Source organism: Copadichromis virginalis, linkage group LG12 (genome assembly GCF_057382275.1).
Source record: "Copadichromis virginalis isolate Kocher_CV1m ecotype Utaka linkage group LG12, C_Virginalis_male_GT1.1, whole genome shotgun sequence".
Taxonomy (NCBI): domain Eukaryota; kingdom Metazoa; phylum Chordata; class Actinopteri; order Cichliformes; family Cichlidae; genus Copadichromis; species Copadichromis virginalis.
This window is the reverse complement of record NC_140629.1, coordinates 8,102,656-8,246,834: the sequence shown is the minus strand read 5'-3', so window position 1 is coordinate 8,246,834 and position 144,179 is coordinate 8,102,656. Positions and strand designations below refer to the sequence as shown.

General features: G+C 39.8%; 3 protein-coding genes, 1 long non-coding RNA gene and 1 pseudogene across 4 annotated transcripts; 2 read left to right on the top strand and 3 right to left on the bottom strand.

The window, feature by feature from the left end:
• Positions 1-26,478: 26,478 nt before the first annotated feature.
• On the top strand, positions 26,479-30,007 carry LOC146696477 (uncharacterized). Its single transcript, XR_014923250.1, has 2 exons — positions 26,479-29,175; positions 29,339-30,007. It is a non-coding gene; the product is annotated as an uncharacterized LOC146696477 (long non-coding RNA).
• Positions 30,008-35,627: 5,620 nt separating this feature from the next.
• Positions 35,628-47,269, bottom strand: LOC146696476 (uncharacterized). Its single transcript, XM_085474067.1, has 3 exons — positions 45,939-47,269; positions 43,887-44,104; positions 35,628-38,482 (listed from the first exon to the last, which is right to left on the bottom strand). The coding sequence occupies exons 1-3, from the start codon at positions 47,248-47,250 to the stop codon at positions 36,104-36,106; spliced, it is 3,909 nt and encodes a 1,302-aa protein (XP_085330193.1). The 5' UTR covers positions 47,251-47,269; the 3' UTR covers positions 35,628-36,103.
• A 108-nt stretch (positions 47,270-47,377) lies between these two features.
• LOC146696475 (homeodomain-interacting protein kinase 1-like) lies at positions 47,378-48,219 on the bottom strand. Its single transcript, XM_085474065.1, has 2 exons — positions 47,493-48,219; positions 47,378-47,382 (listed from the first exon to the last, which is right to left on the bottom strand). Exons 1-2 carry the CDS (start codon positions 48,217-48,219, stop codon positions 47,378-47,380), a joined length of 732 nt encoding a protein of 243 aa, XP_085330191.1.
• A 7,025-nt stretch (positions 48,220-55,244) lies between these two features.
• On the bottom strand, positions 55,245-67,885 carry LOC146696474 (uncharacterized). The gene is made up of 3 exons (XM_085474064.1): positions 65,519-67,885; positions 63,503-63,728; positions 55,245-58,100 (listed from the first exon to the last, which is right to left on the bottom strand). Exons 1-3 carry the CDS (start codon positions 67,789-67,791, stop codon positions 55,722-55,724), a joined length of 4,878 nt encoding a protein of 1,625 aa, XP_085330190.1. The 5' UTR covers positions 67,792-67,885; the 3' UTR covers positions 55,245-55,721.
• Positions 67,886-75,898: 8,013 nt separating this feature from the next.
• Positions 75,899-137,034, top strand: LOC146696473 (dynein axonemal heavy chain 5-like; annotated as a pseudogene).
• The last annotated feature ends 7,145 nt before the right edge of the window (positions 137,035-144,179 follow it).

The window sequence follows — 144,179 nt, the reverse complement described above, 5'->3', positions numbered from 1 at the left end:
TCTTCCCGCAGTAAATATAAACAACGATAGTATTCAGGAAGAAAACCTGCATATATTATACTGAACATAAAGTTGTTTGCAAAACTTGTGCATAATTTTTACAAATGTACAACTTCTATTCGCATTTCAAGTTATGAAAACAATTCCTTAAACATGTTTGTGGCTTTTACAGTAAAAATGACAAGTATTTTCTACTCGGATTTTGAATTTTTTTTGTCTGAATTTAGATCTATTGTGCAAATATAGTATAAATGAAAAATTAACTCAAATTTCAGATATTTGAGGTTGTGCCAAAAAAAAAAAGAAGAAGATTTTTTTAAAGGTGAAATATAGAGGTAAAATCTAAAGTAGTCAAAAACGGCCAATTATACTCTGGACCCCAGAGGGTTACTAAATACATTTACATGTCTTGGTGACTGCAGCTGGAACCTTGGCAAAAAGTGTATGTGTGTGTGTGGAATGCTAGCTACCAGCATTCATAATATAATAGTTACAATAGCAACAGTAACCAGGGGGGTGGGGCTTAAATGACAGAACAAAGACAGGCTACCATGATGTCACATGCCAGGCCACCATGATGTCACAAGCCAGGCCACCATGATGTCACATGCCAGGCCATAAAAATCTATAAATAGGGGTGCCTCGACACACAGTTGTAGAATTCCCTTGCAGGTGAATTTAAGCTAGCGATTGAATTGTGTTTTCAGATGAAAGCGCTTATAACCTTCTCCCAAAGTAGAGTACTCTTCCTCCACCCAAACCTAAAATGTATATTTCTAAATACAGGGAAGCAATTGTATTAGAAAATAAATATAAAAATGAACACAGGACCATGGTGCCAAGAACAGTTAAGGCCCCATCTCATCGCGAAATGTGCCCACAGAGGCCAGAAGGCGAAAAACCTGAACACACATTCAGGAAAAAACCAGAACACACAGGCATGAAGAAAGTCATGGCTCAACCTGCTTGTGTGGATACACGCAAAGGGGACAAGCAGCTCCTTGAGAAATCTGGACTTGTCCCCTTTTATTTACAGAAAAACGATTACAGAATCGTTCCAGGCTACCTGCGTAGAAGAAAGGCAGAGAAAGAAAAGGCTAAGCAGGACAATGATGCCTGGTTAACAAAACAACAGGAAACAGTTAAACCACTGGCCGAACAGGAGAAACAAAACATTCTCCAGGGCCTAAAGAGGAGGTTTAATGAGCTAAACTTTGAATATCAATCCCTCCCTTTTACTATCTCCCCTTCACAGCACAAAAAATACAATTACAAAATGTTTCTCGAAGAGGCAATGAGTCAAGTTGAAAAAGACATTGCCCTTTTTGAGGAACATAAATACATTTACGTAGGCAGGGAAGATGCATCTGACGAACAACAGTTACAGCGGACTCCACTGCCACCCATTAGACCGAAAAAGACAAAGTTGACACCCGCTCCTCAAGTCACACAACCAACGAAAAAGGAAACTTTCTCGACCGACAACCTACCACCTTTTCGTAGGATGTGTGTTCCACCTATATCCAGAAGTGGAAAGCAACCTATTCCCATGACTGAGAACCTTCACAGACAACCTATTCCCACCCAACTAGTTATAATTCCACGACCTAGTCCTGTCCCTCTGCCACCTATTTGTAAAAAAGCTGAATCTACACCCCGACCACCTGTAAGACCTCCAATGAAACGAGGTGTAACACCCATCCTTCCACCCATTTCCACCAAAAAGCTGTAGTGCTGTACCGTTAGAGTAGTTTTTTAACTACCTAACCCCCAACCGGTCTTGACAGAAGCCGCACCATCTGAGCCTGGTTCTGTCGAAGGTTTCTTCTTTTTAAGACAAAGGAGTTTTTCCTTCCCACCGTCGCCCAGTGCTTGCTCAGATGAGATCATTTGATTGTTGGGGTTTTCTTAAACATAAATTGGCCTATTGAAAAAATGTAGTGGTTCTTACTACATTTTATTTTCAATAGACCAATTTATGTTCAAAAAAAAAAAATTACAGCAGAAAAGAAAGCATGGGAGACATCTGATGCATTTCATTGCTTTTTAAAAAATAATTTATAATTTATCTGGAACAAATAAAAGAAAGTAAAAATAATCTTTTGTGGATTCTTTTTCTTCAATAAGTAGTAGAATAGGCAGTTCTTTATACATAAAGCGTAGTGTTTTGTTAAAAAATAAAGTGGCACAGCGGCACTGTGTTAAAGGCCTGTGTTTTTACCATCAGCGTGACAGCACCGTGCCGCCTTTGCAGTTTTAAGGCCCAGGGAAACAAGCCTGCCAGCGCTCTGTAGCGGCTGTGACCGCTGCCGATAAGGAAAGGCTGCTCTTCATAGAGGACTCAAGCTCGGGGAAACGTTTTCTGGTCGACTCTGGCTCCCAGAAGAGCCTCTGGAACTCTTGTGTCGTCTTTACAATGGTATATTATTTAATCTCAAAAAAAACAAAATAAAAAAAAATTGGAGATTTCCCGTATCACATAACATGTGCAGGTACACTGGTACAGCACATGTGAGCGAAATTCTTATGTGTGTGCAACAGAGGTGTGCAAAATACAATAACATAAGAACAAGCAAAATATACGAATGGGTAAATCTGAGAATTATAAGAATAAATATATGTACAAATATAAGAGTGTATGTTAGGGCTGTTCGATATAACGATATATATCAAATGACAATATAAAAATGTCTATCGTTTCCTATTACGCTATCGTTTGTTTCGTGATGTCGTAAAATAAACTGTTTACAGCAGTATTTTTCATCGTTTTGACGGTCACCTTAGTGGCTATATTAATTTCTTAAAGTTCTCTCTTTCTCTTATATTTAATATAACCACACTATGGGCGGGCAAGTGCCTGTTTTTACGTGTTTTCGTTAGCAACAATGACGGTAAAACCATCGCGTGGTTCCGCTGTACGCTTGTTTGTTTTCCACGTAAACCTTTCACAATAAAGCTCAAGATCCTGTTGAGACTTTTCAAAACAAACTGAATCACATGAGAGAGTATGCAGAGTTTACAGATGAGAAGCAAACAAAGAGCCGTCAGACTCAAACTATATGTATACACCTGCCCGCCTTCGTAAACAACTAAATGCTATGTTGCCCTATCATTTTTTGATTGGTCCACATGGTATATTTTTTCACCAATAGGAAAGGCTGGGGGAGTTGGGAGGGGGACTGAGTGCTTTCTAGTGTTTTTCCTTATAAAAACCGTTTCTTCCCGCAGTAAATATAAACAACGATAGTATTCAGGAAGAAAACCTGCATATATTATACTGAACATAAAGTTGTTTGCAAAACTTGTGCATAATTTTTACAAATGTACAACTTCTATTCGCATTTCAAGTTATGAAAACAATTCCTTAAACATGTTTGTGGCTTTTACAGTAAAAATGACAAGTATTTTCTACTCGGATTTTGAATTTTTTTTGTCTGAATTTAGATCTATTGTGCAAATATAGTATAAATGAAAAATTAACTCAAATTTCAGATATTTGAGGTTGTGCCAAAAAAAAAAAGAAGAAGATTTTTTTAAAGGTGAAATATAGAGGTAAAATCTAAAGTAGTCAAAAACGGCCAATTATACTCTGGACCCCAGAGGGTTACTAAATACATTTACATGTCTTGGTGACTGCAGCTGGAACCTTGGCAAAAAGTGTATGTGTGTGTGTGGAATGCTAGCTACCAGCATTCATAATATAATAGTTACAATAGCAACAGTAACCAGGGGGGTGGGGCTTAAATGACAGAACAAAGACAGGCTACCATGATGTCACATGCCAGGCCACCATGATGTCACAAGCCAGGCCACCATGATGTCACATGCCAGGCCATAAAAATCTATAAATAGGGGTGCCTCGACACACAGTTGTAGAATTCCCTTGCAGGTGAATTTAAGCTAGCGATTGAATTGTGTTTTCAGATGAAAGCGCTTATAACCTTCTCCCAAAGTAGAGTACTCTTCCTCCACCCAAACCTAAAATGTATATTTCTAAATACAGGGAAGCAATTGTATTAGAAAATAAATATAAAAATGAACACAGGACCATGGTGCCAAGAACAGTTAAGGCCCCATCTCATCGCGAAATGTGCCCACAGAGGCCAGAAGGCGAAAAACCTGAACACACATTCAGGAAAAAACCAGAACACACAGGCATGAAGAAAGTCATGGCTCAACCTGCTTGTGTGGATACACGCAAAGGGGACAAGCAGCTCCTTGAGAAATCTGGACTTGTCCCCTTTTATTTACAGAAAAACGATTACAGAATCGTTCCAGGCTACCTGCGTAGAAGAAAGGCAGAGAAAGAAAAGGCTAAGCAGGACAATGATGCCTGGTTAACAAAACAACAGGAAACAGTTAAACCACTGGCCGAACAGGAGAAACAAAACATTCTCCAGGGCCTAAAGAGGAGGTTTAATGAGCTAAACTTTGAATATCAATCCCTCCCTTTTACTATCTCCCCTTCACAGCACAAAAAATACAATTACAAAATGTTTCTCGAAGAGGCAATGAGTCAAGTTGAAAAAGACATTGCCCTTTTTGAGGAACATAAATACATTTACGTAGGCAGGGAAGATGCATCTGACGAACAACAGTTACAGCGGACTCCACTGCCACCCATTAGACCGAAAAAGACAAAGTTGACACCCGCTCCTCAAGTCACACAACCAACGAAAAAGGAAACTTTCTCGACCGACAACCTACCACCTTTTCGTAGGATGTGTGTTCCACCTATATCCAGAAGTGGAAAGCAACCTATTCCCATGACTGAGAACCTTCACAGACAACCTATTCCCACCCAACTAGTTATAATTCCACGACCTAGTCCTGTCCCTCTGCCACCTATTTGTAAAAAAGCTGAATCTACACCCCGACCACCTGTAAGACCTCCAATGAAACGAGGTGTAACACCCATCCTTCCACCCATTTCCACCAAAAAGCTGTAGTGCTGTACCGTTAGAGTAGTTTTTTAACTACCTAACCCCCAACCGGTCTTGACAGAAGCCGCACCATCTGAGCCTGGTTCTGTCGAAGGTTTCTTCTTTTTAAGACAAAGGAGTTTTTCCTTCCCACCGTCGCCCAGTGCTTGCTCAGATGAGATCATTTGATTGTTGGGGTTTTCTTAAACATAAATTGGCCTATTGAAAAAATGTAGTGGTTCTTACTACATTTTATTTTCAATAGACCAATTTATGTTCAAAAAAAAAAAATTACAGCAGAAAAGAAAGCATGGGAGACATCTGATGCATTTCATTGCTTTTTAAAAAATAATTTATAATTTATCTGGAACAAATAAAAGAAAGTAAAAATAATCTTTTGTGGATTCTTTTTCTTCAATAAGTAGTAGAATAGGCAGTTCTTTATACATAAAGCGTAGTGTTTTGTTAAAAAATAAAGTGGCACAGCGGCACTGTGTTAAAGGCCTGTGTTTTTACCATCAGCGTGACAGCACCGTGCCGCCTTTGCAGTTTTAAGGCCCAGGGAAACAAGCCTGCCAGCGCTCTGTAGCGGCTGTGACCGCTGCCGATAAGGAAAGGCTGCTCTTCATAGAGGACTCAAGCTCGGGGAAACGTTTTCTGGTCGACTCTGGCTCCCAGAAGAGCCTCTGGAACTCTTGTGTCGTCTTTACAATGGTATATTATTTAATCTCAAAAAAAACAAAATAAAAAAAAATTGGAGATTTCCCGTATCACATAACATGTGCAGGTACACTGGTACAGCACATGTGAGCGAAATTCTTATGTGTGTGCAACAGAGGTGTGCAAAATACAATAACATAAGAACAAGCAAAATATACGAATGGGTAAATCTGAGAATTATAAGAATAAATATATGTACAAATATAAGAGTGTATGTTAGGGCTGTTCGATATAACGATATATATCAAATGACAATATAAAAATGTCTATCGTTTCCTATTACGCTATCGTTTGTTTCGTGATGTCGTAAAATAAACTGTTTACAGCAGTATTTTTCATCGTTTTGACGGTCACCTTAGTGGCTATATTAATTTCTTAAAGTTCTCTCTTTCTCTTATATTTAATATAACCACACTATGGGCGGGCAAGTGCCTGTTTTTACGTGTTTTCGTTAGCAACAATGACGGTAAAACCATCGCGTGGTTCCGCTGTACGCTTGTTTGTTTTCCACGTAAACCTTTCACAATAAAGCTCAAGATCCTGTTGAGACTTTTCAAAACAAACTGAATCACATGAGAGAGTATGCAGAGTTTACAGATGAGAAGCAAACAAAGAGCCGTCAGACTCAAACTATATGTATACACCTGCCCGCCTTCGTAAACAACTAAATGCTATGTTGCCCTATCATTTTTTGATTGGTCCACATGGTATATTTTTTCACCAATAGGAAAGGCTGGGGGAGTTGGGAGGGGGACTGAGTGCTTTCTAGTGTTTTTCCTTATAAAAACCGTTTCTTCCCGCAGTAAATATAAACAACGATAGTATTCAGGAAGAAAACCTGCATATATTATACTGAACATAAAGTTGTTTGCAAAACTTGTGCATAATTTTTACAAATGTACAACTTCTATTCGCATTTCAAGTTATGAAAACAATTCCTTAAACATGTTTGTGGCTTTTACAGTAAAAATGACAAGTATTTTCTACTCGGATTTTGAATTTTTTTTGTCTGAATTTAGATCTATTGTGCAAATATAGTATAAATGAAAAATTAACTCAAATTTCAGATATTTGAGGTTGTGCCAAAAAAAAAAAAGAAGAAGATTTTTTTAAAGGTGAAATATAGAGGTAAAATCTAAAGTAGTCAAAAACGGCCAATTATACTCTGGACCCCAGAGGGTTACTAAATACATTTACATGTCTTGGTGACTGCAGCTGGAACCTTGGCAAAAAGTGTATGTGTGTGTGTGGAATGCTAGCTACCAGCATTCATAATATAATAGTTACAATAGCAACAGTAACCAGGGGGGTGGGGCTTAAATGACAGAACAAAGACAGGCTACCATGATGTCACATGCCAGGCCACCATGATGTCACAAGCCAGGCCACCATGATGTCACATGCCAGGCCATAAAAATCTATAAATAGGGGTGCCTCGACACACAGTTGTAGAATTCCCTTGCAGGTGAATTTAAGCTAGCGATTGAATTGTGTTTTCAGATGAAAGCGCTTATAACCTTCTCCCAAAGTAGAGTACTCTTCCTCCACCCAAACCTAAAATGTATATTTCTAAATACAGGGAAGCAATTGTATTAGAAAATAAATATAAAAATGAACACAGGACCATGGTGCCAAGAACAGTTAAGGCCCCATCTCATCGCGAAATGTGCCCACAGAGGCCAGAAGGCGAAAAACCTGAACACACATTCAGGAAAAAACCAGAACACACAGGCATGAAGAAAGTCATGGCTCAACCTGCTTGTGTGGATACACGCAAAGGGGACAAGCAGCTCCTTGAGAAATCTGGACTTGTCCCCTTTTATTTACAGAAAAACGATTACAGAATCGTTCCAGGCTACCTGCGTAGAAGAAAGGCAGAGAAAGAAAAGGCTAAGCAGGACAATGATGCCTGGTTAACAAAACAACAGGAAACAGTTAAACCACTGGCCGAACAGGAGAAACAAAACATTCTCCAGGGCCTAAAGAGGAGGTTTAATGAGCTAAACTTTGAATATCAATCCCTCCCTTTTACTATCTCCCCTTCACAGCACAAAAAATACAATTACAAAATGTTTCTCGAAGAGGCAATGAGTCAAGTTGAAAAAGACATTGCCCTTTTTGAGGAACATAAATACATTTACGTAGGCAGGGAAGATGCATCTGACGAACAACAGTTACAGCGGACTCCACTGCCACCCATTAGACCGAAAAAGACAAAGTTGACACCCGCTCCTCAAGTCACACAACCAACGAAAAAGGAAACTTTCTCGACCGACAACCTACCACCTTTTCGTAGGATGTGTGTTCCACCTATATCCAGAAGTGGAAAGCAACCTATTCCCATGACTGAGAACCTTCACAGACAACCTATTCCCACCCAACTAGTTATAATTCCACGACCTAGTCCTGTCCCTCTGCCACCTATTTGTAAAAAAGCTGAATCTACACCCCGACCACCTGTAAGACCTCCAATGAAACGAGGTGTAACACCCATCCTTCCACCCATTTCCACCAAAAAGCTGTAGTGCTGTACCGTTAGAGTAGTTTTTTAACTACCTAACCCCCAACCGGTCTTGACAGAAGCCGCACCATCTGAGCCTGGTTCTGTCGAAGGTTTCTTCTTTTTAAGACAAAGGAGTTTTTCCTTCCCACCGTCGCCCAGTGCTTGCTCAGATGAGATCATTTGATTGTTGGGGTTTTCTTAAACATAAATTGGCCTATTGAAAAAATGTAGTGGTTCTTACTACATTTTATTTTCAATAGACCAATTTATGTTCAAAAAAAAAAAATTACAGCAGAAAAGAAAGCATGGGAGACATCTGATGCATTTCATTGCTTTTTAAAAAATAATTTATAATTTATCTGGAACAAATAAAAGAAAGTAAAAATAATCTTTTGTGGATTCTTTTTCTTCAATAAGTAGTAGAATAGGCAGTTCTTTATACATAAAGCGTAGTGTTTTGTTAAAAAATAAAGTGGCACAGCGGCACTGTGTTAAAGGCCTGTGTTTTTACCATCAGCGTGACAGCACCGTGCCGCCTTTGCAGTTTTAAGGCCCAGGGAAACAAGCCTGCCAGCGCTCTGTAGCGGCTGTGACCGCTGCCGATAAGGAAAGGCTGCTCTTCATAGAGGACTCAAGCTCGGGGAAACGTTTTCTGGTCGACTCTGGCTCCCAGAAGAGCCTCTGGAACTCTTGTGTCGTCTTTACAATGGTATATTATTTAATCTCAAAAAAAACAAAATAAAAAAAAATTGGAGATTTCCCGTATCACATAACATGTGCAGGTACACTGGTACAGCACATGTGAGCGAAATTCTTATGTGTGTGCAACAGAGGTGTGCAAAATACAATAACATAAGAACAAGCAAAATATACGAATGGGTAAATCTGAGAATTATAAGAATAAATATATGTACAAATATAAGAGTGTATGTTAGGGCTGTTCGATATAACGATATATATCAAATGACAATATAAAAATGTCTATCGTTTCCTATTACGCTATCGTTTGTTTCGTGATGTCGTAAAATAAACTGTTTACAGCAGTATTTTTCATCGTTTTGACGGTCACCTTAGTGGCTATATTAATTTCTTAAAGTTCTCTCTTTCTCTTATATTTAATATAACCACACTATGGGCGGGCAAGTGCCTGTTTTTACGTGTTTTCGTTAGCAACAATGACGGTAAAACCATCGCGTGGTTCCGCTGTACGCTTGTTTGTTTTCCACGTAAACCTTTCACAATAAAGCTCAAGATCCTGTTGAGACTTTTCAAAACAAACTGAATCACATGAGAGAGTATGCAGAGTTTACAGATGAGAAGCAAACAAAGAGCCGTCAGACTCAAACTATATGTATACACCTGCCCGCCTTCGTAAACAACTAAATGCTATGTTGCCCTATCATTTTTTGATTGGTCCACATGGTATATTTTTTCACCAATAGGAAAGGCTGGGGGAGTTGGGAGGGGGACTGAGTGCTTTCTAGTGTTTTTCCTTATAAAAACCGTTTCTTCCCGCAGTAAATATAAACAACGATAGTATTCAGGAAGAAAACCTGCATATATTATACTGAACATAAAGTTGTTTGCAAAACTTGTGCATAATTTTTACAAATGTACAACTTCTATTCGCATTTCAAGTTATGAAAACAATTCCTTAAACATGTTTGTGGCTTTTACAGTAAAAATGACAAGTATTTTCTACTCGGATTTTGAATTTTTTTTGTCTGAATTTAGATCTATTGTGCAAATATAGTATAAATGAAAAATTAACTCAAATTTCAGATATTTGAGGTTGTGCCAAAAAAAAAAAGAAGAAGATTTTTTTAAAGGTGAAATATAGAGGTAAAATCTAAAGTAGTCAAAAACGGCCAATTATACTCTGGACCCCAGAGGGTTACTAAATACATTTACATGTCTTGGTGACTGCAGCTGGAACCTTGGCAAAAAGTGTATGTGTGTGTGTGGAATGCTAGCTACCAGCATTCATAATATAATAGTTACAATAGCAACAGTAACCAGGGGGGTGGGGCTTAAATGACAGAACAAAGACAGGCTACCATGATGTCACATGCCAGGCCACCATGATGTCACAAGCCAGGCCACCATGATGTCACATGCCAGGCCATAAAAATCTATAAATAGGGGTGCCTCGACACACAGTTGTAGAATTCCCTTGCAGGTGAATTTAAGCTAGCGATTGAATTGTGTTTTCAGATGAAAGCGCTTATAACCTTCTCCCAAAGTAGAGTACTCTTCCTCCACCCAAACCTAAAATGTATATTTCTAAATACAGGGAAGCAATTGTATTAGAAAATAAATATAAAAATGAACACAGGACCATGGTGCCAAGAACAGTTAAGGCCCCATCTCATCGCGAAATGTGCCCACAGAGGCCAGAAGGCGAAAAACCTGAACACACATTCAGGAAAAAACCAGAACACACAGGCATGAAGAAAGTCATGGCTCAACCTGCTTGTGTGGATACACGCAAAGGGGACAAGCAGCTCCTTGAGAAATCTGGACTTGTCCCCTTTTATTTACAGAAAAACGATTACAGAATCGTTCCAGGCTACCTGCGTAGAAGAAAGGCAGAGAAAGAAAAGGCTAAGCAGGACAATGATGCCTGGTTAACAAAACAACAGGAAACAGTTAAACCACTGGCCGAACAGGAGAAACAAAACATTCTCCAGGGCCTAAAGAGGAGGTTTAATGAGCTAAACTTTGAATATCAATCCCTCCCTTTTACTATCTCCCCTTCACAGCACAAAAAATACAATTACAAAATGTTTCTCGAAGAGGCAATGAGTCAAGTTGAAAAAGACATTGCCCTTTTTGAGGAACATAAATACATTTACGTAGGCAGGGAAGATGCATCTGACGAACAACAGTTACAGCGGACTCCACTGCCACCCATTAGACCGAAAAAGACAAAGTTGACACCCGCTCCTCAAGTCACACAACCAACGAAAAAGGAAACTTTCTCGACCGACAACCTACCACCTTTTCGTAGGATGTGTGTTCCACCTATATCCAGAAGTGGAAAGCAACCTATTCCCATGACTGAGAACCTTCACAGACAACCTATTCCCACCCAACTAGTTATAATTCCACGACCTAGTCCTGTCCCTCTGCCACCTATTTGTAAAAAAGCTGAATCTACACCCCGACCACCTGTAAGACCTCCAATGAAACGAGGTGTAACACCCATCCTTCCACCCATTTCCACCAAAAAGCTGTAGTGCTGTACCGTTAGAGTAGTTTTTTAACTACCTAACCCCCAACCGGTCTTGACAGAAGCCGCACCATCTGAGCCTGGTTCTGTCGAAGGTTTCTTCTTTTTAAGACAAAGGAGTTTTTCTTTCCCACCGTCGCCCAGTGCTTGCTCAGATGAGATCATTTGATTGTTGGGGTTTTCTTAAACATAAATTGGCCTATTGAAAAAATGTAGTGGTTCTTACTACATTTTATTTTCAATAGACCAATTTATGTTAAAAAAAAAAAAAAATTACAGCAGAAAAGAAAGCATGGGAGACATCTGATGCATTTCATTGCTTTTTAAAAAATAATTTATAATTTATCTGGAACAAATAAAAGAAAGTAAAAATAATCTTTTGTGGATTCTTTTTCTTCAATAAGTAGTAGAATAGGCAGTTCTTTATACATAAAGCGTAGTGTTTTGTTAAAAAATAAAGTGGCACAGCGGCACTGTGTTAAAGGCCTGTGTTTTTACCATCAGCGTGACAGCACCGTGCCGCCTTTGCAGTTTTAAGGCCCAGGGAAACAAGCCTGCCAGCGCTCTGTAGCGGCTGTGACCGCTGCCGATAAGGAAAGGCTGCTCTTCATAGAGGACTCAAGCTCGGGGAAACGTTTTCTGGTCGACTCTGGCTCCCAGAAGAGCCTCTGGAACTCTTGTGTCGTCTTTACAATGGTATATTATTTAATCTCAAAAAAAACAAAATAAAAAAAAATTGGAGATTTCCCGTATCACATAACATGTGCAGGTACACTGGTACAGCACATGTGAGCGAAATTCTTATGTGTGTGCAACAGAGGTGTGCAAAATACAATAACATAAGAACAAGCAAAATATACGAATGGGTAAATCTGAGAATTATAAGAATAAATATATGTACAAATATAAGAGTGTATGTTAGGGCTGTTCGATATAACGATATATATCAAATGACAATATAAAAATGTCTATCGTTTCCTATTACGCTATCGTTTGTTTCGTGATGTCATAAAATAAACTGTTTACAGCAGTATTTTTCATCGTTTTGACGGTCACCTTAGTGGCTATATTAATTTCTTAAAGTTCTCTCTTTCTCTTATATTTAATATAACCACACTATGGGCGGGCAAGTGCCTGTTTTTACGTGTTTTCGTTAGCAACAATGACGGTAAAACCATCGCGTGGTTCCGCTGTACGCTTGTTTGTTTTCCACGTAAACCTTTCACAATAAAGCTCAAGATCCTGTTGAGACTTTTCAAAACAAACTGAATCACATGAGAGAGTATGCAGAGTTTACAGATGAGAAGCAAACAAAGAGCCGTCAGACTCAAACTATATGTATACACCTGCCCGCCTTCGTAAACAACTAAATGCTATGTTGCCCTATCATTTTTTGATTGGTCCACATGGTATATTTTTTCACCAATAGGAAAGGCTGGGGGAGTTGGGAGGGGGACTGAGTGCTTTCTAGTGTTTTTCCTTATAAAAACCGTTTCTTCCCGCAGTAAATATAAACAACGATAGTATTCAGGAAGAAAACCTGCATATATTATACTGAACATAAAGTTGTTTGCAAAACTTGTGCATAATTTTTACAAATGTACAACTTCTATTCGCATTTCAAGTTATGAAAACAATTCCTTAAACATGTTTGTGGCTTTTACAGTAAAAATGACAAGTATTTTCTACTCGGATTTTGAATTTTTTTTGTCTGAATTTAGATCTATTGTGCAAATATAGTATAAATGAAAAATTAACTCAAATTTCAGATATTTGAGGTTGTGCCAAAAAAAAAAAGAAGAAGATTTTTTTAAAGGTGAAATATAGAGGTAAAATCTAAAGTAGTCAAAAACGGCCAATTATACTCTGGACCCCAGAGGGTTACTAAATACATTTACATGTCTTGGTGACTGCAGCTGGAACCTTGGCAAAAAGTGTATGTGTGTGTGTGGAATGCTAGCTACCAGCATTCATAATATAATAGTTACAATAGCAACAGTAACCAGGGGGGTGGGGCTTAAATGACAGAACAAAGACAGGCTACCATGATGTCACATGCCAGGCCACCATGATGTCACAAGCCAGGCCACCATGATGTCACATGCCAGGCCATAAAAATCTATAAATAGGGGTGCCTCGACACACAGTTGTAGAATTCCCTTGCAGGTGAATTTAAGCTAGCGATTGAATTGTGTTTTCAGATGAAAGCGCTTATAACCTTCTCCCAAAGTAGAGTACTCTTCCTCCACCCAAACCTAAAATGTATATTTCTAAATACAGGGAAGCAATTGTATTAGAAAATAAATATAAAAATGAACACAGGACCATGGTGCCAAGAACAGTTAAGGCCCCATCTCATCGCGAAATGTGCCCACAGAGGCCAGAAGGCGAAAAACCTGAACACACATTCAGGAAAAAACCAGAACACACAGGCATGAAGAAAGTCATGGCTCAACCTGCTTGTGTGGATACACGCAAAGGGGACAAGCAGCTCCTTGAGAAATCTGGACTTGTCCCCTTTTATTTACAGAAAAACGATTACAGAATCGTTCCAGGCTACCTGCGTAGAAGAAAGGCAGAGAAAGAAAAGGCTAAGCAGGACAATGATGCCTGGTTAACAAAACAACAGGAAACAGTTAAACCACTGGCCGAACAGGAGAAACAAAACATTCTCCAGGGCCTAAAGAGGAGGTTTAATGAGCTAAACTTTGAATATCAATCCCTCCCTTTTACTATCTCCCCTTCACAGCACAAAAAATACAATTACAAAATGTTTCTCGAAGAGGCAATGAGTCAAGTTGAAAAAGACATTGCCCTTTTTGAGGAACATAAATACATTTACGTAGGCAGGGAAGATGCATCTGACGAACAACAGTTACAGCGGACTCCACTGCCACCCATTAGACCGAAAAAGACAAAGTTGACACCCGCTCCTCAAGTCACACAACCAACGAAAAAGGAAACTTTCTCGACCGACAACCTACCACCTTTTCGTAGGATGTGTGTTCCACCTATATCCAGAAGTGGAAAGCAACCTATTCCCATGACTGAGAACCTTCACAGACAACCTATTCCCACCCAACTAGTTATAATTCCACGACCTAGTCCTGTCCCTCTGCCACCTATTTGTAAAAAAGCTGAATCTACACCCCGACCACCTGTAAGACCTCCAATGAAACGAGGTGTAACACCCATCCTTCCACCCATTTCCACCAAAAAGCTGTAGTGCTGTACCGTTAGAGTAGTTTTTTAACTACCTAACCCCCAACCGGTCTTGACAGAAGCCGCACCATCTGAGCCTGGTTCTGTCGAAGGTTTCTTCTTTTTAAGACAAAGGAGTTTTTCCTTCCCACCGTCGCCCAGTGCTTGCTCAGATGAGATCATTTGATTGTTGGGGTTTTCTTAAACATAAATTGGCCTATTGAAAAAATGTAGTGGTTCTTACTACATTTTATTTTCAATAGACCAATTTATGTTCAAAAAAAAAAAATTACAGCAGAAAAGAAAGCATGGGAGACATCTGATGCATTTCATTGCTTTTTAAAAAATAATTTATAATTTATCTGGAACAAATAAAAGAAAGTAAAAATAATCTTTTGTGGATTCTTTTTCTTCAATAAGTAGTAGAATAGGCAGTTCTTTATACATAAAGCGTAGTGTTTTGTTAAAAAATAAAGTGGCACAGCGGCACTGTGTTAAAGGCCTGTGTTTTTACCATCAGCGTGACAGCACCGTGCCGCCTTTGCAGTTTTAAGGCCCAGGGAAACAAGCCTGCCAGCGCTCTGTAGCGGCTGTGACCGCTGCCGATAAGGAAAGGCTGCTCTTCATAGAGGACTCAAGCTCGGGGAAACGTTTTCTGGTCGACTCTGGCTCCCAGAAGAGCCTCTGGAACTCTTGTGTCGTCTTTACAATGGTATATTATTTAATCTCAAAAAAAACAAAATAAAAAAAAATTGGAGATTTCCCGTATCACATAACATGTGCAGGTACACTGGTACAGCACATGTGAGCGAAATTCTTATGTGTGTGCAACAGAGGTGTGCAAAATACAATAACATAAGAACAAGCAAAATATACGAATGGGTAAATCTGAGAATTATAAGAATAAATATATGTACAAATATAAGAGTGTATGTTAGGGCTGTTCGATATAACGATATATATCAAATGACAATATAAAAATGTCTATCGTTTCCTATTACGCTATCGTTTGTTTCGTGATGTCGTAAAATAAACTGTTTACAGCAGTATTTTTCATCGTTTTGACGGTCACCTTAGTGGCTATATTAATTTCTTAAAGTTCTCTCTTTCTCTTATATTTAATATAACCACACTATGGGCGGGCAAGTGCCTGTTTTTACGTGTTTTCGTTAGCAACAATGACGGTAAAACCATCGCGTGGTTCCGCTGTACGCTTGTTTGTTTTCCACGTAAACCTTTCACAATAAAGCTCAAGATCCTGTTGAGACTTTTCAAAACAAACTGAATCACATGAGAGAGTATGCAGAGTTTACAGATGAGAAGCAAACAAAGAGCCGTCAGACTCAAACTATATGTATACACCTGCCCGCCTTCGTAAACAACTAAATGCTATGTTGCCCTATCATTTTTTGATTGGTCCACATGGTATATTTTTTCACCAATAGGAAAGGCTGGGGGAGTTGGGAGGGGGACTGAGTGCTTTCTAGTGTTTTTCCTTATAAAAACCGTTTCTTCCCGCAGTAAATATAAACAACGATAGTATTCAGGAAGAAAACCTGCATATATTATACTGAACATAAAGTTGTTTGCAAAACTTGTGCATAATTTTTACAAATGTACAACTTCTATTCGCATTTCAAGTTATGAAAACAATTCCTTAAACATGTTTGTGGCTTTTACAGTAAAAATGACAAGTATTTTCTACTCGGATTTTGAATTTTTTTTGTCTGAATTTAGATCTATTGTGCAAATATAGTATAAATGAAAAATTAACTCAAATTTCAGATATTTGAGGTTGTGCCAAAAAAAAAAAAGAAGAAGATTTTTTTAAAGGTGAAATATAGAGGTAAAATCTAAAGTAGTCAAAAACGGCCAATTATACTCTGGACCCCAGAGGGTTACTAAATACATTTACATGTCTTGGTGACTGCAGCTGGAACCTTGGCAAAAAGTGTATGTGTGTGTGTGGAATGCTAGCTACCAGCATTCATAATATAATAGTTACAATAGCAACAGTAACCAGGGGGGTGGGGCTTAAATGACAGAACAAAGACAGGCTACCATGATGTCACATGCCAGGCCACCATGATGTCACAAGCCAGGCCACCATGATGTCACATGCCAGGCCATAAAAATCTATAAATAGGGGTGCCTCGACACACAGTTGTAGAATTCCCTTGCAGGTGAATTTAAGCTAGCGATTGAATTGTGTTTTCAGATGAAAGCGCTTATAACCTTCTCCCAAAGTAGAGTACTCTTCCTCCACCCAAACCTAAAATGTATATTTCTAAATACAGGGAAGCAATTGTATTAGAAAATAAATATAAAAATGAACACAGGACCATGGTGCCAAGAACAGTTAAGGCCCCATCTCATCGCGAAATGTGCCCACAGAGGCCAGAAGGCGAAAAACCTGAACACACATTCAGGAAAAAACCAGAACACACAGGCATGAAGAAAGTCATGGCTCAACCTGCTTGTGTGGATACACGCAAAGGGGACAAGCAGCTCCTTGAGAAATCTGGACTTGTCCCCTTTTATTTACAGAAAAACGATTACAGAATCGTTCCAGGCTACCTGCGTAGAAGAAAGGCAGAGAAAGAAAAGGCTAAGCAGGACAATGATGCCTGGTTAACAAAACAACAGGAAACAGTTAAACCACTGGCCGAACAGGAGAAACAAAACATTCTCCAGGGCCTAAAGAGGAGGTTTAATGAGCTAAACTTTGAATATCAATCCCTCCCTTTTACTATCTCCCCTTCACAGCACAAAAAATACAATTACAAAATGTTTCTCGAAGAGGCAATGAGTCAAGTTGAAAAAGACATTGCCCTTTTTGAGGAACATAAATACATTTACGTAGGCAGGGAAGATGCATCTGACGAACAACAGTTACAGCGGACTCCACTGCCACCCATTAGACCGAAAAAGACAAAGTTGACACCCGCTCCTCAAGTCACACAACCAACGAAAAAGGAAACTTTCTCGACCGACAACCTACCACCTTTTCGTAGGATGTGTGTTCCACCTATATCCAGAAGTGGAAAGCAACCTATTCCCATGACTGAGAACCTTCACAGACAACCTATTCCCACCCAACTAGTTATAATTCCACGACCTAGTCCTGTCCCTCTGCCACCTATTTGTAAAAAAGCTGAATCTACACCCCGACCACCTGTAAGACCTCCAATGAAACGAGGTGTAACACCCATCCTTCCACCCATTTCCACCAAAAAGCTGTAGTGCTGTACCGTTAGAGTAGTTTTTTAACTACCTAACCCCCAACCGGTCTTGACAGAAGCCGCACCATCTGAGCCTGGTTCTGTCGAAGGTTTCTTCTTTTTAAGACAAAGGAGTTTTTCCTTCCCACCGTCGCCCAGTGCTTGCTCAGATGAGATCATTTGATTGTTGGGGTTTTCTTAAACATAAATTGGCCTATTGAAAAAATGTAGTGGTTCTTACTACATTTTATTTTCAATAGACCAATTTATGTTCAAAAAAAAAAAATTACAGCAGAAAAGAAAGCATGGGAGACATCTGATGCATTTCATTGCTTTTTAAAAAATAATTTATAATTTATCTGGAACAAATAAAAGAAAGTAAAAATAATCTTTTGTGGATTCTTTTTCTTCAATAAGTAGTAGAATAGGCAGTTCTTTATACATAAAGCGTAGTGTTTTGTTAAAAAATAAAGTGGCACAGCGGCACTGTGTTAAAGGCCTGTGTTTTTACCATCAGCGTGACAGCACCGTGCCGCCTTTGCAGTTTTAAGGCCCAGGGAAACAAGCCTGCCAGCGCTCTGTAGCGGCTGTGACCGCTGCCGATAAGGAAAGGCTGCTCTTCATAGAGGACTCAAGCTCGGGGAAACGTTTTCTGGTCGACTCTGGCTCCCAGAAGAGCCTCTGGAACTCTTGTGTCGTCTTTACAATGGTATATTATTTAATCTCAAAAAAAACAAAATAAAAAAAAATTGGAGATTTCCCGTATCACATAACATGTGCAGGTACACTGGTACAGCACATGTGAGCGAAATTCTTATGTGTGTGCAACAGAGGTGTGCAAAATACAATAACATAAGAACAAGCAAAATATACGAATGGGTAAATCTGAGAATTATAAGAATAAATATATGTACAAATATAAGAGTGTATGTTAGGGCTGTTCGATATAACGATATATATCAAATGACAATATAAAAATGTCTATCGTTTCCTATTACGCTATCGTTTGTTTCGTGATGTCGTAAAATAAACTGTTTACAGCAGTATTTTTCATCGTTTTGACGGTCACCTTAGTGGCTATATTAATTTCTTAAAGTTCTCTCTTTCTCTTATATTTAATATAACCACACTATGGGCGGGCAAGTGCCTGTTTTTACGTGTTTTCGTTAGCAACAATGACGGTAAAACCATCGCGTGGTTCCGCTGTACGCTTGTTTGTTTTCCACGTAAACCTTTCACAATAAAGCTCAAGATCCTGTTGAGACTTTTCAAAACAAACTGAATCACATGAGAGAGTATGCAGAGTTTACAGATGAGAAGCAAACAAAGAGCCGTCAGACTCAAACTATATGTATACACCTGCCCGCCTTCGTAAACAACTAAATGCTATGTTGCCCTATCATTTTTTGATTGGTCCACATGGTATATTTTTTCACCAATAGGAAAGGCTGGGGGAGTTGGGAGGGGGACTGAGTGCTTTCTAGTGTTTTTCCTTATAAAAACCGTTTCTTCCCGCAGTAAATATAAACAACGATAGTATTCAGGAAGAAAACCTGCATATATTATACTGAACATAAAGTTGTTTGCAAAACTTGTGCATAATTTTTACAAATGTACAACTTCTATTCGCATTTCAAGTTATGAAAACAATTCCTTAAACATGTTTGTGGCTTTTACAGTAAAAATGACAAGTATTTTCTACTCGGATTTTGAATTTTTTTTGTCTGAATTTAGATCTATTGTGCAAATATAGTATAAATGAAAAATTAACTCAAATTTCAGATATTTGAGGTTGTGCCAAAAAAAAAAAGAAGAAGATTTTTTTAAAGGTGAAATATAGAGGTAAAATCTAAAGTAGTCAAAAACGGCCAATTATACTCTGGACCCCAGAGGGTTACTAAATACATTTACATGTCTTGGTGACTGCAGCTGGAACCTTGGCAAAAAGTGTATGTGTGTGTGTGGAATGCTAGCTACCAGCATTCATAATATAATAGTTACAATAGCAACAGTAACCAGGGGGGTGGGGCTTAAATGACAGAACAAAGACAGGCTACCATGATGTCACATGCCAGGCCACCATGATGTCACAAGCCAGGCCACCATGATGTCACATGCCAGGCCATAAAAATCTATAAATAGGGGTGCCTCGACACACAGTTGTAGAATTCCCTTGCAGGTGAATTTAAGCTAGCGATTGAATTGTGTTTTCAGATGAAAGCGCTTATAACCTTCTCCCAAAGTAGAGTACTCTTCCTCCACCCAAACCTAAAATGTATATTTCTAAATACAGGGAAGCAATTGTATTAGAAAATAAATATAAAAATGAACACAGGACCATGGTGCCAAGAACAGTTAAGGCCCCATCTCATCGCGAAATGTGCCCACAGAGGCCAGAAGGCGAAAAACCTGAACACACATTCAGGAAAAAACCAGAACACACAGGCATGAAGAAAGTCATGGCTCAACCTGCTTGTGTGGATACACGCAAAGGGGACAAGCAGCTCCTTGAGAAATCTGGACTTGTCCCCTTTTATTTACAGAAAAACGATTACAGAATCGTTCCAGGCTACCTGCGTAGAAGAAAGGCAGAGAAAGAAAAGGCTAAGCAGGACAATGATGCCTGGTTAACAAAACAACAGGAAACAGTTAAACCACTGGCCGAACAGGAGAAACAAAACATTCTCCAGGGCCTAAAGAGGAGGTTTAATGAGCTAAACTTTGAATATCAATCCCTCCCTTTTACTATCTCCCCTTCACAGCACAAAAAATACAATTACAAAATGTTTCTCGAAGAGGCAATGAGTCAAGTTGAAAAAGACATTGCCCTTTTTGAGGAACATAAATACATTTACGTAGGCAGGGAAGATGCATCTGACGAACAACAGTTACAGCGGACTCCACTGCCACCCATTAGACCGAAAAAGACAAAGTTGACACCCGCTCCTCAAGTCACACAACCAACGAAAAAGGAAACTTTCTCGACCGACAACCTACCACCTTTTCGTAGGATGTGTGTTCCACCTATATCCAGAAGTGGAAAGCAACCTATTCCCATGACTGAGAACCTTCACAGACAACCTATTCCCACCCAACTAGTTATAATTCCACGACCTAGTCCTGTCCCTCTGCCACCTATTTGTAAAAAAGCTGAATCTACACCCCGACCACCTGTAAGACCTCCAATGAAACGAGGTGTAACACCCATCCTTCCACCCATTTCCACCAAAAAGCTGTAGTGCTGTACCGTTAGAGTAGTTTTTTAACTACCTAACCCCCAACCGGTCTTGACAGAAGCCGCACCATCTGAGCCTGGTTCTGTCGAAGGTTTCTTCTTTTTAAGACAAAGGAGTTTTTCCTTCCCACCGTCGCCCAGTGCTTGCTCAGATGAGATCATTTGATTGTTGGGGTTTTCTTAAACATAAATTGGCCTATTGAAAAAATGTAGTGGTTCTTACTACATTTTATTTTCAATAGACCAATTTATGTTCAAAAAAAAAAAATTACAGCAGAAAAGAAAGCATGGGAGACATCTGATGCATTTCATTGCTTTTTAAAAAATAATTTATAATTTATCTGGAACAAATAAAAGAAAGTAAAAATAATCTTTTGTGGATTCTTTTTCTTCAATAAGTAGTAGAATAGGCAGTTCTTTATACATAAAGCGTAGTGTTTTGTTAAAAAATAAAGTGGCACAGCGGCACTGTGTTAAAGGCCTGTGTTTTTACCATCAGCGTGACAGCACCGTGCCGCCTTTGCAGTTTTAAGGCCCAGGGAAACAAGCCTGCCAGCGCTCTGTAGCGGCTGTGACCGCTGCCGATAAGGAAAGGCTGCTCTTCATAGAGGACTCAAGCTCGGGGAAACGTTTTCTGGTCGACTCTGGCTCCCAGAAGAGCCTCTGGAACTCTTGTGTCGTCTTTACAATGGTATATTATTTAATCTCAAAAAAAACAAAATAAAAAAAAATTGGAGATTTCCCGTATCACATAACATGTGCAGGTACACTGGTACAGCACATGTGAGCGAAATTCTTATGTGTGTGCAACAGAGGTGTGCAAAATACAATAACATAAGAACAAGCAAAATATACGAATGGGTAAATCTGAGAATTATAAGAATAAATATATGTACAAATATAAGAGTGTATGTTAGGGCTGTTCGATATAACGATATATATCAAATGACAATATAAAAATGTCTATCGTTTCCTATTACGCTATCGTTTGTTTCGTGATGTCGTAAAATAAACTGTTTACAGCAGTATTTTTCATCGTTTTGACGGTCACCTTAGTGGCTATATTAATTTCTTAAAGTTCTCTCTTTCTCTTATATTTAATATAACCACACTATGGGCGGGCAAGTGCCTGTTTTTACGTGTTTTCGTTAGCAACAATGACGGTAAAACCATCGCGTGGTTCCGCTGTACGCTTGTTTGTTTTCCACGTAAACCTTTCACAATAAAGCTCAAGATCCTGTTGAGACTTTTCAAAACAAACTGAATCACATGAGAGAGTATGCAGAGTTTACAGATGAGAAGCAAACAAAGAGCCGTCAGACTCAAACTATATGTATACACCTGCCCGCCTTCGTAAACAACTAAATGCTATGTTGCCCTATCATTTTTTGATTGGTCCACATGGTATATTTTTTCACCAATAGGAAAGGCTGGGGGAGTTGGGAGGGGGACTGAGTGCTTTCTAGTGTTTTTCCTTATAAAAACCGTTTCTTCCCGCAGTAAATATAAACAACGATAGTATTCAGGAAGAAAACCTGCATATATTATACTGAACATAAAGTTGTTTGCAAAACTTGTGCATAATTTTTACAAATGTACAACTTCTATTCGCATTTCAAGTTATGAAAACAATTCCTTAAACATGTTTGTGGCTTTTACAGTAAAAATGACAAGTATTTTCTACTCGGATTTTGAATTTTTTTTGTCTGAATTTAGATCTATTGTGCAAATATAGTATAAATGAAAAATTAACTCAAATTTCAGATATTTGAGGTTGTGCCAAAAAAAAAAAAGAAGAAGATTTTTTTAAAGGTGAAATATAGAGGTAAAATCTAAAGTAGTCAAAAACGGCCAATTATACTCTGGACCCCAGAGGGTTACTAAATACATTTACATGTCTTGGTGACTGCAGCTGGAACCTTGGCAAAAAGTGTATGTGTGTGTGTGGAATGCTAGCTACCAGCATTCATAATATAATAGTTACAATAGCAACAGTAACCAGGGGGGTGGGGCTTAAATGACAGAACAAAGACAGGCTACCATGATGTCACATGCCAGGCCACCATGATGTCACATGCCAGGCCATAAAAATCTATAAATAGGGGTGCCTCGACACACAGTTGTAGAATTCCCTTGCAGGTGAATTTAAGCTAGCGATTGAATTGTGTTTTCAGATGAAAGCGCTTATAACCTTCTCCCAAAGTAGAGTACTCTTCCTCCACCCAAACCTAAAATGTATATTTCTAAATACAGGGAAGCAATTGTATTAGAAAATAAATATAAAAATGAACACAGGACCATGGTGCCAAGAACAGTTAAGGCCCCATCTCATCGCGAAATGTGCCCACAGAGGCCAGAAGGCGAAAAACCTGAACACACATTCAGGAAAAAACCAGAACACACAGGCATGAAGAAAGTCATGGCTCAACCTGCTTGTGTGGATACACGCAAAGGGGACAAGCAGCTCCTTGAGAAATCTGGACTTGTCCCCTTTTATTTACAGAAAAACGATTACAGAATCGTTCCAGGCTACCTGCGTAGAAGAAAGGCAGAGAAAGAAAAGGCTAAGCAGGACAATGATGCCTGGTTAACAAAACAACAGGAAACAGTTAAACCACTGGCCGAACAGGAGAAACAAAACATTCTCCAGGGCCTAAAGAGGAGGTTTAATGAGCTAAACTTTGAATATCAATCCCTCCCTTTTACTATCTCCCCTTCACAGCACAAAAAATACAATTACAAAATGTTTCTCGAAGAGGCAATGAGTCAAGTTGAAAAAGACATTGCCCTTTTTGAGGAACATAAATACATTTACGTAGGCAGGGAAGATGCATCTGACGAACAACAGTTACAGCGGACTCCACTGCCACCCATTAGACCGAAAAAGACAAAGTTGACACCCGCTCCTCAAGTCACACAACCAACGAAAAAGGAAACTTTCTCGACCGACAACCTACCACCTTTTCGTAGGATGTGTGTTCCACCTATATCCAGAAGTGGAAAGCAACCTATTCCCATGACTGAGAACCTTCACAGACAACCTATTCCCACCCAACTAGTTATAATTCCACGACCTAGTCCTGTCCCTCTGCCACCTATTTGTAAAAAAGCTGAATCTACACCCCGACCACCTGTAAGACCTCCAATGAAACGAGGTGTAACACCCATCCTTCCACCCATTTCCACCAAAAAGCTGTAGTGCTGTACCGTTAGAGTAGTTTTTTAACTACCTAACCCCCAACCGGTCTTGACAGAAGCCGCACCATCTGAGCCTGGTTCTGTCGAAGGTTTCTTCTTTTTAAGACAAAGGAGTTTTTCCTTCCCACCGTCGCCCAGTGCTTGCTCAGATGAGATCATTTGATTGTTGGGGTTTTCTTAAACATAAATTGGCCTATTGAAAAAATGTAGTGGTTCTTACTACATTTTATTTTCAATAGACCAATTTATGTTCAAAAAAAAAAAAATTACAGCAGAAAAGAAAGCATGGGAGACATCTGATGCATTTCATTGCTTTTAAAAAAATAATTTATAATTTATCTGGAACAAATAAAAGAAAGTAAAAATAATCTTTTGTGGATTCTTTTTCTTCAATAAGTAGTAGAATAGGCAGTTCTTTATACATAAAGCGTAGTGTTTTGTTAAAAAATAAAGTGGCACAGCGGCACTGTGTTAAAGGCCTGTGTTTTTACCATCAGCGTGACAGCACCGTGCCGCCTTTGCAGTTTTAAGGCCCAGGGAAACAAGCCTGCCAGCGCTCTGTAGCGGCTGTGACCGCTGCCGATAAGGAAAGGCTGCTCTTCATAGAGGACTCAAGCTCGGGGAAACGTTTTCTGGTCGACTCTGGCTCCCAGAAGAGCCTCTGGAACTCTTGTGTCGTCTTTACAATGGTATATTATTTAATCTCAAAAAAAACAAAATAAAAAAAAATTGGAGATTTCCCGTATCACATAACATGTGCAGGTACACTGGTACAGCACATGTGAGCGAAATTCTTATGTGTGTGCAACAGAGGTGTGCAAAATACAATAACATAAGAACAAGCAAAATATACGAATGGGTAAATCTGAGAATTATAAGAATAAATATATGTACAAATATAAGAGTGTATGTTAGGGCTGTTCGATATAACGATATATATCAAATGACAATATAAAAATGTCTATCGTTTCCTATTACGCTATCGTTTGTTTCGTGATGTCGTAAAATAAACTGTTTACAGCAGTATTTTTCATCGTTTTGACGGTCACCTTAGTGGCTATATTAATTTCTTAAAGTTCTCTCTTTCTCTTATATTTAATATAACCACACTATGGGCGGGCAAGTGCCTGTTTTTACGTGTTTTCGTTAGCAACAATGACGGTAAAACCATCGCGTGGTTCCGCTGTACGCTTGTTTGTTTTCCACGTAAACCTTTCACAATAAAGCTCAAGATCCTGTTGAGACTTTTCAAAACAAACTGAATCACATGAGAGAGTATGCAGAGTTTACAGATGAGAAGCAAACAAAGAGCCGTCAGACTCAAACTATATGTATACACCTGCCCGCCTTCGTAAACAACTAAATGCTATGTTGCCCTATCATTTTTTGATTGGTCCACATGGTATATTTTTTCACCAATAGGAAAGGCTGGGGGAGTTGGGAGGGGGACTGAGTGCTTTCTAGTGTTTTTCCTTATAAAAACCGTTTCTTCCCGCAGTAAATATAAACAACGATAGTGTTAATTCAAAAGACACGACGTTGTACTCTCATTCACAGCGCTTTTATTCCTTCCGCCATTTTACATACGGACCACAACAACAACACTTCGCGGGCAACCGTACTCTCGCGATAAAACAGAAAATAACAAGTTAACAATCTCCCTCTTTCTTAAAAAAAATAAAATAAGAGTATAAACACACCCCAGTAAACATTTGTATACACACCCCTGTAAACATTTGTATACATATATGTATATATTTATATAAACAAAAAAAACATTTCAAAAGTGCTTTGCTTTACTTAAAGCATACTATCATTGCACACAATAAACAATGGTACATTTGAATGCAAAGACAACTTTGTAGACAAAGGATTACAGTATCCAGAGTCCTTCATCTAGCGCCTTTAGAAGGGTTAAAGGTGAAACTCCCTTTTTCGTCAGACAATCAGCAAATTGAGATTTTGAATCTGACCAACAAACCTGTCTGATTTTCTTGGCTTGTATGAGCTCTTTAATGCTGCTCATTTCTAGCCTCAGTCTCTTCTCTGTAACCTGCTTAGTAGACTTGAGTGCATCAAACAAGGAATGATTATCAATTACACAGATCAAAGGAAGAGCGTTTAGACCAGTGTTACCAGTTGTAAGCTCAGAAAAAAGTGTTGCCAGGAAGACAGCACTGTCTATTCCATCTGACATGGCAAGAGTTTCTCCTGCCAGTGTACTTCTGACCACGTGCCTGATTTTTTTAGACTGCCAGAAGAGAGGACAAAACTTTCCTCCTTTACCCATAAGGACGATTAATGCCCCTCCTTGAGTACCGCCATCAGGAAGGTTGCCAAATGAAGCATCACTGAAAACAACCAATGCCAGATCCTCACTGTTACCCAAGTGCTGAAACTTAAGAGTCACTTTCTCTGCCTTAAGTTTACGGATAACTTTGTTCACTTCATGAATAGACTGTACAGTTGCATCTTTGATATTAGATCCAAGGCTACATGTGTCAAACATAACATCAGGCCTTGTTTGTTTGGCAACCCACAAAATCTGTCCTATTTTTGACCTGAGTTGCTCACGTTCTGTTTCACTTAAGGGAGCCTCCCTCTGTACAGCCCGTGCTGCTTGTAGCTGAACCGGTTGTAGGTTGTCAATGTAAAGTTGTTGATGCACCTCTATTACATCATTAACTGTACAAATGTCCATACCAACATAAGAAAAGCTGTCATGTTCTTCACGGCCCACAAGGAAGGTAGATTTCAGTACAGGAATGATATGAGTTGCAAAGTGACTTGAACCAGCCCAAAGGAAATCATCAACGTGACATGCAAGCACTCCTGTAACCTCAGATTGTTCATTCTGCCAATAGAACACTGCAGGATCAACCTGTGATATTTTACCACCAGTTTTGAGCATAATGTCTTTGACCTTATTGTACCAATAAAGTGAAGCATCTGCAAGTCCATAAACACACTTTTTCAGTTTCCATAGAACATTGTCCTTGCCAGCTTCAGGTGGGGGACGAAGATAGATGTCTCTTGACAGTTGCATTCCCTGCAAGAAGGCAGATTTAATGTCCATTGAATTTACTCTCCACTTGTTTTGACATATCACAGCTAGCACCAGTCTGAGGGACTCAGACGCACATGTTGGAGAGTCTTTCTGTAGTTCTTTAGTATTTACCTCTTCAAACCCCCGTGCCACAAGTCGAGCCTTTGGGACAACACCATTAGTAGTTTCTTTGAGTGTACAGACCCATCTAGTAGACACACATTTTTGACCCAGGTCTTTCACTTCATCAAACACACCATTACTTTGCCAGCTCTCAATCTCCTGCTGCTTAGCAGAATCAAAGGTAATATCTCTTGTTATGAGTACATCTGCATCTCTGTTTTCAGCTTCAGTGCAAAGACCATCAACAAGTGACATGTCTACAGCTTTCTTTTCACCTTCACTACCATCATGCTCAAGATATTGCACATTGTACCAGTTTTTGTATTGCCCTTTTGCTTTTCCCGCTCTGCCTAGCACTCTGGCTGTGTGTTGAACACCGTTGTCTCTGTTGGTAAAAGCAATCAGCTGTCCTGATCTTAACTTTACATTTGCAGAGACATGATCAGTGGGTGTAGAGGGCTCATTTGCAGTTTGTGTGACAGACATGTTTTCTGTAGTGTGTGTGACAGACATGTTTTCTGTAGTGTTAGTTTCTCTGTCAATAGTGATGTCTTCTTCCTCACTAATACTCTGTTCCCCATCGGGTGTGTCAGTGTCATCATTTTCAACTGCGTCTTTGTTGTCATCATCAGTAGTACTGTGTGATATTTGTTTATCTCCAGTCCGTGAATCCACTTTAGTCAATCTTGACTGGTGTACTCTTACAAGAGTCCCCCCATGTCTTACAAATACAACAGTTCCATCCTGCCCAATAACTACACCTGGACCCTTCCACTCTGTACAGTCGACTCGTTTGTAGTATACTTTATCTCCTGCCTCATATTTGTCATCTGTAGGCCTAAGTTGTTTGCGTAGTGCTCTCCTGATCCTTTCTGAACACTCTGCCTCAGTAAATGCTTTTCTAGAAGCATGTAATGCTGAGATATGTTCAGCTACTCTTGCACTTACAGTTGTGCCCTCTAAGGCAGGTGGCTTATCCATCAACACAGAAGGAAGGTTGGGGTTTTGGCCAAACACAAGTTGATGTGGACTATAACCATGTACATTAAGCATACTGTTTTTGGCCATAAGGGCCCAGTCTAGCGCAGTGTGCCAGTCACATCCTCGTTCCTTTTTTACCTTCAGGAGGATTTCTGTAAGTGTCATGTTATGTCTCTCCAGTAGTCCGTTGCTCCAGGGACTATACCCCGCCGTTGTTTTTACCTCAATGTTGAAGTTTTCAGCCATGTCCCGAATGTCCAACCCGTTCTCACTCCCAAAGCGTAACATTTTACGCTAGGTGACAAATCGTCACCATATTACGTTTTCGGCTACCCACCACGTTCCTAAATGACGACCTCGGAAAAAAGAGGAAATATGAGAACCGTCTGGACTGAATCTACACATGTTCGCTCTTTTTATTCAAATCGCTTAGAAACACACTATTTAACTTCATTAAAGTCCTAGATAAGGTCAGGAATAAGGTTATGGTCAGGGCTAGGGATAAGGTTAGGTTTAGGGCTGGAATACAGGGCTGGAACATCTATTACCGCGGAAGCGTCATTGCACTGGATCCCAGCCATAACCCGCCGCGTACCATAAGAACGCCGAAGGTCTCCTTTCGCGTTCCTCAGGAACGCCGCGGGACGTGACAAAACGTCGACATGTTACGCCTCGGGAGTGAGAACGCTCTGACATGTCAGTTATGAGGAGTGAAGGAAAAAATACAAGATTGATGATACAGGATCTGGATCAGATGGAGAAACAGGCGGAGGAGGCAGGAAGCCAGCAAGAGGTAGGAAGGCATCAAAATGAATAGCACAAACATGTCTGCCTGTTAAATATAGAACATCAGCCACCATGTTTTAACTCAACTCTAAAGGTAAATACTTCAAGTCCCTCTTCCAGCCTTGCGAGCTATAACCTCCAACCTCTTTGTTGTGTCATGCCTCTCCCAGGTCGTGGCCGTGGCCGACGAGGTCCAAACGTACAGAGCTCCGGTGACCACAAAGCACGCTCGGAGCTGAAAACAAAGGATCAGATCATGAAGCAGCGCAAGAAAAAGCAGAAGCACCAGTTCCTGCAGGGCGGGGGGATGAGGAAGCTCCGCTCCAAGAACAAAAAGTGGCTCGGATAAGTTAAAAAGTCAGGTTTTGGAAGGGGTGGCCATAAGAAAGGCAAGCTGAGGAAGAAACTGGGAGGAGGACAGAGGGTTGATGGTGTGGAGGACATCACGAGGAACTGGGTGATAAGCGTCAGAATCATCTGAGAACATCACCAAAGATTTTCCTGGCGCTTTGTGTGACTGTAGATTAAGGAGAAAATCATTTGTGAATCTTTACACTGCAGAAATGCACGTCACTTCTTCCTTGATGGCCTGCTGAACTCTGCGTTTGCCACAGAGTTATGTTTAATTATGATCCACTAACCTGGATTTACTACTTGTAAGCATGTTGGCAGTATAATAAAAGTGTTTTGGAGTACTGAAATATGTCTTATCAAAATGGTAAAATACAGATATTAAATATTGTGTGCTTAATTTGCAGTTAGTTTCAAAAATCGTCTCGCCCATCTTTTCTTAAAATAAGAGGTGCTCTATAAAAATGACATTAAATTCTGTAAACGTGCTCTATTTGCAATTATTTATCATTACTGTTGTCCAAGTGGTCTCATTTCAAAGTTGAAAGCGAGCATCGGAACGGGCAAGAAAGGCGACTTTTAATTGACTTTGAATGTGTTGTGGTTACTGATATCAGATGGGCTGGGTTGAGAAACTGGCTTAGAATTCCTCTTGCCTTCAGCATGGCCACGCCCCTCTGACTTCTGCAATCAACAAGGAATTTTTACCCAGGGAAATGTTTATTTCGCTTTTCAGTTTGGACTGTTCTCTGTAAATTCCTGAGAAAATTTGAGAAGATCAGGAGTGTCTGAAAAACGTAAAACAGCCCATCTGTCACCAACAGCAATGCTGCCTTCAAAGTCACTTAAATCACCCTTTTTTTTTTCTGGCATGTGATTGGCTGATTAGATATTTGCATTCACAAGCAGCTGAATAGGTTAGTGCAGGGGTCAGCAACCTGCGGCTCTTTAGTCCTTTTAGTGCGGCTCTGCGTGGTTTGGGAAAATAAATTATTTTTTTAAGTAATTAGCTGAAGTGTATTTTATTTATGTTAGTTCTTTTTTAACTTGTAGTTCTAAATTGGAAGATTACTGTGATATTGAAATATAAATATAAAATTATATTCTATTACAGTTTTTTCTGAATGCCTAAGCACATTTTTTGTAACTATTGGCTAATTTTGCAAAACTCTTCACACAAATAAGAAAACCTGTCACCCAATAATCAAAACATTGTAGTTCTCTTGCAAAAGCAAACACAGCTAGATTAACTCTTCACACCTTCGTAAAAATGGTGTTTCCGTATCAAACAGTACACACAAGCCATCATCTACTAAGCACACAATGCGCCAACTGCACACTGATGGTATGAATACAAAACACATCTGGCTTTTGCTTTCTCTGTGCACAAGGTAGGCTATGTCAGTTTGAGCTCATACTTCTGTCATAGATCCATAAGCATAGAGGGATCCAAACTTCAAGTACTGGTGTACTTGAAACACATCAAAACAAACACAAGTGTTCATTTCCAAGTATAGGATTATTTGCAATCGCCATAATGACTATATGGGTTACTTGGTCTGCAGTGAACATGCTTCCTCTGCCCCCAGCATCTGGTCATCTAGCAATTCTGTAAAGTAACAATTTCAGTATTTTTACATCAATGGTATTGGTGTGTTTCTCATTGGCATATGGCAGTGCTACAAATCTTTGTGCGAAGTGACTGTACTAACCGATTCTCATTTCAAGATGTCCTTATGGTACTTGCTACAGTGTAGCGGCTCGAGTTAGGCTGGACCCGTTGGCCAGCTACCCTCAGGGTCATTCCACGGTTGATTACATGGTTGATTACATGGTCCACTATTGTCATCAGCAATTCTATTTCTTACTCTTCCTACCCTTCCTCTCCCCCCTCCTCATCTTCCTCTCCCCCCTCCTCGTCTTCCTCTTGCTCCTCCTTGTCCTTGTCATCCTCTTCATCCTACTTCTTCACCTCCACGTCCTCTTCCTCGGCCTCCTCTACTTCTCACTCTTTCTGCTCCCTCCATTGTACTCCGCACACACAGCTTACCTGTATTATAGTGCTTAGGCTGATTGCAAAGTGAACTAATTATCTAAAAAAGTTTTCACATGTGAAAGTGTGCCAGACAGTTGGCAAATTAGTGTTAATGATAGCCATACATGTGTATACTTTTGCTAGGAGTGTGTTGGAAATTTGGTAATTGAGTGTTGTGCAGTGAATTGTGCCTACCGTTTTGCAAAGTGTGTGTTACAAAATTGCAAACTGAGTGCAAAGCAGTTTATGTGCTTTTAGTTTTGCAAACTCAGTGAGTGGTTTTGCTATAAGTCTGAATAGTTTTAGAGATTGTGCTACAGGAATCACAGTTAGGGTTTAAGCATTCAGAAAAAACTGTAAGTTTAGAGGTTTACACATCACATCATTATAATCATTGAGCCTGTCTGACTTTAATCGTCCACTTGATGGCGCAGTAGAGCCAATGAATCGTCACAATGCTTCGAACCATGAGTCGACCAGTTGGATGGAAAGCTTCAGTTCATCACAAGGCTTCATCTCACCATCACTAATGAAAGCTCTTATAATTTGGCTGCTATTAGAGACCATTGATTTAGTCTCTCTTTGGTTACTACGTGGATCTTTTTTCAGACAAATTAATGAAAAAAAATATAATAAATGGAAAAACAGAGTACAAATGTGGACAGTTAACTGGATATTACAGCGCGATTTCAGTGCATAAATACATAAATACAGGTCTGAGACGTAAGTGGTGCAATATTGATAGAGCTCACATGACTCCGTCCTGTTCGTATCCCAGAAATCCACCAGGATTTTAGTGCCTCATATACTGCACAGGTCATTGGCACACCTGAGATTCAGGACGACATGCTAAGCAGTGCTGTGTCACCATCAATAATACACCATATTAATGCAAGGTACAATTACAGCTGGGCTCCGCCACATTTTATTTTAACAGAGGAAATAAAATATGCAGAGCTAGCTGAGTTGGTTGAAATTCAGTTGCTACTTTAAGAGAATTTCATACAAGAATAATTGAAGATAAAATAGGTTATTAAAGCTGTCATCATTGCTTCAGTGCCATATTCTCTCTGCTGTAACTCCGATTTGAAGAGGGCTTGTTTAGGCAACAACTCAGAGCACTATACGATCACTGCCGGTCACTTAGGTGATTTGTTATAAATGTGAAAACAGCTATGCAGGTTTAATGCAAGGAAGTCTTTACTCAGTGTTTGGCATGGGTCCTAAATGAAGGAGGGGTAGTCTGTCAGTCACTGCATTCCTCACCTGCATGGGAAACTTCCCAAACTGGAAGTTATCAGAAACATTGGAGACAATACTGAATCCACCAGAGACAGCTGGGACAGGTCCTAGTCATTACCATACAGAAAAGAACGGATTTATTTCAGTTCAGTTCAAATTAATAAGGTGAAGAAAAAACAGAGACTGCATCTTATGTGTTTTCGATTCTATTCTAGTAGTTTTAGAATCCAATAACTACACAAACAATCATGGCAGTGAGGTGTGGAGGGCCAGGAGTGACAAAATGAATGAATTAAATATGCCATTAATTATTGAATTAAATGTTTCATTATTTAATTAAATGCCCATTCACTTCACTAGTGTTTGTAGTTGTTGTTGAGAAATGCCCACTGAAAGAATGGCCACCAGGGCAAGTGCCTGTAATCGGATTACAGTAACACGTTACTTGTAACGCATTACTGCCCATCTCTGTTGAGAACAAATAATGTAAATGAATAATAGTGTTCAAATTGTTCGTTAAAACTCTGCATATCTCAGAAAAACTAAAAAAAAATCAGCTTTCTTCACTCACTTCTTTACAATGCAGCCATTACAGTCTTCTTTGATTGGTCGCTGCAGGATTGCCATTCTTCTCATGTTTAGTTTTTTTTCCTATCAGTGCTTTAATTCTATGAAATAAATTTTTCAAAGTCACTTTTTGCTTTCACTAGCTTGTTTTTAGTGTCCCACTTTTGGATCTTCTGAACTCACTCTGATTAAAGTTGTCATTGTACTAATGTTATTCATGTGCAGCTGACTTCACAGCTGTGTGTGGGGTTTTTTTTTTGCTTTTTTGCAACTTTTTGTGATATCTAAATGTTTAACCTGTTCAATAACATTATTACTATTCAGTGATTATTATATATGATTATCACTTGGCTACGTGAACATACATAAATCTGTTCAATCTCAGCGACACAAGCATGTCTTCATGCGCACACACAGTTTCTACTCCCATTCATTCAGGTTTATATTTACAACTTTTACAGGACGAATGGACAGCCATCACTTTAAGGAAAAACAAAGAGAGAGAGAGAGAGAGAGATTATAAGTTCAGGGCAGGTCAGTTTTTATAGAAATGCATAGATGTGTGTTGTACTTCCATCTGGCTTATTACTTTCTAATGCAGGGGAAAGACATTGGCAAAGAAACACCTACTACATAAATAGTTTGATTTGAAGTTGCTCTTTTGAGTCCTCTCTATTGACTCTGACATCCTGCTGTTAACAGTTTCATGGTATTGCTTTGTTTGCTTTAAACAAACCTCACAGGGTGGTAGAATATGTCTGCGGTGCAGAGGTCCTTGGATCGCCTCTCTGTTGTCTTTGTTGACAGCAATGAAGGTGGTGAAAGAACTGCTCACTCCTGATTGGACACTGAGCTGCATCACCTTCTCCTTCACTCCTCCATCTTGCTGTCCTCTGAGCTCTCTCTCCTTCATCTCCAGGGAACGAATCAGAGTGCAAGCACCCAACCTGTGGACTGTTAATCTGCAGACAAGGAAGAAAACATTTACAGTTCTAATGTTTCCTATTTTTGCTACATTTGTACATCACTGACTTTTCTGTTTTTCTGTACTGAGGGTGCATTCTTTTTATATTAGAATTAGTAGAGTTACAGAGGGTATATAGAGTGTGAACATAAAATAAGAGCTTGATTAGGCTGTAGAAACGGATGAAAATCCAGTAAAGTGAAGAGTGTGTGTGTGTGTGTGTGTGTGTGTGTCTGGCAGGAAGTGAAGCAGGAAGTCTGAATATAGCTTGTGAGCTTGTGAGAGACGTTTCAAAAGGAAAACAGAGGAATTAGAGAGTGAAAGTGCTAAGAAATAGTAATGAAAATGATATTAAATAAATGTCTTAGTGTGTTAATACAGGTGCCCATGGACTTGGCTCAACCTCAGATGAGTACAGCGGCAAAATGATAGATTAACATAATTGGAACGACAAACAGGCCAGGCTTTGGCTGAAATTTTACAGCTTCACCTCTCATCCTGCCCTTATCCTGAGAAGAAGCTTAAAGGACAGTCAATCTCCTGATGAAGACAGAAAACAGACAGAACAACACCGTAGATTTGAAGAATTAACAGCAGGCAGAAGACAGTACAACTGACCTAAAACACTGAAGGGTCCAGCAGCATGTATGTTAATGGAACATGTGCTCTGAATTACAAGCTGGAAAGAGTACCAGTGACATGACTGTGTGAAAGCACTGCATTGGACTGTCTGAGTTCATATTTGCCATGCTGGGAGTTAACCGCCAAGAAAAGACTGAAAAGATGAAGAGAGAATGAACAGAGAAGAAGAAACGGCTGATTTGGGCCTGTGTTTGATTTGGGAGGCCACACAGGAAGCTGTGAGAAGAGGGGACGAGGACCGGTGAGAGGTGAAGGCTGGACGTGTTCAAGTGAAAGTATAGGAAAATTGGGTTGAAAATTGAGGCTGAACTTGTGGGGTTTAGAAATGTCCAGAGCATCGCAACAGAAAGGTGAATTAAAAAAAAGAGAGAGAGCGGGATGAAGAAATAAATAAACTAATAATACATAAATGAATAGAAAAATCTTTTGTATATGGCGCGGTGCTGTGGGCACCTAAGTCTTTGATAGTGTAGAATTTTCAAGTCAATACCATGGTTGCATCTACTGAAAATCTCTGTGAAGCTTAAATCTCAATGACCTTGACTTCAAGGTCAGAGGTCAACTTTTCTGAAAATCAGAGGAGTTTCACATTCATAACACAGGTATGTCTACTAGGAGGCTGAAGGGTAGCTCTATATATTTATAAACAATCAAAAACAACAATTATTACGCAATTTATTTCCAATTTGTATGGAATTTATTTCTGTAAAGGTGGTGTTTTAGGTCTGATTGAAGGACTGATGTGATGGTAAGGTGTCCACTGCTGCGCTTTGAAGATTGGTAGGCTTTTTTTTTTAAATTTTCACAAGAATTGCTACTTCCCCTAGAGTTTTGGCCACTCCAACAATCAGAAGATTTCCCTATGAGCAAGCATTTAGCGACAGTGGGAAGGAAAAACTCCCTTTAAAAAGGAAGAAACCTTCAACAGAGCCAGGCTCAGGAAGGGACAGCCCTCTGCCACGACTGGTTGGGGTGGGGGGAGTGAAAATTTAAAAAAAAGAAGCCAAAGTGATCATTTTTGGAGCAGCTTAATTAATTTTTGCATTGTAATTTGCTGTTAATGTCATTTTCCAACCCCAGTTTGTATTTTTATCACTTTTGTCCAGGGTGGAAGATGCCATGCTGGAGACTGATTCAGTATGGTCTTTCAATGTTGATACATGGGAACCTTTTAGAGAGGCCAGGGCTGAAAAAGGGATGCCGGAGAACCTGAGAGGGTGTTATCCGCTGGTGTGCATCCAAGGCCAACATCTGTTTAATTAGGCTGACAAATAAGCGTTGGCCCGCTTCTGGTCCTCGTCTAAACATCATTAGCTGTTCAAGGTCATCCAGACGTGTAAGTATTATGTATCTTGTCTCCAGGGATTCATGTCCTGTCCCTGGAACAGAGCCTTTATATTGTTCTTCCGTCTTAAATGTCCAGCGCTGTTGCTTGTATTTGTCTCCAATGAAATAGTTTTCAGTGTACACGCCAGAGTCTAGCACATGATCTGGTGGCTGACCCTGAGTCTCTATGATGAATTTCAGATAATCATAGTCATTCTCCGAAGGGTAGAGTGGCAGCCCTGTAGCAAGCTCCACAGCCACCAGCCCCAGAGACCACATGTCACTTGCTTCATTGTAAGGAAGGCCAAGCATAACCTCAGGTGCACAGTAACCAACCGTCCCCACAAAGTCACCAGGTATCACTGCAGACGCAGGACATGCGAGGCCAAAGTCTATAAGTTTGACTTTGATGGGAGACTCATGGCGGTTTACAACCATGATGTTTCCAGGTTTGAGGTCAGCGTGCACTATTCCCACAGAACTCAGGTGGGACAGAGCATTTGTGATTTGACCTAAAATTGGCCTGACTTCGCTTATGGGGAGACCCTGTTTATTCCGGTCCCCTATGTAGTCCCACAGGCATTGATCAAGGAGTTCAAATTTCAGGCAAACCCGCTGTCCGTCGTGGAAAAAGCCGTTCCATTGAACAATGTTGGCGGCATCTGGATCCAACCTTCGCAGCTGCTCCAAGATGAAAATTTCCACATGTGCCTGTTGCAGAATATCAGGGTCGCTCTTGTTGACTTTAATGGCAACAGCTTGGTTGGTTGTTGTGTCGCGACATTTGGCTACAATACCAAAGCCCCCTTCTCCGAGGAAAGCCTCTACCTTGTAGTGCTTTCCCAAAATGCTCCCTTTAACTAATTCAAGCTCATCTGAGCTGAATGATGGACTGGCTGATGTGTGGACGAATACTTGCTGAGAAAATTCAACCGAGTTTTGAAAACTGCAGTTGATTTTCTGTGATCTCTTGCTTTCCAAGTTTGAAGGGTGCTGAAAGACCACAGGGTTTTGTGATATTTCAGCACTCATGTCAATGCACAGGGAACTCTTAGGGCTGAAAAAGGGATGCCGGAGAACCTCCGAGGGTGTTATCCGCTGGTGTGCATCCAAGGCCAACATCTGTTTAATTAAGCTGACAAATAAGCGTTGGCCAGCTTCTGGTCCTCGTCTAAACATTATTATTTGTTCAAGGTCATCCAGACGCGTCAGTTTTATGCATCTTGTCTCCAGGGACTCATATCCTGTCTCATACTGAAATTGTTGGTCAGTCTTAAATGTCCAGCGCTGTTGCTTGTCTTTGTCTTCAATGAAATAGTCTTCAGTGTAGACGCCAGAGTCTAGAACATGATCTGGTGGCTGACCCTGAGTCTCTATGATGAATTTCAAAACATCATAGTCTTCATTTCCAGGGTAGAGTGGCAGCCCTGTAGCAAGCTCCACAGCTACCAGCCCCAGAGACCACATGTCAATTGCTTCATTGTAAGGAAGGCCAAGCATAACCTCAGGTGCACAATAACCAACCGTCCCCACACGGTCACCAGGCATCACTGCAGACGCAGGACATGCGAGGCCAAAGTCTATAAGTTTGACTTTGATGGGAGACTCATGGCGGTTTACAACCATGATGTTTCCAGGTTTGAGGTCAGCGTGCACCATTCCCACAGAACCCAGGTGGGACAGAGCATTTGTCAGTTGACCTAAAATTGGCCTGACTTCGCTTATGGGGAGACAGTGGTTTTTCCGGTCCCATATGTAGTCCCTCAGGCATTGATCAAGGAGTTCAAATTTCAGGCAAACCCGCTCTCCGTCGTGAAAAAAGCCGTCCCATTGAACAATGTTGGCGGCATCTGAATCCAACCTTCGCAGCTGCTCCAGGATGAAAATTTCCAATTTCGCCTGTTGCAGAATATCAGGGCGGCTCTTGTTCACTTTAATAGCCACAGCTCGGTTAGTCATGGTATCACGACATTTGGCTACAATACCAAAGCCCCCTTCTCCGAGGAAAGCCTCTACCTTGTAGTGCTTTCCCAAAATGCTCCCTTTAACTAATCCAAGCTCATTTGAGCTGAAGGATGGGTGAGCTGACATGGTGAAATGTGTCGGCTTGGTCGGTGAATTGCTAAGTAAAATTCTCTCAAAACTCTCCAAAAAGGGTTTGCTTGCTGTCAGGTCAAGGTCCGTTGAGCATTAAAGTTTAACAGAGCAAAGCTCCTACTTAAGGGTTTTTTCTCTCAGCAAGATGATGACATAACAAAGGATCTATGTCATCATCTTGTGATGTCACAAGATGTCACCTTTTTTCACAAGATGCATTCCATTTGGATCAAAGGCATTCTATTTTTTCAGTTGAAACACTAAAAAAAAACAATGTTTCAACAGGCCAGGCTGCATTTTCTGCTGCGACATCTCAACAGGAGATAATAAGATAAAGACAAGGAAGACTGGTGATCTATCCATATCAGCAACATCGGCAGCTTTCTAGTGCAGGAAGTAATAAATTCAGCCCTCGTGTTTGCACTACAGGTTGCTTTCATGAGTATTTCTGTTTTTGTGGTGGGGGAATTTTTCCTCGTTCCAACGATGTAAACAAAAACATTAATTGTGCTTTCCGCAATGACTAGTAATCATTTTGTCCTACTGTTCATTTACAGAACAGGAAAGGTTTTGTTTGGTTATGATTGTTTTGCAAGAAATGCTTCAATCACAGTGGGGTAGTCTTGATTAAAATGTTATATGAGAACTGTGGCACCATGTGTGACCAGATATTGGCATGTAGTCGTCGCCAGACTGTCATCAAAAGTGTGAAGTTTGGGACAGACTGGACAAAATACATTTTTAGAGATGAAAATCTTATGTCCAGTGATAAATGATCAAAATTCCACCACAAACATGGCTTTGACGAAGATGTCCCTTTCTGAAGTAACCCCAAAAAGTTCCTGAAGTAACCAAATGGAATTTAACCAGTGACCTCTCACTTTGCAGGCGAATGTGTAAACCAGCGATGCCTGGAAAACACTAAAACTGTGCCAAAATGTCATTTTACATTCAAAATGGCGGACTTCCAGACTTCCTCTTTGGATTGGGTTCACTGAATCTGTGTGTAATAAATGTCATACACGTATTTCAAGCTGTAAATAAGTTGTTAGAAGTTCTTTAAAATTTCTTAAGTGGTGCTGTAGATCCATTTCCGCAGTGCCAGTCACTTTTTAAAAAAAAGTACATTTTGACCTGATGTGAAGAATGCAAAAAAATGTCATTAGTTTGGAAGCATGTTTGGTATATGATATACTTGCCTGACTAATAATAATTTATTATTACTATTACTACTGTTGTTGTTGTTGTACAATGGAGCCTTTCCCCTGTGAATGACCAGCTCCCAGCTAAAATGTGTATTTTGTGCCATTTATAAGGTCAGTGCTTTATCATACCTTAAACTGTGCAGGGTAAAAGCCTCAGTTGCTGGGAAAAGCACAGGTGTATTAGAGTTTTTCTGAATTGCTAAAACACTAAACCCCATTGTAAAAACTAAACTGTCAACTATGAAAACTCTTTCATCAAATCAGTCCCACTGTTGCCAAAATCTTAAACACTATTCAAAGCTCAGTCTCCCATTTAGCAAAACTCTAAACACAAAACACACTTAGCAGTGTGGTGCACCTGTTGTCGTGTGAAGGCTGTGTGCAGTAGTGATGTCTCCTGTGTGTCGAAGCTTTGAAGCGTGTGTCGGGTAATCTCGTGGTAGTTTTGTAAAGCGCGTATCGAGGCTTGCTTTGATTACATATGCAGTGATGTTCGAGGCCTCGCGGGCAGTCCGTACCACGTGACTGATTCAGGAACTGGCTCGCCGGTTTGCACCAGATTCTAAATAAATTGGGCAGCAAAACACAGCTGATTCCCCGTCACATTGTGTTGTGGAATTGGATTACGTCCCAGTTACATACTTACTTGAACATTTCTCCTTCGATGGAACCAGCAAGGAAGAGAATATTTGTCTGACAACATTTAATCTCATCTCTCCTAATAAAGTATGCACACAGTAATAAATATCACAAATGATAAGTACCATAATATAAATCAACAACACCACAGATCTTATAATCTGATTTCTGTCTTTTAGTTTATTACAGTTTTTTCTGAATGCCTAAGCACATTTTTTGTAACTATTGGCTAATTTTGCAAAACTCTTCACACAAATAAGAAAACCTGTCACCCAATAATCAAAACATTGTAGTTCTCTTGCAAAAGCAAACACAGCTAGATTAACTCTTCACACCTTCGTAAAAATGGTGTTTCCGTATCAAACAGTACACACAAGCCATCATCTACTAAGCACACAATGCGCCAACTGCACACTGATGGTATGAATACAAAACACATCTGGCTTTTGCTTTCTCTGTGCACAAGGTAGGCTATGTCAGTTTGAGCTCATACTTCTGTCATAGATCCATAAGCATAGAGGGATCCAAACTTCAAGTACTGGTGTACTTGAAACACATCAAAACAAACACAAGTGTTCATTTCCAAGTATAGGATTATTTGCAATCGCCATAATGACTATATGGGTTACTTGGTCTGCAGTGAACATGCTTCCTCTGCCCCCAGCATCTGGTCATCTAGCAATTCTGTAAAGTAACAATTTCAGTATTTTTACATCAATGGTATTGGTGTGTTTCTCATTGGCATATGGCAGTGCTACAAATCTTTGTGCGAAGTGACTGTACTAACCGATTCTCATTTCAAGATGTCCTTATGGTACTTGCTACAGTGTAGCGGCTCGAGTTAGGCTGGACCCGTTGGCCAGCTACCCTCAGGGTCATTCCACGGTTGATTACATGGTTGATTACATGGTCCACTATTGTCATCAGCAATTCTATTTCTTACTCTTCCTACCCTTCCTCTCCCCCCTCCTCATCTTCCTCTCCCCCCTCCTCGTCTTCCTCTTGCTCCTCCTTGTCCTTGTCATCCTCTTCATCCTACTTCTTCACCTCCACGTCCTCTTCCTCGGCCTCCTCTACTTCTCACTCTTTCTGCTCCCTCCATTGTACTCCGCACACACAGCTTACCTGTATTATAGTGCTTAGGCTGATTGCAAAGTGAACTAATTATCTAAGAAAGTTTTGACATGTGAAAGTGTGCCAGACAGTTGGCAAATTAGTGTTAATGATAGCCATACATGTGTATACTTTTGCTAGGAGTGTGTTGGAAATTTGGTAATTGAGTGTTGTGCAGTGAATTGTGCCTACCGTTTTGCAAAGTGTGTGTTACAAAATTGCAAACTGAGTGCAAAGCAGTTTATGTGCTTTTAGTTTTGCAAACTCAGTGAGTGGTTTTGCTATAAGTCTGAATAGTTTTAGAGATTGTGCTACAGGAATCACAGTTAGGGTTTAAGCATTCAGAAAAAACTGTAAGTTTAGAGGTTTACACATCACATCATTATAATCATTGAGCCTGTCTGACTTTAATCGTCCACTTGATGGCGCAGTAGAGCCAATGAATCGTCACAATGCTTCGAACCATGAGTCGACCAGTTGGATGGAAAGCTTCAGTTCATCACAAGGCTTCATCTCACCATCACTAATGAAAGCTCTTATAATTTGGCTGCTATTAGAGACCATTGATTTAGTCTCTCTTTGGTTACTACGTGGATCTTTTTTCAGACAAATTAATGAAAAAAAATATAATAAATGGAAAAACAGAGTACAAATGTGGACAGTTAACTGGATATTACAGCGCGATTTCAGTGCATAAATACATAAATACAGGTCTGAGACGTAAGTGGTGCAATATTGATAGAGCTCACATGACTCCATCCTGTTCGTATCCCAGAAATCCACCAGGATTTTAGTGCCTCATATACTGCACAGGTCATTGGCACACCTGAGATTCAGGACGACATGCTAAGCAGTGCTGTGTCACCATCAATAATACACCATATTAATGCAAGGTACAATTACAGCTGGGCTCCGCCACATTTTATTTTAACAGAGGAAATAAAATATGCAGCGCTAGCTGAGTTGGTTGAAATTCAGTTGCTACTTTAAGAGAATTTCATACAAGAATAATTGAAGATAAAATAGGTTATTAAAGCTGTCATCATTGCTTCAGTGCCATATTCTCTCTGCTGTAACTCCGATTTGAAGAGGGCTTGTTTAGGCAACAACTCAGAGCACTATACGATCACTGCCGGTCACTTAGGTGATTTGTTATAAATGTGAAAACAGCTATGCAGGTTTAATGCAAGGAAGTCTTTACTCAGTGTTTGGCATGGGTCCTAAATGAAGGAGGGGTAGTCTGTCAGTCACTGCATTCCTCACCTGCATGGGAAACTTCCCAAACTGGAAGTTATCAGAAACATTGGAGACAATACTGACTCCACCAGAGACAGCTGGGACAGGTCCTAGTCATTACCATACAGAAAAGAACGGATTTATTTCAGTTCAGTTCAAATTAATAAGGTGAAGAAAAAACAGAGACTGCATCTTATGTGTTTTCTATTCTATTCTAGTAGTTTTAGAATCCAATAACTACACAAACAATCATGGCAGTGAGGTGTGGAGGGCCAGGAGTGACAAAATGAATGAATTAAATATGCCATTAATTATTGAATTAAATGTTTCATTATTTAATTAAATGCCCATTCACTTCACTAGTGTTTGTAGTTGTTGTTGAGAAATGCCCACTGAAAGAATGGCCACCAGGGCAAGTGCCTGTAATCGGATTACAGTAACTCGTTACTTGTAACGCATTACTGCCCATCTCTGTTGAGAACAAATAATGTAAATGAATAATAGTGTTCAAATTGTTCGTTAAAACTCTGCATATCTCAGAAAAACTAAAAAAAAATCAGCTTTCTTCACTCACTTCTTTACAATGCAGCCATTACAGTCTTCTTTGATTGGTCGCTGCAGGATTGCCATTCTTCTCATGTTTAGTTTTTTTTCCTATCAGTGCTTTAATTCTATGAAATAAATTTTTCAAAGTCACTTTTTGCTTTCACTAGCTTGTTTTTAGTGTCCCACTTTTGGATCTTCTGAACTCACTCTGATTAAAGTTGTCATTGTACTAATGTTATTCATGTGCAGCTGACTTCACAGCTGTGTGTGGGTTTTTTTTTTGCTTTTTTGCAACTTTTTGTGATATCTAAATGTTTAACCTGTTCAATAACATTATTACTATTCAGTGATTATTATATATGATTATCACTTGGCTACGTGAACATACATAAATCTGTTCAATCTCAGCGACACAAGCATGTCTTCATGCGCACACACAGTTTCTACTCCCATTCATTCAGGTTTATATTTACAACTTTTACAGGACGAATGGACAGCCATCACTTTAAGGAAAAACAAAGAGAGAGAGAGAGAGATTATAAGTTCAGGGCAGGTCAGTTTTTATAGAAATGCATAGATGTGTGTTGTACTTCCATCTGGCTTATTACTTTCTAATGCAGGGGAAAGACATTGGCAAAGAAACACCTACTACATAAATAGTTTGATTTGAAGTTGCTCTTTTGAGTCCTCTCTATTGACTCTGACATCCTGCTGTTAACAGTTTCATGGTATTGCTTTGTTTGCTTTAAACAAACCTCACAGGGTGGTAGAATATGTCTGCGGTGCAGAGGTCCTTGGATCGCCTCTCTGTTGTCTTTGTTGACAGCAATGAAGGTGGTGAAAGAACTGCTCACTCCTGATTGGACACTGAGCTGCACCACCTTCTCCTTCACTCCTCCATCTTGCTGTCCTCTGAGCTCTCTCTCCTTCATCTCCAGGGAACGAATCAGAGTGCAAGCACCCAACCTGTGGACTGTTAATCTGCAGACAAGGAAGAAAACATTTACACTTCTAATGTTTCCTATTTTTGCTACATTTGTGCATCACTGACTTTTCTGTTTTTCTGTACTGAGGGTGCATTCTTTTTATATTAGAATTAGTAGAGTTACAGAGGGTATATAGAGTGTGAACATAAAATAAGAGCTTGATTAGGCTGTAGAAACGGATGAAAATCCAGTAAAGTGAAGAGTGTGTGTGTGTGTGTGTGTGTGTGTGTGTGTGTGTGTGTGTGTGTGTGTGTGTGTGTGTGTGTGTGTGTGTGTCTGGCAGGAAGTGAAGCAGGAAGTCTGAATATAGCTTGTGAGCTTGTGAGAGACGTTTCAAAAGGAAAACAGAGGAATTAGAGAGTGAAAGTGCTAAGAAATAGTAATGAAAATGATATTAAATAAATGTCTTAGTGTGTTAATACAGGTGCCCATGGACTTGGCTCAACCTCAGATGAGTACAGCGGCAAAATGATAGATTAACATAATTGGAACGACAAACAGGCCAGGCTTTGGCTGAAATTTTACAGCTTCACCTCTCATCCTGCCCTTATCCTGAGAAGAAGCTTAAAGGACAGTCAATCTCCTGATGAAGACAGAAAACAGACAGAACAACACCGTAGATTTGAAGAATTAACAGCAGGCAGAAGACAGTACAACTGACCTAAAACACTGAAGGGTCCAGCAGCATGTATGTTAATGGAACATGTGCTCTGAATTACAAGCTGGAAAGAGTACCAGTGACATGACTGTGTGAAAGCACTGCATTGGACTGTCTGAGTTCATATTTGCCATGCTGGGAGTTAACCGCCAAGAAAAGACTGAAAAGATGAAGAGAGAATGAACAGAGAAGAAGAAACGGCTGATTTGGGCCTGTGTTTGATTTGGGAGGCCACACAGGAAGCTGTGAGAAGAGGGGACGAGGACCGGTGAGAGGTGAAGGCTGGACGTGTTCAAGTGAAAGTATAGGAAAATTGGGTTGAAAATTGAGGCTGAACTTGTGGGGTTTAGAAATGTCCAGAGCATCGCAACAGAAAGGTGAATTAAAAAAAAGAGAGAGAGCGGGATGAAGAAATAAATAAACTAATAATACATAAATGAATAGAAAAATCTTTTGTATATGGCGCGGTGCTGTGGGCACCTAAGTCTTTGATAGTGTAGAATTTTCAAGTCAATACCATGGTTGCATCTACTGAAAATCTCTGTGAAGCTTAAATCTCAATGACCTTGACTTCAAGGTCAGAGGTCAACTTTTCTGAAAATCAGAGGAGTTTCACATTCATAACACAGGTATGTCTACTAGGAGGCTGAAGGGTAGCTCTATATATTTATAAACAATCAAAAACAACAATTATTACGCAATTTATTTCCAATTTGTATGGAATTTATTTCTGTAAAGGTGGTGTTTTAGGTCTGATTGAAGGACTGATGTGATGGTAAGGTGTCCACTGCTGCGCTTTGAAGATTGGTAGGCTTTTTTTTTTAAATTTTCACAAGAATTGCTACTTCCCCTAGAGTTTTGGCCACTCCAACAATCAGAAGATTTCCCTATGAGCAAGCATTTAGCGACAGTGGGAAGGAAAAACTCCCTTTAAAAAGGAAGAAACCTTCAACAGAGCCAGGCTCAGGAAGGGACAGCCCTCTGCCACGACTGGTTGGGGTGGGGGGAGTGAAAATTTAAAAAAAAGAAGCCAAAGTGATCATTTTTGGAGCAGCTTAATTAATTTTTGCATTGTAATTTGCTGTTAATGTCATTTTCCAACCCCAGTTTGTATTTTTATCACTTTTGTCCAGGGTGGAAGATGCCATGCTGGAGACTGATTCAGTATGGTCTTTCAATGTTGATACATGGGAACCTTTTAGAGAGGCCAGGGCTGAAAAAGGGATGCCGGAGAACCTGAGAGGGTGTTATCCGCTGGTGTGCATCCAAGGCCAACATCTGTTTAATTAGGCTGACAAATAAGCGTTGGCCAGCTTCTGGTCCTCGTCTAAACATCATTAGCTGTTCAAGGTCATCCAGACGTGTAAGTATTATGTATCTTGTCTCCAGGGATTCATGTCCTGTCCCTGGAACAGAGCCTTTATATTGTTCTTCCGTCTTAAATGTCCAGCGCTGTTGCTTGTATTTGTCTCCAATGAAATAGTTTTCAGTGTACACGCCAGAGTCTAGCACATGATCTGGTGGCTGACCCTGAGTCTCTATGATGAATTTCAGATAATCATAGTCATTCTCCGAAGGGTAGAGTGGCAGCCCTGTAGCAAGCTCCACAGCCACCAGCCCCAGAGACCACATGTCACTTGCTTCATTGTAAGGAAGGCCAAGCATAACCTCAGGTGCACAGTAACCAACCGTCCCCACAAAGTCACCAGGTATCACTGCAGACGCAGGACATGCGAGGCCAAAGTCTATAAGTTTGACTTTGATGGGAGACTCATGGCGGTTTACAACCATGATGTTTCCAGGTTTGAGGTCAGCGTGCACTATTCCCACAGAACTCAGGTGGGACAGAGCATTTGTGATTTGACCTAAAATTGGCCTGACTTCGCTTATGGGGAGACCCTGTTTATTCCGGTCCCCTATGTAGTCCCACAGGCATTGATCAAGGAGTTCAAATTTCAGGCAAACCCGCTGTCCGTCGTGGAAAAAGCCGTTCCATTGAACAATGTTGGCGGCATCTGGATCCAACCTTCGCAGCTGCTCCAAGATGAAAATTTCCACATGTGCCTGTTGCAGAATATCAGGGTCGCTCTTGTTGACTTTAATGGCAACAGCTTGGTTGGTTGTTGTGTCGCGACATTTGGCTACAATACCAAAGCCCCCTTCTCCGAGGAAAGCCTCTACCTTGTAGTGCTTTCCCAAAATGCTCCCTTTAACTAATTCAAGCTCATCTGAGCTGAATGATGGACTGGCTGATGTGTGGACGAATACTTGCTGAGAAAATTCAACCGAGTTTTGAAAACTGCAGTTGATTTTCTGTGATCTCTTGCTTTCCAAGTTTGAAGGGTGCTGAAAGACCACAGGGTTTTGTGATATTTCAGCACTCATGTCAATGCACAGGGAACTCTTAGGGCTGAAAAAGGGATGCCGGAGAACCTCCGAGGGTGTTATCCGCTGGTGTGCATCCAAGGCCAACATCTGTTTAATTAAGCTGACAAATAAGTGTTGGCCAGCTTCTGGTCCTCGTCTAAACATTATTATTTGTTCAAGGTCATCCAGACGCTTCAGTTTTATGCATCTTGTCTCCAGGGACTCATATCCTGTCTCATACTGAAATTGTTGGTCAGTCTTAAATGTCCAGCGCTGTTGCTTGTCTTTGTCTTCAATGAAATAGTCTTCAGTGTAGACGCCAGAGTCTAGAACATGATCTGGTGGCTGACCCTGAGTCTCTATGATGAATTTCAAAACATCATAGTCTTCATTTCCAGGGTAGAGTGGCAGCCCTGTAGCAAGCTCCACAGCTACCAGCCCCAGAGACCACATGTCAATTGCTTCATTGTAAGGAAGGCCAAGCATAACCTCAGGTGCACAATAACCAACCGTCCCCACACGGTCACCAGGCATCACTGCAGACGCAGGACATGCGAGGCCAAAGTCTATAAGTTTGACTTTGATGGGAGACTCATGGCGGTTTACAACCATGATGTTTCCAGGTTTGAGGTCAGCGTGCACCATTCCCACAGAACCCAGGTGGGACAGAGCATTTGTCAGTTGACCTAAAATTGGCCTGACTTCGCTTATGGGGAGACAGTGGTTTTTCCGGTCCCATATGTAGTCCCTCAGGCATTGATCAAGGAGTTCAAATTTCAGGCAAACCCGCTCTCCGTCGTGAAAAAAGCCGTCCCATTGAACAATGTTGGCGGCATCTGAATCCAACCTTCGCAGCTGCTCCAGGATGAAAATTTCCAATTTCGCCTGTTGCAGAATATCAGGGCGGCTCTTGTTCACTTTAATAGCCACAGCTCGGTTAGTCATGGTATCACGACATTTGGCTACAATACCAAAGCCCCCTTCTCCAAGGAAAGCCTCTACCTTGTAGTGCTTTCCCAAAATGCTCCCTTTAACTAATCCAAGCTCATTTGAGCTGAAGGATGGGTGAGCTGACATGGTGAAATGTGTCGGCTTGGTCGGTGAATTGCTAAGTAAAATTCTCTCAAAACTCTCCAAAAAGGGTTTGCTTGCTGTCAGGTCAAGGTCCGTTGAGCATTAAAGTTTAACAGAGCAAAGCTCCTACTTAAGGGTTTTTTCTCTCAGCAAGATGATGACATAACAAAGGATCTATGTCATCATCTTGTGATGTCACAAGATGTCACCTTTTTTCACAAGATGCATTCCATTTGGATCAAAGGCATTCTATTTTTTCAGTTGAAACACTAAAAAAAAACAATGTTTCAACAGGCCAGGCTGCATTTTCTGCTGCGACATCTCAACAGGAGATAATAAGATAAAGACAAGGAAGACTGGTGATCTATCCATATCAGCAACATCGGCAGCTTTCTAGTGCAGGAAGTAATAAATTCAGCCCTCGTGTTTGCACTACAGGTTGCTTTCATGAGTATTTCTGTTTTTGTGGTGGGGGAATTTTTCCTCGTTCCAACGATGTAAACAAAAACATTAATTGTGCTTTCCGCAATGACTAGTAATCATTTTGTCCTACTGTTCATTTACAGAACAGGAAAGGTTTTGTTTGGTTATGATTGTTTTGCAAGAAATGCTTCAATCACAGTGGGGTAGTCTTGATTAAAATGTTATATGAGAACTGTGGCACCATGTGTGACCAGATATTGGCATGTAGTCGTCGCCAGACTGTCATCAAAAGTGTGAAGTTTGGGACAGACTGGACAAAATACATTTTTAGAGATGAAAATCTTATGTCCAGTGATAAATGATCAAAATTCCACCACAAACATGGCTTTGACGAAGATGTCCCTTTCTGAAGTAACCCCAAAAAGTTCCTGAAGTAACCAAATGGAATTTAACCAGTGACCTCTCACTTTGCAGGCGAATGTGTAAACCAGCGATGCCTGGAAAACACTAAAACTGTGCCAAAATGTCATTTTACATTCAAAATGGCGGACTTCCAGACTTCCTCTTTGGATTGGGTTCACTGAATCTGTGTGTAATAAATGTCATACACGTATTTCAAGCTGTAAATAAGTTGTTAGAAGTTCTTTAAAATTTCTTAAGTGGTGCTGTAGATCCATTTCCGCAGTGCCAGTCACTTTTTAAAAAAAAGTACATTTTGACCTGATGTGAAGAATGCAAAAAAATGTCATTAGTTTGGAAGCATGTTTGGTATATGATATACTTGCCTGACTAACAATAATTTATTATTACTATTACTACTGTTGTTGTTGTTGTACAATGGAGCCTTTCCCCTGTGAATGACCAGCTCCCAGCTAAAATGTGTATTTTGTGCCATTTATAAGGTCAGTGCTTTATCATACCTTAAACTGTGCAGGGTAAAAGCCTCAGTTGCTGGGAAAAGCACAGGTGTATTAGAGTTTTTCTGAATTGCTAAAACACTAAACCCCATTGTAAAAACTAAACTGTCAACTATGAAAACTCTTTCATCAAATCAGTCCCACTGTTGCCAAAATCTTAAACACTATTCAAAGCTCAGTCTCCCATTTAGCAAAACTCTAAACACAAAACACACTTAGCAGTGTGGTGCACCTGTTGTCGTGTGAAGGCTGTGTGCAGTAGTGATGTCTCCTGTGTGTCGAAGCTTTGAAGCGTGTGTCGGGTAATCTCGTGGTAGTTTTGTAAAGCGCGTATCGAGGCTTGCTTTGATTACGTATGCAGTGATGTTCGAGGCCTCGCGGGCAGTCCGTACCACGTGACTGATTCAGGAACTGGCTCGCCGGTTTGCACCAGATTCTAAATAAATTGGGCAGCAAAACACAGCTGATTCCCCGTCACATTGTGTTGTGGAATTGGATTACGTCCCAGTTACATACTTACTTGAACATTTCTCCTTCGATGGAACCAGCAAGGAAGAGAATATTTGTCTGACAACATTTAATCTCATCTCTCCTAATAAAGTATGCACACAGTAATAAATATCACAAATGATAAGTACCATAATATAAATCAACAACACCACAGATCTTATAATCTGATTTCTGTCTTTTAGTTTATTACAGTTTTTTCTGAATGCCTAAGCACATTTTTTGTAACTATTGGCTAATTTTGCAAAACTCTTCACACAAATAAGAAAACCTGTCACCCAATAATCAAAACATTGTAGTTCTCTTGCAAAAGCAAACACAGCTAGATTAACTCTTCACACCTTCGTAAAAATGGTGTTTCCGTATCAAACAGTACACACAAGCCATCATCTACTAAGCACACAATGCGCCAACTGCACACTGATGGTATGAATACAAAACACATCTGGCTTTTGCTTTCTCTGTGCACAAGGTAGGCTATGTCAGTTTGAGCTCATACTTCTGTCATAGATCCATAAGCATAGAGGGATCCAAACTTCAAGTACTGGTGTACTTGAAACACATCAAAACAAACACAAGTGTTCATTTCCAAGTATAGGATTATTTGCAATCGCCATAATGACTATATGGGTTACTTGGTCTGCAGTGAACATGCTTCCTCTGCCCCCAGCATCTGGTCATCTAGCAATTCTGTAAAGTAACAATTTCAGTATTTTTACATCAATGGTATTGGTGTGTTTCTCATTGGCATATGGCAGTGCTACAAATCTTTGTGCGAAGTGACTGTACTAACCGATTCTCATTTCAAGATGTCCTTATGGTACTTGCTACAGTGTAGCGGCTCGAGTTAGGCTGGACCCGTTGGCCAGCTACCCTCAGGGTCATTCCACGGTTGATTACATGGTTGATTACATGGTCCACTATTGTCATCAGCAATTCTATTTCTTACTCTTCCTACCCTTCCTCTCCCCCCTCCTCATCTTCCTCTCCCCCCTCCTCGTCTTCCTCTTGCTCCTCCTTGTCCTTGTCATCCTCTTCATCCTACTTCTTCACCTCCACGTCCTCTTCCTCGGCCTCCTCTACTTCTCACTCTTTCTGCTCCCTCCATTGTACTCCGCACACACAGCTTACCTGTATTATAGTGCTTAGGCTGATTGCAAAGTGAACTAATTATCTAAAAAAGTTTTCACATGTGAAAGTGTGCCAGACAGTTGGCAAATTAGTGTTAATGATAGCCATACATGTGTATACTTTTGCTAGGAGTGTGTTGGAAATTTGGTAATTGAGTGTTGTGCAGTGAATTGTGCCTACCGTTTTGCAAAGTGTGTGTTACAAAATTGCAAACTGAGTGCAAAGCAGTTTATGTGCTTTTAGTTTTGCAAACTCAGTGAGTGGTTTTGCTATAAGTCTGAATAGTTTTAGAGATTGTGCTACAGGAATCACAGTTAGGGTTTAAGCATTCAGAAAAAACTGTAAGTTTAGAGGTTTACACATCACATCATTATAATCATTGAGCCTGTCTGACTTTAATCGTCCACTTGATGGCGCAGTAGAGCCAATGAATCGTCACAATGCTTCGAACCATGAGTCGACCAGTTGGATGGAAAGCTTCAGTTCATCACAAGGCTTCATCTCACCATCACTAATGAAAGCTCTTATAATTTGGCTGCTATTAGAGACCATTGATTTAGTCTCTCTTTGGTTACTACGTGGATCTTTTTTCAGACAAATTAATGAAAAAAAATATAATAAATGGAAAAACAGAGTACAAATGTGGACAGTTAACTGGATATTACAGCGCGATTTCAGTGCATAAATACATAAATACAGGTCTGAGACGTAAGTGGTGCAATATTGATAGAGCTCACATGACTCCGTCCTGTTCGTATCCCAGAAATCCACCAGGATTTTAGTGCCTCATATACTGCACAGGTCATTGGCACACCTGAGATTCAGGACGACATGCTAAGCAGTGCTGTGTCACCATCAATAATACACCATATTAATGCAAGGTACAATTACAGCTGGGCTCCGCCACATTTTATTTTAACAGAGGAAATAAAATATGCAGCGCTAGCTGAGTTGGTTGAAATTCAGTTGCTACTTTAAGAGAATTTCATACAAGAATAATTGAAGATAAAATAGGTTATTAAAGCTGTCATCATTGCTTCAGTGCCATATTCTCTCTGCTGTAACTCCGATTTGAAGAGGGCTTGTTTAGGCAACAACTCAGAGCACTATACGATCACTGCCGGTCACTTAGGTGATTTGTTATAAATGTGAAAACAGCTATGCAGGTTTAATGCAAGGAAGTCTTTACTCAGTGTTTGGCATGGGTCCTAAATGAAGGAGGGGTAGTCTGTCAGTCACTGCATTCCTCACCTGCATGGGAAACTTCCCAAACTGGAAGTTATCAGAAACATTGGAGACAATACTGAATCCACCAGAGACAGCTGGGACAGGTCCTAGTCATTACCATACAGAAAAGAACGGATTTATTTCAGTTCAGTTCAAATTAATAAGGTGAAGAAAAAACAGAGACTGCATCTTATGTGTTTTCTATTCTATTCTAGTAGTTTTAGAATCCAATAACTACACAAACAATCATGGCAGTGAGGTGTGGAGGGCCAGGAGTGACAAAATGAATGAATTAAATATGCCATTAATTATTGAATTAAATGTTTCATTATTTAATTAAATGCCCATTCACTTCACTAGTGTTTGTAGTTGTTGTTGAGAAATGCCCACTGAAAGAATGGCCACCAGGGCAAGTGCCTGTAATCGGATTACAGTAACTCGTTACTTGTAACGCATTACTGCCCATCTCTGTTGAGAACAAATAATGTAAATGAATAATAGTGTTCAAATTGTTCGTTAAAACTCTGCATATCTCAGAAAAACTAAAAAAAAATCAGCTTTCTTCACTCACTTCTTTACAATGCAGCCATTACAGTCTTCTTTGATTGGTCGCTGCAGGATTGCCATTCTTCTCATGTTTAGTTTTTTTTCCTATCAGTGCTTTAATTCTATGAAATAAATTTTTCAAAGTCACTTTTTGCTTTCACTAGCTTGTTTTTAGTGTCCCACTTTTGGATCTTCTGAACTCACTCTGATTAAAGTTGTCATTGTACTAATGTTATTCATGTGCAGCTGACTTCACAGCTGTGTGTGGGTTTTTTTTTTGCTTTTTTGCAACTTTTTGTGATATCTAAATGTTTAACCTGTTCAATAACATTATTACTATTCAGTGATTATTATATATGATTATCACTTGGCTACGTGAACATACATAAATCTGTTCAATCTCAGCGACACAAGCATGTCTTCATGCGCACACACAGTTTCTACTCCCATTCATTCAGGTTTATATTTACAACTTTTACAGGACGAATGGACAGCCATCACTTTAAGGAAAAACAAAGAGAGAGAGAGAGAGATTATAAGTTCAGGGCAGGTCAGTTTTTATAGAAATGCATAGATGTGTGTTGTACTTCCATCTGGCTTATTACTTTCTAATGCAGGGGAAAGACATTGGCAAAGAAACACCTACTACATAAATAGTTTGATTTGAAGTTGCTCTTTTGAGTCCTCTCTATTGACTCTGACATCCTGCTGTTAACAGTTTCATGGTATTGCTTTGTTTGCTTTAAACAAACCTCACAGGGTGGTAGAATATGTCTGCGGTGCAGAGGTCCTTGGATCGCCTCTCTGTTGTCTTTGTTGACAGCAATGAAGGTGGTGAAAGAACTGCTCACTCCTGATTGGACACTGAGCTGCACCACCTTCTCCTTCACTCCTCCATCTTGCTGTCCTCTGAGCTCTCTCTCCTTCATCTCCAGGGAATGAATCAGAGTGCGAGCACCCAACCTGTGGACTGTTAATCTGCAGACAAGGAAGAAAACATTTACAGTTCTAATGTTTCCTATTTTTGCTACATTTGTACATCACTGACTTTTCTGTTTTTCTGTACTGAGGGTGCATTCTTTTTATATTAGAATTAGTAGAGTTACAGAGGGTATATAGAGTGTGAACATAAAATAAGAGCTTGATTAGGCTGTAGAAACGGATGAAAATCCAGTAAAGTGAAGAGTGTGTGTGTGTGTGTGTGTGTGTGCCTGGCAGGAAGTGAAGCAGGAAGTCTGAATATAGCTTGTGAGCTTGTGAGAGACGTTTCAAAAGGAAAACAGAGGAATTAGAGAGTGAAAGTGCTAAGAAATAGTAATGAAAATGATATTAAATAAATGTCTTAGTGTGTTAATACAGGTGCCCATGGACTTGGCTCAACCTCAGATTAGTACAGTGGCAAAATGATAGATTAACATAATTGGAACGACAAACAGGCCAGGCTTTGGCTGAAATTTTACAGCTTCACCTCTCATCCTGCCCTTATCCTGAGAAGAAGCTTAAAGGACAGTCAATCTCCTGATGAAGACAGAAAACAGACAGAACAACACCGTAGATTTGAAGAATTAACAGCAGGCAGAAGACAGTACAACTGACCTAAAACACTGAAGGGTCCAGCAGCATGTATGTTAATGGAACATGTGCTCTGAATTACAAGCTGGAAAGAGTACCAGTGACATGACTGTGTGAAAGCACTGCATTGGACTGTCTGAGTTCATATTTGCCATGCTGGGAGTTAACCGCCAAGAAAAGACTGAAAAGATGAAGAGAGAATGAACAGAGAAGAAGAAACGGCTGATTTGGGCCTGTGTTTGATTTGGGAGGCCACACAGGAAGCTGTGAGAAGAGGGGACGAGGACCGGTGAGAGGTGAAGGCTGGACGTGTTCAAGTGAAAGTATAGGAAAATTGGGTTGAAAATTGAGGCTGAACTTGTGGGGTTTAGAAATGTCCAGAGCATCGCAACAGAAAGGTGAATTAAAAAAAAGAGAGAGAGCGGGATGAAGAAATAAATAAACTAATAATACATAAATGAATAGAAAAATCTTTTGTATATGGCGCGGTGCTGTGGGCACCTAAGTCTTTGATAGTGTAGAATTTTCAAGTCAATACCATGGTTGCATCTACTGAAAATCTCTGTGAAGCTTAAATCTCAATGACCTTGACTTCAAGGTCAGAGGTCAACTTTTCTGAAAATCAGAGGAGTTTCACATTCATAACACAGGTATGTCTACTAGGAGGCTGAAGGGTAGCTCTATATATTTATAAACAATCAAAAACAACAATTATTACGCAATTTATTTCCAATTTGTATGGAATTTATTTCTGTAAAGGTGGTGTTTTAGGTCTGATTGAAGGACTGATGTGATGGTAAGGTGTCCACTGCTGCGCTTTGAAGATTGGTAGGCTTTTTTTTTTAAATTTTCACAAGAATTGCTACTTCCCCTAGAGTTTTGGCCACTCCAACAATCAGAAGATTTCCCTATGAGCAAGCATTTAGCGACAGTGGGAAGGAAAAACTCCCTTTAAAAAGGAAGAAACCTTCAACAGAGCCAGGCTCAGGAAGGGACAGCCCTCTGCCACGACTGGTTGGGGTGGGGGGAGTGAAAATTTAAAAAAAAGAAGCCAAAGTGATCATTTTTGGAGCAGCTTAATTAATTTTTGCATTGTAATTTGCTGTTAATGTCATTTTCCAACCCCAGTTTGTATTTTTATCACTTTTGTCCAGGGTGGAAGATGCCATGCTGGAGACTGATTCAGTATGGTCTTTCAATGTTGATACATGGGAACCTTTTAGAGAGGCCAGGGCTGAAAAAGGGATGCCGGAGAACCTGAGAGGGTGTTATCCGCTGGTGTGCATCCAAGGCCAACATCTGTTTAATTAGGCTGACAAATAAGCGTTGGCCAACTTCTGGTCCTCGTCTAAACATCATTAGCTGTTCAAGGTCATCCAGACGTGTAAGTATTATGTATCTTGTCTCCAGGGATTCATGTCCTGTCCCTGGAACAGAGCCTTTATATTGTTCTTCCGTCTTAAATGTCCAGCGCTGTTGCTTGTATTTGTCTCCAATGAAATAGTTTTCAGTGTACACGCCAGAGTCTAGCACATGATCTGGTGGCTGACCCTGAGTCTCTATGATGAATTTCAGATAATCATAGTCATTCTCCGAAGGGTAGAGTGGCAGCCCTGTAGCAAGCTCCACAGCCACCAGCCCCAGAGACCACATGTCACTTGCTTCATTGTAAGGAAGGCCAAGCATAACCTCAGGTGCACAGTAACCAACCGTCCCCACAAAGTCACCAGGTATCACTGCAGACGCAGGACATGCGAGGCCAAAGTCTATAAGTTTGACTTTGATGGGAGACTCATGGCGGTTTACAACCATGATGTTTCCAGGTTTGAGGTCAGCGTGCACTATTCCCACAGAACCCAGGTGGGACAGAGCATTTGTGATTTGACCTAAAATTGGCCTGACTTCGCTTATGGGGAGACCCTGTTTATTCCGGTCCCCTATGTAGTCCCACAGGCATTGATCAAGGAGTTCAAATTTCAGGCAAACCCGCTGTCCGTCGTGGAAAAAGCCGTTCCATTGAACAATGTTGGCGGCATCTGGATCCAACCTTCGCAGCTGCTCCAAGATGAAAATTTCCACATGTGCCTGTTGCAGAATATCAGGGTCGCTCTTGTTGACTTTAATGGCAACAGCTTGGTTGGTTGTTGTGTCGCGACATTTGGCTACAATACCAAAGCCCCCTTCTCCGAGGAAAGCCTCTACCTTGTAGTGCTTTCCCAAAATGCTCCCTTTAACTAATTCAAGCTCATCTGAGCTGAATGATGGACTGGCTGATGTGTGGACGAATACTTGCTGAGAAAATTCAACCGAGTTTTGAAAACTGCAGTTGATTTTCTGTGATCTCTTGCTTTCCAAGTTTGAAGGGTGCTGAAAGACCACAGGGTTTTGTGATATTTCAGCACTCATGTCAATGCACAGGGAACTCTTAGGGCTGAAAAAGGGATGCCGGAGAACCTCCGAGGGTGTTATCCGCTGGTGTGCATCCAAGGCCAACATCTGTTTAATTAAGCTGACAAATAAGCGTTGGCCAGCTTCTGGTCCTCGTCTAAACATTATTATTTGTTCAAGGTCATCCAGACGCGTCAGTTTTATGCATCTTGTCTCCAGGGACTCATATCCTGTCTCATACTGAAATTGTTGGTCAGTCTTAAATGTCCAGCGCTGTTGCTTGTCTTTGTCTTCAATGAAATAGTCTTCAGTGTAGACGCCAGAGTCTAGAACATGATCTGGTGGCTGACCCTGAGTCTCTATGATGAATTTCAAAACATCATAGTCTTCATTTCCAGGGTAGAGTGGCAGCCCTGTAGCAAGCTCCACAGCTACCAGCCCCAGAGACCACATGTCAATTGCTTCATTGTAAGGAAGGCCAAGCATAACCTCAGGTGCACAATAACCAACCGTCCCCACACGGTCACCAGGCATCACTGCAGACGCAGGACATGCGAGGCCAAAGTCTATAAGTTTGACTTTGATGGGAGACTCATGGCGGTTTACAACCATGATGTTTCCAGGTTTGAGGTCAGCGTGCACCATTCCCACAGAACCCAGGTGGGACAGAGCATTTGTCAGTTGACCTAAAATTGGCCTGACTTCGCTTATGGGGAGACAGTGGTTTTTCCGGTCCCATATGTAGTCCCTCAGGCATTGATCAAGGAGTTCAAATTTCAGGCAAACCCGCTCTCCGTCGTGAAAAAAGCCGTTCCATTGAACAATGTTGGCGGCATCTGAATCCAACCTTCGCAGCTGCTCCAGGATGAAAATTTCCAATTTCGCCTGTTGCAGAATATCAGGGCGGCTCTTGTTCACTTTAATAGCCACAGCTCGGTTAGTCATGGTATCACGACATTTGGCTACAATACCAAAGCCCCCTTCTCCGAGGAAAGCCTCTACCTTGTAGTGCTTTCCCAAAATGCTCCCTTTAACTAATCCAAGCTCATTTGAGCTGAAGGATGGGTGAGCTGACATGGTGAAATGTGTCGGCTTGGTCGGTGAATTGCTAAGTAAAATTCTCTCAAAACTCTCCAAAAAGGGTTTGCTTGCTGTCAGGTCAAGGTCCGTTGAGCATTAAAGTTTAACAGAGCAAAGCTCCTACTTAAGGGTTTTTTCTCTCAGCAAGATGATGACATAACAAAGGATCTATGTCATCATCTTGTGATGTCACAAGATGTCACCTTTTTTCACAAGATGCATTCCATTTGGATCAAAGGCATTCTATTTTTTCAGTTGAAACACTAAAAAAAAACAATGTTTCAACAGGCCAGGCTGCATTTTCTGCTGCAACATCTCAACAGGAGATAATAAGATAAAGACAAGGAAGACTGGTGATCTATCCATATCAGCAACATCGGCAGGTTTCTAGTGCAGGAAGTAATAAATTCAGCCCTCGTGTTTGCACTACAGGTTGCTTTCATGAGTATTTCTGTTTTTGTGGTGGGGGAATTTTTCCTCGTTCCAACGATGTAAACAAAAACATTAATTGTGCTTTCCGCAATGACTAGTAATCATTTTGTCCTACTGTTCATTTACAGAACAGGAAAGGTTTTGTTTGGTTATGATTGTTTTGCAAGAAATGCTTCAATCACAGTGGGGTAGTCTTGATTAAAATGTTATATGAGAACTGTGGCACCATGTGTGACCAGATATTGGCATGTAGTCGTCGCCAGACTGTCATCAAAAGTGTGAAGTTTGGGACAGACTGGACAAAATACATTTTTAGAGATGAAAATCTTATGTCCAGTGATAAATGATCAAAATTCCACCACAAACATGGCTTTGACGAAGATGTCCCTTTCTGAAGTAACCCCAAAAAGTTCCTGAAGTAACCAAATGGAATTTAACCAGTGACCTCTCACTTTGCAGGCGAATGTGTAAACCAGCGATGCCTGGAAAACACTAAAACTGTGCCAAAATGTCATTTTACATTCAAAATGGCGGACTTCCAGACTTCCTCTTTGGATTGGGTTCACTGAATCTGTGTGTAATAAATGTCATACACGTATTTCAAGCTGTAAATAAGTTGTTAGAAGTTCTTTAAAATTTCTTAAGTGGTGCTGTAGATCCATTTCCGCAGTGCCAGTCACTTTTTTAAAAAAAGTACATTTTGACCTGATGTGAAGAATGCAAAAAATGTCATTAGTTTGGAAGCATGTTTGGTATATGATATACTTGCCTGACTAATAATAATTTATTATTACTATTACTACTGTTGTTGTTGTTGTACAATGGAGCCTTTCCCCTGTGAATGACCAGCTCCCAGCTAAAATGTGTATTTTGTGCCATTTATAAGGTCAGTGCTTTATCATACCTTAAACTGTGCAGGGTAAAAGCCTCAGTTGCTGGGAAAAGCACAGGTGTATTAGAGTTTTTCTGAATTGCTAAAACACTAAACCCCATTGTAAAAACTAAACTGTCAACTATGAAAACTCTTTCATCAAATCAGTCCCACTGTTGCCAAAATCTTAAACACTATTCAAAGCTCAGTCTCCCATTTAGCAAAACTCTAAACACAAAACACACTTAGCAGTGTGGTGCACCTGTTGTCGTGTGAAGGCTGTGTGCAGTAGTGATGTCTCCTGTGTGTCGAAGCTTTGAAGCGTGTGTCGGGTAATCTCGTGGTAGTTTTGTAAAGCGCGTATCGAGGCTTGCTTTGATTACGTATGCAGTGATGTTCGAGGCCTCGCGGGCAGTCCGTACCACGTGACTGATTCAGGAACTGGCTCGCCGGTTTGCACCAGATTCTAAATAAATTGGGCAGCAAAACACAGCTGATTCCCCGTCACATTGTGTTGTGGAATTGGATTACGTCCCAGTTACATACTTACTTGAACATTTCTCCTTCGATGGAACCAGCAAGGAAGAGAATATTTGTCTGACAACATTTAATCTCATCTCTCCTAATAAAGTATGCACACAGTAATAAATATCACAAATGATAAGTACCATAATATAAATCAACAACACCACAGATCTTATAATCTGATTTCTGTCTTTTAGTTTATTACAGTTTTTTCTGAATGCCTAAGCACATTTTTTGTAACTATTGGCTAATTTTGCAAAACTCTTCACACAAATAAGAAAACCTGTCACCCAATAATCAAAACATTGTAGTTCTCTTGCAAAAGCAAACACAGCTAGATTAACTCTTCACACCTTCGTAAAAATGGTGTTTCCGTATCAAACAGTACACACAAGCCATCATCTACTAAGCACACAATGCGCCAACTGCACACTGATGGTATGAATACAAAACACATCTGGCTTTTGCTTTCTCTGTGCACAAGGTAGGCTATGTCAGTTTGAGCTCATACTTCTGTCATAGATCCATAAGCATAGAGGGATCCAAACTTCAAGTACTGGTGTACTTGAAACACATCAAAACAAACACAAGTGTTCATTTCCAAGTATAGGATTATTTGCAATCGCCATAATGACTATATGGGTTACTTGGTCTGCAGTGAACATGCTTCCTCTGCCCCCAGCATCTGGTCATCTAGCAATTCTGTAAAGTAACAATTTCAGTATTTTTACATCAATGGTATTGGTGTGTTTCTCATTGGCATATGGCAGTGCTACAAATCTTTGTGCGAAGTGACTGTACTAACCGATTCTCATTTCAAGATGTCCTTATGGTACTTGCTACAGTGTAGCGGCTCGAGTTAGGCTGGACCCGTTGGCCAGCTACCCTCAGGGTCATTCCACGGTTGATTACATGGTTGATTACATGGTCCACTATTGTCATCAGCAATTCTATTTCTTACTCTTCCTACCCTTCCTCTCCCCCCTCCTCATCTTCCTCTCCCCCCTCCTCGTCTTCCTCTTGCTCCTCCTTGTCCTTGTCGTCCTCTTCATCCTACTTCTTCACCTCCACGTCCTCTTCCTCGGCCTCCTCTACTTCTCACTCTTTCTGCTCCCTCCATTGTACTCCGCACACACAGCTTACCTGTATTATAGTGCTTAGGCTGATTGCAAAGTGAACTAATTATCTAAAAAAGTTTTCACATGTGAAAGTGTGCCAGACAGTTGGCAAATTAGTGTTAATGATAGCCATACATGTGTATACTTTTGCTAGGAGTGTGTTGGAAATTTGGTAATTGAGTGTTGTGCAGTGAATTGTGCCTACCGTTTTGCAAAGTGTGTGTTACAAAATTGCAAACTGAGTGCAAAGCAGTTTATGTGCTTTTAGTTTTGCAAACTCAGTGAGTGGTTTTGCTATAAGTCTGAATAGTTTTAGAGATTGTGCTACAGGAATCACAGTTAGGGTTTAAGCATTCAGAAAAAACTGTAAGTTTAGAGGTTTACACATCACATCATTATAATCATTGAGCCTGTCTGACTTTAATCGTCCACTTGATGGCGCAGTAGAGCCAATGAATCGTCACAATGCTTCGAACCATGAGTCGACCAGTTGGATGGAAAGCTTCAGTTCATCACAAGGCTTCATCTCACCATCACTAATGAAAGCTCTTATAATTTGGCTGCTATTAGAGACCATTGATTTAGGCTCTCTTTGGTTACTACGTGGATCTTTTTTCAGACAAATTAATGAAAAAAATATAATAAATGGAAAAACAGAGTACAAATGTGGACAGTTAACTGGATATTACAGCGCGATTTCAGTGCATAAATACATAAATACAGGTCTGAGACGTAAGTGGTGCAATATTGATAGAGCTCACATGACTCCGTCCTGTTCGTATCCCAGAAATCCACCAGGATTTTAGTGCCTCATATACTGCACAGGTCATTGGCACACCTGAGATTCAGGACGACATGCTAAGCAGTGCTGTGTCACCATCAATAATACACCATATTAATGCAAGGTACAATTACAGCTGGGCTCCGCCACATTTTATTTTAACAGAGGAAATAAAATATGCAGAGCTAGCTGAGTTGGTTGAAATTCAGTTGCTACTTTAAGAGAATTTCATACAAGAATAATTGAAGATAAAATAGGTTATTAAAGCTGTCATCATTGCTTCAGTGCCATATTCTCTCTGCTGTAACTCCGATTTGAAGAGGGCTTGTTTAGGCAACAACTCAGAGCACTATACGATCACTGCCGGTCACTTAGGTGATTTGTTATAAATGTGAAAACAGCTATGCAGGTTTAATGCAAGGAAGTCTTTACTCAGTGTTTGGCATGGGTCCTAAATGAAGGAGGGGTAGTCTGTCAGTCACTGCATTCCTCACCTGCATGGGAAACTTCCCAAACTGGAAGTTATCAGAAACATTGGAGACAATACTGAATCCACCAGAGACAGCTGGGACAGGTCCTAGTCATTACCATACAGAAAAGAACGGATTTATTTCAGTTCAGTTCAAATTAATAAGGTGAAGAAAAAACAGAGACTGCATCTTATGTGTTTTCTATTCTATTCTAGTAGTTTTAGAATCCAATAACTACACAAACAATCATGGCAGTGAGGTGTGGAGGGCCAGGAGTGACAAAATGAATGAATTAAATATGCCATTAATTATTGAATTAAATGTTTCATTATTTAATTAAATGCCCATTCACTTCACTAGTGTTTGTAGTTGTTGTTGAGAAATGCCCACTGAAAGAATGGCCACCAGGGCAAGTGCCTGTAATCGGATTACAGTAACTCGTTACTTGTAACGCATTACTGCCCATCTCTGTTGAGAACAAATAATGTAAATGAATAATAGTGTTCAAATTGTTCGTTAAAACTCTGCATATCTCAGAAAAACTAAAAAAAAATCAGCTTTCTTCACTCACTTCTTTACAATGCAGCCATTACAGTCTTCTTTGATTGGTCGCTGCAGGATTGCCATTCTTCTCATGTTTAGTTTTTTTTCCTATCAGTGCTTTAATTCTATGAAATAAATTTTTCAAAGTCACTTTTTGCTTTCACTAGCTTGTTTTTAGTGTCCCACTTTTGGATCTTCTGAACTCACTCTGATTAAAGTTGTCATTGTACTAATGTTATTCATGTGCAGCTGACTTCACAGCTGTGTGTGGGGTTTTTTTTTGCTTTTTTGCAACTTTTTGTGATATCTAAATGTTTAACCTGTTCAATAACATTATTACTATTCAGTGATTATTATATATGATTATCACTTGGCTACGTGAACATACATAAATCTGTTCAATCTCAGCGACACAAGCATGTCTTCATGCGCACACACAGTTTCTACTCCCATTCATTCAGGTTTATATTTACAACTTTTACAGGACGAATGGACAGCCATCACTTTAAGGAAAAACAAAGAGAGAGAGAGAGAGATTATAAGTTCAGGGCAGGTCAGTTTTTATAGAAATGCATAGATGTGTGTTGTACTTCCATCTGGCTTATTACTTTCTAATGCAGGGGAAAGACATTGGCAAAGAAACACCTACTACATAAATAGTTTGATTTGAAGTTGCTCTTTTGAGTCCTCTCTATTGACTCTGACATCCTGCTGTTAACAGTTTCATGGTATTGCTTTGTTTGCTTTAAACAAACCTCACAGGGTGGTAGAATATGTCTGCGGTGCAGAGGTCCTTGGATCGCCTCTCTGTTGTCTTTGTTGACAGCAATGAAGGTGGTGAAAGAACTGCTCACTCCTGATTGGACACTGAGCTGCACCACCTTCTCCTTCACTCCTCCATCTTGCTGTCCTCTGAGCTCTCTCTCCTTTATCTCCAGGGAACGAATCAGAGTGCAAGCACCCAACCTGTGGACTGTTAATCTGCAGACAAGGAAGAAAACATTTACAGTTCTAATGTTTCCTATTTTTGCTACATTTGTGCATCACTGACTTTTCTGTTTTTCTGTACTGAGGGTGCATTCTTTTTATATTAGAATTAGTAGAGTTACAGAGGGTATATAGAGTGTGAACATAAAATAAGAGCTTGATTAGGCTGTAGAAACGGATGAAAATCCAGTAAAGTGAAGAGTGTGTGTGTGTGTGTGTGTGTGTGTGTGTCTGGCAGGAAGTGAAGCAGGAAGTCTGAATATAGCTTGTGAGCTTGTGAGAGACGTTTCAAAAGGAAAACAGAGGAATTAGAGAGTGAAAGTGCTAAGAAATAGTAATGAAAATGATATTAAATAAATGTCTTAGTGTGTTAATACAGGTGCCCATGGACTTGGCTCAACCTCAGATGAGTACAGCGGCAAAATGATAGATTAACATAATTGGAACGACAAACAGGCCAGGCTTTGGCTGAAATTTTACAGCTTCACCTCTCATCCTGCCCTTATCCTGAGAAGAAGCTTAAAGGACAGTCAATCTCCTGATGAAGACAGAAAACAGACAGAACAACACCGTAGATTTGAAGAATTAACAGCAGGCAGAAGACAGTACAACTGACCTAAAACACTGAAGGGTCCAGCAGCATGTATGTTAATGGAACATGTGCTCTGAATTACAAGCTGGAAAGAGTACCAGTGACATGACTGTGTGAAAGCACTGCATTGGACTGTCTGAGTTCATATTTGCCATGCTGGGAGTTAACCGCCAAGAAAAGACTGAAAAGATGAAGAGAGAATGAACAGAGAAGAAGAAACGGCTGATTTGGGCCTGTGTTTGATTTGGGAGGCCACACAGGAAGCTGTGAGAAGAGGGGACGAGGACCGGTGAGAGGTGAAGGCTGGACGTGTTCAAGTGAAAGTATAGGAAAATTGGGTTGAAAATTGAGGCTGAACTTGTGGGGTTTAGAAATGTCCAGAGCATCGCAACAGAAAGGTGAATTAAAAAAAAGAGAGAGAGCGGGATGAAGAAATAAATAAACTAATAATACATAAATGAATAGAAAAATCTTTTGTATATGGCGAGGTGCTGTGGGCACCTAAGTCTTTGATAGTGTAGAATTTTCAAGTCAATACCATGGTTGCATCTACTGAAAATCTCTGTGAAGCTTAAATCTCAATGACCTTGACTTCAAGGTCAGAGGTCAACTTTTCTGAAAATCAGAGGAGTTTCACATTCATAACACAGGTATGTCTACTAGGAGGCTGAAGGGTAGCTCTATATATTTATAAACAATCAAAAACAACAATTATTACGCAATTTATTTCCAATTTGTATGGAATTTATTTCTGTAAAGGTGGTGTTTTAGGTCTGATTGAAGGACTGATGTGATGGTAAGGTGTCCACTGCTGCGCTTTGAAGATTGGTAGGCTTTTTTTTTTTAATTTTCACAAGAATTGCTACTTCCCCTAGAGTTTTGGCCACTCCAACAATCAGAAGATTTCCCTATGAGCAAGCATTTAGCGACAGTGGGAAGGAAAAACTCCCTTTAAAAAGGAAGAAACCTTCAACAGAGCCAGGCTCAGGAAGGGACAGCCCTCTGCCACGACTGGTTGGGGTGGGGGGAGTGAAAATTTTAAAAAAAGAAGCCAAAGTGATCATTTTTGGAGCAGCTTAATTAATTTTTGCATTGTAATTTGCTGTTAATGTCATTTTCCAACCCCAGTTTGTATTTTTATCACTTTTGTCCAGGGTGGAAGATGCCATGCTGGAGACTGATTCAGTATGGTCTTTCAATGTTGATACATGGGAACCTTTTAGAGAGGCCAGGGCTGAAAAAGGGATGCCGGAGAACCTGAGAGGGTGTTATCCGCTGGTGTGCATCCAAGGCCAACATCTGTTTAATTAGGCTGACAAATAAGCGTTGGCCCGCTTCTGGTCCTCGTCTAAACATCATTAGCTGTTCAAGGTCATCCAGACGTGTAAGTATTATGTATCTTGTCTCCAGGGATTCATGTCCTGTCCCTGGAACAGAGCCTTTATATTGTTCTTCCGTCTTAAATGTCCAGCGCTGTTGCTTGTATTTGTCTCCAATGAAATAGTTTTCAGTGTACACGCCAGAGTCTAGCACATGATCTGGTGGCTGACCCTGAGTCTCTATGATGAATTTCAGATAATCATAGTCATTCTCCGAAGGGTAGAGTGGCAGCCCTGTAGCAAGCTCCACAGCCACCAGCCCCAGAGACCACATGTCACTTGCTTCATTGTAAGGAAGGCCAAGCATAACCTCAGGTGCACAGTAACCAACCGTCCCCACAAAGTCACCAGGTATCACTGCAGACGCAGGACATGCGAGGCCAAAGTCTATAAGTTTGACTTTGATGGGAGACTCATGGCGGTTTACAACCATGATGTTTCCAGGTTTGAGGTCAGCGTGCACTATTCCCACAGAACTCAGGTGGGACAGAGCATTTGTGATTTGACCTAAAATTGGCCTGACTTCGCTTATGGGGAGACCCTGTTTATTCCGGTCCCCTATGTAGTCCCACAGGCATTGATCAAGGAGTTCAAATTTCAGGCAAACCCGCTGTCCGTCGTGGAAAAAGCCGTTCCATTGAACAATGTTGGCGGCATCTGAATCCAACCTTCGCAGCTGCTCCAAGATGAAAATTTCCACATGTGCCTGTTGCAGAATATCAGGGTCGCTCTTGTTGACTTTAATGGCAACAGCTTGGTTGGTTGTTGTGTCGCGACATTTGGCTACAATACCAAAGCCCCCTTCTCCGAGGAAAGCCTCTACCTTGTAGTGCTTTCCCAAAATGCTCCCTTTAACTAATTCAAGCTCATCTGAGCTGAATGATGGACTGGCTGATGTGTGGACGAATACTTGCTGAGAAAATTCAACCGAGTTTTGAAAACTGCAGTTGATTTTCTGTGATCTCTTGCTTTCCAAGTTTGAAGGGTGCTGAAAGACCACAGGGTTTTGTGATATTTCAGCACTCATGTCAATGCACAGGGAACTCTTAGGGCTGAAAAAGGGATGCCGGAGAACCTCCGAGGGTGTTATCCGCTGGTGTGCATCCAAGGCCAACATCTGTTTAATTAAGCTGACAAATAAGCGTTGGCCAGCTTCTGGTCCTCGTCTAAACATTATTATTTGTTCAAGGTCATCCAGACGCGTCAGTTTTATGCATCTTGTCTCCAGGGACTCATATCCTGTCTCATACTGAAATTGTTGGTCAGTCTTAAATGTCCAGCGCTGTTGCTTGTCTTTGTCTTCAATGAAATAGTCTTCAGTGTAGACGCCAGAGTCTAGAACATGATCTGGTGGCTGACCCTGAGTCTCTATGATGAATTTCAAAACATCATAGTCTTCATTTCCAGGGTAGAGTGGCAGCCCTGTAGCAAGCTCCACAGCTACCAGCCCCAGAGACCACATGTCAATTGCTTCATTGTAAGGAAGGCCAAGCATAACCTCAGGTGCACAATAACCAACCGTCCCCACACGGTCACCAGGCATCACTGCAGACGCAGGACATGCGAGGCCAAAGTCTATAAGTTTGACTTTGATGGGAGACTCATGGCGGTTTACAACCATGATGTTTCCAGGTTTGAGGTCAGCGTGCACCATTCCCACAGAACCCAGGTGGGACAGAGCATTTGTCAGTTGACCTAAAATTGGCCTGACTTCGCTTATGGGGAGACAGTGGTTTTTCCGGTCCCATATGTAGTCCCTCAGGCATTGATCAAGGAGTTCAAATTTCAGGCAAACCCGCTCTCCGTCGTGAAAAAAGCCGTTCCATTGAACAATGTTGGCGGCATCTGAATCCAACCTTCGCAGCTGCTCCAGGATGAAAATTTCCAATTTCGCCTGTTGCAGAATATCAGGGCGGCTCTTGTTCACTTTAATAGCCACAGCTCGGTTAGTCATGGTATCACGACATTTGGCTACAATACCAAAGCCCCCTTCTCCGAGGAAAGCCTCTACCTTGTAGTGCTTTCCCAAAATGCTCCCTTTAACTAATCCAAGCTCATTTGAGCTGAAGGATGGGTGAGCTGACATGGTGAAATGTGTCGGCTTGGTCGGTGAATTGCTAAGTAAAATTCTCTCAAAACTCTCCAAAAAGGGTTTGCTTACTGTCAGGTCAAGGTCCGTTCAGCATTAAAGTTTAACAGAGCAAAGCTCCTACTTAAGGGTTTTTTCTCTCAGCAAGATGATGACATAACAAAGGATCTATGTCATCATCTTGTGATGTCACAAGATGTCACCTTTTTTCACAAGATGCATTCCATTTGGATCAAAGGCATTCTATTTTTTCAGTTGAAACACTAAAAAAAAACAATGTTTCAACAGGCCAGGCTGCATTTTCTGCTGCAACATCTCAACAGGAGATAATAAGATAAAGACAAGGAAGACTGGTGATCTATCCATATCAGCAACATCGGCAGGTTTCTAGTGCAGGAAGTAATAAATTCAGCCCTCGTGTTTGCACTACAGGTTGCTTTCATGAGTATTTCTGTTTTTGTGGTGGGGGAATTTTTCCTCGTTCCAACGATGTAAACAAAAACATTAATTGTGCTTTCCGCAATGACTAGTAATCATTTTGTCCTACTGTTCATTTACAGAACAGGAAAGGTTTTGTTTGGTTATGATTGTTTTGCAAGAAATGCTTCAATCACAGTGAGGTAGTCTTGATTAAAATGTTATATGAGAACTGTGGCACCATGTGTGACCAGATATTGGCATGTAGTCGTTGCCAGACTGTCATCAAAAGTGTGAAGTTTGGGACAGACTGGACAAAATACATTTTTAGAGATGAAAATCTTATGTCCAGTGATAAATGATCAAAATTCCACCACAAACATGGCTTTGACGAAGATGTCCCTTTCTGAAGTAACCCCAAAAAGTTCCTGAAGTAACCAAATGGAATTTAACCAGTGACCTCTCACTTTGCAGGCGAATGTGTAAACCAGCGATGCCTGGAAAACACTAAAACTGTGCCAAAATGTCATTTTACATTCAAAATGGCGGACTTCCAGACTTCCTCTTTGGATTGGGTTCACTGAATCTGTGTGTAATAAATGTCATACACGTATTTCAAGCTGTAAATAAGTTGTTAGAAGTTCATTAAAATTTCTTAAGTGGTGCTGTAGATCCATTTCCGCAGTGCCAGTCACTTTTTAAAAAAAAGTACATTTTGACCTGATGTGAAGAATGCAAAAAATGTCATTAGTTTGGAAGCATGTTTGGTATATGATATACTTGCCTGACTAACAATAATTTATTATTACTATTACTACTGTTGTTGTTGTTGTACAATGGAGCCTTTCCCCTGTGAATGACCAGCTCCCAGCTAAAATGTGTATTTTGTGCCATTTATAAGGTCAGTGCTTTATCATACCTTAAACTGTGCAGGGTAAAAGCCTCAGTTGCTGGGAAAAGCACAGGTGTATTAGAGTTTTTCTGAATTGCTAAAACACTAAACCCCATTGTAAAAACTAAACTGTCAACTATGAAAACTCTTTCATCAAATCAGTCCCACTGTTGCCAAACTCAGATCTGCCAAAAAACATCTTAATGCTCCCCGATATATTTTGTGGACTGATGAGAGTGACATCCAGCACAAAACTAATGCAGCATTTCATAAAAGCAATATCACACCAGCTCCTGAAGGACAATGTCTGGCCATCAGTTTGTGCCTTGAAGTGGCACAAACTGAAGTGTAATTGGGTTATGTAGCAGGACAACAGATGTGAAAAACACCAGGAAGTCCACCTATGAATGTCTCAACGTCTCAGGAGCTGCAGATGAAAACAAGCTAGCAGCTAAATCTGGTACAATGCATCCTTTCTCTACAGAGGTTCTGTTTTTGCTTGGTCACTGACAAATAAAGTGGAAATGACAAATAAATAAATAAACAAAATGAAGGGTTTGGAGTGGCCCGGTCAAAGTCTGGAGTTAAATCAGATTGAGGTGTTTTGCCATGACTTGTCCTTGAAAACCTTCTAGTGTGGCTGAATTAAAACAATTCTGTAAACAAGAAAGAGGCAAAGTTCTTCTACAGCGAGATAAAAGAATCATTGCAGTTCTTGCTGGAAAAAACTACATTTTGTCCATACTTGGGTTATCTTTGTCTAATATTAAAATTAGTTTGAGGATCTGAAACACAAACTGAATGAACATCTTTTCTCCCCTCTTATTCACACATTTTCCCTGCATCTCTTCACATAAACCTCACTAAACACCTCAACGCAGATGGAGGATGCCAAAGTTGGCCTGCAAGCCTCTCTTCTGGTCAGATCTCCAGAAACTGGCGAGTTATTTGTGAACTTTGACCCAGAGATTCTGACGCAGATCAGAGAGGTGAACTGCATGACAAAGATGAATTTGGCAATCCCTCCCTTTGCTCTTCTACTGCTGCAAAAACAGGACGTCTTTAAGAAACACTACAATAGAATACAGGTGAGCATAGCACACAGTTGTAGCTAAAATTTCAAAAATGCATACAGTGAACAACCAAATGATCAAAGCTGCATGTAACTACAGGGAGTGCAGAATTATTAGGCAAATGAGTATTTTGTCCACATCATCCTCTTCATGCATGTTGTCTTACTCCAAGCTGTATAGGCTCGAAAGCCTACTACCAATTAAGCATATTAGGTGATGTGCATCCCTGTAATGAGAAGGGGTGTGGTCTAATGACATCAACACCCTATATCAGGTGTGCATAATTATTAGGCAACGTCCTTTCCTTTGGCAAAATGGGTCAAAAGAAGGACTTGACAGGCACAGAAAAGTCAAAAATAGTGAGATATCTTGCAGAGGGATGCAGCAGTCTCAAAATTGCAAAGCTTCTGAAGCGTGATCATCGAACAATCGAGCGTTTCATTCAAAATAGTCAACAGGGTCGCAAGAAGCGTGTGGAAAAACCAAGGCGCAAAATAACTGCCCATGAACTGAGAAAAGTCAAGCGTGCAGCTGCCAAGATGCCACTTGCCACCAGTTTGGCCATATTTCAGAGCTGCAACATCACTGGAGTGCCCAAAAGCACAAGGTGTGCAATACTCAGAGACATGGCCAAGGTAAGAAAGGCTGAAAGACGACCACCACTGAACAAGACACACAAGCTGAAACGTCAAGACTGGGCCAAGAAATATCTCAAGACTGATTTTTCTAAGGTTTTATGGACTGACGAAATGAGAGTGAGTCTTGATGGGCCAGATGGATGGGCCCGTGGCTGGATTGGTAAAGGGCAGAGAGCTCCAGTCCGACTCAGATGCCAGCAAGGTGGAGGTGGAGTACTGGTTTGGGCTGGTATCATCAAAGATGAGCTTGTGGGGCCTTTTCGGGTTGAGGATGGAGTCAAGCTCAACTCCCAGTCCTACTGCCAGTTTCTGGAAGACACCTTCTTCAAGCAGTGGTACAGGAAGAAGTCTGCATCCTTCAAGAAAAACATGATTTTCATGCAGGACAATGCTCCATCACACGCGTCCAAGTACTCCACAGCGTGGCTGCAAGAAAGGGTATAAAAGAAGAAAAACTAATGACATGGCCTCCTTGTTCACCTGATCTGAACCCCATTGAGAATCTGTGGTCCATCATCAAATGTGAGATTTACAAGGAGGGAAAACAGTACACCTCTCTGAACAGTGTCTGGGAGGCTGTGGTTGCTGCTGCACACAATGTTGATGGTGAACAGATCAAAACACTGACAGAATCCATGGATGGCAGGCTTTTGAGTGTCCTTGCAAAGAAAGGTGGCTATATTGGTCACTGATTTGTTTTTGTTTTGTTTTTGAATGTCAGAAATGTATATTTGTGAATGTGGAGATGTTATATTGGTTTCACTGGTAAAAATAAATAATTGAAATGGGTATATATTTGTTTTTTGTTAAGTTGCCTAATAATTATGCACAGTAATAGTCACCTGCACACACAGATATCCCCCTAAAATAGCTAAAACTAAAAACAAACTAAAAACTACTTCCAAAAACATTCAGCTTTGATATTAATGAGTTTTTTGGGTTCATTGAGAACATGGTTGTTGTTCAATAATAAAATTATTCCTCAAAAATACAACTTGCCTAATAATTCTGCACTCCCTGTAGGAGTATAAAACATCCTGGAATTGTGTTTAAATTCCACACAGATTTTTAAAAATGACTAAAATCGACAAAAACCCATTTTATTGTCAACTGAAAAATTCAGTTCATCCCTTTTGTGTGATTGCAAAAATGCTCCAACATGCATCTATCTCATTTCAGCTGATGTTGAGCGAGAACACTAGAGTGCGTGCCAAGATTCAGAGTGTCTTTGAACAGCTGGCCATGCCACATGTAGCTAAGGTAAGTGGACCGACCCTCGGCTACCAAAACTAGCAATTGGGACATGGAATGTCACCTCTCTCATGGAGAAGGAGCCTGAGTTAGTGTGTGAGTGTTGAGAGGTAGCGGCTAGATATGGTGGATGTGAATGGCTTGGGCTCTGGAACTAGTCTCCTGGAGACACGCCCTTGGTGCGAGGTGGCCGGCTGGGATTGGGAATCCTAGCAACCCGTTCTCACTCCCAAAGCGTAACATTTTACGCTAGGTGACAAATCGTCACCATATTACGTTTCCGGCTACCCACCACGTTCCTAAATGACGACCTCGGAAAAAGAGGAAATATGAGAACCGTCTGGACTGAACCTACACATGTTCGCTCTTTTTCTTCAAATCGCTTAGAAACACGCTATTTAACATCATTAAAGTCCTGGTTACGGTCTGGAATAAGGTTATGGTTAGGGCTAGGGATAAGGTTAGGTTTAGGGCTGGAATACAGGGCAGGAACGTCTATTACCGCGGGAGCGTCATTGCACTGGATTCCAGCCATAACCCACCGCGTACCATAAGAACGCTGAAGGTCTCCTTTCGCGTTCCTCAGGAACGCCGCGGGACGTGACAAAACGTCGACATGTTACGCCTCGGGAGTGAGAACGCTCTGATCCTAGAGTGATTGACCGAACAGTAAAGGACAGTCAGGCACAGGTTAAAGTCCAAAAAAGTGTTTTTTATTTAACCCAAAAAATGAACTTTGGTAAAAATAAAAAAAATCAACATCTTGGGCAAGAGATCAAAGCAACTGAGCTTGACTCAAAGTTAGTTTTTGTCCCTACCCTCACCTGTGGTCATGAGCTTTGGGTAGTGGAGGAGGTGACTGGGGAGAGGGAGGTCTCAGCTTCTCTACTTAGGCTGCTGCCCCAAGACCCAGCCCCGGATAAGGGTAAGAAAATGGATGGATGGATGTGTCTGTGAAGGTTCTCAGTCATCGTAGTCTAAGGATGGATGGTTTCCCTCTGTTCTTTATCATGTTGATGTCAAATCCTTCATGTTGTGCGCGCTCCAGTTAGCTAAATTATGTTTGCCAGTGCTAGCTAATAAAGCTTTGTTTTGATTTTATATTTCTCTGCAAAGTCCTGCATTTCAGTCCAACCCAGCATCCCATGATCGAGCGTCATGTGATTACATAAAAGTTCAAAATAGGACTCATTTTATTTGATTTCATTTGATTTTATGTTTTTATTTTCAGTTGTCTCTAGTAAGTCAGAAGAACACACAAAAAAATGTTAGATCCTTTTTTATTGTTGCTTGGTTTCGTCATGAATCTTTTCTAAGCATTAAACTGGTGACAGGTATGAGACTGACTGTCACAGCAGGTTGCTTACAAAGTGCATCACCATCATCATACCATACATGACTTACTTGACAGGTGGATGAGGCTATACAACCGGGTTTGACCTCCCTCAACTGGACATCTCTGAATATTGACAAGTATCTCAACCGCATCGACAAAGTGTTGGGTAAGCAAAAAATGTAACGAGATCGATCCTGTACACGCTGACACGAGACATTCCTGCAACTCAGCACTGGCTGCGTGTGATTAATGGATTTATTGCATAGGTGGCTTTCTCACAAGTAACACTCATATATTCAATAGATTCTTTCTCTCTCTACAAATTGTCTTTTTTTATACTGAATTGTCTGTTTATCACTGTTCTCTCCTTTGTTCAAACGCATAACAAGTTCCCCTTGATTTTTCCCTCTTTCCCTTATTTTTGGTGGGTTTGTGTCCCTCCCTTTCTCTTTTGTGTGGTTTTTTTTGTCTGTTTAGCTGATCTTGAGTTGCTGATGGACAGAGTGAATGACCTGGTGGAGTTTAGAATAGAAGCAGTACTGCAGGAGATGAGCATATCCAACCTGTGTGTCCTGCCAGAGGATGAGCCTGTGACCTGTGAGGAGTTTGTTCAAACCACCAGGGTAAACGAAGACAAATAAAATAAAAGTATCCGCTGGGTTATTGTTGCTCTACTAAGTCTGTGTAACTATGCAGACATCTGAAAGATGCTATCAATATTTATTAAGTGGTTTTGGTAATTCTCACACATTTAAAATACTTTTTTCTGTATTTAAACATTATTTCTTATTCTAAAGATTAATTACATTGAACTGAACTGTATATCTGCATGTGTCTAGGACCTTTGCATAAGACAAGCCCAGAAAGTGAACATGAAGAGCTCACTGGTGGAGGAGGCAGCTAATGAACTGATCAACATGCTGCTAGAGTTTGACCACAATCAGAGAGAGGAGGTGGAGAAGTTTGAGGAAGAAAGCTGCACAGAGAGCAAGACCATAGACCACAATGACAGTGAAGGTATGCTGACAGTTTCCTTTCACGATCAAACACAATACAGTGTGATAATTATGATTCAATGCTGTAAGAGACAAGTTAAAAAAGGCAGTTCAAAGGTTTTTAAAGGAAAGGGGATTACCTTTTTTAGGACCTTGTTGTTTTTACTTTTATTATAATGCTGATTTATTCAAGGTGAAGTGTTGCTGAAGGTGTTCGTATTGACTGTAAACGTGTCACCTTCTTAGGTGATGACGAGCGTCTCTTCTCCAGAAACACGCTGCTACGTTCTGCTAGTGTTGGTCCTTCTTCTCCGTTGGTGAGGAGGAAGAAGAAGAGGGACTTGATGGAAGTGATGGAGCAGGAAGCCCAGGAGCTGCTGTCCTACTTCAACCACCGTAATGTGGATGCCTTGCTCAAAGTGACACGCAACACCCTTGAGATGTTGCGCAAGCGCATACATACGTCCTCGCTCATACACTTCTCTGGTGCGTCTTGTTTAATTGTTTGCTATATTTCTGTAAAGGCCTAAAATATTTAAAATAAGCTCATAAAATGTCTATTCCAATACTTTATGTGTGTTACCCTTCTCTCCCTCTGAAGCTGCAAGTGACCCAACCAGCCATGGCAAAAGCAGCGATCACCATGCAATCTTCAGAGTAAACATGACCCTTTCCATCCCTAACATTGTCATGGTTCCAGCTTTGGAGGAGGTTCAACAGGCTCTAAACCGCGCTGTAGAGTGTGTAGTCAGTGTCAGCAAAGGAGTCAGCCAGTGGAGCAAAGAAAGGATATCTAAGGTGAATAAAGGAAAAATCAATTTGTGACATTTAGCTTGATAACTGTAATAAACTGTTAGAACTGCTCTTTTTAAACTAATATTGTCGTGGTCCAGCAGTGTACTAAATAAACCCGGAGGTTTTACATTCCCCTTTCCAGAGACAAATGAATGAAAGGCGAATGGCAGCACTGAAACAAGACAGCTCTGAGAGCGAAACAGAGGACGGAGCAACAACATACAGAAGCTTGGCTGGTAATAGAGAACATTATCACTTTCATAGCTTAACCTCAGACCTTCAACAGCTCCCAACTGTGTCAGCTCACTCATTTTTAAAATTTTAAGATTTGCTGTTTTCAGCATACAATTACAACTCGATTTTACAGCTCAGCAGAGCAAGCAAATATCTGACCAGGGGCAGAAACACATAATATTGCTTGGGGAGGAAAATATTCAAGAATTTCATATTTAATGCAAATTAAATACATATTTAATTAGAAAGCGGCAGGGATAATCAATTTCCACTATGAAAAGCACATTTTACTTTTAGAAATTATATATACAGAGAGAGAAAAACTAAATGGAAGTAATTCCATTATTAACATGTTCTCTTGTAAAAAGACCTGTAACATATAATTATTTTAAAAGCCCAGAAGTTAATATTTGGAAGAATAATGTCCATCATTTCTGCTCAATGTGTTTTCTGTGAAATTCTGTCATTTTCAGATGGCAGTACCTCAGACATGTCAGCTTCTGTGATCCAGGCCATCCCGTTCCAAGCCAGAAATTACTACAAGAGTGTGTCTGAGAACAAGGAAATAGCCAAGCTAATCTCTGTACTTAGCACCTCTATCACCTCCAGTAAAAAGGTACATGGCACTTAATTAAGCTATTTTTTATATGAAACTAATCCAAACTTAGCTGTCTTTTATTAAATCATGCCATACACTTTTTATATTTCTTTATCCCACATTTACAACAGATATTTTCATCTATATTTCTGTATATTTAATGAATATAAATGTCTTTTATTTTTCTATAAGTGCACTTCATTTCATATTCTCCTGTTGATATTAATGTGCAGGAAGTGGTGACCGCTCTACATCACTTTAGCCGTTACCATCACATCTGGAGGAAAGACCGTGAAGAGACCATGAGGAAGTACGTTGAAATGTATGGTTTCTATATAAATCTGCTTATCTGACATCGCACTAGTGCTATTTTTGTTTGTGTTTTGAACAGATTTATCGAGGGGAGTCCCTTGTTATCGGAGTTTGAGAGCCAGATTCTTTTCTATCGAGATCTAGAGCTGGAAGTAAACTCTGAACCAGAGTATATTGCTGTAGGAGCCTTGGCGCTATTCACAGGTCTTATTAAGTTACAAATTTAAAACCGGCATGAATGAGATTTTTGAGATTTTCAGCAAGTTAAATGATGCTCTCTGCATGCTCATATTACTTCCTGCCAGCACCCTTAAAGATGTCCCTCTCTGCTGAAATCAAGAATTGGATGGTGGACTACGGACTTTACTGTAACAGGAAATGTCGCTCAGAGATGGAGCACATTTTTGCTTTTGTAGATGAAGCAGGAAAGAAACTGAATCGACAGATCAAAGACCTGGATGATATTCGTATTGCCATGGCCGCACTGAAGGAGATCAGAGAGCACCAGATATCTATTGATTTTCAAGTTGGGCCCATAGAGGTAAACCACAGCATCACATATTTATCGAAGCTCTTTTTATACACACAAATACACACAGTGGGAAAGAGAGATTTTTAGCTGTTTGACTTTATGAGTCTGTACAAGAAGCTCAGAAAGAAATAATTACACATTTGCACATTCTAGTTTTTGTCAGGTGGAAGACTTAGTATCTTATTTTTCCTCACAGGAGTCCTATGCCATGCTCCATAAGTATGAACTGTCAGTGGCTAAAGAGGAGGCTGAAAAAGTGGATACTCTGCGCTACACTTGGGAAAAGCTCTTGTCCCGGAGCACAGAGGTGCAGAACGAGCTGGTCGCCTTGCAGCCAAACTTCAGAGAAGAACTGGTCAGCAATGTGGAGACCTTTCTGGAAGACTGCCAACACTTTTATCAAGATTATGAAAAGGTAAAGTATCTATGGCTGTTTGCTCTGTTTCAATTAAACTTTTTATTTTAATTCAACAAATAAATGCTCAGTTAATTACAGTTAAGGTTAGTTTTAATAATAGCTACTAAAATGACACTTTTCCCTCTCTGTTTAAGGATGGTCCCATGGTTGTGGGACTTGCACCCCAAGATGCCAGTGACCGGCTGATCATGTTCCAGGTTGGTTAGTGATTAATTATTTTGTCTCTCTGTCAGTTAGTAAATATTTAGATCCTGCATTGACCTGATGCCTCAGAAAAGTAGTTACTTGAAACTGATGTTAAAAGAGCTATTATATTTTTATTATTATTATTACTATTATTATACTGTTACAGTTTCTATTTCATGGTTAGCAAAAGACAGATTTTTTATTCTGTATAAATTATACTCAGATAATTGCAAATGTTTTACCTCAAATGTGTAATGTTTTAAAGTCCATCAGAGCGTAAGCTGTACCTAATCGTAGCTCTTCTCCTCTTCAGAATCGATTTGACAACCTGTTCAGGAAGTACATCACTTACACGGGAGGCGAAGAGCTCTTTGGACTTCCTGTTACCCAGCATCCTCAGCTATTGGAGATTAGGAAGCAACTGGCTCTGCTGCAGAAGTTGTACGGCCTTTACAACAATGTCATCGATACAGTTAATGGCTACTATGATATCCTCTGGGCTGACATCTGCATCGAGAAGATTAATAATGAGCTGCTCGACTTTCAGACGAGGTTTGGCAATTTATTTGTTTGTTTTTTATTCAAGCAACTGTTGAACTCTTTTAACTGTAGATGTAGTAACATGAGCTTAAAATATGTTAATGAAGAAGGAGACGTTTTCAGGAAAGAAGCTGAACTGGAAACAAACAAAACTGACTATGTGAGAAAATAACCTTCTCATACTGTGTAATCAAGCCCTCTCATTACTGCAGGAATTGGTGACATCACAAAGAGAAAAAAAAAAAAGCAGAATTAAATTAAATGATTTTCATTAGTCCATCCATAAACATCACTCTTATTTTCAGGCATTAAAGAAACTGCTTCCTCTCACTTGCTACAATATGGAAACTTGTTTCGAGATGTTATAATTTCGAAATACTAACCCAAAAGTTTTACATAACAACAAAAAAAGTTGTTTTTTTTTCCAGTGGCAGAAACAAAGCTTCCTGTTCTTCATCAACACTGCATTAATATTTCAGTCTCACAATGCAAAGCTAATCTTTGCCCTTTATGTGGTCACATTTGTCCAGCATGTGTCAAATAGACACTGAAGGGGAAAGAGGCTAATAGGCTACAGGCTAGTTTATTTTACCTAAAGAAATTAAGAACAAGTTTTAATATAGCTGGAAGGGATTACTTGACAATGAAAATCTAGATAAACATTAGAAGCAGTCAGAAGGAAAATATAGAGCTATAGTCAGAGCTGAAGAAGAGAGGATATTTGTTTCCTCTGGCAGAAATGTCAGCTATCTGTTGTGGAGGTGTTGATTTGGTTGAGTGAAGCTATGAACAGACACTGATGCATGAACTTTTGCTCTGTGCTAGTAAGGAAGGATACTCAACAAGTTGTCCAATCCAATGACTCTTGTAGCGTTAATACCAAACTTGAAGTGTGTTGTAATACTTTTCCTTTAACAAACAAAATGTCAACTATACATCTAATCTAGTTCATGTCAACTTTACTTGACTTCAGCAAAGCTAAAGTGTAGTTTAGAAAGAAGACAATAAATATGAGTTTGACTGTCACGTCCTGTGAACTACCAGGTGTCGAAAACTGCCTCGTGCTCTGAAAGAGTGGCAGGCCTTTCAGGATCTGAAGAAAACGATTGATGAATTCAGTGAGTGCTGCCCCCTGCTGGAACTCATGACTAACAAAGCAATGATGGCCCGGCACTGGAAGAGGATAACGGAGGTTAGTGAAACATGGCCACTGGTGTAGCACTGCAACTGAATGTTATTGACTGAAATCAAGTCATCACCAGAACCTAATGATAATGATAATAGCTGTAATTTGTCCTGTTTTGTATCCAGGTGACTGGCCATACCTTTGAGGTGGAAACTGATACATTCAAGCTGCGTAACATAATGGAGGCTCCTCTACTCAAGTATAAAGAAGAGATTGAGGTACAAACGAATCATTAGCTGCTAATTCAATGTGTTTTCTTTTTTATTTGATATAATAAATTCCAAATAAAATACAAGTTTGGAAAATTGTTTGGAGGAAATGAAAACATTTAAAAAGTTTAAAGAGTAATATATTGAATTAACTGATAGGTGGTCCTGTTCAGTGCAAACACCAATCCTGTTTTTTCAGTGCATATGCATCTGTTTGCCATCAGCATTTTTATTGCTAACATTTAAAAACATTTGGGGGGCGGGATTCTTGTGCAGGATATCTGCATCAGTGCTGTGAAAGAGCGTGATATTGAACAAAAGCTGAAGCAAGTGATCGCTGAGTGGGACAACAAGACTTTTACATTTGCCAGTTTTAAGACCCGTGGGGAGTTGCTGCTGAGAGGAGACAGCACATCAGAGATCATTGCCAGCATGGAGGATAGCCTAATGATCTTGGGATCCCTTATGAGCAACCGGTACGGCAGTGTTGAGTGTCATTATCATTAGTGTCGGTAGTGATGATCTTCTTCCACAGCTGTGGGAAATCTAGACATTAGACGAGCCACAAACAGGTGTGCGTCCCTAAGTAAGGCGAACGTGAAGATTTACCTTCTTTTTCAGGTACAACACCCCATTTAAAGCCCAGATTCAGAAGTGGGTTCAGAATCTCTCCAACACCACTGATATTATCGAGCACTGGATGACTGTCCAGAACCTGTGGATCTATCTGGAGGCTGTGTTTGTGGGTGGAGATATCGCCAAACAGTTGCCTAAGGTGAACAACATTTCAGGATGTGATTCATATTGGTTATCAGGCTTAAACATGGACTCCAAATGCAGTTTAAAAGGCAATTTCAGTTTAAAAGGCAAACAAGTGAACTGAACTGAAATTACTCATTTGCAGTTACACAATTTACATAAAAAAATTCTATCTTTACATCATTATCAGATTTCTGGACAATATTCTGGGTGTTTAGGTGCAGTAGTGCATTAATGTGCCAGGCGTTGAGTTTCTTTTATTTTCATTTTCAAAAATTATATTTCAGTCTCTTGAGCAAAATAAATCACTGGTCCAGGCAATGTTTTCAGGCCACAGTGTTTTGACATTTAAAAGAAGAAGAAATAATAGTGAAATGTTGCCTTTGTAAGATTGTTTTACGAGCTTAATTCTAAAATCAGCGCCAAACAGCGTCCAAGCATTTAAAAGAAATAACCAAATACAAAATAAAATAATAAAACAGTCAAACAGTGATCATGAGATAATTGACTAACTCAATCTTTTTAGGAAGCAAAGCGTTTCTCTAACATTGATAAGTCATGGGTGAAGATCATGATGCGAGCCCATGAAATGCCCAATGTGGTACAGTCATGCGTGGGGGATGAGACCATGGGACAGCTGCTTCCACATCTCCTCGAACAGCTGGAGATCTGTCAGAAGTCTCTAACAGGGTGAGTAGAAAAAACTTAAAACACCACCATGGCCCTTATTTTTAGGTTCTAATGAACTTAACCACCAAAAGAAAGGTAGAAGATTTTAAACGATAATCAGTAGTGAGGGTAAGTGAAGTGACTGATTTCCTTTTTTATGCTGTACAGTTAACTATCTGGTTTATTGTATTGTCTGTCAGATGATACTTTGTATTGATTTTTTTAAAATTATGTGGTCAAACAGTTATCTGGAGAAGAAGCGTCTGCTGTTTCCTCGTTTCTTCTTTGTCTCTGATCCTGCCCTGCTGGAGATCCTGGGCCAGGCCTCTGACTCCCACACCATCCAGGCCCACCTTCTCAATGTCTTTGACAATATCAAGTGTGTCCAGTTTCATGAAAAGGTGGATTATGTTCTTTTTTTGTTGTTTATCTTAAACACTTAACCTTCTGAAAAATATGTGATTGTAACATGAAAGTAATAAAATATAATAGCTGCTTTAATGTCAAATTGAATGAACTAATCAGAGTAATGTAGAATTTGAAAAATATACTTTTTATAAGAAAAATAACTTCATCATTGTAGTTATAATAATCGATCTAATCAGTGTTGCCTTTCACAGATATATGACCGCATTCTGGCCGTGTCATCACGGCAGGGAGAGACTGTGGAGCTGGATCGTCCCGTCACAGCTGAAGGGAACGTGGAGGTGTGGCTCAATGCTCTGCTGAAAGAATCCCAGAGGTCTTTGCACCTTGTGATCAGACAAGCTGCTCTGGCTATCCAGGACTCTGGCTTCCAGCTAATTGACTTCCTCAACTCCTTCCCATCTCAAGTAAGTCATTGTCCAAATCCAGGAACTAATCCGCAAACGTTTTAAAACATTGATTCGACCACAACTGGCTATCCTTGTGGAGCAAGGACGGCGCTGCTCAAAAACAGAAACCTGTGTAGCCTAAAGAGGCAATCTACTATGAACATTGTAATAAACTCCAAAATAAATTCTAAAGAAAGTTGGGATGCTCCAAAATGTAAGTTAAAATAGGATGCAATGATTCGCAAGTCTTATAAACCCATATAATAAATCTAGCAAATGTTTAAAACTGAGAAAACTATTTTGAGATAAAATATTGGCTCATTTTGAATTTAATGACTACAACGACAGCCAACAAGAGTCTGGATAAATTAGTGGTAGTAAAAAAAACAGCTGGAACATTTTGCAACTAATTAGGATATCTGGCAACAGCTCAGTAATATGAGTGGATATAAATAGAGCATGTTAGATGAAAGAATTGGGCTGAGTTTCACTAATCTGCAAAAAACTAAAATTGTAGAACAATTACAGAATGATGTTCTTTAGTGTAAAATTGCAAATATGAATTTCCCGTCATCTACGTTACGTGATATCAAAAGATTTCAAGTATCTGGAGAAATCTCTGTGTGCAAGGCTGAAAATCAATATTGGATGCCTGCGAGCTTCAGACCCTCAGGCAGCACTGCATTACAAACAGACCTGATTCTGTCATGGAAATCACTGCATGGGCTCAGGAACACCTCCAGAAAATCAATGTGTGGGAGCACAGTTTGCTGTACAGGCTAAAGCTCTATGCTGCAAAGAAAAAGCCATGTGTGAACATGATCCAGAATCACCGTTATATTCTCTGGACCAGAGGTCATTTAACACTGACTGAGCCAATGTGGAAAACTTTTTATACAACATGGAGACCACATCCTCACGCAATCTGTCTTTTTCTGCTCTCTCTCATGGTATGGGGGTGCATTAGTGCCTATGAAACTGGCAGCTTCCACATCTGGATAGATACCACCATTGCTGAAAAGTATCTAAATGTTTTAGAGCAAAATATGCTCCAATCCAGTCATGTCCCTGTCTTTTTCAGGGAACAACCTGCATATTTCAGCTAAATCGCATACTTTGTAGAAGGATACTCTGGGTTTTTAACTGCCTTACATCAGTCCAGACTGTTCACCACCTGGAAACATCCTGTGTCAGAATAGAACTGGGCAATATTCCTTACCCACGTACAGTTGCTGGTCTCCCCAGTTCCCAGATGTTTACTGACTGTTGTTAAAAGTGAACAAGTATTTTTTTTTTCTTAAAAGGGTGTGTTTTCTATAAGTATTTGTTATTGTTTCTATGTTCTGTTGTGACTAAAATATGGGTTATTGAGATTTGCAAATCATTGCGTTCTGTTTTTATTTATATTGTACTCAGCATCCCAACTTTTGGGAATTGGGGCTGTTATTTTCTCTGTAAATCTTGGGGTGTGGTACTAAACTGCTATAGTATTCCTTCATCAAAACAATAGTTAGATTTCTAAGGTCATCGGTACATTTGACCATTTTGATGTGTTTTGTTTTTTGCACATTAATGTAGGTGGGGTTACTGGGTATTCAGATGATTTGGACAAGGGACTCAGAAGAAGCTCTGACCAATGCCCGATACGATCGTCGCATCATGTCCAAAACCAACCAGTTCTTCCTGGATCTCCTTAACACCCTGATTGACATGACCACAAGAGACTTGGAGGCTGTGGAGAGGACCAAGTATGAGACCCTCATCACTATTCATGTCCACCAGAGGGACATATTTGATGAACTGGTGAGTATGTTGATCATTCGGTGAAAAGAGGCCAGAGACATCCGAGCTGGGATCAGTTAGACTGACGCTGAACTGTGCACATGAACGCTTTGCAATTTCTGTTCAAGATTAGAATCTCCGGCTCAAAATAGCAACCACTCTGTAAACTGTGTTTGATATTCAGACTCCCAAGGGCTGCCATGTCAGAATACAAAATGTTGTTTACTGCAGCGAGTAAATTCTGTCGAAAGTAGTCAGAGGGGTTTTAATGGCAGTCAAGTAATATTTAAAGTCACGACTGTGTTTGAATCTCCACTTAAGGCAGAATAAGCATGTTGCTGAACCCCAAGGTTAATAGAAGCAGTTTGAAGAAACTTTATTTGGATGTGTTTTTTCAGTTCTTTCTAAAATCATTTGTATTTATTTAGCTCATACCATTAATTTGTCCTGCTCATGTTCCTTTGTCCTGTTTGTTTCTAAACACATTTTTGCCTCACCTTATTTCCTCTCCAATAATATATCACACTGCTACTTTTCTACCCCCACTGTATTTTTTCTCACACATATTCTGCTTTTTATCTCTTCTATTCATTACTATTCTAATTCATTTTGTACTTTTTCCCATTTGCATCATTTTAACTTGCTGGACTTTTCTCTTCCCTCCTTTTCACTCTCCCCTATCCTTTACCTTCCTTTCTTCCCATTTCACTTCATGACCTCTTCGTTCATCCTCCACTTTCTTGCTTCTCTTCTCTTTCCACCCTTTTAATGTTACCCTCCTGTCACCGAAATCCCTCCTCACACATCCCGCCCTTCCACCTTTCTTCCCCTCTTTTATCTGGCTTTCATCTCTCTTTTCAAATAATCTTCTGAGTGGTGCCCTTCAATTTCTTATTCTTCACATGCCATCTCCCTTCTCCCTTCACTTCTGTTTCCATCCCCTTGTCTCCTTCTGCCCTCTCTTTCCCTCTTTCCCTGTCTCTTATCGCTACCCTTTCTCCACCTAGTGCCGGTTGCATGTCAAAAGCTCCAGTGACTTTGAATGGCTGAAGCAGTGCCGTTTCTACTTCAATGAGGACTCAGACAAGATGATCATCAACATTACAGATGTGGGCTTTGTCTACCAGAATGAATTCTTGGGGTGTACCGAAAGGCTTGTCATTACACCTTTGACGGACAGGTAAAGCAGACATACGTCAGTAAAATGTATCATAATGGCAAAAGTCATATGCACACACACTAATAAGAAAATAAAGGAAAAAAACAGCAGTATAACTTTTCTTTTTTGCAGTTTAAACAAAGACAGTGTAACCTTGGAGTGACTGTACAGAAAACGTGACCCTGCCTTTGTAACTAAGTCAGAAATGCATGCTGCATCATGCATCAGTTATTTTAGGAACCCACTCTAGATTTATGCTGAAAACTTGACCGTGATTGTTCGTTGTAATGTCAAGTTTCATGAAATGGATTAAACTTTCTGTGGTTGACTAATGACTGGATTTGTAAAGCAAAGAAAAAAAGACAACTCGGGGACTGTGAGGATGAGAAATTAGAAAGCAGGATGAAGCAGGATGAAGCAGTCTTACACAGCGATCATCACATCTGTAACTAACAGGCGATATGAATGACAGAAAGAAAAGGAAAGAGGATCAGACAGAGTGAGGGAGACAGCAGTCCAACAACAAGAAGTGTCTTAGTAACAGACACAGAGGGTAAAATATGAGAAGAGACAAGGAGGGAAAAAAAGATGAGGAGAGACAAGGAGGAGATGTGAGAGGACAGCACTAGGGAGGGAGTTACCATCTAACATCAGACAGCAGCTCTCCAAAAAAGTGGCATGCTGGCCTTATGGCTAGAGGCGCCAAGACAGCTCTGCTTTTCCATCATTTTCTCATGCTGTCTTTCTTCTTTGTTTTGCTTGCTATCATTGTCCTACCTCCTCGCTGCCACCACATCACGTTAAAAAAGGGAAAGGTGCAAGTGGTCCTAAATTGTGGCAAAAAAGATGTTGGGATGAAAAAAGTAAATCTGGTTACGGAGTGGTCAGAATTAATCTGTATCTGCTGAAGGAGAGAAAATATGTCAGTATCCCAGCTTTACCATGATTTTTACCCCGAGGTCAGTCATTGTAATGAAGATGGAGACCAGTGACCAGAGGGCTAGGTCCTGTTGTCAGTCATCCTGATTGCTGATGTGTCCTTGAGCAAATCGCTGAATCCCCATCAGCTTCAGGGGCAGGGTTCTAAAGCTTAATCCTTGAACCTTGTGGAGAATGAGATCACGTTCATTTGTGGTCATTTTGAGTATGGATATTATTAGCTTATGAATTTATGAAATGATTCATGATTTATGAAATTAGATTGTTATTATGTTTGTGTGTCTACAATTGGACAGGTGTTACATCACTTTAGCCCAAGCTCTTGGTATGAGTATGGGTGGAGCACCTGCTGGTCCAGCTGGAACAGGTATGAAAATTAGTCACACAGTATCTATCTATTTTTTGGAAATTACATTGAATCAAAAAGAAAATGCAACATTTTATAGGAATGAAAACCTAGAACTGGTATGCAAAACTTATGATTTCGGAATGGGACAGACATGTTAAAAAGCTGTTCCAAGGTTTGCCAAGTGTTAAAGTAATTGAATTTAACCATTTTAAATATAGATAATTTACCCTTCTAGACTCTATACAACTCAGGTCATTTAAATGAAGAATCAAACAACACAGCTATCTCAGTCGGGAACGGCTTCATTACAGAGTTAGCTTTGATAGTTTCTATTATGAGATCATTTGTTGTCAGGTTTTCTATCAGCATACAAATGGTTGCATTTCAGTTTAGGCTGTGAAAATGTTGCCTTTTGTTATCAGGAAAGACCGAGACCATAAAAGACATGGGTCGCTGTTTGGGAAAGTACGTTGTGGTCTTCAACTGCTCTGACCAGATGGACTTCAGAGGCTTGGGGAGAATATTTAAAGGTGAGAATCACTAAGTAAAGTCATGCTATAAGTGTCATGATAGACTGTGTGGCAAGCAGGAAGTACGTACCAATTGCAGAACTCATGAGACAGAATCAACTTAAAGAGGCAGCGTTTATTGCTGGGAGGCTTTACATAAAGATTAAACTTCACAAAAAACAAACCAAAACCCCAAACTAGAAAACTCGAAACTAAACTGGACACTTGAGTCTAAAAACTAAGAAGCACAAACTAGGAAAACAAACCAGGACTGGGAACTAGAATTTCCTCAGGAATTCGGAGGGGAAAAAACAGACAGCATGGTGAGGGTACGACATGACACAGAGCAAGGAAAACATAGGACTGGAGCAATCAAGGAACGGGAGACAGGAGGGAAACACAGCTCGGGGAGAAATCAGAGCTAACGAGACAAGGTGAAGCAAAACCAGACACACTGGAAGCACAACAGGCACAGAGACACAGACTTGACACTGAACATAGGGACACGGGAACAAGAACTAGAAATCACAGAGCAACAAACTAGAGAGCTAGAAATACTGAGACAGAAACCAAAACACTAACAGTGATAACCATGATGAACTCAAAGATCAAAAACACAACAAAACTCAAAAATTTTGTCTTCACAGATGGAGACAATGTGGACATGAACCCAGAGTTTGGCATCTTCCTTACCATGGTTAGTGATGGAAGTAGAACAAGACTGCTAATATCTATTTGACTGGTCAGAGGAAATATCTAAAGGAGGCAGTTCTTAACATCAGTAAATGACACCTTAGTTAACAGAATGAATATTGAAGTGTATGAACTGTATCTGTTTCAGATGGTGCCTGGACATGCTGTGCATGCATGGACATCAATATTTACTCTTGGCTGTTAGATTTATCGCATAATGATTCCTTTTTTTTAAAGCAAAATTTTTAATCTTGAAAACTGAAATGAATCACAAATAACACTAAAATGGAATTGAACTCTAACATGTAATATTTTATAAGTCAGTTTTTGAATTAAACTTTGGGCTCTGCCTGCTATTTCATGTGATTTATTTCTTAGAGTAATAGTTAAATCGCTTTATCTCCTTGCCTCATTTGCTGTCCTGAGGCAAGTCATTAAACATAACAGTGGAATAATTCCTCCCTGTGGCGAGAGGGGTCAGAGATCATTTTCCTCTTTTTTATTCTGTGTGTGTGTGTGTGTGTGTGTGTGTGTGTGTGTGTGTGTGTGTACATTAGTATAGACAAGCTTTGTGAAACAGGCTGTGTCTGTAGGCTGTGTCTGCTGAAGTTGAAGGATAGCGTTTGTGATGAAGATGAACTACATTCCAGTATAAACTTCATCCATTTAGTTTCATTGTTGTTGCATTCTAGTCTGTCATCTAAATCAGCGGTCTCCAACCTTTTTTGCGCCACGGACCGGTTTATGCCCAACAATATTTTCACGGACCGGCCTTTAAGGTGTCGCGGAAAAATACAACAAAATAAAACTAGTACCGCTACTGAAAAATAGAAGAGTTACTCATAACACACGTGAAAAGACCCAGGAAAACTGAGTTAACGATAAAAACGATAACAAAATAACGCAGAAAACCGATAAAAACCCTGAAAACCATGCATTTCACACCTGAGCCTCAACTCTCGCGGCCCGGTACCAAACGACTCATGGACCGGTACCGGTCCGAGGCCCGGGGACCACTGATCTAAATTTCTAATGCAGTAGAATGGGCAATGTAGCATTTACTCCTAATTATCATTAAATGTTTTATTTCTGTTTTACTCCATTAATATCTTTTTTTTTGTTATTCTCCATGTAATCAGAATCCAGGTTATGCAGGTCGTCAGGAGCTTCCTGAAAACCTGAAGATCAACTTCCGCTCCGTGGCCATGATGGTTCCAGACCGTCAAATCATTATTAGGGTAAAACTGGCCAGTTGTGGGTTTATCGACAACATGGAGCTTGCACGCAAATTCTTCACGCTTTACAAGCTGTGCGAGGAGCAACTGTCCAAGCAGGTATAAAAATTGAAGATCTTCCTTTTAACCTTGCAGTAACAAGTGGAAAGTGGTAGAACTTGCACTGAGTGTGGGAGCATAAACAAGCTGCAGCTAAAAATGCATAAAAAGTCTTACTGACACACAGGCTGCTGAAAATAGAGTGTGATGCTTGTAGGAATGGGGTCAGAAAAGGAGTTAGTTTGGAGGAGGTATCATTGTCACATGACTTAACAACAAGGTTGCACGGGTTTCCATTAATGTAAATGAAACTAAAATGATATTTATGAATGTTCAGGTTCACTATGATTTTGGCCTGCGCAACATTCTGTCAGTTCTGCGAACTCTGGGAGCAGCCAAGCGAGCCAACCCCAGTGATACAGAGTCTACCATTGTCATGAGGGTTCTAAGGGACATGAACCTTTCAAAACTGGTAAGTCTACAATGTACACAATAGGGCATCAAAAAGATAACCATGCTGATATTTCATGTTTTCACTGGGTTTTGCAAATTTGTGTGCACATGCGTTTAGATCGATGAGGATGAGCCACTTTTTCTGAGCTTGATTGAAGACCTCTTCCCGGGCATCCAACTTGACAAAGCGGGCTACCCTGAACTAGAAGCTGCCATTGACAAACAGGTAGGAGAGTTTGGAGAATGGATTTATCTGTTATTGACGAGGAGAGTGAAAATCCACAGTAACACCAAGTTTGCAAGATGGGGGGAACAGGAAGGGGAAACAATGGAAAGAGGCAGAAAGAGAAATGCGAAGGCTGAGTAAGACGGTCCAAAAGCCTAATGGAGAGTGAGGCTGCCGTATTTGTCATGTCAGACCTCAGGACAGGACATCGAGAAGGATACAAATAGTGGCATTTATTATTTGTAAAGGACCTAACCCGAGGACTTGTGAAAAACAGTGCAGGAAGGGAGAGATGCAATTAAAAGTTGGAACTTTTAGATTTTATGCTGTTTTGTTGCTGATCAGTTAAGCAAGTGCATTTGATAGTATTAGTTTAGTTTTTCATATATTGCTTCTGCATTTTGGCTTCATTTTTTTAATTAAAAAAAAAAAGATATTTTGATGTGTGAAACCTTAAAATTGACTGAAGGTGTGCTTTCTTTTTACCACGACTGTATACTAAGTTATTATACTTGTAAATACAGTAAAAGCATTATTGTTACAAAAATAGCTGGAATTGTAACTACTTTGTTTCTTCAGGTGGAGGATGCAGGCCTAATCAACCATCCTCCTTGGAAGCTAAAGGTCATCCAGCTGTACGAGACTCAAAGAGTCCGACATGGCATGATGGCCCTGGGGCCCAGTGGGGCTGGAAAGACAACTTGTATACACACGCTTATGAAAGCTATGACAGGTAGGATTTAGTGTATTTTGTCGCATGTGAGCTTAAAGAAAAAGACACCAACTTGTGGTAAGCTTGTTTTGAATCTATTGTACTGTAGACACGAATATGTGAACAGAATAACCGAAGAAATATACTCATACTGGGACGAGATATCTATTTAATTTATGGGGTATCTTATTAAATCTACATATTTTTAGGGTAATATTGTTACTTTTGTGACCTTGTCATGTGTTTAATATAATTATTGCTCCATTAAAGTATTATATTATCCATTATATTAACTTTAGGAAAACAGAACATGTTTCTGCTAATATCTAATTTTCTTCCAGAATGTGGTCATTCTCACAGAGAGATGCGCATGAACCCCAAAGCCATTACTGCACCTCAGATGTTTGGCAGACTAGATGTGGCCACAAATGACTGGACTGATGGCATCTTCTCTACACTGTGGAGGAAAACACTGAGAGCAAAGAAAGGTCCAAAAAGTTTCTTATTGTGCACATATGTCACACTTGGGTATTAATAAAGCAAAAAATCATTGGTAAACATTGTTTTCCATGAGAACTTTGACAAACCAGTTCAAGTAGGTTATTGCAATTAAGTATTAATACGTTGGGACAACGTTGGAAGGTTCAAAGGAAACAAAGCTCTGTTTAATCTTCCTATTTAGTTCTAAGCTTACACGGATAATTAAAAATGTCTGCGGGCAATTGCGTATGCATTCCATGTTTGCTTTTATGCGTCTAAGTACACATCTCATCTATTAATTACTTGTTCTGATGGTGTTTTGCATATCTATGAGTGGGGTGTTCTCTGCGTATTTGCATTATTTTCCTGCTGCTACTTCCTGTTCATTTGCAGAGCTTGCTACTTTGGACAGAGTGAATTCCAGTGTAGAAAAGTAGATGTGGCAATGTGACAGGGCAGCAGCTCCTGGGTCAAGTAGATATTCCTCAAAGAAAAGAAGTACTTTGTGAAAACAGCTGTGTGCTGTCCACGCTCATTGTGTTTTAACTGATGCAGAAACAGCCTTGTGTGTATCATCTGGTAACTTCTGTGTAAAACACGTGCTCATGTAGTAGTCATATTCAAAGGAACTGATTTCTCAGCATTTAGAGTGTAAACCACATTCAAACAGCAGCTTTATCGTGCGATATTGCCTGAACGTCAGACAACGTCAGCCTTTTGCTTGTTTCAGACGCAATTTGTCTTTTGTGTTTCTGTTTTTGGATGTTTTCCAACTGGGAGGAGAGCGAGGAGAAACGGATTTCTTTGTTCATATTTAAAATTCCACAAAATAAATGACTCAGTTGTTGTTTTTCTTGCAAACTGATAGCTCATGATTGCTGGTTAGCCAAGAAAACATTTTGAACTCTTTTGTCTGCACTAAATTCATATTCAGAAATGTAGCTCATTTTTGCTTGAGGGTGACAGCACAAGGTCTTCATACCACCTCATTTTCGTAATCATGTAAACAAACACTTTGTTTCCCTCACAGGAGAGCACATCTGGATAGTGCTGGATGGGCCAGTTGACGCCATCTGGATTGAAAACCTAAATTCAGTTTTGGATGACAACAGAACTCTTACACTCGCAAATGGAGACCGAATACCAATGGCTCCCAACTGCAAGGTGGTATTTGAGCCGCATAACATCGACAATGCCTCTCCAGCCACCGTCTCACGCAATGGCATGGTGTTCATGAGCTCCTCTGTGCTCACCTGGATCCCCATACTAGAGGTGAAAAACCGGTTGTAATTATTTTTGTTTCATTTCGTAAAAGTTTGAAATCAAGGTATATTAAGGCAATATTTACTTGTGAATCATATAATTTAAAACCTGTGCACTGCATGTAGTTTTGACTAAATAGAGTCATGCTGTTGCTGCTTCTAGGGCTGGTTGAAGAAACGGTCCCCACATGAGGCAGAGATACTGAGAAAGCTCTTCTCTTCGTCTTTCTCCGAGCTCTACCGCTTCTGCGTGCAGTCACTAGAGTTCAAAATGGACATGCTAGAGGCCTTTGTAATCATGCAATGCATAAACATGCTACAGGGACTCATACCACCTAAGGTGAGGTATTCCCATCCACTGGACATGCACACGAACAGCAGCTAATGAATATTTCATTGATAAGTGACTCTTGAAGTAGAAGTGGAAATTTATAGTGAGACCAACTTGTATTTATGTTTTCAAAACCTTTTTAAGCACATTTATACCCATTATACAGACTGGGACTCATAGTTTTGTCCATATATTTTGTATGTTCAGTTTCATAGACTTGGCCTAACTTATGAAGTGCTCATCTCCTTTTTGGGTTCTTTTAATGATCCCTGAATTTCCTCATCTTAAAATGGATATCAATTTACAGGAGCAGTGTGGCGATTTATCCAGAGAGTTCTTGGAGCGGCTTTATGTCTTTGCACTAATGTGGAGCGCTGGGGCCGTACTTGAACTGGATGATCGGAGGAAGATGGAAATCTGGCTTAGAGGAAACAAGAGTATTCATCTAAACTTGCCAGACATTCCTCCTGACAGTGAGGACACCATGTTTGACTACTATGTCACAGCAGATGGTAAGCATGGCTTCATTAACTTTCAGTCAGATGGCGTTGTTTAGTTACTGGGTAGGCAGAGACATTATGTCTCATGTTGTACTTATGGAAAGTACATATGTGTATATAAAATTATTTTTAGTGATAAACTAAATTAATATCCTTGGATTAATATTATTTTGAATTTTTTTTTTTTCATATTTTGTGTTGATCTCTACAACAAGCTTTATCTTATTAAAATTTAATTAAATATTTTTCCAGGTCATTGGGTCCATTGGAACACCAGAGTGGAGGAATACATTTATCCATCTGAATTCACACCAGAGTACAGCTCAATTTTGGTCCCCAATGTGGACAACGTTAGAACAGACTTCCTAACCCAGACTATTGCAAAGCAAGGCAAGGTATGGTTACCAGTTAGAGTAATTTCCATCATCAGCAAACACTAGTGACCCGCTTCCAGTGACAGCCTACACGCGCATGCTTTAACGCGTAGTGTTAAACTGCCTTCTCCATGTTTGATAGACAATGTGATGATGTTCCACATACTTTTCTTTTCCCATCATTCTGGCACAAGCAATCTTAGTTTTAGTTTTTGGATAATTGTGCAAGGCTCTTTTTAGCTGTTTTCTGTTTTCAAAGTCTAATCTGACCTTCCTGTTCTTGAGTGTTTTGTGTCTTTTCTAAATCCTCTATAGTATTTATTTATTGTCATTGTCAAGAACAATGAAATTGCGTTTGGGGCTTCCATACAACCCAAAAAAAAGAAGAAAATAATAAATACCCCTTAAAACCCAAGTGTACATATTTAACCCAGTGTGACTCCAATGCAATAAGACAATCCTTAGCAATAATGTTCGTAGAAATTCAGACAAAGACCTGAGAAACATGACAAAATACAACAGTGCAACCCATTCAATATTATTGTACTGTGAGATATGATATCAGATATGATAGTTATCTGTTTAAGAAAGAGGGGGGGGGGGGGGGGGCAGGAGGGGGAAGAGAATAAAGATATGATGCACCAATGCAGACCAGTTCATTGCTATTAAGAAGTTGGATATGGTTATTGTCCGTGAGAGGGGGGCAGAGAGTTCAGGAGCCTCACAGCCTGTGGATACAGGCTGTTGGCCAGTCTGGATGTTCTGGCCTGTATAGACCTGTACCTTCTCCCTGAGGGCAGCAGATGGAAAAGGTGGCGCGCAGGGTGATGTTGGTCCCGCAGGATACTGTGCACCCTCCTCAGACAGCGAGTGGGGAAGATATTACTGATCTCTGGCAGACTTGTTCCAATAATTCTGCCAGCTTCTTTCACCACCCGCTGGAGTGCTTGCTGATCGGCCTTGGTGCAGCTGGGGAACCACACTAGAAATCCATACGTCAGAACGCTGCTGATGGCACAGTTGTAGAAGTTCAACATCAGAGATCTGGGAATGTGTGCGCTCCGCAGTCTCCTCAGGTAGTAGAGGTGCTGTTGGGCCTTCCGTACAACTGAGGTGATATGGTTGCCCCAGGACAGGTCCTCGGTCACAGTTACCCCCAAGAATTTAAAACTGCTCACCCTCTCCACCGCCTCACTGCCAATGAAGAGAGGCAGATGGTTGTTATGACCCCTCTTCCGGAAATCTACAATGATCTCCTTGGTCTTTTTGGTGTTTAAGACCAAGTTATTGTCGTGGCACCATGACTCTAGTTGTTGCACCTCTGTCCTATAGTTTGTCTCATCATTGTTGGATATAAGTCCGAGCACTGTAGTGTCATCTGCAAACTTAACAATGAGATTGGACGCGCAGGAGGAAATACAGTCATGGGTGAAGAGAGTGTATAGCAGAGGGCTCAGAACACACCCCTGAGGGGCACCGGTGTTGACCACAAGGGTGGAAGAGGTGTTCTTACCCACTCTGACACTCTGTCTACGGTTAGTGAGGAAGTCCACAATCCAGTTGCACAGAGAGGAGTTAAGTCCCAGTTGGTGGAGTTTGGGACGGAGTTTGTATGGCCGGATGGTATTAAAAGCCGAGCTGTAGTCTACAAAGAGGAGCCGTGCATAGGTGTTCCTGTGTTCCAAGTGCTTCAGTAATGTGTGCAGCACTGTGGCGATCGCATCCTCGGTTGACCGGTTCTCCCTGTATGCAAACTGGTGCGAGTCCAGGGATGGTGGAAAAGCAGCTCTGATGTGTTATATTTACATTTATGAAGGTCTCATCTGTTTTTAGACTTTGACAATGAGTCATGTACTTTCTCCAGAGAGACAACCTGAAGTAAACTTTGGATAAACATTTAAATGTAACTACAAAACCAGCATCATGTGTTTATGCTCAGCAGACGCAGAGGATATGCTCTTACTTTCCCTTTGATCTTTCCTCATAGAATATGCCGTAGACATGCCTCTCTTGCATTGGAGGACACAGTTAACTGTTCGCGGTCTTGTTCTACTGTCGTCCTTCTCATGTTATCCTATAACGTGGAAGTTAGTTGGGATAATTTGGACTGATGGCAAATCTAAATATGTTTGTTATAGGCTGTTTTGCTAATTGGAGAGCAAGGAACAGCCAAGACTGTTATCATCAAGAGCTACATGTCAAAGTATGACCCTGAGACCCACATAGGCAAGAGTCTCAACTTCTCTTCTGCTACTACACCACTAATGTTCCAGGTAAAGCAGCAGGTCACCTGCCTACGTTTCTCTTAATTTAGAAGAAACAGAAGTGTGTCACTCTGTGAATTTTTAACTTAAAAGGAGCGTTCAGTTAAAGAGGGGAGAACACCACAGGCAGGTAAACAAGAATAAAGAGCAAACTTTAAAAATGAAAGCTGATGCAACAGAACGTAACACCAAGAGATCAAACACAGGAATTAGCTGAAGGCTTATACAAATAGTAGTAAAACCAAAAACAAAAGATATGAAGGATGGATGCAAAGTACAGTGAAACCAAAATAGACACAAACTAGGAAAGAGGGCGGAATACAGCTGAGTAACAAGGCATATTATAGGCTCCTTACTGCGCACACTCAGGGACCGATCGAGTGATGAGATACAGCTGAAGTAGTAAGAGTAGACAGCAGTCACACAGCCAAAGACAGGAAGAAAGTAATCGTTTCAATGCAAGGCAGGGGGCAGTTGTATAAGGCATTGCCAACCTGGCAATGCCTTATGCACAGAGCAGGTCTATAATGAAAACCAACACCATGACTGTGTTCATTTGCCATTAAAGAATATGAACATGTGTGATATTGATGATCTGTGATGAATTACATTTCAGTTGAAATTACAAGGTCTCTTTCTTTATCTCGCTGTACTTTTTCTTGCCTCATCCCTCCCTTTTTTCCTTTTTTTTAGAGGTCAGTTGAGAGCTATGTTGATAAGAGGATGGGGACCACTTATGGACCGCCTGCTGGGAAGAAAATGTCAATTTTTATAGATGACATCAACATGCCTGTCATCAATGAGTGGGGAGACCAGGTCATTATAACATTTCTACTGGTGTTTTTTCATTCATAATACTGGTTAATGATAAATAAATGAAAAACAAAACTTTTCTTGATTTAAGCTTCTTGCTTTCAATCACAGGTGACTAATGAGATTGTCAGGCAGCTGATGGAACAGAATGGTTTCTTCAATCTGGAAAAACCTGGAGAGTTCACAAATATTGTGGATGTTCAGTTCCTGGCAGCAATGATTCATCCTGGAGGGGGCCGTAATGACATACCACAGAGACTGAAAAGGCAGTTCTCAATCTTTAACTGCACGCTGCCCTCCAATGCTTCGATAGACAAGATATTTGGTGGGTAAAACACTGCAAGAAGTCATTTTTCTGCAGTCATTTATATTTTGGGGATTACTTCGCATTACATGTTCATACATGACAAGGTCTAAGGCATAATGTATAATGTATGTCCTGAGAGACATACATTATTTTATTTGTTCTTATTTTACCATTTCCAGACAGTTGTGTAGGTGTTGTGTGCTTGTAATATAGTTGCCAATCATATATATATCACAGCAAGTTAGAGGGATGAACTAAGTACTAATAAATGCCACCATACAGTGATTTCACGAAACACACTGTATCCTTTACTTTGGAAAAAAATATATAACTTTTCTAAACATCGACTTTATGACACAGGCGTGATCGGTGAGGGCCACTTTTACACAGGACGTGGTTTTAGCGAGGAGGTCCAGAGCACTGTACCTCGTTTGGTTTCCCTCACGCGTCGTCTCTGGCAGCTGACTAAGGTCAAGATGCTTCCGACTCCTGCAAAGTTCCACTACATCTTTAACCTGAGGGATCTCTCCAGGATCTGGCAAGGCATGCTCAGCACCAATGCTGAAGTTGTCACCTCTGTCCAGGTGAGATGTATTTTGCATGCTTAATTACCTCATTTCTAACATGACAAGTAGTTAAGAAAAACTTGAGAACATGTTGAGATTTCCACTGGAGAAACATTTTTTTTGGTCACACATGCAGGATTTTTCCAAGGACAAATATGCATGACTGAGTAAGTGACAAACAGGGGAAGTGGCAGCAGTATGAAACTGAGTGGCAAGAGCTGTCACAGGAGGCTTGCTGAGGTCAAAAATAACTAGGTTAAAAATATCGGCAGACAGTCTGACTTCACATTAAAAATCCTAAGTCAAATAATACACTAGTAATACAGTTTTGCAGTAACTAAGCTACCCCAGTGCTTTTACCTATTACCAGTCATTACTTTGTTATTACTTATTATTATTACTTTATTCCATGTAGCTAATTACCTTCTGTCTAACAGAAAAATAACGTAACATATATTTTCCAGACGTTGATGGCACTTTGGAAACATGAGTGCAAGCGTGTGATAGCGGATCGATTCACGATGCCTGATGATGTGGAGTGGTTTGACCAGGCTCTGGCAAAGCTGGTGGAAGAACATCTTGGTGAAGAGCACAAGAATATGGTGGACTATGTAGCAGAAAGATATTTTGTTGACTTCTTGCGAGATGCCCCTGAGGCCACAGGTACTACTGAGTCTGACTATATTGAAATATATATATATTTAAGAGATTTTCTCAGTTTTGTGACCTGCTTTCATTTTTTTCCTCACAGGGGAAGAACCAGAAGACTCAGACTTTGATTTGCCCAAAGTGTACGAGCCTATTGAATCATTTGAGACTTTAAAGGACCGTCTGAACATGTTCCTAAGCCATTACAATGAAAGTATTAGGGGTACTGGCATGGATATGGTCTTCTTTCAGGATGCTATGATACATTTGGTCAAGGTACTCTAAAGAGTTTTTTGTCGTGTTTGTGCCAACCAAAATAATCTACACTTCCTAACGTTTTCATCAGTCAGGGTTTTTACATTTCAAAGTCCTCCATTAATGTTTTCAGACCACCTTAAAGCCCAAGGAATATCCTAACAGTTTTACTTCAAGGAGTATAAATTGTGGAGCGTTCACAAACAGTTGCTCACTCCCAGACATTTGCACTCAGACACAGATTCCTACTTTATCTTTTTAATGTATTCCTACTTTGCTTGCTATTTTCTTTTGTTGCCTACAACTTACTGCAAATCTAAACATGCTTATTTGACTCTAGCTCTGTGTGTATTTGTAGGTGTCGAGGATAATCCGAACACCGGGAGGTAATGCCCTGCTGGTGGGGGTTGGGGGTTCTGGCAAACAGAGCCTGACCAGATTGGCCTCGTTCATAGCTGGATACAAGATCTTCCAGATCACGCTCACACGGTAGTGTGCTGGCAAAAATTAATATTAATATTATTAATGATGTAGGTAGGGTGGTGTAAGTTGTAAACCTCCTAAGGATTGGATTGTGGAGTGGTAGTAACACCTTTCATTGTCAGATTTCCTTTTCTGAGTAATTTCTTCACAAAACATGTCAAACTAAAGTTGTTTTATAATCGTTAGATTTAGTTATAATCTAATCATTAATCATATAATCATCTATAATCAAACCATTAAACTCAGAACCTTTGTCACTGATGAGAAACATTCTGCATTATCAGCTCTCAGGCCCAGCAGCTAGTATATTCTCATTAGAGGTACAGATATCATACTAATTATATGATATCTCAGAAGCTCTGGCTTCACTAACATACTAACTCACCATCACTAACTCGTGCTTCCAAACCTGTCAAGTAGTTTCCTCCTTCAGTCCCTACATTCATTTATTGTCACACTTTCCACCGGTTTGTTCGCCAAACAGATTTTAATGTTTCCTATTAATATTAATGAACCACATGTTTGTCCTCTTAGCTTCACAGCTATCCCTGGTGAAAACGGATACCTCTATTGTGTGTCCCCTTCCTTCTTTTTCATCTGCTCTCTCTGATACACACATAAAACTGATTTTCAGATGCACATCCAGTACAGATAGTTCTCTTATTTCATGCAAACCCAATTTACTCTCTTTCTCTCCCTCTGTCTGTACAGTAACTTAGACTTTCTTGTTGCTTTAATGTACACAATTTCTTTTAAACTTTGTTATCCTAACACTATTATTCCTACTAGAGATTTTTTAAAAGCATTTATTTTGGTATATATGCTGCAGTGGATTCTTAGAAGCACACTAGACTGCATATAAAGAAGCATTTCTATCATCACAGCAGCCCTGAGTGGCTAGTAGTCATGCTGTCTGTGTCCGGGCTCTTTATCCTTATGGCTGACACAATGTTACTTTTCACTTAAGCAGCTTTTCTCCCTTGAGTGGAGAGGTTACTCTTTACCTGTATCTTGCTTAACTAGCTTCATTGTTCTCAAACTGCCATTATTTTGTCCTCAAATATTATTTCTTCTTTTACAAACTGGTCAACTCATCACTTTTGCTGGGTTGAGTTGGGAACAGGTGTGTTTATTTTTAATAACCAGCAATGCGTATCTAGTCTGGCAGTCACAGCGTAACTCCCAGCCACTTAGGGCTGTTGTTATAATTTCTTATTAACTACAGGATGGAGTATCTCATCTCACTGATAATCATTAAAGAACCAGATGAAAGTAATCTGTGGTTTCTCTCTCATGTTGTTTATGCAGTTAATATCTCCAATTTGCAGCTTCTTCCATTTTCCCTCTAACTTATTTTTCATCTGCCTCTTTATAATTCAATAAATTTGACATTCACACACTAAAGCAGGTGAACTTTCAAGCTAAGATGTGCTTCACTTTCATCGTCCAAGCCTCAAACTGGGGCGCCGACACTTTTTTTTTTAAACTGCTCTCACCAATAAATGTAGTTTGAGCTTCAATCTCATGAGAAATTTCATGCAAATTGGCACATAAATAGATGAATTAAAGTTTTTATGCGATCTAGTTTTCTGCTGCTGCACTTTGCATTTAACTACGTATGGATGATTTTTAGAAGCTGTAAAATTAGTTATTAGTGAAGAAAGGGTGTGCATATTTATTTTATGCTTTTCTTTTCCAGCTCATACAATACATCCAACCTGATGGATGACCTGAAGAGTTTGTACAGAACAGCTGGCCAGCATGGAAAAGGCATCAGCTTCATCTTTACTGACAACGAAATAAAAGACGAGTCCTTCTTGGAGTACATGAATAATGTGCTGTCATCTGGAGAGGTCAGCAGCACACACAAGGAGAAAAGATTCGTATTCATAGTAATGTAATCCTCTACTTAATGTGGGTCACAGTTAAGGCTGTGAGACCAGAACAACAAGAGAATATGCAGTGTGCAGTGTTTGAAAGTTGTATAGTTTTAAATTAAATAATCAATGAGAGGTTAAGGTATCTTTAAAAAGGCATCTGGTTGTTTCTACTTCTTTTATATCATTAATAGACAGTAGTGATCCAGTGCTGTGCATGTGCATGGACTGCATTGGCTCTGTTGTTGTTTTTCAGGTGATATTACAGTATATCCTATGGTTTGTAATCAGGAGTTATAGCTTGGGGAAACAGTTACTTAGATATAAGTTGCATTCTAACTTGTTTTGAGCCACTAGTAGAGTCTTATTTGATAAGCTGCCATGTGATGTTGCTACCATGATATCCATTTCTCTTTGTGGATTTAGCTAAGTGAAGTCAACAAGATATAAGCACATGTTTCACAAGCTATATGGCCGATTTCTAACCCCAAGATATTTTAAAGGTAGTATAAAAGATGGAATTTGGGGAGATGAATCTAATCTTCATCATCTTCTTAAATAGAAATTCATGTATGCTACACTTGACGCAGCCTAATATTGACCATGAACACTACAGCTTGCTCCGTACCAGTCCAACTTAGTGTGTCACTATTAACTTCAACACAGTGTTTGAAAGTAACTGGCATAGCCTGCACTAAACTGTACCAAACTGCCTAGTGCAGTATTTATATGGAACTTTTGAATAATATAAAGGAGAATACTTCAGTTTGTTTTGCAAGATGTTTCACCAAAAACACAAGTCAGCAACTCATCATGTCTGATTTAAAAACTCTAAAATGAATTTTGGGGCAAAATGCGCAGACATAGTTTGTGTGTTTTCTGATATTTGTTGAATTATGTGAAAAGTTACTCGAAATTACCCACCTTTATTTAAAAAAAAAAAAAAAGACAAAACAAAACGAGTTACTCTATTTATTCAAACTCCTGTTCTGTAGCACAACAGGCTAAAGTACAGCCTCTAGCTAGCGCTAGTAACTTTAATAATATCAGCACCATAAAGCCATCACAGGGTCAAGAATGAAATATGGAATGTGCTGAGAGCTTAAGCAGAAAATGTAATTATTCTTATTATGTACTGAGCCGTATCATGCCGTCACTGGAAGCGACACCAATGCGCATTCTGTTAAATTTTATTGCTCATTAGCTGAAGGTGCTGAAATGGCCTTTTAGATTATTCTGGGCCACTTCAGTCTCTGTTCATAAGGCATTCAAAATGTTATCCATACCTTTTATTTCCTGTCTTTATTATACAGGTTTACCATAGTTATATATTCTCTAAAATGTTTTTTTCCAAAGCTACTCTTGCTTTTCTAGATGGGTTTGGACAAAGACTGACTGACTTTTCATTGACTTTTCTGCTAAATGGCTAAAATTCCTCAACACTTAATGCAAGTTTTGTGTTCATCCCCTAAAATTATATCATAAAGTCTGAAATGTAAGCCTGCCATAAAACTTTAACTGTTTATAAAACTGTTTACAGAGCTCAGTTAGTGTTGGTGTTGAAAAATATATGGTTCCAAGTTTAAGTAAGAGGTTGGAGTCTCATTGTCTGATAGTCCATCTGAATGACTCATACTGATATTTTATATTAGATAATGTTACTGTAATTGGTCTGTAAGGCACTACAGTACAGAAAGCTACTTGGTGCTTCCTTAAGCAAGTTTTCAATCCATTGGTGTCTTTGTTCTGCAGCTTTTCTTTGCATGCTTTACAAACTTAATGTTTTATATTGCATGCATTTTATATTTATATTTTTGTAATTTGCCTTTGAATTGCTTTATAGTTACTGGAGAGGTGGACTTAGAGGTGGTGTTTATTAGAAAATTGTACAATTTATGAATTCTTTGGCACAACTATAATTGTCTGATTCACATATTATCTTTTTATGAAAGCACTGGCACCAGCTATTTAACAGTCACACATAGTTTTGGAAAACCTACAAACTGTTGTACTCGCTCAGATAGCTGTGTATATTCACTTCAAGTCAGCTTAATTTAGTTTTGTTTAAAAATCATCAGTTTACAACACAAGTCTACTCAAAGTGCTTCAAATTGTGAGGTCAAACCCTTAAAATATTAAAGAGAATCCCAATAGTCCTCAACAAGCAATTACTTGGTGACATTTGGGAGAAAGGACTCTATTTTAACATGAAAAACCTTTGAGGCCTGTGTGAGAAGATAAGGAAAAGAGCAGGATAAAGAAGCATGTTAGAAGACAACATTTTGTTTTAGCACTGCATTCCGCTTTGAGTGCAGTAAACATTTCATGAATGCAATCTTAAGAGAGCACGAGTCGTATCAGTTCAGTGCAATTTTAAAAGTGTATTTTCCTCACCATTATGACCGAGTTGCAGTTATTTTCTCTTTGATATTTGTAATGAAATGAAACTATAATGGACAATCACATACAAGTACACCTCTGTGTACTACAGCATTCTTCATTACATCTGCTGAAAGACTCTTTCTCCACTCCCAGAATTTTGTTTTCATCTTTGTCCTGCCCTTTGATTTTTTTCCCCGCTAGTTCTTATGCACATTTCTTACTGTCTTCTCTCTACTCGATGGTTATATTTTCTCTTCCCTTTCCTTCTCATCTTTTCTCCTCCTCTCCATGTTTGTTTACACAGTTGGGAGGGGTTGTATGAATTTTTGCCACCACAGGATATTTAGACAACTTTCAAAGCCCTTATTTTGAACTCCGTATATTTACATTTTGTTATTCGGGAAGTCACTTAATAAAAGAGGTCAGAAGTCAGATCAATTCATGTGACAAGTATTAAGCTTCCAGTGAGGTTTACCAGCACTCACCAAGCTGAAGCTCTTACACTGTTCGAAGTCAGTGGATATCATTGGATTTGACATTTAACACTATGGGAACACCATGATAAGAGCCATGCAGTTGCTTTTTCCCTGTTAGTTTCCCACTTGTTTTCCCTTCTTTCAATTATTTATTTTCCCATCTTTTTGTCTTCTTTTCTTTACTGTGTGAGAGAAAGTGACAGAGATGAGAAACAAAAAGGAAAAGCAAGCTGTTATCGTGATATTGTTTTTTTGTGAGAGTAACAGATGGTTAGGGACACTTACCACAACACCACATAGTCCCCCATGACACTGTTTCACTTTCTTAAATCTGAGTTACATGTTCTCTCTAATGGAAACTGGGGATTTGGAGAAATGACTCAGCTTAAAACATTTAAACAGTGAATCTCGTACCTTCATCCACTTGGTTAAACTTGTACCCACCCAGCAAGCTGTTTTAAAACTCACCATTTCAAGATTTTTTGCCAGCAGTCACATACATTTAGTTCATCAGCCAACCAATATACACTTCTACTGAAATTGCTAAGGAAAGAGGTTGAGGTAAGAAGAAGTGACAACTATTGTGAAGTGTGAGGAAGAAGAAGATCCAATTAAAATAATGTTAAAAAATGGTCAATAAAACACAGTATTGTGTAGGGAAATACATGAATGTTTCTAACATTCATGTCTTTGGACTGTGGGAGGAAGCCATTGTATTTGAAGAGAACGTCCAAGGTTTGCACCCACAGCCTTCCTGTGAGGTGACAGTGCTAATCACTGCATTTAAAAGCTGCAACTGCTAGATCTCTGTATGGGAAATCTTTGATCAGATCAGATTGAAAAATTACTCTGTAAAAGATTTGGTTGGCACTATTATCGGAGTAGAAATGTTTGAGCTTTAAAATACACAGCAGTACAGGTACATGGATTGTGGCGGGGTGTGGCTTGGGAATGGCTGCAGGGGAGGATGAGACACATCGGAGCTCCATCAGCTCATCAGCTAAAAAACGCTGCGGCCATGAGTTGTAAGAGACGACAGCCGAAATTAAGAAAAGTGTTAAACGAGCGAACTATGGTTAGGTCCGTCAGTATTGTGATATCAGAGACACAACTGCATGTTTCTGCCTTCAGGTGTCCAACTTGTTTGCCCGTGACGAAATAGATGATATCCTCAATGATCTCATCCCTGTCATGAAGCGAGAGTTTCCCCGGCGACCTCCAACCAACGGAAACCTGTACGATTACTTCATGTCACGAGTTCGACATAATCTCCACGTCATTCTGTGCTTTTCCCCTGTTGGGGAGAAGTTCCGGAACCGAGCGTTGAAGTTTCCGGCGCTGATCTCTGGTTGCACCATGGACTGGTTCAGCCGCTGGCCCAAAGATGCACTGGTTGCAGGTATTTTTAACACACAGTTTTATTTTCACAAATGTGACCTGTCTGGTGCTCGCATTTCTTTTCAAAAATGTATGCGGTACATGTTATACTCTGTTTATTTCAAAGTGGATGCTGTTATATGAATACAAGATATCGACTTTCTTTGCGCTCTCTGAGGTTTTTCTTCAGTTAATAATGTCCTGTCTCGTTTCTTCCTGTCCTTCAGTTTCAGAGCACTTCCTGTCTGTTTATGACATAGACTGCTCAGCCCAGGTTAAATGTGAGGTAGTTCAGTGCATGGGCTCCTTCCAGGATGGTGTAGCGGAGAAATGTGTGGACTACTTCCAGAGGTACAGTACATATTAGGGGTGCAACGATACACAAAATTCACGGTTCGGTTCGATACTTTGGTGTCACGGTTTGATATTTTTTCGATACAAAAAAATGTTCATGCCTTTTTAATTTGTCATTTATTAAAATTATAAATATATATTTTAACTCAAAAGTACAGTTTTTAAATTTAACCCTAACCCTTGTGCGTGTTTTTTATTTTGACAGCGAATGCGCACCTGCGGACCACTTATGTGCAGCCCTGGTTATTTAGCTCATCATATTGCAGCCACAGAAATTCTTTTGTCCATGAAACCATAAAGCTGCACTTTCTTTTTGCCTTATAGTCTCATTTGTCATAACTTCTCCGTTTTGTGGTAAGCTTTTCTTTGGCTGTCACTTCTTCACCCTGACCTGTCTTATTTGGCTCAGCAGAACTGAAATGCTTTTACACACTCACTCACATAAGCTCAGCGATTCTCTGCGCGATCAACCTCTCACATGTTTAAGCTTGCTGCGGGAGATTTCACTTGTCATGTTTGCATAGTAAGCTAACGATTAATAAGACGATGTCAGAGGAATTGGTGCACAAATTATCATCACTCACAGATCAGTGCTGTCGCTCTCTATACACAGTTCGCAAGATTGCAAAGTGAAAGCAAAAAAACAAGCGCAAATTCAAACGCGATTTCAATATGTCACATATTGACAGTGGCTCACCGATGCCAATGACATAATTACCCAGCTACATTTCTGAAAGAATGCAAAAGCATTGACATATATTTTTCCTTCCTACAATAGCCCGACGGGCAGGGTAGCCCGTCTGAAAAAAATCGCTAGCCCCAGGACGTCGGGCTAGCGATATTGCGAGCCCTGTATCTGATTGAGGAATCACTCATCTTTGGAAAAGAGAGTTTATTACAGAGAAATGGCTCTTTCCAAAATAAAAGCTATGCTATCCGCTTCTTCTGGGCTATATTCTCAGCAGCATAAGGAGAATCATGTGCTAACAGCTGTCTAAATAACTCGGCTAAAGTTAGTAGCATGCTTGTTGTTTTTGTCTTTGCACTAGGATGATGTCGGCGTAAATGTGCAGTCATATTCGTTGTGTTCCCACTAGTGCTTTCAGGTTAATCTCGTTAAAATGACCTTAACGCCACAACACGGCAAATCTCCGTTAACGAGCTACCCCTGATAGCCCCGTGCATGGGGCTAGACGGCCAACACGTTAACGAACTAACTGCGCTAACACACTAGCTCCCACCCATGTAATTGAGCATTGCGTGGCACATCCAACATACTGTTTTACTTTAGTCCATGACGTGCTTACCTTCAGGGTCATACGTCACATGAAAACCAAAATAATTCCAAACGCCAGATCTGAATGAGGGTGGGGGAGGTTCAATTTGCCATGTTGCAAGGAGAGCTTAACTTCTGTCTCGCTAGCTTGCCCTGCGCTCTTCCTTCTGACAATGCTGTCTGTGTGGAGCGCTCAGTGGATCTGCGCTCGACAGTGCAGCCTAGGCGGAGTAGTCGAACGCAGATTCACTGAGCGCTCCACACAGACAGCATCGTCAGAAGGAAAGTTGATAAAATAAATTACAAATGTTGTATTGTTCGATACATATGCGTACCGAACCGAAAGCACTGTATCGAACGGTTCAATATCGATACGAATATCGTTGCACCCCTAATATATATGTATATATATATATATATATGTGTGTTTGAAGATTATATGCATATATGTGAAGATTGTTTTATGTGTGTCTGCAACGCATGATGATTGTCATAATATTTAGCATGTTGCAATATTAATGTAACCCAATTTGTTTGAATTTAGATACCGACGCTCCACCCATGTCACACCCAAGTCTTATTTATCCTTCATTCAAGGCTACAAAACCATCTATAAAGAAAAGAGGTCTGAAGTTCAGACTTTGGCCAACAGGTAAATTGTTCAAAATGAGTTCAACAATGTTGTGCAAATGATAACATATGCAAGTTGTGTTGCCATTTAAGCAAACAGAAACCCAGATAGTAGACAGACAGTACACAGAAGCAACAAGTTTGCTGTAATCATATTTGACTTGATCAACTGTATTCAAAATTTCTCCTCTTCAGGATGAATACTGGTCTCCAAAAGCTGAAGGAGGCATCGGTGTCAGTGGCAGCTCTCAGCAAAGAACTGGAGGTGAAAGAGAAGGAGCTACAGATTGCCAATGACAAGGCTGATATGGTACGTTTGTAGGCAGGGAGGGGATTTTTATTTGTATGTGTGTGGGTTTAAGGTTCAACAAGCATACAGAATGCTTCAGCTGGCTTTTTAGTTGCATTTTTATTAAAACAGCAACACGGTCTATGAACTAATCAACAGAATTGAATGGATACATGCTAGTTTGTATTAGACACTAATATAAAGTTTCATCCATTAATAAGAAAGTGAACACAGAATGAAGAGATGAAGTGTTTATTGTGTCCGTTGCTGGGAATCAGGCTTTCCAGTGATTGTTTGGGGAATATTGTATTGTTGCGTAAAATTACCCTCTTGCAGTGAGAGAAATAAGACAAATAGATGTTTAATGGGACGAATGTGTATTTTTTACAGTCATGCTTCAGCATAAGTGAAGCAGTTTAAGCCATCTCTTTTTTTCCCTCCATTCGTGAACACTCACTCTTGTTATACAGAGACCTCTATATCAGGTAGAGCCTCTTCAGTGTTACAAATGCTCAGATCTGCCATCTCCCATTGGATTGAGCATTCTGTTTTCTACTTAACCACACTTACGATCTTTTCTCAGCTGAGAAAGTCTCCCAGCTTCAAATCATTTCTCTGTCACTTATAATGTGTGTTTGTTTTCTTGTGCAGGTGTTGAAGGAGGTGACAGTAAAAGCCCAGGCAGCAGAGCGAGTGAAGGTAGAGGTACAAAAGGTGAAGGACAAGGCGCAGGCCATTGTGGACAGCATTTCAGCTGACAAGGCCATCGCTGAGGAGAAACTCGAAGCTGCCCGGCCAGCTCTCGAGAAGGCAGAGGCTGCGCTGCAGGTATGGGATGTTGAAACAGCAATGTTGAATACATGCCTCCAAGGCTTCCCTCCAGACTTAAATTTCTCAGGTAGACATATCTACGTTCAGACGTCTTTTTTGTTTGTTTGTTTGTTTGTTTGTTTTCTTTTAAATCACTCAGAGCCTATAGCCATGCTAGAGATTCACAACATGCTATACGAACCATTTCAGTTTAAATGTTAAACCTGAGTATTTTTTTTTTGAGTACCACATTGGCGGTGAGTGTGAGTGTGTGTGTGTGCGTGTGTGTGTTGGACCGGGGGGTGTATTATAGGATAATTAGTTTTGCAGGTAGTTGATCATAAATCACTTAACGAGACAAATTAAAATGATCTGAAGATTACAAAATGTGCTGGAAAAATGATTGCAATTAATCATTCAACAGCAACGTGACATCGTTGTCTGAACTGGCTTTCATGAGCCAAATGTCACCCTAATGTTAGTGCCAGTGAAAAAAGGCGGGAGATCACCAGAGTCATCAAAGTTCATCTTGTAGACACCACGAGTCTTGTAGCTATTAGATTATTTCACTCATAAGCAGAGTTTTTCCTGTGTCACAGCTTTAGGGGGGTGAATGTAAGCATGTTTGATCCAGTAAAGCAAAGCATATTTGCTTTTGCCTTCATGATCTAACCCTACAATATAACTTGAATATTTAAAAAAGTGAGGGCAGTCTTTTTGTGCTTTAATGTGTGACTTACATTTACCCAATTTAGATTTCTCCTGCTCTTTTACTATGTATTGCTTCAGGGTGCCACTTAAAGCCCTCTGTGACTTAATGTGTGAAGCTGTATGAATGTTTCTGCCTGCAGCTTTACTGTCCTGGTGTGTCTAAACTTAGTATGGTCGTCTGGTGCCTCTAGCTGCATTGTAATTAAAGCTGTCCTCCTGGGTAGATGGTTGCATGCAGAGCTCCTGTGGCAATTCCCTCATTAAAAAAATGTTATCGTGCAACTGCATATAGAAACCTCGGATTTCTAAACAGACAACCCAAGACTCTTCCTAATGTTGCTGGTGTTCTGCAGTATAGCGAGATTAAAGTAAAAGATATTTTCTAACTTATTCAAGAACATCAGTTTTAGTGGCAGAGGAGTTGAAGGAATTCATGTTTCCTTTCTTCAGGCTTTTCATACCACACTGTCACATTAAAATATTCACCGACCGGTTCTGTTTCCTGATTAATTTGGATATTCACCCAGCCTTTAAAAGGACCGAGTTTGTGTGTGTGCAAACTCAAGGTAACGGTACCATTCTATAACATTTCCTTGTCATACAAAAGGAGCTGATTTGCTAATAGTTACAGTGGATTAATGATGACAGTAAAGCATAAAATGGTTTAGTTTTTGTAGTTCTTGCTGAACTGGAGTGATGATTTTATTTTGTAACAATGGGCTTAGTGAGAGATTTTCATAAGAAGCTGTAGGAGAATAGAGGATATAGGCTAGTGAAAGTAGAAGTACATGATAACCCAGACTGTCTGGTGGCTGACACTCTAGTGGGAAATTCAGGCTTGCACTGAGTGGAAATGGAGCAAGGAAGAGAGAACAGAAATGGGAAGTGCAAAACAAGAAAAGATAAGAAGAGAGTAAAGCAGCCGAACAGTTCTCACAGGAACATTTTCTTTACTGGTCTGCTGTCTCTTGTTTTAATCAGTCCCTGGAGGAAATCCTGTGTCACCCTCTCCTGAACTCCTCTCATTCTGCCACAGTTTATACTTACAGTCGTCGTGTTGTTTCCCTCTGCACACCTCCTCTGCTTTTATATTCTGAAACTGGAGAATTAGGTATAATCCTCATTAATGTATCTGTCTCTTCTTTGAACACGGTAATGAGAAACAAATGATTTATCCTTTGTTCTCGTCATAGTAACGCGCTGCTCTAATCGTCTCCTAACATGCTCTGCGTTTGTCCAGTTTGCTGGCGTCAAATCCTTACTCGACTTACTTGTCACATGTTTCCAGCTCTCCCATCGGGGTCATGCCATACAGTAAATGACTGTTCTAAATTCTCCCGCTCTCCGTTTGTCCTCTTTGCCCACATAGACAATTAAACCGTCGGATATTGCCACAGTACGGACACTCGGTCGCCCCCCTCACCTCATCATGCGGATCATGGACTGCGTGCTGCTGCTCTTCCAGAGGAAGGTCAACCCTGTGAAAGTTGACCCAGAGAAGAACTGCAACACTCCTTCATGGCAGGAGTCATTAAAACTCATGACTGCTGGAAACTTCCTGGGCAGTCTGCAGGTGCAGTAACATTTATTTAATTTGTATATAGTTAAGACTGAAGTGCTCATATTATCTCAACACATGATTCAGGATTTATGCTTTGTGTTATTTGCCATGTCATGACATGAATGAAAGCTACATTCTACATAATAGAAAGGGCTAAACTTAGACTCTTAAGAGTTTAGTCTCTGCACTTCCATAAAAGTGGTTCATGTCTTATTAAAATATTTATTTGTAAACACCTTTTATTTTAAACATAACCCATTGATGCCCTGATTTAAATAGTTTTTTTTTCATCCTGATGCAATTTTGGTCTCAATTGAGTACATGCTCTATTTTCTGTCTTTGTCCCTTTCAGTATGTATTTTTTCATTTTCTCTGGTTTTGTATAGCTTTGCATTTTCAGCATTTGTCTAAATGCACAGGCTGAAATAAGTCCCAGATTAAACCGCCGCATACTCATTCTGTTTTTTCTGCCTCTTTTCCCCTCCTGAAGCAATTCCCCAAGGACAGCATTAATAGGGAAACTGTGGAGCTCCTGCAGCCTTATTTCGAAATGCCTGACTACAACATCGAAACAGCCAAGAGGGTGTGTGGCAATGTAGCTGGCATAGCATCCTGGACCAAAGCCATGGCTTCCTTCTTTTCCATCAACAAGGAGGTCTTGCCCTTGAAGGTAACAAACATTATTGCAGATCTAGTAGAGTGCTTCCTCAGAAAAGCAGAAAGTGAACTGAATAATCTACTATTCCACTGACTACCAATTGGCATCTGTAAGTTAAACTCACCCTTACAAATATGTATTATGAAACACCTCCTAAAATGTGTAACATTAGGGACACACACACACTTTTTGGACTATTCTCCCAATCTGATGAATATGAAACATTTCATTCTGTAGAAAAACCACAAGCCACAAAAGCACAAAAAGGCACATTTCCACACTGCAGCAGCAATAATTTGCTGATGGTAGAAGTTTGAAGTGCAGCAAAATTCAGAAGTATTTATCCACTGATTATAAACATTGGGTGCATCTCAGATTTTCAAGGCTTACGTTTTTAATCTTGTGATACAAGCCTGAAAATGGATTTCCTCAGACTCCTTGTGCTCAAAGACTGCTTATTTATGCAGCAGGCTGCACTATTTATTCGCTTTATGTCACTGGAATCCCTGTGAATTATTCAATTATTAATTATGAATTATTAAATCCACACACCCAGATCTGATATCTGCAGAAAATATGTGCAAAGTCTTGATTATTACTGCACAGCATCACAAGTTGTGTAAGCTAAAAGCTTACCAGCTGAGCCTTCTCTCACCTTCATGCTTACCCCAGAGATAAAATACAAACATACTAAATCTTTATTTTTGTCATTTTTTTGTGTGTGCCATTTTTGACAACTAAATGGATCAGCAAAATCAGCCACTAAAGGCAAAGTAAAGTGTTTAACAAAAAGAAAAACGGTGTATTGCATCCATGATTGACCTTTAAATCAAACATTTTCTTGATCTGTGGCTGTTTTTGGGGAAAAAGGACTTATGACTTAGTAGAGAATACAGAGCTAACATTTTCAATGTTAGAACGTTTCTAAAGTGTTAATATTCAGCCTTACCTTATTCAGCAGTTAATTCTTCCAAAACAGAAAATTATTTGGTCAAAAAAATATAGAAATTTAGAAAATATGTTTAGAGATAATGTAGTCTAAGCACAATGGAAAAGTGGATATAAAGATGCCAGACAGTGCCAATGACCGCTTTCTAACCAGAAGCAACTGAACTTTACTTCAACTAATCTCTCTTTTACTTATCATTTTTTAAAGGGACAAACTTACTTAACTAGTCACCCTCTAAACTGAGTGTCTCTAGTTGGATGAGTGTGCCGAGCTTGGTCAACGGAAGAGGTTACAGAATCATGAGAAGCACTACACAGAGTTGCTTGCAGAAGCTTGTTAGCTACAAACAATACAAAACTAGCTAACAAGCAACCTTTAGTTCATGCCAATCAGGAAACACAGCATGGCACGTTGTTCACACTGTCCTGAATAGCAAAGTGGCAGCTCTTTTAAAGCGGCTGCTGTGATTAGTGCTGTATTCCAGTTGAACCACTGCACCGGGGCAACTGTCCAGTCATTCGTGAGAGAACGCAGAGCAGGCCAGGAGGCAGGATGAGAGACAAGTCCAGGCACCAATCATTAACAGGGGCTTGCACATGCTAATAAGCATACAAAACAGACAGGGCTAATCACGCCAGATGAAAGAGCGAGGTGACCCATGGCTGTAACATGTGCTTTCACCAACACAAAAGGCAAAATTCTTCTGAAGAATCACCCACTCGGTTAACTATAAGTAAATACAAGCTGCTGTGAATGTCTGATGGGTCATAGTCATTTAAAGGCATTTACAGTGTACATTTATGCTTTTGGAAATGTTGCCTGATGATGACATCTGTTGCTGTCACCCTTGTTAGTTCTCATTCAACACCTCTCTCTTTTCTTAACTGCATTCTATTCTTTTTGCTCTAGCCACCAATTTCTTTTTCCTCCTTTCCACTTTGTTTCCCTAATCCCCCTCCAAACACACTCACACACAGCTACATATATACACATCCCTCGGCACTGTTGTTTTATTTTGACCTTTTGTGGAGCACAGCCTACAAAACAGATTTTCTGGTTTCGAGCCCAGTGGTGTTTTCCCTTTAAGCTGGATACAGAGATACAGTCGAATGGACAGACATGCAGAAAGATGAGACGGGATTTTCTTTTCTTTCTCTACAACCCTAGCTCTATACACAAACTATCTTTTTGCTTACTTCTGTCATCTTCAAACTCTTTCTTTCAGTGTTTATGTCCATTCTTCTAAAATATCTTACTAACCATTTTCAGACATTTCTGCCTCTATTAGATAGCACACTGGTAACTGAGGCCATGGGTTAGAGTTGAATGCTGGCTGCTGCATTTAATCTTTGTGGGTTGCGCATGCTGTGAGATAAACTGGCATCCCACTAACCATTTAACTATTTAATGACTTTTTCTCTGTTTTTTACCTGAAGCTTTTAATGTGCAAAAAACAAAGCAAACAAACAAACCATCACAGCTCTCCCCTCCACACTCTTTCATTGTTTTTCTCTGTTTTTTCTAGGCTAACTTGGCCGTGCAGGAGAATCGTCTGACCATAGCTAATGCGGACCTTCAGAAAGCTCAGGCTGAGCTAGACGCCAAGCAGGCAGAGCTTGATGTGGTACAGGGGGAATATGAGAAAGCAATGATGGAGAAACAGGTCAGCAACTTCATCAAAACACAACTGTAATTTAGTTCAGTACACAAAACCTGTGTGTTGCTCCTGATATAGGAATTTAATACCTTTTATCTTTTATTTGAAAGTGCAACAATTACTATAGGGGATAAACTGTGTTTATTATTTGTTACATGATATTTTTTCCCACGTTCTTCAAGAAAGCAAAATGTTTTTTGAGAATATCAATGTGCCACTGATGTAATAACAATATTATTATAAACTGCAGTATGTACAGTATGACAAATGTACCATAAGATCTGTGACAGCCTGGCTAAAAGGAAAAAAAGGACTGAACCTTAGTTACTGAAGTGACTGAGTAACACCGGTTAATCCTCTGTGGAGGTCTGTGAGAGCATCTGGTCTGTGTTTTCCCATGTTCAGTACACTTTGTGATGTGAAATGTAACATCTTAATGGAACAGCAAGTGAATCAAGACTCCCTGATTAAGAGACCAGGACGGGAACAGGTTATAATGTCATGATTAAGATGCAGAGACTGTTCATCTTCCAGGGCTAAAAGTGAGACTGAAAGGCTCGTTGCAAAGGCATTTGGTGTTGATGATGGACAGGAGTGGCTCCAAGTGAAGACCAAAGTCTCGATGTAAAACAGAAAGCAAGCTTTATTAGGAATGCAGTCGAAGTCCATAACTAAACAATAAAAGGCAAAAAACAGAAAAAGAACTGGAAATCTAGATGGCTCTCTGGATGAAGACTGGGAACACTAGGCTCATGGGAAGGAAACAGACATGCTTAAAAATATCATAGCTCAGTCATTAAGATACTGATGATCTAAACAGAATCTGATGGACTGTAATCAAGTGTTTAATTCAATTATGTTTAAAAGGCAAGTTAGATTTGCAGCATAATTTACCATGGTGATATAACTCGGTAAGAAGTAAACCACCTTCATAATACAAAAAACTCAGGGTTAGCCCTGAAAGTACCAGGATAAGATGAAATTCTGCTTCATAGCACAGGCCACATGCCTTTTTCAATATTTCCCCTTTATAAAGTGGTAAAATATATTTTTTTAAAAATGAGTCCTGGAAAGCAAAAGAAGACAGATAAAGTGAAGATAACATTAACAACAATAGCTTGGGGCAATACAAGCTTCCCAGGACGTGTTAATCTGTCTGCATTTGTATGCTTTGTTTGTAATCACAGATTTAACACCCAGCATTTTCTTTATTTTGCCCAAGTCACTGTGTTCCTGACACATCACACTACTTCTTCTCTCCTGTGACCTGTTGGAACAGCACCACCTCTCCTTTATAGTCCTCTTGATTTACAGAAGAAGCCCTCGGTTTTTCTCTCCTGCTTAACAAAGCACACACTTCAGCAGTGTGGAAGGGCACTGTGTCCCTCTCTGTCAAGCAAAAAAACCTAAAGTGTGGCTTGCGCATGCAGTGAGGGGCAGTTCGCTGGTGAGCAGCTGAGGGAAGAGGCAAATATTCTTAGATTCATGCGTACTAAGTTAGATAATGATGATGGGTATGTAATTCTGATGAACAGAGATGAGCTTTTAGGGGTTTAATCCACGAATGTGCAGATGGTGGAATAAGACTTGGATAGAGGCAGACACACTTGGACAGACACACAAGGCTAAATAGACACATCAACCTACTGACCTGTTTGCGGGCCCCTTTCCCATCAGACGCTGCTGGAGGATGCTGAGCGCTGCAGACACAAGATGCAGACAGCGTCCAGTCTCATCAGCGGTCTCGCTGGCGAGAAGGAGAGATGGACGGAACAGAGCAAAGAGTTTGCTGTCCAAACCAAACGGCTCGTGGGTGGGTTTCACAGCAGGTTTCAAAAACATAGAGTTAGCCTCTGCAACATAATAACAAATATCTATCATAATAATATGAAGTTCTTTGTGTGATATGGGAAATGTTCTGTGGATAAATAATGTGCAGTGAAGTGAAAAATCTCTGTCTGATGATGCAGTTATACTTGGAGTTATAACCTTAATCTGTCATGTCGTTATTGTATGCTAATGTTTTTAATTTATCAGCGGGATGGTCGTGATGCTACTGTTTGACATGGAATTTCTTGCACTTTTAAAATTACCCCACTAATATTTAGGCATGTTCTCATTTCAGTGCATAGGCAGTGCCACATCTGATTAATATGTAACTGATACACTGATGTGTACTGATAAGTATGTACACGTAACAACGCTTGTTCCTGTTCCAGGTGATGTTCTTCTGGCCACAGCCTTTCTTTCTTACTCAGGACCTTTCAATCAGGAGTTTCGTAACCTTCTGCTGAACGACTGGCAGCGAGAGCTGAAGCAACGTTACATCCCGTTTGGTAACAACCTCAATCTGACTGAACTGCTCATTGATGCGCCCACAGTTAGTGAATGGAACCTTCAGGTCAGTGATCTATTTTGCTAATTGTGTGGATGCTTTAAGCATCCACACTATTGAGTTCCTCTTGGGACTTCCGTACACTTTTTGGCACTTAACTACTTCCACAATTTTCAGCCGATTTTCACCGTTCAAATTTTAAAATATTCTGCTATTTCTGCTAATTCCTGCTATGTCTTTTGGTATTTTTCACTATTATACTTTTTAAAATATTAAGCTTAATTTGTCCCATTGAAATGAATGGGAAACTTCTGCAATTCTGCTAAAATTTGCTTGTTTCTGAAACTTAACTACTTCCTCATATTTTCACGTAGAACAACCATTCAAACTTTAAAATGTTCTCAAATTATTGGGCTATTCAGGTATGATTCAGCTTTTTCAAATCTTTTACCGTTTTACCTTTATGCCTCTTAAAGTTTTCAGTTGCAAAATTGTGATTTTTCACAAAATACATGCGTTGTTATGGTTGCTATGCACTTGGCTTCCAGTGTGCCACTGAAGGTTTTGCAGTCTTCTCTTCATGTCCGAACAACTTCTTGCTACTTGCTCAATCTTCACTCAACTTCCACAAATTATACATCAAAACATAGGTATTTTTGCTGGGTTTCCGAAAATGTCACTATCATTGTTGTGGTATTCATAGAACTTTCGCAAATCTCCTCAGACCAACACAATGTCGGAAAACTCTCCATATAAAGTCAATGGAGAGTTTGTTCAAAATCACCGCTGCATTTCTGTAATGAGAGGCATATTCGAATCATCATATCTCCTTAACGAAGCAAAGTTAAGACATGAGGCTTGTCCCGGTATATCTTCAGACACTCGTGACGCTCACAATTCAAGAATTTCTTTCTCACGTATTACCGTTCTGAAATGAGTTGGACTTGTTTGAGGGTAGGAAATTCGTCCGTCGCTCAGATTTCTTCAAATTTCAAACCCTGGAAATGAACCACTTTTTTCTCTCGTCATAACTTTTTGTTGGATTTCCACAGAGACCTGAAAATTTCCATGACTGTTCACCAAAGCCTGCTGTCTCTTACGGTGAAAGAATGATATCGATACTCCAAATAGATTTCGAGTTACAAAGCGTTGTTTGAGGGCAAGTCAAGCCAGTTTTTGCTTCGCTCTACTCAGTTATGGTGCATTAGAAGTCAAATATCTTTAATAATTCACATTTTAATGATAAATTGTCAACACTGGAAGATTCCCCCATCTCTTCTGAACAAAACGGTGTAAGAATGACCGCTCTAGCCCCTACGGTTAGGAAATTATGGTCATTTGTTTGAGGGGAGTCGTCATTATGAGAAATAGGCTGCAATAATCCTGTGCCTCTCTGTGCTGCGTGTGTAAATAGATGCACCTGTTTTGGCGGGAAAAAGTACACAGGCTCTCTGATTGGTGGATTCAAATTCAGCAGCTCCCAGGCTGACCTAGAAACTTACTTCTCTCTCCCTGTGCATCTTTTTGCTGATTTTTTCATTTAACAAGTATATTTGAGGGACCCTCAGCATGTTCAGCATTTTTTCAGCTGTCCATTTTGCTTTTCCAATTTTTCTGTTTAACTTATTACTATTGTGCTAAATCATACTATTTCTGCTATTTTATAAGATTTGTGCAAAATATAGTATTTCTGCCAAATATAGTATTTCTGATTATTTATAGTTTTTCTACTAAATCATAGTACAGTATTTCTGCTTTTTATAGGATTTGTGCTAAAACATAGTATTTCTACTAAATGTAGTATTTATGCTTAATCATACTATTTCTGCTTTTCATAGAATTTGTGCCTAATATAGTATTTCTGCTAAATTACAGTATTTATGCTTTTTATACTATTTGTGCTAAAACATAGTATTTCTACTAAATGTAGTATTTATGCTTAATCATACTATTTCTGCTTTTTATAGGATTTGTGCCTAATATAGTATTTCTGCTTTTTATAGGATTTTTGCTCAAACATAGTATTTCTACTAAATGTAGTGTTTATGCTTAATCATACTATTTCTGCTTTTTATAGGATTTGTGCTTAATATAGTATTTCTGGTAAATTATAGTATTTCTGCTTTTTATAGTATTTGTGCTAAAACATAGTATTTCTACTAAATGTAGTATTTATGCTTAATCATAGTATTTCTATATATTTCTGCCAGGTCCCCAGGCAGCCAATCCTCTGTGAGGACTGAGACATTCAAATTTTCAAATCAGGGCCTGCACGGCTTCCCAGCCAATCATATATGTGTCCTGAGGCATTCAAATTTGCATATTGGGGCCTTCATGGCTTCTAAGCCAGCCAATCATATCTGAGGGCTGAGGAATTCAAATCCACAAATCAGGGCCTGCACGGCTTCCCAGCCAGCCAATCATATATGTGGTCTGAGGCATTCAAATTTGCATATTGGGGAATTCGTGGCTTCTAAGTCAACAAGTCATCCATGTCATATATCTCTAAAAATTCATATTTTAATGATAAATTGTCAACACTGGAAGATTCCCCCATCTCTTCTGAACAAAACGGTGTAAGAATGACCGCTCTAGCCCCTACGGTTAGGAAATTATGGTCATTTGTTTGAGGGGAGTCGTCATTATGAGAAATAGACTGCAATCCGGTTGTTCAGTGATGACGCGACGAATCCTACTTCCGGGTCTAAAGTAGTCTGCGTTTAATATGGCATTTGTGTTGTTAACATGTTTAATGTTATGTATTTTCTTCTATTTGATCTCAAAAAGCTCCTAAAACAGTCAGCGATCACTGTTGACCTCCCTCGGCTTTTATTACCGCTAATCATTTATTTAAGCTCAGTTTTTAAAACCTTAGGATGTAACTACAGCCCAGCCCATGCAGCAGTATATGAATGACTAACCTCGTATTGTGGATGGATTATCTCAGTTGTTCTCCTGGCTGAAGTTTGGTCCGTTTACAGCATCCTGCCATGCAATTACATTTGTTCCTGACCACCGAGAACACTCACGGTAACTTTTATCAAGTGGAAAAAAAGTTAGCTTGTTTATATTATGCTAACATAGCTGTGTCGCTAGCGGTCACGTAGCACATCATTATATACCAGCTAGCCAAACTTCAGTAACCCTACAAACGTCACTGCTGTTTAGCTTTCTGTCTTCATTTATGTTAGAAGTGATAACAGAGCTGTACGTTTTAATTTGTTTCCAAAACCCCGCAGTCAGGACATGCTATATTGTATTTAGATAGAAGCTAGCGAGCTAACTCCCTGCTAACTTCTAACTCCGTTAAATGTCATAAATTCTGTTTTCATGGATGCCTGGATGTTAAACTCAATTGTTACACCTGGTAGAGCAGAACGCTGATCATTTTATTAAAGATGAAAGACTTTAGACAGTTTTTCAACTCACAGTAATGCCATAGTGATCGTTTGATATATGGACCTGCAGCGGAGTTTAGACCCAGACACGGCTAGTGACGTCAGACTGAACAACCGGATAATCCTGTGTCTCTCTGTGCTGCGTGTGTAAATAGATGCACCTGTTTTGGCAGGAAAAAGTGCACAGGCTCTCTGATTGGTGGATTCAAATTCAGCAGTGTGTGTGTGTGTGTGTGTGACAGAGAGAGAGAGAGAGAGAGAGAGAGAGAGAGAGAAGGCCTTTTAATGGGATGATCTCATTCTAAGATTCAAATTCAATATATTTAGACTGGTTGACTGAATTGGATCTTGTGTGTGTGTCTCTCTGTGCATGTGTGTTTCCTTATGTGTACATATTTCTGACTGTGTGGCTGTTTTTTTTTGCTGATTTTTTTTCATTTAACAAGTATATTTGAGGGACCCTCAGCATGTTCAGCATTTCTTCAGCTGTCCATTTTGCTTTTCCAATTTTTCTGTTTAACTTATTACTATTGTGCTAAATCATACTATTTCTGCTATTTTATAAGATTTGTGCTTAATATACTATTTCTGCTTTTAATAGGATTTGTGCTTAATATACTATTTCTGCTTTTTATAGGATTTGTGCTTAATATACTATTTCTGCTTTTTATAGGATTTGTGCTTAATATAGTATTTCTGCTAAATGTAGTATTTATGCTTAATCATACTATTTCTATATATTTCTGCCAGGCAGCCAATCCTCTGTGCGGACTCAGACACATATCACATATCAGGGCCTGCACGGCTTCCCAGCCAGCCAATCATGTCTGAGGTCTTCCGTTTCCTCTCTCGTCATATCTCAGCGACGGTTGTACAAAGAGCAATGAAAATCGCAGTCAAAGTACACCAAAGTCCGCTGGTTCACCCAGTACAAGAATTATGCCTCTAGTCCACCTAGTTTTTGAGTTACACAACGTTTTGTAACTCCAAAAAACGGCGTTTTTCGCTTCTCACTGGGATCTAATTCTGACTGCTCATCACCCTGTTTTTCAAAACGGCTCCTCTCTTTCCCAGTGGCGCAGTTGGTAATGACACAGGTCTGCAAGCCAAAGATCGTGGGTTCGATTCCACCTTGGTCAACATGTTTTTTTCCCTACAAATTAATACACTGTCACAGACCAGTAATTCATATTCATCATTTATTACAATTCTGCAAACTTTTATGATTTTACCAGCTTTTCTAATATGGACCTCACATTCTTAACACTCCATGGCACAAATACTCTTCCCTTTAGGCTCTGTGTATGTGTGTGTGTGTATCAATATTTCTCCCATTTTAAAGTATTACTCCTCCATAATTGTATTTCTGTTAAATCAAAGTACTTTTACTACATCTTAGTACTTCTGCTCAATCATAGTATTTCTGCTAAATCATTGTTATTATGCTATATTGTAGTATTTCTGCTCAATCATACTATTTCTACTATATTATATTTTTCTTTCTAAATATAGCATTTCTGCTATATAATTGTATTTCTGCTATGTTATAATATTTGTGCTAAACCAGAGTATTTGTGCTGTATCATAGTATTTCTGCCAAATTATAATATTTGTGCTAAAACATAGTCTTAATTTAAAATTACAATATTCATAGTTCATCACAGTGTCTCTGGTAAATCACAGTATTTCTGCTATGTTGTACTATTTTTCTAAATCATAGTGTTTCTGTAATGCTTAAGTATTTTTGTCTAAATATATTCTTTCTGTTATCTTATACTATTTCTCCTAAATTCTTGTATTTTTGAGAAGTTATGTTTCTGGTAAGTTACAATATTTCTGCTAAGTTCTGCTATGCTATTGTATTTCTGCCAAGTATTATGTTTCCTCTAAGATATTGCAGTTCTGCTAAGTTATTCCATTTTAGCAAAGTTCCTTTGCTTCTGCAAAGTTTTTACAATTTCTGCAACTTTTCAGCTTTTTCAGCTACTTTTTGCATACAGCTTCAGCTTTAAAGCATCCACACTGCATTTTCGCAGGAAATGCAAATTTTTCTAGTTAAAGATGTTTTTACATATTAATGCCACATGTAATGTAGCACAGCATTATATACCAGCTAGCCCAACCCAATATACCAGCTAGCCCAACCCAGTAACCCTACAAGCATCACTGCTGTTTAGTTTTCTGTCTTCATTTATGCTGGAAGCCATAGCAGAGCTGTATGTTTTAATTTTTTTCAGAAATCTCTCAGTCATAACATGGTATATCATGTTTAGACGGAAACTAGCGAGCTAACTTCCTGCTAACCTATAACTCGAATCTAACCTATAACTATAATCTTATAAATTCTGTTTTCATGGATGCCTGTATGTTAAACGTAATCGTTACACCTGGTAAATCAGCAACGCTGATCATTTTATTACATGTGAAAGAATTTAGACAGTTAACTCTCTGTGATGTCGCACTGTTTGTTCGACTTTGGGACCTGTCCTGAAACTGACGGAGTTTTGGACCCAGATTGTTCCGCAAGGCTCTTGACTACGGTTGTCATAACGCTCTGACAATCAATTCTTCGTAGCTTACCAAAACATAGTTGTACTAAAACATGTTTTGACAGATTTTTGAGTGCTGTGTACCACATAAAATCGGCACAACCAGAATTCATACATAAGGCTCACTGTCGATTTTTGAGAAAATTAAAGGATTTTATGTGCACCTTAAAATCCTGGGGAAAATAAGGTAATTAGGTTAATTAAAAATTAACTGATAGCGTCATTATTATTATTGTTGGTTGTAGTAACAGTAATGTAGTAGTTAGTAGTTGAAATAAGTTTTGTGAATATATGGGAATCTAACTAGAATTGCTAACATTTTTGTTAGCTTAAGTTGTTTTAACGTTTGTGTAAATGTTAGTTTATGTTAACAGTCATATTTTTTTTTACCCCTCAGCAGTAAAAAGCTGATATGGTGTTGTTGTCAGTCTGCTGGGTCGCCAACCGGGTGGTGTGGATGCCCAGTTTGTAAATCAGATAACTTGAAAACCAGACAATTTAGGATTTTTAAACTGATACCATAGGTGCTACTAAAACGCTGATGGGTAGCACTGGTAGCTGCTAATATCTTTTATTTATCTTTAAACGAGGATCCCAGGAAACATTGATTGCTGGACCATTTATCATTGGTGGAGATACTGTTAAGCATCAAGATTGACCCTCACCATTTATTCATGTTGTGTCTTACAGGGTTTGCCAAATGATGACCTGTCCATTCACAATGGCATTATTGTAACCAAAGCTGCCCGCTTCCCCCTCCTTATTGACCCACAGACACAGGGAAAAATCTGGATCAAGAACAAAGAAGCCAAGAATGAGCTACAGGTTTGCAAAACTATCTTCTACAATTTCGTTTCAATGTCTGAAGCATATAAAAGTTAAATGAATGCATCCATTCATCCATCCGTCATGCAGCCTTTTGCATTATACCTAGTCTTCTTCACCAGTCCAAATGTCCTGTGCCCATTTTGATTTTTAGTGGCCTCTAATATCAGAATCAGAATCCTAGAGGAAATTGTGTGTTCACAGTTCCAAGTAAGAACAGTTACTACCAAGTTAAAGTACCAATGAAATAATACTAATTTAAAAATAGAACAAAACAGCTCTAATAAACGAAAATAGCTCCAATTATAAATATCCCAATATATTAGACAACACTGAATATAGACAAAGCTGAAATTGCAGTGCCCTTATATTCCTGTATAGGATGTGCAGATCATAAGTGTGTGCAACTACTGCAGTGTGTACTGGTGGTTTAGATTCATGAATTTTACAGAGAGAGAGCCACCGGCAGGAATTATTTCCTGTGTCATTCAGTGGTGCATTTGGGTAATCTCAGTCTCTCACTGAACGTGCTCCTGTGACTGGGTGGGAGGTATTGTCCAGCATTGTCCTTATCTTGGAAAACATCCTTCTCTCTGACACCACATTTAGAGAGTGCAGCTCCATCCCCACAATGTTACTGGCCTTGTGGATCATCATTGCTTGTTAGTAACTGTGGTCCTAAATTCTTTAATGCCCTTGGTCCTTCCTGCTATCCAGTATACAGAGCACAATGTCAAAACCCCCCACAAAAAAACTACCACCAATTCTGCAGACATAATAAGCTAAGCAAAAGTCGCTGACCCTGTTAGGGGCAATCTCTAAGCCGAGTGAATGCATTCTGAAATCCCATTATGAGCATCCTGGAGACACATTTCCTCCAGCGGTAGGTTTCAACCCTTTCTTCAGGTCACATCATTAGAAAAAGTTTATTTATTTTTTTCTAAAAATGGCTCACTTGAAAAGCAATTCTTTGTTAGCTTGAACAGTCAGAATCCGCACATAGAGGCTGACCTTTGTAGCTTTGAAGGAAAAGTGAGGAAACCACACATGTGTCTCCTACTCCTGTTGGAGACAAATATTATTGCTGCTGTGGTCACATAGGAAGGTTATTGTATCATACAGTAAAATCAGTATTTTTGTCTGTTTTGTAAAATCTTCTCACATTTAGCCCATTTATTTCATATCCTCAGGACAATATCAGGCTCTGTGGTGGTGGTCATCCAAACTGCACATTGAAATCAGACAATTACCATTTTAAAATGTGTTTTCTTGTCTGATCTCAGATCACCTCACTGAATCACAAGTACTTCAAGAACCACCTAGAGGACAGTTTGTCTCTTGGTCGACCCCTTTTGATTGAGGATGTGGGGGAGGAGTTGGACCCTGCGCTTGACAACATACTTGAGAAAAACTTCATCAAAACCGGCTCCACTTACAAGGTAACAACACAGAACGAAATAATCCTACTTAGATCCATGTGTTAGATTTTACTTTTAGTTAGAAGGGTATGAAATTGGCAGGCATGTTCAAAGACTAGTGGTCAGTATGATGAGACTTTGCCAGCTTCTCCTTGGCACGCCAGCTGTCACACCTGGACTGATAGAGCTTGATTAGCTCAGACAGAGAAAAACAAGCTCTCTCGCTGACACTGCACAGGTAGTGTCGACTAGAAGAGAGTTTTAAGTATGAGTATCATTGGCAGCCAGACCACATTTCCTAGATCATATTAATTCTTTTGAGACAGATTAAAATGTACTTGGTAAGTCTGGGAAAAGGGTTTACACTGTGCAGTGTACATTGTACTATTTCCTCCTTTATTTTGCTGTTTTTTATAGAAGGTCGGCATCATTAGATCTTGTCAAAAAGGCACAGTTGGTTCTCTTGACTCTGCTTTGGGTGTTCAGACAGTTTTGAAAGCTACATTAACAAAAAATACAATAAAATATAAAATTTTAAGACATACTCAGGGAAACAAACATTCAATATGTCACCACTTAGAACAAGGGCAAGTGTCGATACTTTAACAGACTTCTGTTGCATAATGAAACTTCCTTTTCTTTTTTATTTCCATCATTTTTGTTGATGCCAAACAAGTTAAATTCACCACATAAATCGAACTCAATCAGTTGTTAAAGTAACATCAAATTAAATACAGTACACAAAGTGCATTCGGTATCCTGTATTAGCTCACATTCTAATGCAAAGGAGTTCAGGCTGTGGAGCATTGAGCCAGTGCAGATGGGATGTTGGTTGATTTGAATGAATATTATTTTTTGGGGGGCGAAATAAACAAACTGGAGCTACCTGATGCTGTTGCGTGAGTTGTGGGTGTTTGGGGGCATGTTAGTAAAAAAACAAAAATAAAAAAATCAAATGATTTTACAGGATGAAGGCTGAAATTGCAGCATACTTTTGCAGAGTGCTTCCTGTTCCTGAGATGCGAAATGCACCGATTTTGACTCTATTGCAGCTTCAGTTTTATGTAATGTTGAAGATAATTGTAGTTGGGAAAATTGCAGATCACAGTTTGAGTGGTTTTGGTTTCATTAGCCTAAATGACGACCCCAAATTAAGCTTTGGAAGTAGACTCTGGGTACAACAGGACATTCATATGTTTTTAATGGAAAAAATGGTTTGCGCTTTTGGAGAAAAAACATTTATATTGTGCGCAAATGTCTTTTCTGTGTTGCTAATAAAGATTTGAACAATTCCAATTTCCTGAAAACACAAATGAGAACACTCTAAATTAATTCTGCACTTTTGGATGCTAAAAATATGAACTTTTAGCATCCAAATACACCCACATTAATTTCCAATGGAAAACCAGAACTCCAACCAGTAATTCCAACTCTGAGCTCTTTATTATGTTATTTGTAAGACTTAATATTCTAAACAATAACACACATACACCCTCTTGCAGGTGAAGCTTGGTGACAAAGAAGTGGATGTGATGAAGGGCTTCAGGTTGTATATGACCACCAAGCTGCCTAACCCGGCTTACACTCCTGAAATAAGTGCTCGCACCTCCATCATTGACTTCACTGTCACCATGAGAGGACTGGAGGACCAGCTGCTGGGCAGAGTCATCCTCACTGAAAAGCAGGTATACAAGTACTCAAAATGGTAGCCACTAAAGCCAGACGATACATAATTAAGGAACATATTTAAATTAGGTTAGCATAATGTACTATTAGACTGTACCCCTGCATTAATACTGCTTATGTGCATCCTTGTAGAACCTGAAATAAATCTTGAACAACATTTAAATGCAGACTCTCTACATCTTTCCCAATCTCATTTTCTCTGTACTGTGACATCAGAACGCCATTTGAATACAAACAATTGCAACCGCCCTGCTTTGGTCAAACACAGTGTGAGTGGGGAATAAAAGTAACCCAGAAATAGTGCTCACGTGTATCGGTACCAAGCATACGCACAAAGACACAGACAAGTGACGTCAGTCTCACTGGGGAATAGATTAGTGAATTATAAATGCACCAAATGCAGGACTCATTGATTGTCACTCTGAAAAGGCTGGTCCTGTTACAGAAAAACAATTTTCCTTTTGCTGATAGCTGGTCATGAAATGAAAGATTTATTCCAGATGGGAAGAGGCTTGTTACTGTATCTGTGTACTAAATTTGGATTTAATCAAATAAGAGCTAAAACTACTACCTCAGCTGTAAACCCTGCTTCTTGTCTTTACAATTTGTGCAGTTTTCACAAACCCAACATCACTGTTGAATCGTTTCTTTTTACTTTCAGTCAAACTTCAATTCTACGCACAGCTTTCAGCTCCAGTATGACTTACATCTGTCTTTGTAAGCTATTGAAATCATTCATATGCAGTAATAGAAAGGGTATGAATACTAATTCTGTCCTCTCAGACCCACTGGTTTCAAACCAGCCTGCTGTCTTGACCATAATAATTCTCATAGTAAAAGTAAAATTATAGGAAATGTAAAAAAAAAAGCATTTTCATAAATATTTGTGTATTCATATTATATTATATTATATTACATTATATGTAAAGAGCATTTATCATTGATAACAACCTGCTGTGATAGTGTCCAACACAGCAGTTCTTAGGAAAATATGCTTGTAATCTACAATCAAAATAGCAATCTAATTGATTTAAAACACACCTGCCACTTAGAAGTGGTGACTGTTTTTTTTATACCCGCTTAAAGGCAGTCAGTTTAATGGGATGTGGATAGTCGGCCTACTTATGAGCCACCATTAAATTTGACTTAGATAACAAGACAAATTTTGTTTTAGTTTAATCTCTCGCACTCTCAAAACAAAATATCACAATTATTGTCTCTCATACTCTAAAAGGGATTTAGCATGCTGGTCAAATTTATGCTCCCAGCAGGCAAGACTGTGGTGCAAATTTTGATAAGACCTGCTTTCCCCAGTGCAGAAATAACACTTTTGGACACTTAGAAGAGGTAAGCTGGAGTCATTTGCTGGGGCTTACTTAGGACTACGGAGAAAAGGGCGACAACATAGCTTTACAGGTCTTATCATCACCCTGAGGCTATCTCTCCTCTAGGGGCGTTTTTATTCTTCATAAGGATTCTGCTCATCTATTCATTTAGATAAGGTATTTATTAATTTTTTTTGCCAAAATCTCAGCTTCTTGACCTTCACGCGGCTGCAGATATTAGTAAGAATAATATAGACAGCTACCAGAGGCCACCATGATAGACAGGCACCGGAGAAGAGTCTAAAGCCACAGACAGAATCAACTCATCAGAGCAATGCAGAATCAAAGACCTTTGATTTTAATGACAGGCTTTCTCTAGCACCATCCTGCAGCTATATCTGCTCATGTGGTTGTGTTTTCTTTGCTTTTATGACACCAGGAATTGGAGAAGGAGAGGACAGACCTCTTGGAAGATGTGACATCTAACAAGAGAAAGATGAAGGAACTAGAAGACAGTCTTCTCTACCGACTGACGAGCACACAGGCAAGAAACCGCAATGTGTCAGAAATGTTCTTTTTAGAAATGGTTAACTACATTGCCACCAGTGAGAAAATGTTTTATTCATTTGCATGGGTGAGGTTGGGGCCAAGTTTTGTGCATTCTCGTTTTTTAATTAAAACTAGAAATAGTTTGCAGCCTTCTTTTTCTTTTTCTCTTTTGCTTTATAAGATATAAATTGTGAAAAATAATCGTTTTTAAAAAAAAAAAAAATTGTTTGTGTGTTTTTTAGGGTTCCTTGGTTGATGATGAGAGTCTGATTCTTGTCCTTAGCAACACGAAGTGTACGGCTGAAGAAGTCACTCAGAAGTTACAGATTGCCGCAGAGACTGAGATCCAGATCAACGCAGCCAGAGAGGAGTACCGGCCAGGTAAGTGAAAATGAAAATGATTTAAAAACAAAGTTCCCTCTTTTTTTGTGTGTTTTTCTAAGTAAGCCTGCAAAGTGTCAGTCAGCCTTCAGTTACACAAATGTGAGACATATTGGTTTTAATTTAAAAAATACAGGCTACAGTTAGTGGGGATAGGTTAATTGGTTAATCCATATTGCCCATAGGTATGAATGTGCGAGTGAATGTGAGTGCGAATGGTTGTCTGTCTCTGTGTGTTGGCCCTGCGACAGACTGGCGACCTGTCCAGGGTGTACCCCGCCTTTCGCCCTATGACAGCTGGGATAGGCTCCAGCGCCCCCCGCGACCCTGAACAGGATAAGCGGACGCGAATGGATGGATGGATGGAGGCTACAGTTAACAGAACATTCTTTCAAAAACCTGTTTAAAAATGTCCTCATGAACGATATTACTTGTTTTGTTGGAGTTTGTGCTTTTGTGTTTCCCTGTGTGATTCCAGTGGCCACCAGGGGCAGCATCCTGTACTTCCTGATTACAGAGATGAGTATGGTGAATGTCATGTATCAGACGTCTCTTAGACAGTTCCTGGGACTTTTTGACCTTTCTCTGGCCAGGTGAGGATACGCTGATATTTACCATTTCCTGCTTAATGAATTGGTTTGCCCATAGTAATTTGTTGTGTGTTTATATGTATATTGGAAAGTCTTTGCAAACTTCAAATCAAGGAACTATTGTGCATTTAAACCACCATACCTTTCTAATGTAAAAACCTGCAAGTTATTACTTCATGAAGTTGTGCAATCATTACTAGTAGTTTATATTTGATTTTAGAGAAGTTCTCACTCTTACTACTGGCAAGTATAATTTTATGACATAGCAACAGAATCTTCAAGTTGCTATGTTATTTAGAAGACCTGTTTATTTCCCTGAAAAGGTCTTCTAAAAGCCCTATCACAAGTAAACGGATCGCCAACATCATAGAGTTCATGACCTTTGAAGTTTATAAGTACGCAGCACGGGGCCTGTATGAGGACCACAAGTTTCTTTTCACTTTGCTGATGACGCTGAAGATAGACATGCAGAGCAACAAGGTCAAACACGAGGAGTTCCTCACACTCATCAAAGGTAAGAGGCAGATGCAAACACTGAAGGTTTTGTTTGTACGGGTAAATTGTTGTTTTTGTGAGCACATGCAACCATGGGTTAGTTTGAATATTTGGAACGTTTCAGTGGGGTCATAACTCATGTTGATTACTGGCATTTAGATGTGCATAAGTATTCTTTATTTATTAGGTATTTAACTGCATATTACAAATATAAAGAATAGAATTTTCGTTACATGAAATAACATCAAACAATGCAACAATATTTCTATGATCTACTAAAATACGCCAAATGAAATCTATTCAGTAACGCAGGAAAACAAATAAAAGATAAAAATGCTAAGACCCAAAATTATGAGTTTCAACACATCTGCTCTGAGCTATGAAAAAACATGGCTTGTATTGACAAAGATTCTTAGTACTAAGAATTTAACAACATCCCACCGTTGCAACAAGTGAGTTTGGGAAATTTCTTCACTCCTAGATATTCCACCATCAGCTAAACTACAAAGTGTTAGACCATGTAAAGTTACAGGGCGGGATCACTGAATACTGAGACACATAGTGCATGAAGGCTGCCAGTGCTGTGCTGACTCACAAATTGTCCAGAACCAAAGATTCTACAGCTAACGAATAGATCATTTAGCTAACAACACTCTACTTCCTGTTTGATCGATCACATGGTTGTAAACATGATTATGATATTTCTTACGGCTTGTTAGAATGAACAGACAGATTTTCTGAAACATATTCATCTGGACAAAAACTGTTTTTCCCTACTTTTTCTTAAGATTTATTTTAAAACACCATTTTGAAATAAAAATGAAAATACAAGGGTTTCTGTAAAGCTATCATTCACATCAAAACAGCCTGAAGGTTTGTTAAAATTGCCATCTGTTTCTGCTGTTTGTTATTCTTTTCTTTAACCATATTTATTGTTTATTTCAAGGAGTAGACAGGTTTTAAACCTCATGACAGAAACTATGCAGAATTTGAACATATTGACACTGTAGCAGTTCACTGAATATGATATGGAGTGCTCCTCACTGTGGGGATAAAACCCAGCAATGGCAACTGGCAGAACCAGAACAGCCACAGTCTGGTGCACGCACGCAGCTTCACCATCTGTCAGCTCCGGCCTGATAAACAACAAATTACAATTCTGATGACTTTTTCTGTGTTTTTGAAGATTGGGTTTACATTTTTACATTTGTTATGTATTTTGGGAGTTTAAAATTGAATTTTTTGCATTGGATCCTCCAGTTATACTTGCAGGTGTCTATATCTGTAATTGTTCATGTTCATATTATTCAGGAGGTGCATCCTTGGATCTGAAGGCTTGCCCCCAGAAACCAGCTAAATGGATCCTTGACATGACCTGGCTAAATCTTGTAGAGCTCAGCAAACTTTGGCAGTTCGCTGATATACTGGATCAGGTACAACATACACTTGATCAATTTAGACATGCCTTGACAGCTGTATGATAGTGTCCTTTAGCCTACAGAAAATCTACCCACTTGGACTTTTATCTTTTAAGTCTTCAGATAGCAGTTCTAATCTATCACATACACACCTGCACACTCACACACTCACATACACAGCAGTTGTCTCAAGGTGCTTATTAAATACTTTTCACAGCTCTTCTTTGCTCTAGTAAGCATGTCAATATCAGTCTCATCATGGCTCACTTCATTTCCCTCTTGTACATAGACACACACTCATCATGATGGACTGTCACTCACACTTAAATACACACACCCTTGTGGATGAATGACAGCACTGTGGTCCCCGTGGAGTCAAAACTCAGTGCTCTGTGAAATGAGCTTAGTTGGAGAAACTTCCAGTCAAATACTTTTGGCTGAGCGTGTGTGTGTGTGTGTGTGTGTGTGTGTGTGTGTGTGTGTGTGTGTGTGTGTGTGTGTGTGTGTGTGTGTGTGTGTGTTAAGTAGCAGCAGGTAGCTTTTTGACTGCAGTAAGTAGTCGTTAAAGGGCATACTCTTTTTCAAGATTACACACATGCCTAAATATGAGCAATATTTTAAAGGTACATTTTTATTGAGATTTAGAAGCAGGGCTTGCTTTATCCCTTTGAAGTGACTTGATTTCTTAAAGAAACTAGTTGTTAAGATGTTGTTAATACAGCTTTATTAGGAAACCTGCCTAATTTTTTCTAATTTTGTTCGATTACACACAGTTATCCATGGCATTGCTGTTGTTACAAAAGATAAAAACATGCGTGTTTAAGGTGATTTATGATTCTGACTTGACCACCATATGTGTCGGTGCCTGAAGTTTTTGCAATGGTGATAGTTTATAATTTGGGCCTAAATAAGCAGTTTTCCAAGAACAACATCCACCCACAGGTGGGGAACGTTTTTGCTAGATGTTATTGGATTAGCCCTGGACTGAAGCTGGACTGGTTGAGGTCCCCCTGGATGTTGTAGCTGTGTAGCAAATTAAAGTGAAACGCTCTGGATTAGAGAGGTGGTGAAAAAAAAAAAGACAAGGAGGAGGTGGTGGACTTTCTAACTGTTCTGCTTTTAGCAAAGTGACATTGAAGTTGGCTTTGTGTATTTCTTCATAAGATACACACCAATGGTATAAGCGAATGGGCTAGTTTTCTTGCAGTATTATTGTGACGACAGGTCTGACTTTCGATGTTATTCAGAAGTTTAAGTTATTCAACAGAAGTTTTGAGGTTTAGTCAAGCATTTAGTGATGATGTTTGAAAATGTTCAGTTATCTTCTTCTACGTCTTGACTTTGTACACACTTTCTTTTCATCGCTGTAGCCAGGGTGATACTACAATTTTAATTATAATTTATTTGTCACTATTAACAGGATACATAACACAGGCTTTTAAGGTTTCTGTCATTAAATTACTTCTTAAATTCCTTGCTTGATCTAAGTGTCTCATCTAATTATAGACCATATTGCAACCATCTTATTTCAAAAAATTATCCACTTCCTCTGTTTTAAGATAAATAAAACGTTCCTTTTTTATAAAGCCTATAGTTAGCAATAAAAATAAACCTTAATTAAAATCAAATTGAATTGGATTAAACTGAATTTTTGCTTCCTTTATGTTTTTGTTCCAAGAAAAAAAATGGAAAACTGCCTATTTCACCTGTTATGTAAAAGTGAGCCTTTAGAAGAGTAACACTTGCCCTCAGTCTCAAATTATCGAATCTCCGATAAATTTGGAGCAAAAACAGTCTTTACTTGTTAATGTGTTAAGTGAATTTCAGTCTGGCATTAGAACGGGGCACAGTACAATTACTACTGCTTCAGAAATGATCTTGTGGATTGAACTGTAGACAGTAATTTGGGCTGCCAAAAAGGGCATCTAAGAACTAAGTCATGTTTTGCTTGGGGATCAAATACTTATTTCTCACAATGATAGGTGAATCAATTTGTAACTTTTATGTAATGTGTTTCTTCTGGATTTTTGGTTGATGTTCTGTCTTTCTAAATTGAAATGAAACAACCATTAAAAATAGAGACTGTTTTTCATTTCATTGGAAGTGAAACTTACAAATTGGCAACTTACAAATTCAGCAGGGGATCAAATAATTGGTCCCTCCACTATGTATGTGTTACCTTATGACTGACTGCTAAACTGTCTTGGGTATATCCTCAATTTTTTTTTTCTAAATTTGATCCTAAAGTATGTGAGAGTTTAAAGCTATATTGATGAGCTGTATCCACTGTTATACAGTTAAAAGGTTATTGCCGTGCCATTGCCAGACTTGTTTAATTTCCCCCAGGGATCAATAAAGTATTCTGATTCTGATTCTGATTCTGATTGCCATGCCACTTCTGCTAGTCTAGTTTCCTTTGTGCTTCGTTGTGATAAACATAACAATATTAGCACAATCTGTTGGCATATTTTGTGCTATCACACATGCAGATCGCATCTTGGAAGCACATGGTGTTTACAGCAGTGTCAATTCATGGCCTCCTGTTATTGCATAATCATCTAGTTAGGTCACGCATTACATGTTGTGTCTGTCTGTGCTCGTTATAAAATGAAGTGCCATAAATAAGACTTCTTCCATGCATGAGACCTCAGCTATATTGTCATGAATTGCTGTGTGAAGCAGGCAGGATAGGACAGAAATGCAGACTCACACTCAGAACAGCTTTATTGCTGGACGCCAGGAATACAAAACTTATTAAACTGGGAATACACATGAACTACACAGGCAGGCAGAGCACACAGCGGGGAAATGAGGGAGATCACGACACAGGACAGAGGGAGACGCAGACATAAATACACACCAGGGCAAACGAGGGAACAAACTACTGGAGGGGACCCAGCCGAACGTGATCTAACTAACGAGACACGGGGACACAAAACTGAACATGATGCACACCAGACAGAAGACTATCAAAGTAAACCAGGAATCACTAAGACAGAGACCAAGTCACACAACTTGACACGGGAGCTGGGAGGAAAGAAAATTCAGGGAGATGAGACGGACCAGGGAGATAACGGGAGGAGACAACGAGGGGGACACGGAAACAGTTAAGGGAGACGAGACACAGAGAGAGAGCGAGGGAGTGCACATAGTCAAACAGGGTACATTTCATCCTTCTTTTGTCTTTTTTTGTTGTTACTTATTAGCTTTCTTTTGTTGGCCACTTTGAAGATCACTTTGTGTCTAAATATGTTTGAAGTGTTCACAGTATTCTTTTATCTTTTCTGCAGATTTTGATGTGCTGTAATGCAGTTAAAGTTTTGCCCTGTTTTATATTTGTTTCCCACGTCAGAGCTTTTTGTCACAGATAAGTCTTCTTACAGATAAGTCGTAACGAGAAACAGTGGAAGGCTTGGTTTGACAAGGAGGCCCCAGAGGAGGAAGTAGTCCCAAACTCCTATGACCAGTCTCTTGACTGTTTTAGACGGCTGCTCCTCATACGCTGCTGGTGTCCTGACAGGACCATCGCACAAGTAAGGAGAGACATGTTTATGCATGGCTATAGAGGACAGATACAATGATTAAATTCAGTTTTCTTTATATAATGCCAATTCAAAACAAAAAGTTCCTTGGAACATTAATATTGTAATAACTGTTATAAGTTCCCCTGTGAACAAGCCTTTGGTGACGGTGCTCCAGAATTAATGATCGGGTCCTTGGCAGAAGCTGGTTTAGGTTCAGAAAGGGAGGCCATCTACTGCGACTGGTGAGGGGTAAAGAGGAGAGAGAAAAGGAGAACATAGAGAGACCAAGGACAAAACATAAACTACAGGAGTGAGAAGGGAAATATTAACAGTATGAATATCGCAGTGTAAACTTTAAAAGCATCAGAAGAGTCTAACCAGCCTATAGCAGCATAGGATGGCTAAGGGTCACCCAATCCATTTTCTTTAATTAGAAAGCCAAACATTGGTTGTCTGGTCTGTTTTTTGGTCATGCTTTTGCCTACTTTATAATATACAACACAACAAGTAGAACAGGCAATGTAAATCTACTTTTCTCATTTCTATCATAGTGCATTTTCAATAGTATACTGTAGACTGCAATTAAAATTAATAATTACCACTAAAGAAAGAGAAAAGGCTTAAAGTTGCTAATCTGAGAGTTAATGGCTTAAAGCTTGGGAAGCGATACCTCCTGACTTAAAAAATACAGCTACATAAATGAGACACGGACCACAAAACAAGAATGTATAATCTCTTAATCTTCACTGAAAGCTGCTTGGTCAAAGCTCTTCTTGAGATAAGAAGCAGCTTGTGTAACTTGTTGTTATACAGCTTTCACCCTCCAGCCTGCTGTGCCTGAATATTTACAGTGGCTAAAAGATATTCAGTTTTACTGATGGATAACTTTCTGGCCCACTGAAGACAAGCCTGGAATCCAATTTATTTAGTTAAACTCACAGTCCAGTCCACAGTTGCCCTAGCCTTAAGGGTAAAAAGAGTTAGCCAGTAAAGAAAATGCTTTGAAGAATTATCTCAGTTCTCAGCTTTCTAGAAAGTAAATTTATTCCAATATATACTATTGGACTACTTTGCTCAACTCTTTGCATTACAAAGCATTTAAAAAATTACATCTGCTTTGCATCATATTCTTTCCTTTAGGCCCGTAAATACATAATGGACGCAGTAGGGGAGAAATACACTGAAGGGGTGATTCTTGATTTAGAGAAGATGTGGGAGGAGTCGGACCCACGAACACCTCTCATCTGCTTCCTTTCAATGGGCTCAGATCCAACTGACTCCATTATAGCACTCGGGAAGAAGCTGAAAATCGAGACCCGTTATGTATCCATGGGTCAAGGACAAGAGGTCCACGCACGCAAGCTTCTGCAGCAAACTATGGCTAATGTGAGTGGTGAGATATTACTGCTGTTTTAGCAATACAGATGTTCTGTCTCTAAAAATGTGGTTTGGAATTTATAGAAATTATTTAGGGTTTTCTTGAACTCCTCATTTATAGTCTTCGTCATGGATGATAGGCATACTACTGTGTTTGTCCCCAGGGTGGCTGGGCCTTACTCCAGAATTGCCACCTGGGTTTGGACTTCATGGATGAGCTCATGGACACTGTGACAGAGACAGACTTTGTCAACAACAGCTTCCGCCTTTGGATGACCACTGAGGTCCACAGACACTTTCCCATCACACTTCTCCAGATGTCCATCAAGTTCACCAATGAACCACCACAGGGCCTCAAGGCAGGGCTTAAGAGGACATATGGCGGTAGGTTTGGCTCACTTAAGCTCACATTAAAGAAGTCCAGAAATACTAGCCAGTTTAATAGATCCAATTTATCTATGTGATAAAGAAAGAGGACCTAAGAGAATGAAATATATTCCAATATTGATGTGTACATTTGGAGATGCAGATATACAAAACACCTCTACTTCGTGATATCCATGATAGGAATAAGTAAGTGAATAAAAAGATGGAAATGTGGGAGAAACACCTGTTTGATGCTATATTTATTGTATTCCGGATTTTGTTTTTTACCCATGTTACCCAAGGTTAGTAAAATGTTAAACAAGTCTGAGTTATCTAGTCTGTGTTTTGGTCCAAAACAAGGGTGAAGAAAGAAAAGAATCTTTAAAATGTAGAAACCAGCTGTCTTTTCCTGGCTCAGATGACATGGTTCCTGGAGGGGAATTGAGATCGTATCTACAGCTTGAATTTTTTTTTATTTTTTTTATAGAAAACAAGCAGAAAAAAAAAACAAAGCAACATACTAAACACAACACCATCGCATTAATCTAGCTAAGTGTAAACAGCAGTAAATACTAAATATTCAATGTTGTTGTGCAGCACGCAGGACAGATGTGCGTCGAAGTAGCAGCCAAGAAAGGTGTAATTTGGGTCTACGAGCAGTGAACACCCGTGTGCATACCTGTGTGGATCCGCGCGCTTGCATTCCAAAGGTTTCTCCATGTAATGATCTGCTAGGGAATTCTGATTTCGATTAGTAATTGCAGTTTGGTATTATATCAGAAAGAAGGTATTATTTTGACTGACATATTCAGTTCACTATCTTTTCTCCCACATTTACGCAACAAATCCTAACTGTTCGCTAAAAAGGAAATCTGTGTGTGCATGTTTGTGCAATGCTTGGTTTTAGAAGTAACTGACTTTATTCAGTTATGGATTATTTCAATACATTTCTGTAGATGTTACACTTAGCCTCCTTTTGGGCATGCAGTACATCTTTTTGACCTGCATGTCCCTGACCAGGTATAAACCAGGACCTTTTGGATGTCAGTAACATGGCGCAGTGGAGGCCGATGCTGTATGCAGTAGCCTTTCTTCACAGCACAGTTCAGGAGAGAAGGAAATATGGCCCCCTGGGATGGAATATTCCCTATGAGTTCAACCAGGCTGATTTTAATGCCACTGTCCAGTTTGTTCAAAACCATCTTGATGACATGGATATTAAGAAGGTAGGTAGAGTAATGCTTATTATTCTGTGTGATTAGGACTCTTGACCATAAAAAAATGTTAAAAGGGTTGAGATTTAAAGAAAGGATATTGTAAATACTTATCAACAACAGCCATCTGCTGGGAGTTTTAGAGCTTTCTGACTGTGTATGTATTCAGTCTGCTCACAAATTATATTGCACATTCATGAACAATTTTTTTGTCATCCTTTATCACTGTTTTATCATCTCCTTAGGGTGTGTCCTGGAACACAGTTCGATACATGATTGGAGAGATTCAATACGGTGGTCGTGTGACCGACGACTATGACAAGCGCCTCCTCAACACCTTTGCCAAGGTGTGGTTCAGTGAGGAAATGTTTGGACCTGCATTTAGCTTCTACAAGGGCTACAGCATCCCAAAGTGCTCCAGTGTTGACCAGTATCTAACATACATTCAGGTCAGTCTCTAAAAATAAGACATTTCTTAGTGCAACGTGTCTGCCAGAACTCCCACTGTGTCAGTGACTGAAAATTCATCTGTTTCCAGACTATTTCTCTTTTTTTCTCACTCAAAGTTAAGTTCTGTGATATACAGTGTTGGGTAAGTTACTTTAAATGAGTAACTTAGTTACATTACTAGTTACTTCTATCAAAAGTAACTCAGTTACTTCAAGTTACTCGTTACTTTCAGAGTAACTAGTTACTAGGGAAAGTAACTTTGGTTTTACTCAGAATTCTCTTGTTAATGTGTTGCTTCCGTAACTGGATACCCAGCAAGATTCTTCTTCTAGCTTGCTTACTTACCACAAGTGCACTGTGCCACCTACCAATAGAAAGGAAAAAATAATGTGCACATTTCCACGAGAGAAATCCCACGCCTGATTCTATCCTAGCCTGCTTTTTACATCCAACACAAAAACTGCAGTCGTGGTGCTTTCGATTGTACTCAGAACTCGGAAATTCTGCCTTCTGAATAGGAAGATGTAGGTAACACCAGACTGCAGATGAGCTGCATACAGGGCTGGACTGGGACAAAAAAATCGTCCCGGGCATTTTGACTAGAGACCGGCCCACCATTATAGGAAAAATCATAAAGCCTTTGAATGAAAATAAATACTGTTGTGACAGTGATGTACACTGTTCTGATGGTATATATGCATCAATCTATCAATTGTTTGTTGTAAGACTCAGATAATTATTTTTTTAAAAGTGAGACATTTTAAATGAGAATAAGAAAGTATTTCCTTGTGCCCCCCTTTCCCTTTTAATTCCCTACATGGACCCCTGGCAACACTTTGCTAGACCCGCCCCTGCACAGTTACCAGCTGTCAGCTGCTTAGAAAAGGATCCTGGTGTTATTTATCTCTCAGAAACAGTTCATAACTTCCCTTCAACTCATTCATGTTAACTAAAAGGTAAACCTGTTTCTCCATCACAGCTCTGATGATTCAGTAAGGACATCTCCTGGTTTCATCTTCATGTTTCCCACTCACCACATCTCCAAACCGACATCATGACCAGCAGCTTTACAGCTGTGGCTCCAGCAAACATCAGCTGATACTAGAAATTAATATTAAATAAATTCTAACAACAGCTGATCAAGCTTAAAAGTGCTGCTGTTGTTTACCGCGACATCCGTTGGTTTCCTCTTTCTGCCGCAAAGTGGGCGATAAATAAACAAGAGAGAAAAGCCGATCAGCTGATCATTGATCAGTTTCATGATTGAAGTAGAAACAGGAGAGGGAGGGTGAGAGGATGAGAGAAGAAGAGGCAGCTGTGCAGCGTAAACACAGAATAACTCCAGCTTTGTGTCTTTTTCATTGTAGCTGAAGTCCGGGACAAACTGTTCCTTTTCACCTCAATAAGAAACGCGTAATATTTTCTCTGAATACCAGACGATTCTGTTTTTTACGGGACGGTTGGCAACTCTAATAATTAACCTTATGAACAAAATAAAGTTCAACATCAGTAACATAGCACCCACCCAGCTGTATAGAAACTCCGTCATGCTAGCTAGCACGCAGTACAAAAAAGTCAGCATAACGAAAATAAACTCCACCTAAACTTGGTTCATATCTGACCCAGATGGACTGCAGGTTATAACTTCTTACCTGAAGTTCAGTTCACCTGACACTGGGACCGGCGGCCGCTTCGGGTCTCTCCTCTTGCCTCCCTTTCTCTCATCCACCTGCTGGCTTCCACCACTTGCTAATGTTATTGAATCTGTGGAAGCTCCGCGATAGCCACCACACGAAGTAACGAATAACGAGCCTATCTAAATCCCAGTAACGAGTAACGCGTTCCTGGTTTTGGCATAATAACTAGTTACCGTGCTCGTTACCACAATAATAACGTAGTTACTGTAATGCGTTACTTAATAACGCGTTAGTCCCAACACTGGTGATATATTTATTGTTTAGCGGGGTGTCATTTATTTATTTATTTATTTGTTGTTGCTTTCTTGTGATGTGCTCTTGTTACATCCAAAATGCACTCTATGTGAGATTTCACAGATTATATATATGAGTTATTAGTGTGCTTAACTTGTAGGTGTGTGTGTGTCTAGGGGCAGTTCCTGAGCTTGTTTCATTAAAGGTAGTTTCATTATGACGGATGCTTATGGCTGTCAGGCTCAGCAGGCCCATTGTATTTGTGCTGCTTCTTAAACTGAGAATGACAACACAGCCTTAGAAAACTCATGCACAAACCTATACATATGCATTCAACGGCATGCACATATAGCACATTAAATCTGTAAATGTTGGGCAATTTCAATTTTTTTTACATATTTTACTTCTGTATGCTGCCAAGACTTGATGTTAAATGAAAGTTTCCACTCGTAGCTTTTATTAAAGATGTTAAACAGAAGTCTTGCATCATCTGTTCATGAATTGAAGCCCTTTTAGTACCCAGTTATGAATTGGACAAAGTTGCATAAGGATTGTTTTTAGTATTTGGATGAAAATTATTTACATGAAGTCCAGAACCCATAGTCATCATCAAATGCCTTGCTGAAGAATTAAAAGAACACAGCAAGGGATGCAGGCCATTCTGTCTAGTATAAGCTATCTCTGTTTTTCTGTCACCATCCATTTTTCTTTCCGTATTAGCCACCATCCTGATGTTTTACCCTGTCTGAAAAAAGAATCCATCACGACTGAAGAAAGTATGATACATCAATAACCACTTGCTGAAGTTGCTGAACAAGCAAAAAACAAACTTGCAGAAATGTGGTTATCTACTGGTACTGTCACACATTTTGAAGTGTTCTAGTTCAGCAGATAAAAGAATTGAGGTGAAACCTGTGAAATTGAAACATTCTCTGTTTAGAAGGGCAAATGTATATCTGCTAAATCATGCTGTAAACTGGGTTAAGAACTGTCCCAAATATAAAACAAAGCAAGACAAAACATTTGTCATCAGCTGGTTTTGTCTAACTGATCATATTTAAGTATTATACAGTACTTAAAAACAACACAACGCTGTCACGCTGATGGTAAAAACACAGGCCTTTAACACAGTGCCGCTGTGCCACTTTATTTTTTAACAAAACACTACGCTTTATGTATAAAGAACTGCCTATTCTACTACTTATTGAAGAAAAAGAATCCACAAAAGATTATTTTTACTTTCTTTTATTTGTTCCAGATAAATTATAAATTATTTTTTAAAAAGCAATGAAATGCATCAGATGTCTCCCATGCTTTCTTTTCTGCTGTAATTTTTTTTTTTTGAACATAAATTGGTCTATTGAAAATAAAATGTAGTAAGAACCACTACATTTTTTCAATAGGCCAATTTATGTTTAAGAAAACCCCAACAATCAAATGATCCCATCTGAGCAAGCACTGGGCGACGGTGGGAAGGAAAAACTCCTTTGTCTTAAAAAGAAGAAACCTTCGACAGAACCAGGCTCAGATGGTGCGGCTTCTGTCAAGACCGGTTGGGGGTTAGGTAGTTAAAAAACTACTCTAACGGTACAGCACTACAGCTTTTTGGTGGAAATGGGTGGAAGGATGGGTGTTACACCTCGTTTCATTGGAGGTCTTACAGGTGGTCGGGGTGTAGATTCAGCTTTTTTACAAATAGGTGGCAGAGGGACAGGACTAGGTCGTGGAATTATAACTAGTTGGGTGGGAATAGGTTGTCTGTGAAGGTTCTCAGTCATGGGAATAGGTTGCTTTCCACTTCTGGATATAGGTGGAACACACATCCTACGAAAAGGTGGTAGGTTGTCGGTCGAGAAAGTTTCCTTTTTCGTTGGTTGTGTGACTTGAGGAGCGGGTGTCAACTTTGTCTTTTTCGGTCTAATGGGTGGCAGTGGAGTCCGCTGTAACTGTTGTTCGTCAGATGCATCTTCCCTGCCTACGTAAATGTATTTATGTTCCTCAAAAAGGGCAATGTCTTTTTCAACTTGACTCATTGCCTCTTCGAGAAACATTTTGTAATTGTATTTTTTGTGCTGTGAAGGGGAGATAGTAAAAGGGAGGGATTGATATTCAAAGTTTAGCTCATTAAACCTCCTCTTTAGGCCCTGGAGAATGTTTTGTTTCTCCTGTTCGGCCAGTGGTTTAACTGTTTCCTGTTGTTTTGTTAACCAGGCATCATTGTCCTGCTTAGCCTTTTCTTTCTCTGCCTTTCTTCTACGCAGGTAGCCTGGAACGATTCTGTAATCGTTTTTCTGTAAATAAAAGGGGACAAGTCCAGATTTCTCAAGGAGCTGCTTGTCCCCTTTGCGTGTATCCACACAAGCAGGTTGAGCCATGACTTTCTTCATGCCTGTGTGTTCTGGTTTTTTCCTGAATGTGTGTTCAGGTTTTTCGCCTTCTGGCCTCTGTGGGCACATTTCGCGATGAGATGGGGCCTTAACTGTTCTTGGCACCATGGTCCTGTGTTCATTTTTATATTTATTTTCTAATACAATTGCTTCCCTGTATTTAGAAATATACATTTTAGGTTTGGGTGGAGGAAGAGTACTCTACTTTGGGAGAAGGTTATAAGCGCTTTCATCTGAAAACACAATTCAATCGCTAGCTTAAAATCACCTGCAAGGGAATTCTACAACTGTGTGTCGAGGCACCCCTATTTATAGATTTTTATGGCCTGGCATGTGACATCATGGTGGCCTGGCATGTGACATCATAGTGGCCTGGCATGTGACATCATGGTAGCCTGTCTTTGTTCTGTCATTTAAGCCCCACCCCCCTGGTTACTGTTGCTATTGTAACTATTATATTATGAATGCTGGTAGCTAGCATTCCACACACACACATACACTTTTTGCCAAGGTTCCAGCTGCAGTCACCAAGACATGTAAATGTATTTAGTAACCCTCTGGGGTCCAGAGTATAATTGGCCGTTTTTGACTACTTTAGATTTTACCTCTATATTTCACCTTTAAAAAAATCTTCTTCTTTTTTTTTTTGGCACAACCTCAAATATCTGAAATTTGAGTTAATTTTTCATTTATACTATATTTGCACAATAGATCTAAATTCAGACAAAAAAAATTCAAAATCCGAGTAGAAAATACTTGTCATTTTTACTGTAAAAGCCACAAACATGTTTAAGGAATTGTTTTCATAACTTGAAATGCGAATAGAAGTTGTACATTTGTAAAAATTATGCACAAGTTTTGCAAACAACTTTATGTTCAGTATAATATATGCAGGTTTTCTTCCTGAATACTATCGTTGTTTATATTTACTGCGGGAAGAAACGGTTTTTATAAGGAAAAACACTAGAAAGCACTCAGTCCCCCTCCCAACTCCCCCAGCCTTTCCTATTGGTGAAAAAATATACCATGTGGACCAATCAAAAAATGATAGGGCAACATAGCATTTAGTTGTTTACGAAGGCGGGCAGGTGTATACATATAGTTTGAGTCTGACGGCTCTTTGTTTGCTTCTCATCTGTAAACTCTGCATACTCTCTCATGTGATTCAGTTTGTTTTGAAAAGTCTCAACAGGATCTTGAGCTTTATTGTGAAAGGTTTACGTGGAAAACAAACAAGCGTACAGCGGAACCACGCGATGGTTTTACCGTCATTGTTGCTAACGAAAACACGTAAAAACAGGCACTTGCCCGCCCATAGTGTGGTTATATTAAATATAAGAGAAAGAGAGAACTTTAAGAAATTAATATAGCCACTAAGGTGACCGTCAAAACGATGAAAAATACTGCTGTAAACAGTTTATTTTACGACATCACGAAACAAACGATAGCGTAATAGGAAACGATAGACATTTTTATATCGTCATTTGATATATATCGTTATATCGAACAGCCCTAACATACACTCTTATATTTGTACATATATTTATTCTTATAATTCTCAGATTTACCCATTCGTATAATATACGAATGGGTAATATGTAGAAGATATATTATATCTTCTACACGTTCTGTCTCTTGTCACGTGTGTGTTTATATTTAAATCATGTATGTTGATTATTTAAATATGCTTTTTCATTCATTTTTAAAAAATGTCAACAGCTGTCGTTTACAGATTCATTGTTTACTATATGCTATATATATATATGAACATGAACAAAACTGAAAACACTGGGTCACCGACCCAGGAACCCTGACAATATGTATTTTACCTGGTTAATGTGTGTGGCGGGGCGTGGTCTGCAGCGCCGCTGCAGGGGAGGCGGACGCACCTGAGCGGCACCCGCGATCACGCCTCGGCGCCTTAACGTCTGTGCTCTCTATGCTGTTGTGTTGGTATGTGTCGGGCTGTGAGCTTTAACACCGGCTGTATGCATACAGCAACCGTGTGTGAAAAGTGGTCAATAAAGAGAAGCTGTAAAGCGTGTTCATGGAAACATCGTTGGGTCTGCCGTGATATGTTTACAATGGGACTTCTGCTCCTGAATCTCTGCGCACAGCGTCTGCAAATCGGGGCTGTATGAAGTCACTTTCATCTTTACGCAGGACTGTAAGCTGTCATCTGTGAGGCGTGAGCGGTGTTTGTTTTTAACATAGTTCACGGTGGAGCTGCTGACATAATGTGGATCCGAAGATTGATAATTAGCCTACCTGGGGTTGAAAGTCTCGATAAATGCACGGCGTTTCGGCGGGTATATCGGCTTCCGCAAGTGTGACGCTTATTTTGAGCGTTCAAAAACTAATAGAATATAATTTTATATTTATATTTCATTTCAATATCACAGTAATCTTCCAATTTAGAACTACAAGTTAAAAAAGAACTAACATAAATAAAATACACTTCAGCTAATTACTTAAAAAAATAATTTATTTTCCCAAACCACGCAGAGCCGCACTAAAAGGACTAAAGAGCCGCAGGTTGCTGACCCCTGCACTAACCTATTCAGCTGCTTGTGAATGCAAATATCTAATCAGCCAATCACATGCCAGAAAAAAAAAAAGGGTGATTTAAGTGACTTTGAAGGCAGCATTGCTGTTGGTGACAGATGGGCTGTTTTACGTTTTTCAGACACTCCTGATCTTCTCAAATTTTCTCAGGAATTTACAGAGAACAGTCCAAACTGAAAAGCGAAATAAACATTTCCCTGGGTAAAAATGCCTTGTTGATTGCAGAAGTCAGAGGGGCGTGGCCATGCTGAAGGCAAGAGGAATTCTAAGCCAGTTTCTCAACCCAGCCCATCTGATATCAGTAACCACAACACATTCAAAGTCAATTAAAAGTCGCCTTTCTTGCCCGTTCCGATGCTCG

Coding starts and splice junctions, on each gene's coding strand:
- LOC146696476 (XM_085474067.1), bottom strand. CDS start 47,250: ATGTTGGCCTTGGATGCACACCAGCGGATAACACCCTCGGAGGTTCTC. Junction 44,105..45,938: donor CAACATTGAAAGACCATACT/GAATCAGTCTCC, acceptor GCAGATTAACAG/TCCACAGGTTGGGTGCTTGC. Junction 38,483..43,886: donor ATATTCTACCACCCTGTGAG/GTTTGTTTAAAG, acceptor AAACTTTAATGC/TCAACGGACCTTGACCTGAC.
- LOC146696475 (XM_085474065.1), bottom strand. CDS start 48,219: ATGTCAGCTCACCCATCCTTCAGCTCAAATGAGCTTGGATTAGTTAAA.
- LOC146696474 (XM_085474064.1), bottom strand. CDS start 67,791: ATGTCAGCTCACCCATCCTTCAGCTCAAATGAGCTTGGATTAGTTAAA. Junction 63,729..65,518: donor CCATGTATCAACATTGAAAG/ACCATACTGAAT, acceptor CCTTGTCTGCAG/ATTAACAGTCCACAGGTTGG. Junction 58,101..63,502: donor ATATTCTACCACCCTGTGAG/GTTTGTTTAAAG, acceptor AAACTTTAATGC/TCAACGGACCTTGACCTGAC.